We start from the raw sequence: 130,797 nt of genomic DNA on the forward strand, positions 1-130,797 counted from the left end.
ATTTTTAACCAAATTGTTCCATTATCACTATTAATCATTAGGGATCTTTCTTTCCTATATAGAAGTAATATGGATGGTATTTAGAATGTAGTTGGGGTTTTAAAAAGGAATTTAAAAGATTTTAAGCTTGAGCTCCTGCAAGTTCCATAACTTCAGGTCTCTAAAATCATATTTAGTGAGATTTATTCAACAACCATTTGTTGAGTTCCTACTATGTCCCAAGAATTATGTTAATTGAGGAAATTAAAAAAAAAAAACAAAAACATGACTCAATTCTTGCCCTTGAGGTCTTTCTGAGCTGAGTAGATGAAGACAGAAAAATATATGTAAATGTTGCAAGGGAAAAACACTGGGAATTCAAAGGATACAGTGTCAGACTTTACCAAGTATCCAGTCCTGATTCAGGTACCATGGACAGATACAGGAACTTAGCCAATGAAGCCCTTCTCTAAACAGTTTTGACCTATAGAAAATGTCAGTATTTTGCCCAAAATCATAAAGCCACTAAGAAGCAGAACTTAGACCTCAAACTGGACCCATCTCTATATTTTAGTCTTTTGAAGCTCCTGTAACAAAAATACCATTGGTTGGGTGGCTTAAGCAATAAGCATTTATTTCTCATAGTTCTTGAGGCTGAGAATTCCAAGGTCAAGGCCCTAGCTGATTCTATGTCTGGAGAGAGTCTGCTTTCTGGTTCATAGACAGTTGCCATCTTGTATCCTAATACAGCAGAAAGAATGAGAGAGACTTGTGGGATTTCTTTTATAAAGATATTAATCCCATTCCTGAGGGCCCCACCTCCTAATACCAACATACTAAGAATTAGAATTGCAGCATAGGAATTTAGGTTGGACACAGACGTTGAGTTCATAACGTCCTATAAGTAAAGAAAAGGCAGTATATTTTGCCCCCCCCCCCAATCCGAGAACTCAAACCTAGCCCTCTCCTGGAATGCTCACCTTAAAACAAAGCTACTAAAGCATTGTTTATAATAACCGAAGTATGGAGGCAACCCATGTCCCTCGATAGATAAGTGGATAAAGAAGTTATATATTCACAATGGAAATATTACTCAGCCATAAAAAAGAATGAGATCTTGCCATTCACCACAACATGGATGGACCTAGAGCACACTATGCTGAGTAAAGTCGGTCAAACAATGTTGGAAGGTGGAGAAACTACCCTCCACACTGAGAAGGCACTTTGAGACTGAAAGATGAAGCAGGCAACTCCATGCAGTTTACAGTACATTCGGGGTAACTTACGGGGACGATGGGGCAGGTGATGATCCAGAGCTGCACGGCTACTCTCCGCCGAGTCTGGGTCTCAGTCCATAAATTTTACAGTGTGAAGGGATATGCAGGAGGGCGCCGTGGTGAGGGCAAAGGGTCTGACTACGCATAACGGATAACTAATGCTAAACAGACCTTGTGGCGTCATCTGTGCACGTGGGGTAATACGTTCTCTCCACTAGGTATCTACACAAATTGGGGAAGACCAGAACAAGCCTCCCTGCATGCCAGTCACGGACGACATTAGCCTCCAAGGGGCCACGCAGCCCAGAGAGTGGTCATCCCGCATTAGGAACAAAGTGGCAGGCCAAAAATGGAGTCAGTTTTGTTAGCACTCTTACACAGAGAAAGACAAATGTCCTATGAGTCCATTTATATGTGGAATTTTAAAGACAAATGAAGAAACAAAAAAACAGAAACAGACCCATAAATACAGAGAATAAGTTGGTCGTTGTCAAAGGCATGAGGGTATGAAGAGATAAGCAAAATAGGTGAAGAAGTGGGAGATACAGCCTCTGGTAATGGAATGAATAAGTCACAGGAATGAAAGGTACAGAATAGGGAATACAGTCAGTGGTATAATAGTGTTTATGACAAGAGGGTAGTTACACTTGTAAATATAGCATAACGTATAGACTTGTTGAACCACTCTATTGTACTCCTGTAACTAAGGTAACTTTGTGTCAGCTATACTTCAATAAAAAAAAGCTGTTGATTGACAACTCCCTACACATACACAGACCACACACACACACACACTCACACGCATACACCTCAAGTCAAACCTATCTACCCAGTTTTTCTACCTTTAATTTTAATAAACAATCCCAAATCACCATTTAGGAAAAACATCTGCATTAAATTAAAAACCCAAACTACTTACTCTGTATGAAATAGATAAATATGGAAACAAAAGAGAACTTAAGGGGAAAAAAACTCTCAGAAAGTCAGAGAAACTTGAGAAAACATTTTATCCAGAAAACAAGAACAAGATGCTAAGGAAAAGAACCAATTACAGAGGAAGGAAGAGCTATTAAAGGTTAAATAATTGCCTTAGTTTTAAAAAATCAATAAGAAAGACTGTAAAATAAAGCTGAGGATCTCTCCCAAACACAGAGCAAGAAGATAAAGATATAAAAAATATGAGATAAGAGAAATGATATACAAAACACAAAATCAGAGGGTTTACCATTTGACTAACGATGGCCCTAGGAAAAGTGAATGGAGAAAACAGAATGGAAGAAGGTAGGGTACATATATTAATGTAATATATATACACACATAAAAATCATAGAAGACACTTTTCTGGCCACAGAGGAGACCCACAGAGTGCCCAGTTCCATAAATAATAATTTTCATAAAGCCTATATGCATCTTCATGAATGTCAGACTGCCAAAGATAGAAGATGATAGAAGCTTTTAGAAGAAATCAAAGAATGAGAATCACGTTGTCATTGTTGTCTTAAAAACAAGGCTTTGTACTATGCCAAAAGCTTAATCTTCCCTTTTTGATGAACAGAAGAGACAATGTCATTGTAAACTAAGAAATGATATTGTTTATTGTATAAAGATAAAAGCGGAAGACTCTATTTCTTGATATGCTCTCTGTGATTCCTCTGGGCCCCTCAGACTGGCCACTTGCAAACCAACTGTTAGGTTTTCAAAGAAGTGGGAGTTCAGCATATTTATAAGAACAGCCTCCTGCTTTTATACCCAGATGGTCTTTATAAGTTTTGCTATTAATAAGTCCAACCAGAGATAATAGGAAACAGTTACAACTTTAGACACATCTAGTCATAGACATCCTCATGGCATATCAGTCAGCCCTCTGGATGGAAACTTCTCAGAAATTAGTCTACACGGCTAAATCCTCATGACAGCTCTCTGAAGTAACAGCAGTGCTTTCTGAGGGGACAAAATGAGTTTATAGCAATCAAGTGTGAGAGTGAATAAAGGCATTTTCAGGCAAGCAAAGACTTAGAAAATTTAGCTTTGTGCACTCCTGCAAATTATTTGTAAATATGTTAATTAAATGTCAGTTGTTTAAGCCACTGCTGTCTAGATTCACACAGCCAGTCCAGGGTGGAGACGAATGCAGGGAGAAACTCTGGCTTTTCATCTTCAGTAATATGTACCGTTTAACTTGATACTATGCATATATCTTATTTTGATTTTTGACAATTTAGACTAAGATAGAAATCACCAAGTGTAACACTATTATTTTTAATACAATGGCTATCTCATAATACCCTATATTCACAGAAGGTTCACTTTGAATTTCTCACTGTATTTTTCCAACATTTGTTGCCTCACCAGTTTTCTGATAAAAGGCATGTTACTTTTTTAAAGGAATTTTATTTGGCTTCTGGACTGAAAGTGGACACTGGCTACCCAATTCCTGCCCAGGAACTAATTTTTCGTATTAAGACTAAAACAACCAGGGGCGCCTGGGTGGCTCAGTCGTTAAGCATCTGCCTTTGGCTCAGGGCATGATCCCAGAGTCCTGGGATTGAGCCCCACATCAGGCTCATCCACTGGGAGCCTGCTTCTTCCTCTCCCACTCCCCCTGCCTGTGTTCCCTCTCTCGCTGGTTGTCTCTCTCTGTCAAATAAATAAATAAAATCTTAAAAAAAAAAAAAAAAAAAGACTAAAACAGCCAGTATTACTGTTTTCCTCTCGCTTGTATCCTAACCCTGGTCAGTCTCAGCCACAAGTGTGTTGTTGGATTCTCTTCACCTGCTGATGTCTCCCAGGCTAAATCTCCGTCCCGGAATTCCTCATCTCTAACATCTCTATTGCCCATCACGCTAAAAATTCAAATACTGAATTCATTATCAACCCTTGTAAAATTCTTAACTATGCTTCCAATTTCAGTAAAGGGCACCATCGTCTCCTCAGCCCTGGAGGTTAGCAATCTCTAAAGCGTATTATGGTTTGACCTGTTCCTCCTCCTTCCACTTACCTTCTAGTGTACTTTTTTTTTAATGTAATTTAAGGTTGGAAAATTACAACTATATTTCTCAGATTTCTTTGCAGCCATGGCTCAAAATATCAATTAGTTTCTGCCAATTGGAAGCACACACAAGTCTGGAAGGGCTGCCTTTGGGGCTGTATTACCTTTCCCATCGAGGGTATAGAGATAGGAGGTGTTGCAGCCGTGCTCCCATGTCCATGCAGCAACTTCCCGGGTACTGACCAGGACCTGTGGCGGTTGAGTCANCCAGCCTCTGGATTCCTATGCCCAGCCACGGTTGAGGCAGCAGTACTAGTCTAAATGATGGGTGCTTCCAGTGATGACGTCGGCAGTAGTAAGTGCCTTAATAGGTTAAACATGGAATCTGGGAATTATTTCTGGAGACCTAGGCTAGATTGCAGTCTTTTGGCGCACGTATGATTCTCTAAGCACTGGTGACTGCGAGGGAATCTCTTTATACTAACTAAGGACAGTAACTGTTTTCTGCTGTAAACCCCAAAGTCTTGTTCAGTTCCTTCTCTTTAATTACATCCCAAATCAAAGCAGTAAAGAAATCCTGACAATCCTGCCAGAATTTCCTTTGTGTCTTGTCTCTTTCTCCTTCTGTAGTTTAGGCTTTTAGGATATAAAGAGCATCAATTCTTTGGGTCATGGAATCAATTGATGGCCATGTTACCTTATATAAGTCCTGCCATCTCTCAGAATCTTAAATTCCTTATCGGTAAAATGAGATTGTTACTTAGTGTACAGGATTTTGTGAAAATTCAAGGTATGATATGATGCCCTGTAGAAATAATCTACCCCAGTGCTTATGTGTTGTTTAGTCTTAGTCACACTATCATTAGTAAAGTCCTACATAGTCACCTTATCCTTGGATCTCTTTCAACAAAAAATTGCCCTTGGCCTCAAGGAGATTTCCATTTATAGAATAAATTTGAAACTTTCTGGAAAGTACAACTTAGATTTGAAAATAGAGAATGCAAGACTAGATTGGTTTAGGAGTTCTAGAATAAGGCAGGTAGGCCTTTTAGGTGAAGTCAGCAGAAGGAGTTTTAGTACTTTGTTGAGTCCTTGTTCAGATGACCTATCTCTCTAACTAACCAATGATGGAATTAATTTCCTTCAGTGACTGAGAGAAAATGACTAATTTCAAAACTCTCAAATCATTTTCACTTCCAGGAGAATGAGGCTGATTATACTTGCCCCTCTTCCTCCCTATTAATACAAGTAAAAACCCCAGGAACTGTATATAAAATAAACATAAGAAGACTCTAAAAGGTGGAGGAAAGGCAACAGACCACTAGAGAATATAGGACCTAAGTAACAACATGGTGGTGAGTTGCTTGGGTTTTCTTTTTGCCTCCTATATTCTAGACTTGGAGCTGAAGAGGCCAGCAACCCAGCAATGCCAATGGGCACAGACCAAAAAAGCTCCAACAAGAGTCTGCTCTCTCTAACCAAAGAACAAAGAAAAAAACAGTCATCAAGACAGAAAACTTGTAGACAATAACCACTGTGTTTCTGCTAAACACCACAGGAAAAAAAAAAAATAACATGGTCCTACCCCCATCTGTACCAGCAAATGCTGAGTGGGGAGTGGCTAAAAGAAATTCTTTAAAGAGAAAACCAGAAGGAATCTTCTAACATTAAGAAGGAAGAAAGAACATGGTACCATGCATAAATACAATAGGTTTTTTCCTTCTCTAGAATTTTCCAAATTATATTTGATGGCAGAAGCAAAAAGTATACTACTATGTGATATGCTTCTAAATGGATGCAAAGGAAATATTTAAGACAATTACATTAAAACAGGGAGGAGGCATAAAACTTAAAAGGAGGTAAGTCCTTGTATTTCCCTCCAACTGCTGAAATGATTACATTAGTAGATTGTGATAGTTACGTATGTATGATACCTAAAGCAACCACTGAGAAAGCTATACAAAGAGAGAGTAAAAGCAGTTCAGTGAAAGACAACATTTTCTATACATAATGCTGAAGCAACTGGACATCCGTAGGGCGGAAAAGGTGCCTTCACCTAAGTCTCATACCTTATACAAAAATGAACTCAACATGGATTATAGATGTAAATGTAAAATGTAAAGCTATGAAACATTTAGGGGAGAAAAACCTGGAAGATCTTTGGGACATAGGGCTAGGCAGAGTTCTTAGACTTGACACAAAAAGCACAGTCCATAAAAGGGAAAGTGGCTAAGTCAGACTTCGTCTAACTTTAAAATGTTTGCTTTGTGAAATACCCTGTGGAGACCATAAAAAGATAAGCTACAGAGTGAGAGAAAATGTTCACAAACCACTTCTCTTTCAAGGACTCCAGAAGAACTTTCAAACTCAACAGTAAAATAAAACAATCTAATTAGCTAATAAGCAAAAGATATAAACACACATTTTCCTGAAGAGGATAAATGGATGGCAAAAAAACAAAAACAAAAAACCACAGGGAAAGGTATTCACCATTATTAGCCATCAAGGAAAGGTAAATTAAAGCCACAATGAAGTGTCACTCCCTAACTCTCAGAATGGCTAAAATAAGAAATGCTGACAATCCCAAAGCGTGGTAAGGAAGCAGAGAAACTGGAGCATTTCTGCACGGTTCTTGGGAATGTAAAAGGGCTCAGCGGGGCAAGAAAGCAGCTAACAGTTTCTTAAAAATTGACAATGTTACGATCAAATGATCTGACATTGGCTCCTGGGCATTGATCCTAGAGAAATGAAAACTTAGGTTCACACAAAAATATGTACACGAATGTTTATAGCATCCTTATTTGTAATAGCCCAAAGCTGGCAACTACCCAGATGTTCTTCAGTGGCTCGTTAAACAAATGTGGTGCGTCCACGCCACGGAATGATAGCAATAAGAAGGAACAAACTATTCCCGCAACAGTCTGGATGAATTAGCAAAGCCAATCCTAAAAGGTAACATATTATAGGACTCCACGTATACAGCATCGTCGAAGTGGCAACAGATTAGCAGTTTCCAGGGGTCAAGAATGAGGTGAGTTGAGAGAAAAGTGGATCTGACCATGAAAGGGCAACATGAGAGATCCCGTGGTGATGAGATTGTTAGGTATCTTGACTGTATCAATGTCAGTTTCCTGATACTCTCCTGTAGTTTCCCAAAGCATCACAGCTGGGACAAACAGGGTGAAGGGTTTTTGGGATCTCTCTGCATTATTTCTTATATCTACAAGTGAATCTACAGTTATCTCCCCCAAAAGGTTTAACTTTAAAAAAAAAAGGGGGGGGGGAGAAACACTTATGTCAAGAAAACTATTGACCAGAAATGAAAAATTCCGAAGGAAATGCCTTGCCTTCTTGCAGTCAGACTGTTTTCTTCATTATTTTGGTAAAACTTTTGTGAAAGGATTCAAAAGTATTCCAGACTTCACTGAAGAGTTTTGAGTGTTTTGAGAATGATTTCAGGAATTAACACCACTGCCTTTTAAAGTAAAATTGTAGCCTTCTAGAAGAAGGGTCTCGGCTGCAGTGCAAGCACTATTAACACTTCTGGTAAATGGGATCTTCTTATTAAAGTATAATTTGATGACTCAAATGGTGCCTCTCCCGCTTTCTTAAGGAAGGAGCCCTCATTCATTTACCTTACTAATCCTTTTTTCCCTTGCTAATTATTAAAGAGACCCTCGCAGGGGGACACCCTCATGTCATAGCAATTACAAATCCTAGGTTACACCCAGGAGCCTTTAAATAGTTTAATCCCCGTACTCAAAGAGATGGCATCTTCCTCAATTACTCTTTTCGGTGGGCTTCTCCCCTCTATTTATTCTTTTTTTTTTTTTTTCCTAACTCCTATTCACCTTCCACATGACAGTGAGGTATTCCCATTTGGCATCCTTATTGGCAGAAGGAGTGGGGTGGGCTCTGGTTATTCATGAGAAAATTAAGAGCAGCCTGGAAACAGTGACGTGGATTCTTTCTTTGTCGGGGGCTTCCTAGAATCTGACAAGTTTTCCCCCGTGCCTCCCTGCCAGGACCCTTGCACTTGCCGAGAATCTCCTATAGCCTCAGCCTCTGAATTTTAGCTCACTATATTCCTTTTGATGCCTTACTGCCTTCTCTTCCCTTGCCCTTTATTTGAACATGATCTCATACTGCCCGGAAGCTACTCAGAAGCTCTCCGTCCCTGTGTGGAAACACAGCTTTCAAGCCCTTTGAAGTCTGGAAAAAGTTTCCCATAAATTCAGGCAGGAGGGAAGTTCATACGGGGTCCCTGCAGTAACATTTCAGATGATGAAGAATATTTCAACCACTATTTCATTGCAACGTGCATGCTAATAGTTCCGGTAGGAAATCTCTTTGCCTTGCTCCATGAAATAAACAGGTGAACTACCAAGTGTAAATACAGAAGCAAGGGGCTTCATCTTGAAAATGAATGTAGACTTGAAATGAATCATAGTTCCTTTCACAGGTTGATTTTCATTAGTGCTTAATTGATACGAAAACTGCATTTCATAGGAAATAAATTTGAGTTCTTTACTGCCCAGCCACTGATGCACAATTCTCCTCCAGTACCAACCACACTGTTTATGTTTACCTTTCAAAAGAAGTGTGGTTTTGTTCTAATAATAAAATTATTATCTAGTCCTTGTAATAATTTAGCTCTATGAAGATTTATAACAAAATTAATAGGGTTAATGGGTTTTTGTATTTCTATTTTAATGAACAATGAACTCATACTATCCATACTGTCCTACAAATTTCTTTTTCTCATTATACACAGTGGACAATATAGCCATCATCTGTCATCATAAAGGTTACTACATTACCATTGACTGTATTCCCCAATCTGTATCTTTATCACCACAATGTATTAATTCCATAACTGGAAGTCTATACCTCCCACTCCCCTTCACCCATCTTGCCCATCCCCCCACCCCTTTTCCCTCTGCCAACCATCAGTTCTCTGTATTTATGGGTCTGTGTCTACTTTTTGTCTTTTCTTTTTATTCATTTGTTTTGTTTTTTAGATCCCACATATAAGTGGGCTGATATGGTATTTGTCTTTCTCTATCCGACTTATTTAACTTAGCATAATACCCTGTAGGTCCATCCATGTTGTCAAAATTGGCAGGATCTCTCTCTCTTTTTTTTAAGGTCTGAGTAATAGTCCATTTTACATATATTAATGGACATTTGTGTTGTTTCCATATCCTGGCTATTGTAAATAATGCTGCAACAAACATAGGGGCACATGTATCTTTTCAAAGCAGTATTCTTGTTTCTTGGGGTAAATCCCCAGTAATGGAATTACTGGATCGTATAGTAATTCTATTTTTAGTTTTTTGAGGAAACTCCATACTGTTCACCAGAGTGGCTCCACCAATTTACAGTCCCAACAGCAGTGCACAACGGTTCCTTTCTCTCCACATCCTCACCAACACTTGTTATTTCTTCATTTGGATTCTAGTCATTCTGACAGGGGTCAGGTGATAGCTTATTGTGGTTTTGATTTGCTTTTTCCTGATGATTAACGACGCTGGGCATCTTTTCGTCTGTTGGCCATCTGTATGTCTTCTTTGGAAAAATGTCTGCTCAGATCCTCTGTTCATTTTTAATCAGATTATTTTTTTGTTGGTGTTGAGTTGTATGAGTTCCTCATGTATTGTGGGTATTAGCCCTTATTCAGTTATATCATTTACAAATATATTTTCTCCCATTCAGTTGGTTGCTTTTTTGTTTTGTTGATTATTTCCTTCACTGTACAAAAGCTTTTTCCTTTGGTGTAGCTTTAATAGTTTATTTTTGTTTTTGTTTCCCTTACCTGAGAGGACATGTCCACAAATACATTGCTAAGGCTGAATCAAAGAGATCACCGCCTATGTTTTCTTCTAGGAATTTAATAGTTTCAGGTATTACATGTAGGTCTTTAATCCATTTTGAGTTTATTTTTGTGCGTAGTGTAAAAAAGTGGTCCAGTTTCATTCTTTTGCATGTAGTTGTCCAGTTTTCCCAAAACCATCTGTCGAAAAGACTGTCTTTTCCCCATCGTATATCCTTGTGTCCTTTGTCATAGGTTAATTCAGCATATAAGCATGGGTTTGTTTGGGGGCTCTCTATTCTTTTCCGTTGATCTGTGTGTCTGTTTTGGGGCCAGTTTCCTACTGTTTTGATTACTACAGCTTTATAGGATATCTTGGAATCTGGTATTGTGATACTTCCAGCTTTGTTCTTCTTTCTCAAGACTGCCTTACTGTTCAGAGTCTTTTGTGGTTCCATGCAAATTTTAGTAATATTTATTCTAGTTCTGTGAAAAATGCTGCTGGTATTTTGTCAGGGATTGCATTAAGTCTGTAGATTGCTTTGGGTAGTTATGGACATTTTTAACAATCTTAATTCTTCCAATCCATGGGCACGGGATATATTTCCATTTGTTTAATTTCGTTCACCAGTGTTTTATAGTTTTCAGAGTACTGGTCTTTCACTTCCTTGGTTAACTTCATTCCTAAGTATTTTATTCTTTTTGGTGCAATTGTAAAAGGGATTGTGTTCTTAATTTCTCTTTCTGCTGTTTCATTATTAGTGTATAGAAATATAGCCCATTTCTGGGTATTTTGTATCCTATAATTTTACTGAATTCATTTACCCTAATAGTTTTGGTGGAGTCTTTAGGATTTTCTATATATAATATCATGTCATCTGCAAGCAGTGACAGTTCAACTTCTCTCTTACCAGTTTGGATGCCCTTTATTTCTTATCTGATTGCTGTGGCTGAGACTTCCAGTATTATATCAGATCAAAGTGGTGAGAATGGACATGCTTGTCTTGTTCCTGATCTTAGAGGAAAAGCTCTTAATTTTTCACCATTGAGTATGATGTTAACTGTGGATTTTTCCACATACGGCCTTTATTATGTTGAGGCATGTTTCCTACAAATCCACCTTGTTGAAGTTTTTATCATGAATGGAGGTTGAATTTTGTCAAATGCTTTTTCTGCATCTATTGAGATAATCCTATGATTTTTATCTTTCCTTTTGTTGATGTGGTGTGTCACATTGATTGATTTGGGAATATCGAACCATCTTTGCATCCCTGAATAATTAAATCCCACTTGATGGTGGTAAATGATCCTCTTAATGTATTGTTGAAAGTTGTGTGCTAATATTTTGAGAAATTTTACGTATATGTTCATCAGGGATATTAGCCGGTAGTTTTCTGTTTTTATAGGATCTTTATTTGGTTTTGATATCATGGTAATACTGATCTCATAGAATACATTTGGAAGCTTTCCTTCCTCTTCTAGTTTTTGGAATATTTTGAGGAGAATAGGTATAAATTCTTTAAAAACTTTGGAAGAATTCACCTCTGAAACCTCTGGTCCTGGACTTTTGTTTGTTGGGAGTTTTTTGATTACTGATCAATTTTATTACTACTAATTGGTCCATTTAGATCAGTTTTGGGAGAAAATTGGTCCATTTCTTTCTTTTTTTTTTTTAATGATTTTTTATTATATTATGTTAGTCACCATACAGTACATCCCTGGTTTCCGATGTAAGGCTCAGTGATTCATTAGTTGCGTATAACACCCAGTGCACCATGCAATACATGCCCTCCTTACTACCCATCACCGGTCTATCCCATTCCCCCACACCCCTCCCCTCTGAGGCCCTCAGTTTGTTTCTCAGAGTCCATAGTCTCTCATGTTTCATTCCCCCTTCTGATTACCCCCCCTTTCTTTATCCCTTTCTTCCCCTACTGATCATCCTAGTTCTTATGTTCCATAGATGAGAGAAATCATATGATAGTTGTCTTTCTCTGCTTGACTTATTTCACTTAGCATTATCTCCTCCTGTGCCGTCCATGTTGCAGCAAATGTTGAGAACTCGTTCTCTCTTATAGCTGAGTAATATTCCATTGTATATATGGACCACAACTTCTTAATCCAGTCATCTGTTGAAGGGCATCTCGGCTCCTTCCATGATTTAGCTATTGTGGACATTGCTGCTATGAACATTGGGGTGCATATGGCCCTTCTCTTTACTACGTCTGTATCTTTGGGGTAAACACCCAGTAGTGCAATGGCTGGATCATAGGGTAGCTCAATTTTTAACTTTTTAAGGGACCTCCACACTGTTTTCCAGAGTGGCTGTACCAACTTGCATTCCCACCAACAATGTAGGAGGGAATCCCCTTTCTCCACATCTTCTCCAACAATTGTTGTCTCTTGCCTTGTCTATTTTTGCCATTCTAACTGGTGTAAGGTGGTATCTCAGCATGGTTTTGATTTGAATTTCCCTGATGGCTAATGATTTTGAACATTTTTTCATGTGTCTGTTAGCCATTTGTATGTCTTCATTGGAAAAGTGTCTGTTCATATCTTCTGCCCATTTTTTGATTTGTTTATTTGTTTCTCGTGTATTGAGTTTGAGAAGTTCTTTGTAGATCTTGGATACCAGTCCTTTATCTGTAGTGTCATTTGCAAATATATTCTCCCATTCCGTGGGCTGCCTCTTAGTTTTTCTGACTGTTTCCTTGGCTGTGCAGAAACTTTTAATCTTGATGAAGTCCCATAAATTCATTTTATCTTTTGTTTCTCTTGCCTTTGGGGATGTGTCATGAAAAAGGTTGCTTTGGCTGATGTCGTGGAGGTTGCTGCCTATGTTCTCCTCTAGAATTTTGATGGATTCCTGTCTCACATCGAGGTCTTTCATCCATTTGGAGTTTATTTTTGTGTATGGTGTGAGATAGTGGTCAAGTTTCATTCTTTTGCATGTAGCTGTCCAATTTTCCCAGCACCATTTATTGAAGAGACTGTCTTTTTCCCACCGGATGTTTTTTCCTGCTTTATCAAATATTAGTTGCCCAAAGAGCCGAGGGTCCATTTCTGGGCTCTCTATTCTGTTCCATTGGTCTATGTGTCTGTTTTTGTGCCAGTACCATGCTGTCTTTGTGATCACAGCTTTGTAGTACAGCTCGAAATCTGGCATTGTGATGCCCCCAGCTTTGTTTTTCCTTTTCAACAGTTCCTTGGCGATTCGGGGCCTTTTCTGTTTCCATACAAATTTAATGACTATTTGTTCCAGTTCTTTGAAAAATGTCCTCGGTATTTTGATCGGGATAGCATTGAAAGTGTAGATTGCTCTGGGTAGCATGGACATTTTAACTATGTTAATTCTTCCAATCCATGAGCATGGAATATCTTTCCATCTTTTTATGTCTTCCTCAATGTCTTTCAAGAGTGATTTATAGTTTCTAGAATATAGGTCCTTTATGTCTCTGGTTAAGTTAATTCCAAGGTAACGTATGGTTTTTGGTGCTATTGTAAATGGGATGGATTCCCTAATTTCTCTTTCTTCGGTCTCGTTATTCGTGTATAGAAATGCAACTGATTTCTGAGCATTGATTTTGTATCCCGCCACGTTACTGAATTGCTCTATAACTTCTAATAGTTTGGGAGTGGCTTCTTTTGGGTTTTCCATATAGAGTATCATGTCATCTGCAAAGAGAGATATTTTGACTTCTTCTTTGCCAATTTGAATACCTTTGATCCCTTTTTGTCATCTGATTGCTGTTGCAAGGACTTCTAGTACTATGTTGAATAATAGTGGCGAGAGTGGGCATCCTTGTCGAGTTCCTGATCTTAAGGGAAAGGCTTCCAGCTTTTCCCCATTGAGAATAATATTTGCAGTAGGCTTTTCATAGATGGCTTTTATGAGATTGAGAAATGTACCTTCTATTCCTACACTCTGAAGGGTTTTAATCAGGAAAGGATGCTGTATTTTGTCAAATGCTTTTTCGGCATCGATTGAGAGGATCATATGGTTCCTGAGTCTTTTCTTGTTGATATGATGTATCACGCTGATTGATTTGCGAATATTGAACCACGCTTGCATCCCAGGTATGAATCCCACTTGATCGTGATGGATAATCCTTTTAATGTACTGTTGGATTCTATTAGCAAGTATCTTGTTGAGGATTTTGGCGTCCATATTCATTAGGGAAATCGGTCTGTAATTCTCCTTTTTGAGGGGGTCTTTGCCTGGTTTGGGGATCAAGGTAATATTGGCCTCATAGAATGAGTTTGGTAGCTTTCCTTCTGTTTCTATTTTTTGAAATAGCTTTAGGAGAATAGGTATTATTTCTTCTTTGAATGTTTGGTAGAATTCCCCAGGAAAACCGTCCGGGCCTGGAGTTTTGTTATTTGGAAGGTTGTTTATCACTGACTCAATTTCTTCATAATTAATTGGCCTGTTTAAGGAATCAATTTCTTCCGGTTTCAATCTTGGTAGTTTATAGGTTTCCAGGAAGGATTCCATCTCTTCCAGATTGCTTAGTTTATTGGCATATAGCTGTTGATAAAAATTTCTAATAATCCTTCCAATTTCAATGGTGTTCGTCGTGACCTCTCCTTTTTCATTCATAATTTTAATAATCTGGGTCCTTTCTCTTTTCTTTTGGATAAGTCTTGCCAGTGGTCTGTCAATTTTATTGATTCTCTCAAAGAACCAGCTTCTAGTCCTGTTGATCTGCTCTACTGTACTTCTGGTTTCTGCTTGATTGATTTCAGCTCTAATTTTGGTCAACTGCTTCCTCGTGCGTGGATTAGGCCTGTCCCTCTGTTGCTGTTCCAGCTTCTTGAGGTGAGAATATAAAAACTGCATTTTAGATTTTTCTATTCTTTTGAGTGAGGCTTGGATGGCTATGTATTTCCCCCTTAGGACTGCCTTTGCAGTATCCCATAGGTTTTGGACTGTTGTATTTTCATTCTCATTGGTCTCCATAAATTGTTTAATTTGATTTTTGATTTCCTGGTTTATCGAGTCATTCCTGAGCAGGATGGTTCTTAGTCTCCAAGTGTTTGAGTTTCTTCCAAATTTTTCCTTGTGGTTGAGTTCCAATTTCAGAGCGTTGTGGTCTGAGAATATGCAGGGGATAATTTCAATCTTTTGGTATCGGTTGAGACCTGTTTTGTGTCCCAGAACATGGTCTATTCTTGAGAATGTTCCATGGGCATTAGAATAGAATGAGTATTCTTTGGTTCTGGGGTGTAGTGTTCTATATATATCTATGAGGTCCAACTCGTCGAGTATGGCATTCAAAGCCTTTGATTCTTTGCTTAGTTTTTGCCAGGGTGTTCTGTCTATTTCTGAGAGTGGAGTGTTGAGGTCCCCTACTATTAATGTATTTTTATTTATATGTCTCTTTATTCTGGTTAAGAGTTGGCTTGTGTATCTTGCTGCTCCCCTGTTGGGGGCATATATATTTATAATTGTCATATCCACTTGTTGAATACTTCCCTTAAGAATAATATAGTGCCCTTCTGCATCTCTAACTATAGTCTGTAGTTTAAAATCCAATTTATCTGATATGAGAATTGCTACCCCAGCTTTCTTTTGAGGTCCATTTGCGTGAAAGATGGTACTCCATCCCCTTACTCTCAGTCTGAATGCATCTTTGGGTTCGAAATGAGTCTCTTGTAGACAGCAAATGGATGGGTCATTTCTTTTTATCCAATCTGCAACCCTGTGGCGTTTTATGGGATGGTTCAAACCATTTACATTAAGACTGATTACTGAGAGATATGATTTTAATGTTGCCATGTTGCCAGTAAAGTCTTTGTTTGTATTGGCTGTGACTTTCTGTTCTGTATCACTCTTGGGGCCTTTTTACTTTTATAGAACCCCCCGTAATATCTCCTGTAGGGCTGGTTTCGTGGTTACAAAATTGGTTAGTGACTGGCGATTCTGAAATGTCTTTATTTCTCCATCAATTCTGAATGACAGCCTTGCTGGATAAAGGATCCTTGGCTGCATGTTTTTCTCTGAAAGAGCTTTAAATATGCTCCCCCAACCCTTTCTCTCATTCCAGGTCTGTGTAGACAGGTCTGACGTAATTCTGATGCTTTTGCCTTGGTACGTGAGAAATTTCTTTGCCCTGGCCGCTTTCAATACTGTATCCTTGCATCTAATATTTGCGAATTGCACTATGACGTGACGTGGCGTAGGTTTGTCGTGGTTGAGCTTGGGAGGGGTCCTCTCTGCCTCTTGGACACGAATGTTTGTTTCCCTTGCTAGATTAGGGAAGTTTTCAGCTACAATTTGTTCAAATATCTCTTCTAGACCTCTGTTTTTCTCCACCCCCTCGGGGATGCCGATGATTCTAACATTGGATCGTTTCATTGAGTCAGTAATCTCCCGTAACCTACATTCGTGGGCGTGGATTTTTTTAAGACCATCTTCTATTTTCATTTTTTCCTCTATTAACCCATCCTCCAATTCACTAACCCGTTCCTCTGCTTCTGCGACCCTGGCCGTCAGAGCCTCTAGTTTTGCCTGCATTTGGCTCATAGAATTTTTAATTTCTGTCAGATTCGCTCTCATTTCTGTCCTTAGGGATTCTATATTCTCAGTAACCTTTTCGTTAATACTTTTTTCAATTCTACTCATCATTTTGACCATCGTTACTCTGAATTCCATTTCTGATAATTTGGTTACATCAATATCCATTATTTCTGTGGCAAAGGCCACAGACTCACTGTCTTTTCTTTGCTGGGGGGGGGGGTTCTCCTTCTTGTCATTCTGATGAGGAGAGGTTGCGGGGTTGTCCAGAGCCCAAATTATTGACTGGGTCCCAGGCCGTGCCCCTTGTTTTATAGGGATCTTGGGGATGTGGGCTTCTTCTTTAAAGATTTTATTTATTTATATGTGGCAGAGAGCCAACCAGCAAGAGAGGGAACACAAGCAGGGGAGTGGGAGAGGAAGAAGCAGGCTCCCAGCGGAGGAGCCCGATGAGGGACTCCTTTCCGGAACGCCGGGATCATGCCCTAAGCCGGAGACAGGCGCTCAGACTGCGCCACCCAGGCGCCCAGGTTGTGGGCTTCTTGATTTTTCAGCCTGCCTTCTGTGTTCTGGGGGAGGGGCCTGCCGCGCCAATACTCAGGCAACCCTGTTTGGGTAGAGTCTCCGTGTCCCCTGCGAGGGGGGATGGGGATGGGCACTCTCTGAGCCGGTATTTCCAGGCTTTTGTTCTCTGGCGGCTTTCCCTGGCGGTTTGCTGTGCCTCTTCTGAGAGTCAGAGCAGCAGCGGCCGAATTTCAGCCTCTGTCACAGAACAGAGGGATTGCGGCCCGTTCTCCACTGATGTTCTGGCCACTTTAACTCTGTTACTGTTGGTGCTGCTCAACCCTGCAGCGTCCCGGGATGTGCGCCCCACACCCTGCGTCCCAGCCCTCACTTCCAGGGCCAGCACGTCTCTGTCCTTTGTGTTTCTAGTGCCGCCAGCCGCCAGCCGCCCCCGCGCGCTCCCGGTCTCAGTCTGGTGCCAGTGAGCGCACCAGAACTCCGTTTCAGTCTGGTGGAGCGCGTTCACGGCTCACCGGTCTCAGTCCGCTCTCTCGCGGTGTCATCCGCGAGCCCCGCCCGCTCCCCCGTGCAGGTGGCTACCGCTTCCTGGCAACCGATCGCGGCCGCCCCCTCCCCCTTCCGTTTATCTTCCGATATCTGTGCACGGTTTCCCGGCTCCCCGCTTCGTACCTCAGTATTCAGCGCTGGAGATGTTCATTTGTAGAGATCCAGATGCATCTTCCTGCGTCTCAGGCTGCTTCCATGGTTGTTTAAGCTGGTCTAAAATTGGTCCATTTCTTGATCAGTTTGGGGAGAAAATTGTATGTTTCTAGGAATTTATCCCTTTCTTCTGGGTTGTCCATTTTGTTGGTATATCATTTTTCATAGCAGTGTTTCATAATCCTTTGTTTTTATACAGTATAGGTTGTTACTTCTTGTTTTTCTTGTTGAGTCTGGCTAAAGGTTTATCAGTTTTATCTTCTCAAAGAAGCAGCTCTTGGTTTCACTGATGTTTTCCATTGGGTTTTTTTTTTTTTTTTAGTCTCTGTTTCTGCTCTAACCTTTATTATTTCCTTCTATTAACCTTGGGCTTTGTTTTTCTCTTTCTAGCTCCTTTAGTTGTAAGTTAGATTGTTCAAGATTTTTCTTGTTTCTTGAGGTAGGCCTGTATTGCATAATTTCCCTCTTAGAACTGCTTTTGCTGTGTCCCAAAAATTTTGGACTATTGTGTTTTCATTTGCATTTGTCTCCATGTATTTTCTATTTCTTCTTTGATTTCTTGGTTAACCCATTCATCATTTAGTAGTATGTTGTTTAGTTTCCACATGTAGGGGATGGGAGAGGTTTCCACATTTTTTCTTATATTTGATTTTTAGCTTCATACCATTGTAGTCAGAAAAGATGCATGGTATAATTTCAATATTAAAAATATTTGTTGAGGGGCACCTTGGTGGGTCAGTTGATTAAGCATCTGACTCTTGGTTTTGACTCAAGTCACAGTCTTGGGGTCCTGGGATCAAGCCCCATGTTGGGCTCTGTGCTCAGCATGGAATCTGTTTATCCCTCTCCCTCTGCTCCTCTACCTGCTTGCACGCGCTCTCTCTCACTGTCTCTGCCTCTCTCTCAAGTAAAGTATATAAATAAAAATCTTTTTAAAAAAATAAATAAATAAAAATATTTGTTGGGACTTGTTTTGGGGCCCCGACATGCTGTCTATCCTGGAGAATGTTCTGTGTGCACTGAAAATGAATGTGTGTTCTATTGTTTTTGGTTGAGTGTGCCATGTGTAAGTTCATCTGGCCTAAAGTGTCATTCAAAGCCAGTGTTTCCTTATCAGTTTTCTACCTGGATGATTTACCCATTGATGTAAGTGGGGGTATTAAATCCCCCCACCGCTATTGAATTACTGTCAAATTCTCCCTTTATGTCTGTTAAGATATGCTCTGTGTATTTAGGTGTTTGGTGTTGGATATATAAATACTTACAACTGTTATGTCCTCTTGTTGGATTTACCTTTTATGTTAGGTAACGCTCTTCTTTGTCTCTTGTTACAGTCTTCGTTTTAAAGTTTATTTTGCCTGATATTGTTACCTAGCTTTTTTTTTTTTTTTGCTTCCATTTGCATAGAATATCTTTTTTTTCATCCTTTCACTTTCAGTCTGTATGTGTCTTTAGGTCTGAAGTGAATCTCTTGTAGGCAACTATAAATGGGTCTTGTTTTCCTTACCCATTCAGTCACCCTGGTAGGTCTGCTGAAGCAGACATAAGTCAGAATGTCCTGGGGTGTTCCACAGAGGGGGCACCCTGGTGGGGTGGCTAGAGCCAAAATTGGTATGAGCTCGAAGGTTCTGGAGTACTTTGCACTGGAGGTGCCCTAGCAATCTGTCTAAAGCTGAAGTTGGGCCTGGAACGTTCTGGGGTGCTTTGTGCCAGTGTCACCTTGGTGCAGTGGCTGAAGCTGTAGTGAGTGCTGACCAAGGGTGTCCCCGTGTGCACCACGCTGGGGCTGCCTGGGTGGGATGGCCGAAGTTGGTGTGGGCTAGGAGCCAAGGGCTTGCTGAGGAGGTGGGCCAGCTAGGGTATCCAGACCCTGCTCCCATCTACCCGCCAAGGTAGAGATGGAATGTAAACCATGGTGTTCGCCAACCCCTCCAACCTGGAGAGAGTTCCAGCAGCTTGCCTGACATTTGGCAGAATTCTAGGACTGGATCGTTTATATACTAGCTGTTTTTGTAGGCATCTGGGGCTGCTGTGGGCTAGGGGCCCAAGGCTTGCTGAGGCAACAGGTATCCAGAACTCTGCTCCTGTCTACATTCTCCAGGTGGAGGGGGACTATAAGCTGTGGCACTCAGCAGTGCTGCCAACCCGGGGAGAGTCCCGGCAGCTCCCTTGCAGTTTGGCAGGGCTCTAGGGCTACTTCTTTTACACTCCAGTGGTTCCTTTAAAGATTTTTTATTTATTTATTCGACAGAGATAGAGATAGCCAGTGAGAGAGGGAACACAAGCAGGGGGAGTGGGAGAGGAAGAAGCAGGCTCATAGCGGAGGAGCCTGATGTGGGGCTCGAACCCATAATGCCGGGATCACGCCCTGAGCCGAAGGCAGACGCTTAACCGCTGTGCCACCCAGGTGCCCCTCCAGTGGTTCCTTTAAACCGTTCCTTTCCGCGTGCCCTAGGGCCGGTGATTCTACTCCCAGTGCCTCGGTGCTACCCCCCCACCGCAGCGGGCAGCATCTGGAGTGGGGGCTCTATTCATGGCCACGTGTGCATCTCTCTTGCCATTCTCCATGGGTTTCTCTGTTTTCTGTTGTGCCGTAGCTGTTTCGTCAGCCCTCAGTTTTTCTTCAGGACAAATTGCTCCATAAATAGGTGTGGATTTGTTGTGTCCCTGGAGGAGGGGAGTTCAGGGTCTTCCTCCATTGCCATCTTGGACCAGTCGTCTGATTTTTACCTTTTTTAATGGATACTTCCATAGCAATAAATCACATGCTTGGTACCCCCCCTGCCTTTTCTTTTTTTATTGGAGGGGGGTTTATAGTTACAGGCATTATTTATTGTCTCCTATGAAAGATGGGAATTTACATTGCTTATATTATCCCCAAAACCCAATGCCCCTTCCAATTTTTGATAGCTATGTTATTATTTTCAATTTTTGATTGATGACATTTGTTATTGTGCAATTTTTATGATAAAAATTGATTATCCTCCCCCTGCTTAGGATTTTTTTTTTAAATTTGAAAAACATTTTTTTAATTTTTTTAAAAGATTTATTTATATAGAGATCATGTACAAGCAGAGGGGGGTAGAGGGAAAAAGAAAGAGCAGACTCCCCGCTGAGCAGGGAACCTGACAGCAGGCTCAGTCTCAGGACCCTGAGATCACGACCTGAGCCGACATCAAGAGTCAGACGCTTAACTGACTGAGCCACCCAGGTGCCCCTTGAAAATCATTTTAAAAGGAGGAAGGAAGGAAGGAAGGAAGGAAGGAAGGAAGGAAGGAAGGAAGGAAGGAAGAAAAAAGAGAAGGAGGGAAGGGAGGAAAGAACCTTAAATATCCTCACTCTAGGACACTAACAATTAATTTGGTGGGGGTGACACCCACATGATGGCAGAATAGGAGGCCACCGTCCGATAGCCCCTCTCAGCAACAACAATTTGGTAGCCATCCACAGACAAAACGTGCTTTTGTGGGAGCTTTTGACATCCAAACCCGCAACAAGGAGGAAGACCCGTACAAATGGTAACCATAGAGAGCAGGGGCAGCTCTACTTACATCAGACAAAATAGGCTTGTGGTCAGAATCAGTCACCAGAGGCAGAGAAGCTCACTATATGATGATAAGTAGATCAATTCATCAAGAAGATATAATAATAGTAAATACATACGCACCCAACATTGAAATACCTAAGTGTATAAAACAAATATTATCAGAACTGAAGGGAGAAATCGATAACACCACAATAATAGCGGAGGACTTCAATACCCTGCTTTCAACAACGGAAAGATCCTCAATAAGGAAACCAGTAAGTAAACAGCAGGTTTGAATAGCACTGTAGGCCCAATCAGTCTGACAGGCATATACAGAAGATTCCAGCTAACAGCAACAGCATACACATTCTTCCCGTACGCACAACATTCTCCAGTGTAGATTGTATGCTATGCCACAGGTCGTAATACGTTTACAAAGATTAAAATTATACCAACTACCTTTTCGGACCACAAAGATATGACACTGGAAATCAAGAACAGATGAAAAACTGGAAAATTCATAAACAGATGGAAATGAAACAACACACTCCTGAACAACTAATGAATTAAGAAAGTCAGAGGGGAATCAAAAAGTATCTTGAGGCAAACAAAAATAAAAACACCACATACCAAAATTTAAGGGATGCAGGCAAAGCAGTTCTCAGAAGTTTATAGTGATATCCCTATGCTAAGAAGACAAAGCTCTTAAATAAACAACCTAGCTTTCACCTCAAGGACCTAGAAAAAGAACAACCTATGCCCAAAATTATCAGAGTGAAGGCAATCATAAAGTCTAACGCGGGAATAAATGAAATAGAAAGACCATAGAAAATGTCAATGATACTAAGAGCTGTTTTTTGAAGAAGATAGAATTGACATAGCTTTAGCTAGACTAACCGAGGTCGAGAATACTCAAAACCGGAAGGGAAAGAGGAGACACAACTGATACCACAGAAGCACACAGGATCATGAGAGACTATGAACAATTACATACCAACAAACTGGATGGCCTAGAAGGAATGAATAAATTCCTAGAAACACGCAGCTAGGACTGAATCTTGAAGAAATAGAAATCTGAACAGATTTGAATCCATAATAAAAAACCTCCCAACAAAGAAAAGTCCAGGACCAGATGGCCACATGAGTGAATTCTACCAAACATTTAAAGAATTAACACCAATCCTTCTAATTCTCTTTTTAAAAAAAGAAAGAAAGAAAGAAAAAGAAAAAATTGAAGAGAAGAAAACACTTCCAAACTTACCGTAAGAGGCAGCCAGCATTACTCTCATGCCAAAGGCAGTTAAGGACACTTCAAAAAAGAAAGTAACAAACCAATATTGTATTTTGGTCTGGATTCTTTTGCGTGTGTGAATGTAGATGAAAAAATTCTCAACAAAATACTAGCAAACTGAATTCAAGAGCACATTTAAAGTATCATATAAAGTAATCAAGTGGAACTTATTCCTGAAATGGGAAAATGGTTCAATACAAGTAGTCAATAAACATGATATACCGCATCAACAGAATGAAAGATAAAAATTAAATCATCATCTCAGTAGATGCAGAAAAAGCATTTGACAAAACGGTTGCTATTAATAATGAAATATTTTCCATTTCTATCTCTGAATGATGTTAGCATAGAGAAGAGTTACAGATTTTTCTATATTCACCTTATATTCAGTCAGTTTAATAAATATCCTTTGATTTATATAGTTCTTTGGTACAGTCTCTAGAACTTCACAGGAAAATAGTTTTGAATAGCAAAAGAAAGCATTTATCTCTTCTTTTTCAGAAGCTATACCAACTATTTCATCTTGTCATCTTATTGTAGTCTCTATATCCTCCAGTGAAATGATGAATTATAATGGTGATAGTGTTTTCTTATTTTTGTGAATATCTTGAGTCTTATTAAATGTGTTTGGCATCTGTTGATATAATCATATAATTTTCTCCTTTATTCATGTTGATATTTTAATTTTAGGTCAATTCTACTTAGTAATGTTATGTAGGGTTTTGCACTTATGAATGAAAGTAGTCTATAATTTGCTTTTCTGAACTATTTTCATCAGCTTTGCTATTAATTTAAATGCTAACCTCATGAAGTTGTTGAGATTTTCATGCTTTCTCTGGAATGGTTTAAATCACATTGAAGCTGACTATGAAACCATGTGGTTCTGGTACCTTTTATAGTGAAAAATCTTTATTCTCTTTTCAATTTCTTTTATTATGATTGATCCATTCAAATTTTTTACTTATTCTTGGAATAAGTTATGCTAATTTACACTTTTTAGCGAATCATCATTTTTCTCCAGGTTTCACATTTGTTGACACAGTTTCAGGTAGTATGGTGGTATTTTAGTCTCATTCATTCCTGTGCTTATTTCCTTATTTTTGTATTTATAAACTTGCATAATTTTGTTTTCTCTGTGGGGCGCCTGGGTGGCGCAGTCGTTAAGCATCTGCCTTCTGCTCAGGGCGTGATCCCAGAGTCCTGGGATCGAGCCCCTCATCAGGCTCCTCCGCTGGGAGCCTGCTTCTTCCTCTCCCACTCCCCCTGCCTGTGTTCCCTCTCTCGCTGGCTGTCTCTGTCAAATAAATAAATAAAATCTTTAAAAAAAAAATTTTTTTTTTTGTTTTCTCTGTGCCATTTTTTCCCTATCAGGTTCTTGAGAATATCATCTATTTAAATTTTTTTGAAAAACAGTTTTTATATTTATTTTCCATTCTCCTTTGTGTTCTGTTCTTGAGATTTTCAGCTTTTTCTTGTGACCACCTTTTTACATTCCTAGAATTTTATTGTCATTTTTTATTTTTCTAAGATGGATACAAAATTCCTTTATTTTGGTATTATTTTTTAATACTAAAGGTATTTCAAGCTACAATTTTTTTCTCTAAACTGCTTTAGCTGAGTCCCATTGGTTTGGGTATGAGATGTTCTCCTTTTCATTGCTTTTTAAATATCTTTGTAGTTTCAGTTTTAAGGTCCTTTTTCATTCGAGAATAATTTAAAGGATTTTTTTGGATTTTAAGTAAGTTTTTGTTATTTATCCTTCTTTAATTTCTAATTACATCGTATCAGGATCAGAGCATACAGTTTGCAGAACTCTCAATTTTATGAAAAAGTATTGTTAAGAACTTCTTTGTGGTCAAATGCAAATTTTGTTCTTTTTACAAAAAAAAATTTGTGCTGTAGTGGATTAAAAAACACTTTGCCTGGGGCGCCTGGGTAGCGCAGTCGTTAAGCATCTGCCTTCGGCTCAGGGCGTGATCCCGGCGTTATGGGATCGAGTCCCACATCAGGCTCCTCCGCTGGGAGCCTGCTTCTTTCTCTCCCACTCGCCTGCTGTGTTCCCTCTCTCGCTGGCTGTCTCTCTGTCACATAAATAAATAAAATCTTTAAGAAAAAAAAATTCTTTGCCTATCTATTAAGCGACACTTTTAGAATTTTCTACATCCCTGCTTATTTGTGTCTAGTAGATCTATTTTATCCTAAAAAGTACATTAAAATATCTCACTATTGTGCTTTCATCAACTTATTCTTGCATATCTAATGGTGGTTGCTTTATACATTTGGCTTCTTTGTCATTGAGTATATACAATTCATCATTGATAAATCATCTCATAAACTGTGCTTGTTATGATGCCACAGTGTCTTTTTTCTGATATTAATCTCTTGTGTGGGGAGCCCATTAAGTTTGGAAAGTTTGATGAAACTATGGCATATTAAAACACAAACTATAGACTTTTCGTTTTCCCAGAAGATTTGTTTAATTTCTTTAGAGTAAGCCTCTCATTTTTGGCCTGGGGATATATTTCTCTCTCATTTACACTTTAGGAAGTTTGGAATCAGGTTATATCAGAAGATATCTTTACTGGTAAATTGTCCTCTTGTCAATCCCACTTTTCATTTCTAATTTGTTACACCTGCTAAACCTGAACCAGAATCAATATGAAGTTCTGACGGGCAGAGAGGAACGGAGAAGAGGAGGAAGAAAATCAGTCTGAGGGCATTTATTTGCTTCGGAAAGTTCAAGGTCTGTTGTATTTTTATATTCCTGGAGACACAGATTGACAGAAGGCAAATAGTGGAAGATGGAAGGTTTATCTGAAGGGCCAGAAAAATATACTTTCTCTCCCTAGGTCCCTCATAAGAAGACACCCGTGGAGATTACTAGTTGCCCCAACTCTGTTTGCTGACAGCATAGCTGTTCCTATGCAACATTAAGGCAATCAGTAATGAGACATAAAGGCATATTGGTTTCTATCAAGTCGTAACAGTGGAAAGATGGCTGCTTCTTGTGGTCCCATTATTGGCTATGGGTTCCTATTCGGAAATAGATCCTAGTGTTTAAAAGCATGAGTTTGAGCATAGACTTCTTGACTCAAATCCTCTTCCCATCATTTAGCAATTGTGTGAACTTGGGCAAGTTACTTAACCTCTATAAACTTCATTTCTCAATTTACAGAGAAAGACTATAATCATTCCTATCTCAAGGTTATCATGAGTAGTGAATGATATAATGCGCTCTGTTTAATACAGCACCTGCCAGCCAGAAACCTCTTAATAAATAGTAGCTATTATGGCTGCTGTTACTAATATTGCCACCTAACATCGTCATGCTCCTGTTTTCTCATCTTAAAATACAATGGGTAGGAGTGCATTTAATTGCTATCTCCTTGGAAATGTGTGCATGTAGATTTTCTCTGTCAGCCTTCCTGGGCTAGGTTTCTTTAAATCTCTTTTAATTGTTAAGACACTATAGTTCCTGTTGTCTGACCTGATACTAGTTTCATCCTACTACCAGCTCCCTGTGGCGCCCCGTGCTTAGCACTTACTAATTAACCCACCTGACACGGAGAACACCACCCCTCGAGCTCTACGTCCTCGGCAGGAACAGCACGCTGTGCCTTTGAGGACGAGCTTAGATTGAGCTTCTGGTTCTTGAGGGAAAAGAAGGTGCTGGGGAGCCCAATTTTTTAGAATTGAAAGTAAGCTCTGAACTTTTACAGACCCCAAGCAAGCACATTAAGAAAGTGAAAAATTAGATTTAATTATTTACAAGAGATGAACGTGAAATATTTTGAATACTAACAGTGAGCACTTAACAAGTTTATAAAGAGGGAAAGGAATGAGATTCAAATAAGCTTAAGAGAAGTTAGAGCAGGGGGTGCCTGGGTGGCTCAGTCGGTTAAACATCTGCCTTCAGCTCAGGTCATGATCCCAGGGTCCTGGGATCGAGCCCCGTGTTGGGCTCCCTGCTCAGCAGGGGGCCTGCTTCTCCCTTTCCATCTGCTGTTCCCTCACTTGTGCTATCTCTCTCTCTCCCTCTCTCTCAAATAAATAAAATTTTTTAAAAATATTTTTTTAAAAAACTTATAGCAAAAATTACAGGGATAGGAACTTTGTAATATACTTATGCTATTTGTATTAACATGTCAACTATTTATTTTTTAAAAAATATTCATATACATGTAATACAAATATAAAGACTGATCCAAAAAATGTGCATGTCTAATCAGAGTTTACTGGAGTGGGCAGTAATCCATCAGTCTTGTCTGTACTTGGCAGAGGCCAGGGCAAATGTTTCCATCACACGGTAAAACCAGCACCTTGTGGGAGTCCATGTGACCAAATAAAAAGAAGATTGACTTTGGCATCAGAGCTGGTTCTGAAATATGACTATGATTTACTATCTTGGTGACTTTGGGCATATTTATACTTCTCTTTAAAATATCCCCCATTACTTCACCTATAAAATATCCTAGTGCCTGAAAAAAATATCACTGCAACAATTGGATAATGTTTGTCAATGGCCTGGAATATGTAAGATACCTAAATGGTAGCTATTATAACCAAATACTAGCCTCATGTCAAAACTGATGTGAAGTATATTTACATTTTTATTTAGATTTATGTGTTGAATTTGACCTAGACCGAAAAGGCCTAGAGAATGTCCTCCCTAATTAAAGTGTCTTTGTTTACCTGGAAGCTCTGGTGCACAAAGACAGTCTAACAATGTGACTTAGGTAGGGACTTTTATGGAAAGAGCCCAGGTGTCCATCAACACATGAATGGATAAAGAAGATGTGGTATATATATGATGGAATATGACTCAGCCATCAAAAAAATGAAATCTTGCCATTTGCAATGACATGGTTGGAGCTAGAGGGTATTATACTAAGTGAAATAAGTCAAACAGAGAAAGACAATTATATGGTTTCACTCATATGTGGAATTTAAGAAACAAAATAGAGGATCATAGGGGAAGGGAGGGAAAAATAAAATAAGATGAAATCAGACAGGGAGACAAACCTTAAGAGACTTTTAACTCTACGAAACAAACTGAGGGTTGCTGGAGGGAAGGTGGGTGGGGAGATGGGATAACTGGGGGATGGACATTAAGAAGGGGACGTGATATAATGAGCACCGTGATGTAATATGCAACCGATAAATAACTCTAGGTCTGAAACTAATGATACACTATGTGTTAATTAATTGAATTTAAATAAGATAAAAGAATAGGGATTTTTGGTCACATGGTATTAGCGCAGCCTTCCAATGAGCTGGAGAGGAAGATTAGCCATGTGCTCAGCCAGCGAGGTCTATGTGTTCAATAAAACTCCTGGATACCCCAGCTTGGGTGAGCTTCCCTGGTGAGCAATTCATACGTTGTTGCCAGGAAAGTGAACACAGTTGGAGAGCTGAGGAAAGGACGAACGGAAGCTCCATGTTTTGAACTTTCCTGGACTCTGCTCTACGGGTCTCTTCCCTGGGCTGATTTTAATCCATTTGTTTGCTGTAATAAACTGTAGCGGAGAGTATAACAGACTTCGGTGAGTTTTATGGGTCCTTCTAGTGGATCATCAAAATTGAGAGTGGTCTTGGGGACCTGTGAACTTGCAACTGGCGTAAGAAGTGAGGGTGATTTTGTGTAATGTTTCCTAACTTTGCAGCTTGCTTCGCAAATTCTCTGTAAACCTAAAATGACTTCAGATAAAAAGTGTGTTTGAAAACAACCAACCGCAGAATCATAGAACCCGCTCTGGCTAGACAAAACGGAAAGGCTAATACCCTTTATCACCTTAATATAGGATGTTAGTGAAGGATTCTTTAAGCTAAGGAACAAAGCCCCAAATTACCCCATGAGATTTTACTACCTTGATTTTACTCCAGCCACGGGTGGCTCTGTCACTGGGGCTGCTTCTGCCTCAGAAACCCAACCTCGCAAGCACTAGGAAATCACCACCCCTGCTGTTCCTGTCACCTGCAAAATAAATAAGTTAATTAATTTTTAAAAATTTACAAAATGGAAGTCCCATTTTTCGGCATCCCAATCCGATATAAGTTAGCTGCAAAGGAAGCTTGGAAATTGAGTTCTGACCTCTCCCTTGGGGAGCGATGACTTCTTTGGTGAGAAAAGAAAAGATTAATCACCAAGTAGATGACAGAATAAAAATACGACAGAGAAAAAAAGAGACTGCAGCTCTAACTTATTTCTTCATTCTCAGAAGGTTATTAATGCCATGGAAAGGTAGAGTCAGCAGATAGACAAGTAATAACCACTATTACTAGTTTAGCATCTATTACGTGCTAGGCACCATATACAGACCAACGCTAAACTTTCTACCAGCCCCATAGGGTAAGCATTATTATCCTCATGTTATAAATGACCTGGGTTCAGAGAGGTTAAACATGACTGACAACTCACAGCAGCAGATCTGGCTGACTCCTAACCCTCTCTGTCTGTGACCTGCAGAATGCCACCAGAGCCCCTGACGCGAAGGAGACACTTCTACACAAATCATGTAGTAAATTATATTTCAAGTGACTTGTGTTCAGTTTTCCTTGAAGAGTGGTTTTCATTCTGAAATCCCAGTCAATGCCGTGTTCCAGGCATTGCAACAAAAATGTCTAAGCCCAGGTGAATGCTAGCGAACAAGAGAGATGTCCACTCAGAGGTGGCACAGAGTGGGGAGTATAAGACAGGTGACTTTAGACATGGAGGATCCAAAGCTTGTCTGGCTTCAGAAACACTGTAGGGGCTCCCCTTCTGGAAGATGGGTTGCCTGGATCGGGCGGCTCATCTGGTGGAACTTGCAAGAGGGCCCGGTGATGACACACAAAAAATGTTTTAAAAATTAAAAACCTGCCCATTTTCAAACTTCCAACAAGTTTATCATTAGGACCTTGTATACTTTCTACCTTGGGAACTGCCATCGGGTTTTCTGCCAGAGACTTGAAAGACCTACTTCTGTGTTCTAGCTGAAATATTACTGGGGGAAGGTTATGATTCCCAATAGAAAATTCATATATGGGAGAATAGGGAGGTGGCAGGGCAATTTCTTTGTCTGACTTGCCACATTTAAATTTCTCTTTCTAATCATCCTTGACGATTTCAATGATGTGGACTTGTTTTTGCATAATGTGTGTGGCATAAATGGTTCAGTACCCATGAACAATGCTTTCTTTAGTATCCAAATGAAAGCATACCCGAGTGATGTATTTAACATGCAAATTGGATCATGTGACTCCTCTGTTTAAATCCCTTCAATGGCTTTCCTTTTAGAATAAAATTCAAACTCTTTACCACAATGGAAAAGAAAAATGCGCTTGCCTTTGTTATTTCTTTTGACCTTGGTCTTGTAAGCCTGAGTGAATATATCCACCCAACTCTGCAGCCACGTAGCTCCTTACAGAGATTCAGGAAATAAAGTTCAATTCAGTTAAATAATAATCAGTAAGTATCTATCATGGGCCAAGTTTGTGGTAGATGATGGGGATTTAAATTTATATAAAACATGGACAATCGTGCAGGCTGGTGGGGCACATGTCAATTAATAGTGCGAGAACAATCTGATGCAGAAAGAAGTGCGCGAGGTGGAGTGGCGGAACCCAGTAGGGAAGGCGTGTTGGGAGGTAGCAGCCAGGGAGGACTGCATGGAGGGTAAGATGAATGGGGCTTTGAAGGATGGAGTCAATAACAGTGTAGGGAGAGGAAGGGCATGTGAAAAGGCGCGGGAGCATGAAACAACACAGGATTTTGTCATGTTGGGCCATAGTGCACAGGACACAGAGGCGGCTAGATCATTAGGGACTGGAATGTCACGAGAGCGGTTTGGTCGCCAGCCTTTAAGCCAGTGGTTTTCTATCATTTTTGAGTCTCCAGGAGAGAACTGAATGGAAAATAACATGGTAACATATCAGGTGAAAATATACAAAGACAGTCAATACTGGGTGTACGCGTGTGTATATCTATACCCCACTACTGCTAAATGGTACCGTAATTATTCAACACCGTGATTGTAAATTAATTCACATTTTAAAGTGATGAATCTTGAGCCTATTTATAGCCAACTGGTTGGCCCCCGTCCCCTCAGGCGATTCGGGAAGTCACCAGGAGACATGTCCCTCAAACCCCAAGATCTTTTTGTCATCTGAGGGCTTTTCCTGATGGTAAAAAAAGTATCCTTCAGGTTGTACAAGGCGGAAGCCAAAAGTGCCTAGGGGAGCCAGGATGCCCTTCAAACAACGCAGGAAGAGTATTAGAAAACATTCCTGCTTCTTCAGCCCCCAGAGAGACTATTCTCAGGGTTTTGTTATTTGTTTTTGGGGGTTTTTTTTTGCAATTTCTTCTAGAAGCCCCTGGCAGACAGAGCCCGATTGCTCACAGAAGTAACACCACAGCAACACACACATTTGTGGCTCTGTTTGCTTCCTCATCCCCCCACTCCACCCCCCACCATGTTTCTCCAGTCACCCCCCAAGTAATCCTTGTCTCAGGGCCTTGGATGTTAATCTATTCTATGTATTTTAGCGAAGTTAGGAAAAAACCATAAGCCTCATTTCATGTTCCAGAAAACTCATTTTTCCCTTTTTTTTTTTTTATACGTCTTAAAGTTATAGAAGATTATGAGAGTTAAGAACCCCATTTGTAGAGATTTGGACAGAATACTAAGTAGAACAACCAGAGCATAACTCTGGCCATCCATCAGCACTGCGTGGTCTGTGGGTAGAATTGTCTTCCGTACTCACTCTGGAGGTTTCTTCCACGCTTCCGAGACAAGGGGACCGCAGCTCCAGGAAACAATGACGTTCTTTTGTCCCGGGTTTTTGTTCGTGTCCGAACAAGCTCGACCCCAGTCTATAGGAATCCCATGCCCCTCGCAGCTCCCATTCTCCTGATCATCACATCGTCTCAGTTGGAGCAAACCCAGATTTTATACATTGATTCAAGCTTTACACTGCGATCGATGAAGGATTAGTGGTCACAGGTGTCTGGTCACGTACTAGCTGTAAGCAGCAGGGGTGTCCTTGAGTGGTTTTAAGCAAGGGAATGGCACCTGAGTTTTCTGTTACAACCTTCACTCTGAAAGCCGGAGTGGAACACGGAATGAAGGAGGGTACGAATCAGGATAATAAGCAAGGAGGCCTCATGTAATAACCCAGGTTAGAAATTATTAAGGCCTGAATTCAGGGAATGAAACTGGAGACAAGGAGAGAGACTAGAGCAAAATCGTCGTACAGGATTCTCGGAGCAGTGGCAGCAAATACAGATGCCTCCAGCCACCACAGACATTTGGTTACGTCGAGGTTGTGTTTTGCACTTGAGACTGAGTTCTACAAAAGAGAAAATAATTATAATATACAACATACAGGAGCCTACAACTCCTTCAAATGGTCTCTGGAGCTGGGCGATGAATGAGTTTTACAGAATCTGGAAACTCCTGAAGATATTGAAGTAATCGTGTGCACTTTCACGGAGAGACAGTTCATAGTTTTACAAATATTCAAATGGTTTCAAGAACCAAAAGAGAAAGCTTTAGCCTAAGAAAGGCCAAGAGAAAGACTTCATGCTATTTCCTCTCAGAGAAGCTTGTGCGTGAACTGGGAGTGAATGTTACAGAGAGCTGGTTGAGAAGGAAGAATAAACCCTGAGCAGGCACGTTCCTGTGAAGATTCTGGTCATGCAGAAAGCAAGGCTGGATACGAAGGTGAGAACGTATTTAGCAGCCACTGACGGGGAGAGTTCAAGTGGAGATGTGACATAAAGCTTTCTCAAGTTGGTGTTGATGACTTCTGTCAGAGCCGATGGGGGAAATTCACACAGGCCCCAGACTTCACAGAACGAGTGATGCTTTCCAAACAGGGAGGTAAACAGAAGAAAATATCAGTGGCCCAGGTGTCAAAAATGACCAAAGAAAGTGCTATTTGTCAGGGCTACACCAGTCCACATGGCGCTTTGTGAATCTTACAAAGCCTCCCTGTCTCATCCAAGGGGCTGCCATCTTGAGGTAGCGCCCACAGCTCGGTGGATTCTGAACCCCACACATGCCCTCAGCCAGCTTCCCTTGGAAGGGTCCCCACCTGAACACCTGTACATAACAGTCCTGCCTCTGACGTACCTGGACATTCAGGACAGCACCTCAGCAGCCCTCCTGCCACATTCTTGCAACCTTCCCTAACCATCCATCACCACACACCAGCTGCGCCCAGACCCCTATCCCTTTCCCACTGTCCTACCCTCTCAAAGCCACCTAACTCTTCCCCACACCCTTCCCGTCTTCTGCGAAAAAAGTTTATTCACCCATCTTTCCCTCTGTTTGACATGCTGCTTAGAAAGCCTTCAGCCATCTTCCTAGCCTCACCCTTTCTCAAGACCATCCCCGGGACTCTATACATGGTTGTTCGGATCATCCCTGATGAATCATGAGGACTCCTGATCTCGCCAGGGGTTTCTCTTCCTGTTTCTAGATCGGTCATCTTCCTCTCTTCTATCACCTCTCTCTCTTGCCCTCGCGAGTTTCACTTTCTTGCTCCCTTGGGCCTTCTGGTTGATTTTTGTTGCTCTCTTTGTAGAATGAGGAGCTTAAAGTCAGGCAAGTCAGGAGGTAAAGGAGGTCGCTGTGGATGTCTCCACTCCGCAGTTGTCTGGCTCTGCCTCACAGTGTTCTGCCAGAACCACAGAATGGCTGCTCTACTTCTTCCCAAATGATCCTGGGACCTGGAGAGAGCATCTGCTGTGTGTCATATCACGGCCTCTTTGCTACCTATTGGAACCTCTCATTTTCTTCCTCAGCTGTCCCAGCTTAGCACGGCGTTGTTTGCTACCACTGCTGGGACCCCGTGGCAGGGTTTGCACGATGTCCCCCCCCGCCGTTGCTCCTACCCAGGGTAAGGCTGCCAGTGACTAACTGTCAAAGATACTGATGTCCCCCCAGGGGATGTCATCTGCCATCAATGCCAACACCCTAACTGCTGACATCTTAGGCTTTAAACCTCTCACCATCCTTTTCATTATATTCCCAAATTATCCTCAAGAATTAATTAACCCGCTTTTCTCTTGTTATTTACTAAAGTTATTAGAATGCAACCTGCCAACATTTTGGTAAATTGCCCAATAAATTTTAGTTAACAGGAAATAACAGTGACTATTTATTCTAATATCTGGATCAGACTTGTGTAAAGAGCAAATGGTATTTCATTCCATTGACAATTATAAAGATGTCTGTTAATTTTCATGCATTTAATAAAGGCTAGAGAGTTCTAGGTCAGAGGTACTTTTGGATCATTTGAGAGAATAATGAATTTCCAGCTATAGTTTTTTCACTTTGTTTCCATAATGTTCAATTTCCAGCTGCTATTTATTAAAGTCACCATGATCTTAATTCTAAATAGGAATTCACCTATAAAAAGATGGCATAGAAGGACAGACCACAATCTTCTGTGGGATTTCCCATAAGATCCTTACTATTCGTTAGGGGTTGAATTGTGTCACCCACCAAAGATACGTTGAAGTCCTAACCCCTGGTACCAAGAATGTGACCTCATTTAGGAATGGGCTTGTTGCAGATGTAATTAGTGAAGATGAGGTCATATTGAAGTCGGGTGGGTGCTTAATCCAGTATGACTAGTGTCCTTATAACAAGGGAGAAATTCGGACACAGACACAGAAGGAAGATGGCCACGTGGACACTGACTCAGAAATGGAGGTTTGCCGTCATAAGACGAGGAATGCTTGGGGCAACCAGAAGCTGAAAGAGGCAAGAATGGGTTCTTCCCTAAAGGTTTTGGAGCAAGCAGGAGCTGTGACACCTTGATTTCAGACTCCTAGCCTCCAGAACAGAGAAGACATTCCGGTCATTTGAAGCCACCCAGTTCGGCTCACTTCGTGACAGCAGCCCTTTCACACGCGCTACCGTCTGAGACATAGCTCCCTGCTCACGCACGTGGTCAGCAACCACTGTTTAGTGTCCTCCACTGTCTCTACGCCGAGCGCTAGGAAGACGGAGATGAATGGCATGATCCCCTCTTTCCAGGGACTCGTAATTCCAGGGCAGCAGGACCAGGGGAGGCAGACCCACCAACAACCAGCGTAACCAGGGAGATACATGGAATGAAATAGAGAAAGTACCAAACAGGAGAGCAAACACGTGAGCTATGGCTGAAGTGGTTGAAGCAGGCTTCACAGAGAAGGTGGCCTTGAGGCTGGATCTGAGGCACAGGCAGGAATTCTATAGAAATGGGAAGAACAGATCTTTAAAACAGAGCAAATAGCATTAGGAAAGGAGCGCATCGTCCTATTTTACTAGCATGGCAAGTTGAATTCTTCTCTGCGCTCAAATCCACAGGAATGGCCTCCTGTCCATGGAAACAAACCGTATACCCTTTGACTTTTGATATTATGGGCACTTACCCTACGGTGTCCATTTGTTTGCTCAAAACGGACTACTCTGTTGTCAGAATCATCTGTAAAACACCTTTCAAAACACTATTTTCAGATGCAGGTGTTATTATGCAGGGCAGGTGAAGCCAACAGATCGGGAGGTGGATGCCGCTGGAGACATGGTGTCTTACACTTCTCAGGAGCAGGGCCACACCGTGCCTCGGGCCACGTGCGGAAGCACCAGGGCTGCTCGAGAGGCTGAGGGAGCAGGAGGAAAACATGGGCAAGGACCGTTGTTGTGGTTTCGGTGGGAAGAAACAAGCAAGGCCAGGGACGCAGGCTTAGGATTGGCTAGATGGAATGCTTTCAGGGGGCTCTGCGGTATAGGGGCAGTCACTGGTCCTCTGGTACCTGGCCCTGGGGTGATGAGGGCAGGGAGCTAACAGTCCGGAGAAAGTGTGGGGATGCTCTGGATTAGTCAGTTTGCATAGGAAAGGCATGCTCCATGGGGTGCCTGGGTGGCGCAGTCATTAAGCGTCTGCCTTCAGCTCAGGGTGTGATCCCGGCGTTATGGGATCAAGCCCCACATTGGGCTTCTCCGCTAGGAGCCTGCTTCTTCCTCTCCCACTCCCCCCGCTTGTGTTCCCTCTCTTGCTGGCTGTCTCTCTCTGTCAAATAAATAAATAAAATCTGTAAAAAAAATAAAAAAGGAAAGACATGCTCCTGGGTTACTGTCTGTAGGAACTGGCTAGCCCTGAAAGGGACAGACTTTCCAGGGTCAACAAGACCTCAAGTTGTCAAAGCATCAGAAACACAGAAAATAAAAAGGCACGATTCATACAAACGCCTTTCTTATAACTGAATCCAGTTTAGATACGGTGCAATTCTTCCTGAAGTGTCCACCTTAAAGAAATTTAGTCTTAAATATCTTCTAGAAATAATAAGATCCCAAAGAGACACCAGTAACAGGAAACAGGTTCCAGTGCTGAGCCAACACTGGGACTTTGGCTGCTAATAGGACTAGAAGGGGACCCTTGCGTTTCCTTCTGTGTAACAGGAAAGTCAGGATGAGTAGCGAACGAGTCATTTGGACTAAATGAGAACTGAATGAGTTCGTTTATGTCGTGTCAGTCTAGCAGATTGATTCATTTGGCTTTCATGCAGAGTTGCAAGAGAACAATGCCGGTTATTTCCACAAATAGAACGGAACGACCCAGCTATCTGAGGAGTGACTTTAGCACGCTTATTCCTTTAAGGAATAAGACATTTCTTCCTTCTTTATTCCTCTCCCTTCCCTCCTTAGAAGAAAAGTATCTTGGAAGTTAAGAAGGCAAAACTCTAACATAAGAAGTTCAAATTCTTCCTGGGTGTTTGCTACCGTTGACGTTGTTAGGGATAGCAATCCTTAACCTTTACCAACTACTTTTTATTTGCCAAGCACCATGCTAAGGACCTCATTTCTTCCTCTTAATAACTCTTTGGGATAGGTATTCCCACTCCCCTGTGTCAGAAATCAAAAAAAACAAAAACAAACAAAACAAAAACCATGTGGTTTAAAGACGTTAGGTAACTTGGCCACAGGGGCCCCATTAGAAGAAAAAGTATGGCAGATAGGAGTGAGAACCAGGTCCATCCGACATGATCCCCCGAGTTTCTGACGGCGGTGCTTGTCCTTCTCCAACTTAGCGGGCATGGAGTCCATGCAAAGATCCTCCCAAAATAGAGATTCTGCTTCATCCTGCTTCCGTAGGGACCTGTGATTCTGCATTTCCAAGAAGCTCCAGGTGATTGCCAGCAGAATACTCATTTTTTTTTGAAATTAATATACTCCACATTTTAGAACAGTTTTTCGGTTAACAGAGTGATTTCACAAAGAAGTCCAGAGTCCCGTATATCCCCTCTCCTCACACACCTAGTTTTCCCCCGGTATTAATATTTTGCATTAGTGTGGTACGTTTGTCACAGCTGAGGAGCCAATACTGATTATTGTTAAGTAAAAGCCGCTAGTCTGCCTTAGGGTTACTCGCCGGGTGGTACATTCTATGGATTTTGATACCACCACCTTCAGACAAGACTCCTGGGCTGGAGATCCCCGTGGTCCTCACCAGATCCTTCTATCTCCCCAGCATCTGCCATTTATCATCATGTGAGCTCTGTTGGTTTTTGTTTTGTTTTTTTAATGAAAAAAAATTTTTAATGGGTACTCCTGTTTCTATCAAAAGTAAAAAACATGAAAGACCAGGAAAAGCTTTGTTTTTTAATGAAAAAAAATTTTTTTAATGAGAACTCCTGTTTCTATCAAAAGTAAAAAAAAACATGAAAGACCAGGAAAAGCTTCATGTTTCCAGGAAAGTGGATGAGAGCAGTCACTTAGTTTGACACGTATTTGTTGACCGCCCAGTGCCAGTTATTCTTTTAGTTTGAGATGCTTCATAGAGAACTCCTTTCTCCTGAAGCTTTGTCCTTTACGCCGCCGGCCAGCTAGGACAGCTACCGTACAGGAGGACAGGACACCTCAGGATTGCAGGAAACCTAGTGATTTCCAAAGGCACCCGATTCTGGCTCCTCCTCTTACCCCCTTCTAGCCACTGCTCCCCTCCTTGCCAAACATAGTACTGTAGTGTTCAGCTCTTCCTACACCTTCCCCTTCCGCCTCCACGCTCTTCTAGGGGCTGTCCCGGCTTTCTCGGGTATAAAATACAGCATACCAGGTAGAATTCGAATTGTGTGTATTCATTGGATTCATTTAGGGGCTGTTGTTTGGAGCTAACTAAAAATACTACATGCAGAGAATGGGTTTTTTATTTGAAACTGAAATGTAACTGTCCTGTGTGTGTTGCATTATATGTTTTGTATTGTTTTTTCACTAAATCTGGCAACCCCACCTCCAATATCTTTCCCCTGTTCAGATAGCATCCCAGAGACCAAGCGTTGCATCTTTTCCTGGGACCTGCTCAGTGTTTCTTCCCAAATGGATCCACTCTTCTTAAGTTACTGTCCCTATTTTCAGACAAATGAAATGTTCTGTCCTTTTTTCTCTGATATAATAGTAATAATAGCCCTCTCAGCTAATTTTTACTCCTGTCTTTCTCCTGGCACCAAGGTACAGAGCGGGACAATCCTTCAACAGGAATGACTTAGGGAAGGAATGCTATTCCTGTGAATCCTTCCTCAGCCCCATCATCTTCGGGGCACAACCACATCTGTTTACCGCTGTGCTTAGAAGTCTTTCCCCAACTGTATTTTGCTGCTTTGATTGCATGCTGCTTACCCAACTCTTTTGATTTGATTCCATCTTCATCCTTTTTCAGTCCTTCCTTTAATTCCTTAGAAGCAAGACACTATGTGATGACACACTTTTCTATATTTGAATTTTTGTGACAACATTTTTAAAGCCAAAATCATAAAATAAGAAATATTTGCTCAGCCCCAGGCTTGATGAGTCATCACATCCGACCCCTGGGCACTTTCTGAGTGTAACGGGAACAGACCTGAGGACCTCTGGAAGTTTGGTGCTTTGTTTTTATGTCATGGAGGTTGACATATGAAGGGACGATTTTTGTAATTATCCTCCCCAGAGGTCGCTAAGGTTTCACACGGCTCTTCTGGCCTCCCACCCCCTCCCCATCCCCTGCCAATAACGGCTCTCCGACTTTCAGGTAAAAGCATGGGCTGGCCTCGTCTATCATCACATTGTTATAAAACGAAGAGGGAAAAGCCAAAAGAGCTGGCGGTCAGATTGAGAAGTAAATAATTCAAGACCTATAGCCTGTGCTGGTTTCAAAACTGAGAGGGTTGGGAATTAGGGTAGCACATGAAAGACTGTGAAAGCAAGAATTGGAACAAAAATTCTCAGCCTACAAGCTTTATCAGTCGTGTGTCCGACTCCTCACAGAACCGGGTCTCAGCGGCCCCGGGAACCCGTCTACTTACCATTGCAATGTTGTAGGGTCCGTGTGTACCTTCAGACTTACCATCCAGTGTTTGCTACACCTGACTGGTTTCCAGAAGCAATCCCACCCTCAAAGGTGGGAGATAAACTGCCCCTGAGAAGTATTCTCAAGAACTTGCCAAAGTAGGTTGATGTTTTTAATTTCTTCTTAGTTATCCCTGTAATCTGGACTCAATGACTTGACACAATAAGACCTCGATTCATTAAGGTTGTAAAAATAGGCTTCACCAACTTGGGGGTGGGGGGCGGTTGGCAACCACTGCAGTGAGGTGAATATCACTTGTCAGGGGATTTTTCATTTCTAAATTAATTTAATCACAACCTCTCTCAATTCTGCTTCTGTATTCATTATGCCCTTTCAATGTCTTTCTGAAGTTTCTATCATTCTAAAGAGGCAGTGAAGTGAACAGAGCTTTACGGTCCCTCTGGCAAGGGTTTAAACAAATTTGTGAGGAAAGGTAAGCCAGATAGAGAGGGCCCCAGGTAGAAGTTCCTTTAGGGGCTTTGACTTAGCGGGGAATAAACTGACATTTCTCTTTACTAGGGCTTTAGGTCCCACTCAGGTGGCTTCATTTTCCCCTCAAAAGTTGATGAATGCCACCTGCCACAGTATTTTTTGTATGTCAGATCCATACGCAATAGCATGTAGTGCTATTTTCTTTATAAAAATGATTCTTCTTCCAGAAATCAAATGTGTCCAAAATAATTAAAAACATACTTAGAGATTTTAACCTTATAAAATTGAATATTATGAATGTGAATTAAAGCCAGCTGACTTTTATACAAGTCCCATTAGCATAAGAGGAGGAAAACTACTTTAAAAATCTGAAAATAGCATGATGATGAGTAAGAGCAAAGTTCTGACGTGGGATGGATTTTTCATGTAAAGGCACTAACGCACGGCCTATTTATGCGTCCTCCGTGGTGCTAAAGCTCAATGAATCTGGAATAGATTCGCCCCGAATTGTGGAATTGTGTAATGTTACAGCAAGACTAATTGCTAAAGCAGTACAGTCCACAAGTCTCTCGTGGCAGTAAGGAAGATGAAAACTCAAGGGAGTATGGGATTTTTTTAAAGAGTCATGTATGATGTACCATATGCTGGCTAACCGAACATAATTTAAAAATTTTAAAAAGTAAAGATTCATGAAGAGAGAGCACAAGCAGGGGAGGGGCAGGCGAAGAGGGGGACAAGCAGACCCCGGCTCAGTGGGGAGCCTGACACAGGGCTGGATCTCAGGACCCTGAGATCATGACCTGAGCCAAAAATCCAGAGTCGGACACTTAACCAACAGAGCCACCCAGATGCCCCAGTGGTTATGTGACTTGCCAAAGTCAAAACTTAGGGCAGATGCCTTAGGGGCCTATCGTCAGACCCAGGCCGTTAGGCAGTTAGGCAGTAGGCCTGCTTCGCTCTGGTCCGCACGTCTGCCCCCACTTCCTTCTCGCTCAGCTCCCTGGGCCACACAGGGTAGGAAAGCTATCTCCCACAGTCCCTTTCAGCCGGGGTTCTGCACGTGACCTGCTGAAAGAATTAACACCTGAACTATACACCTTCCTGCAGCCTCAGACGCTTGAGCACAGTTAGATCTGTAGTCAGGCTTCTTGAAATATCCGTTGGGGTCCGTCGAGAGCACCAAAAATACACTTAAGTATGCTGTACTTAATTATCCAAGATTGTTTGCTGTATAACTTGTAATTTATGGACGGACTATCGCTGCAAGAAAGAGTGGGAGCCCAGCACATGACTCTGGGGTGCTAGGTGATTAGCAGAGTGTCTAAGTTCAGGGATTCTGAGCTCTGCGGCTTCCCTGTGCTGATGTGACCCCCGTTCACTTCAGCGTCTTTTCTTTTCCTGGGGTGGGAACATAAGGCATGTGACTGGGGACATCGGGAGCTGCAGGAAGGTCTCTGTCGTGCTCTCGTCCTGGGTGCCCTCTCTTCTGGATCCTTTCTTAGAAGTAAACATTGTGCTGGGTAAGCCTGCTGTGCCGCCGCCCCCGTGATCTTGCACTGAGGTGCCGCCTAGTGGAGCCACCTACACGCTTGCTGGAGGCAGATGTGAGCACCTGGTGATGTGGACACGTGCAAACCATCAAAGCTTCCAGAAGGCACGATGGCAGAAGTATCTGGCTTTTCTGGGGCAATGTCTGTGTCTTTCTACCATCCAGATTTTAGCATCAGGGGGTGCAAGGAACAAGCTATGGCAGCAGGGATTTTTCCAGAATAAATAAGATATGGTGGGATCCATTTTCAGACCTGCCCGAGTGTGTAGATTCTGTGGGCCAACCGAACCATTCAAATATGCCTCTTTTCACCACGTAGAATGGATTCTTTTTCTGCTCTCAAGAATCCTGATCAGTAGAGTTAGGGGTTTCTTGTCTTTCCCATTGAAGGGATTGTTCTGAGCATTTTACTTCAGTTTGGCTTCTGCATAAAACCCTGATGGGAGTTAAACCCATCCTCCCTACGGGCTCTGAGGGGCAAGATTGTTTCTGTAGGCTTTTGCCTGAAATTCAGAAGCCCCACCAAGCTGCTTATGATGCGTTTAGAGTTCCTTGACCACCCACCCAAGTCTTTCAGTCAGTTAGATACCATCACTCGGAGAGGAAGGGAAGCTGGACCTCTGGTTAACTCTGCTTGGGTCCCTATTGTCACGAAAGTTTGGGATAATTTGGCCTGTGTGGCTTTGTGAATATTAAACAGCCAAGGGAAAGGGAGGTTTGGAACAAGAAGCTTCACCAAGAGCCTGCTTTGCTCACACAACAGAGGAGGCAGGAGAACCTTTGCAGGAGGGTGGTTCTCACCCACTTGCCAAGGTGAAGTTGTCTCCCCCTGACCTTTGTCAACAAGGCCCAGGCTTCACAACAGTCAATGGAGCGATTGACCAAAATATGTTTATGGACCATCTGATGGGTATTGGGACATTGTAAAAGCTGCAAAGAGAAAAAGAATGAGAAAGACACAATTCTTGCTCACAGGAAGCTAACGTACAGGGAGAAAAATCAAGCCTGTTAGGATGCATTTCGGCGGTGTTAGAGGAATCCAGGGAGGAAGTTAGCGATCGGGGTGGAAGGCGCATAGTCAGGGAGGAATGGTTGGTCCAGGGGAGGTGGGGCCCCTGAAGCTGACAGTCTTTAAAAATGAAGAGGCATCATTTGGGACGGGGAGGAGACAATTTTCTAAGCGGGGAGGCAATGGGGTGAACAAAGCACAGAGGAAATGGGAATGAGAGCAGACTGCCGGGGGTGGACTGACTTGCTTAAGGAGAGACGGTTACATGAAGGAAGCAGAAAGAAGGTGCTCCCTGAGAACATGAAGGAAAGGGGCTTGAACAGCATCCTAGATCTTGAGGTCCGCTGCTGCTCTGGGGTCCTCAAATGGAGAAAGGCAAGAAAAGCAGCAGGTTTCAGGCTGCTTTTCTTTGTGCGGTTGCCTCCCGTGCGTCTCAGAACTCAGGGCTCGCGCTGTGTGACTCTAGATACGTGAGCACAGGCTCTGAGCTGTGAAACGAATAAATATTGGTCATGTCTAATTCTTTCTCTTGTAGATATGGGAATGTTTCCATCTGTACGTTCATTCAATAAGCACTAAGTACCCAATAATAACTAATTACTCATTACAACTGAGTACTTACGCGTATCTGACTGAATTCATTCGTGGATGCATCGGAGACTCATAATTGCCTCCCATTTTCCTCACTAATAGAACCCCTCTGGTCCTGGGGGCTACACGGCTGCGTTTCCCTGCCTCCTTTGCCGATGTGGATGCGGGCCAGTTCTGGCCTGGAGTAGTTGGGGAAACTGAGTGAGTGGACCTTCTTGCTTAAAGGGAGAGGATTAACATGGAAGAAGGAGGGGGGAAATCTGAACATGAGGAAAAGGGCTGGGGCAGAATCCTGAGATGCTGAATGTACGAGGATCAGCCTAAAAGGAAGAAATCAGTCCTTTAGGAGTCAGTTTGAGGATAAAATATTTCAAGATAAACTCTTTGAATTCTAAGAATGACCCCCTTGTAGTCTAATCTCTTGCATTATTTGGCTAACAGAATAGTTGTCCTTCTCTCTGCATTGCCAAGGCCCTTCTATTATCCTCACCCGGCATGGGCTGGAGACCCAGAGGGGGTGTGAGTGCACACGCCACCTCACTCCTTTGAGGTAATTAATGTTCTTACTCTCATTTATCATATGATTAAATGGATGCATAGGAATTTAAATAATTAGCCGAAGATGACAAAACCAGTCAGAGGCAAAGGGAGAACTCACACATGGATATGCTTCTACTGTTTCCTTTAATGTCTGATAGCATGTAAGGAACAGGCAACACAAGATGGAGCAAAATAATTGTCCTTGCCTGATGGAAGTTTCCAGTCTATCTGGGAGCCTGACATCTAAAAAACACAGACAAGTAATGCTGAGGGAGCAGAGGAAGAAGAAATTGAACAGGCCGCAGTGTGTAGAAAAGTCTCTCATGGTCCTGGAATCAGGTTCAGGGAAATCATCCCTCACCCTCTTTCTCAACCCATTCCTGATGGCTTAACTGGCAACTGTTGTTTTCAGACAAGACTTAAGTTTCTTATTTATTTCTGACACTTGAATAGTCATTGACTATCTTCTATGTGCAAAACACCATGCTCCATCTTTCTAGAAAGAGTCAACAAATGGACAAGGAATGGACGAGGTCGTGGCCTTCAAGTAAACTACAATTTGGGAAGAAAAAAATATTTTAAAAAATTATAATAAAGGAGAAAAAAATCATAGCCTAGAAAATTTTGTAAGAGTGAATCAAAGGTGAATGACAGTAGGAATACCAATCTGCTTTGATCTCTGATCTTTGATGTCCTTTCAGGTTGTAGCGGTCATTATTACCAAATATTGAGTCTTTACTACATACTAAGTGCCATGCTAGACTCTGGTAATTCAACAAAGAACAAGACACAGCTTTTGCGTTGGTGGGGGTTGGTGCCCATAGACTGGGCATTCTCAGAAAGGAGTGGGAGGAGAGGTAATACCACCTACAAGGGGCTGAAAATTGGTTCTTGTGAGGGTGAAAAAAAATCTTGTCTTAAGTGTGCAAGGCACAGATATACATGGAGTACATAAACAGATACGCACTATGTGTGTGGTGGTAAAATTTTATGGGAGGTATAGTGATCAGGTAGAAATGTCTAGAAAGGTTCTTTGGGGGGTGATATTAAAATGGATTAAGAAACACTGATATAGACAATTTAACAAGCAATTTCAACACAGTGTGATAAGTGCTGTGATAAGACTGTGGGAACACAAACTAGAGACACCTAAGCCGGGCTTGAGGAGACAGGAAGACTGCCCGGCGGTCTCTCAGCATTGGCCTCTCAGCTGAAGCCCAAATGGCCAGGGAGGGCCAGAAAAGTGTAGGGCGGCTTCCAGAGCTCGGAGCATTGCGCGTGAAGTCGGAGCGTTGAGCAGGAAAGCCTGCCGCACTAGTGAGACTGCGTGACGTTCGCTAACTTCACCAGAGTTCGAGCTGGAAAGGGGGAGGCTGAGGCGAGGTTTCTACCCTTCCCCGTGCCAGGTAACACAGGACTGCGCTTTCGAGCGCGGTCCAGAGCAAGAGGAGACTCTGCAGCAAGGGGACACTGCAGGGCAAGCGGCTCCTGGGCCTGATGAGCGGGCAGATCGGTGACACCCAAGGTGTCCGTGACAAATAGGGGTGAGGTGGGGGCCTCTGGGAAGGGACGGAAGGAGGATCACGGCTTAGAACGAGGGGGGTTGAAGCAAACTCTCGCCCTCCTTCTGAGACACGGGTTTGGGCTTGCTGCGGGGTGCTGGTAAAGAGTCAATGCCGACCGTGGGCTACCGGGTGCGATCCGAGCTCCCCGTGAAACCCGTTCCGTGAGCAGATGCTTCCGACCTCTTTGACACCTACTTTGGTCGCCTCACCCCCCTCCTCCAGTCCCTACTTCAGGCCCCACGGGAATTCCTATGACAGTCAATCGAGGAGAGAAAAACTCAGTCCTGGTTTGCAGGGGTTTCAGTGCAATATTCTGGCAGCAGCCCGAGGTCCGTGGTGGCAGCATTACCACTTCTCGGGGCTGCAGTAGAGGAAATAGAGGAAATGTTTCCCCAGTGGCAGTTTATTTGGTTGTTCTCTTTGCACCGGAGGACGTATGTATGGGCAGGTGTTAGCAGTTGATCTGGATGATCCAGGACTTGGAAAGAACAATATTGGAAAACACCCTCCAGTGAGGCCTGGGAAAGAAGGACGAGGATGAAACTTTCAGAAGGGGCACAGAGGGTGAAAATATTTTTATGCCATGTTATTGGTCATCAAAGAACATCTACTGCAGAGGAGGTTCTCAGTAATCAGCTGAACAAAATGACGCATAGATGTCAATCTCTCCCCGGTCATCCCAGTGCTCGCTCAGTGGGCCTGTGTACAAAGTGGCCGGGGTGGCAGGAGTGGAGGCTAGAAGTGGGCTCAGTACACCTGGGCTTCCCCTCACCAACGCTGACCTAGCTCCCACTGTTGCTGAGTGTCTAACCTGCCAACATCAGAGACTGAGCCCCCGGTGTGCCCAGATTCCCCAGGGGGACCAGACAGCTACCTCGTGACAGATGAATTATGCTGGTTCCATGGAGGAGGCAGGAATTTATCCTCATTCAGACTGACGTGGCTCTGGATATGAATGGACCATCCCTATTTGTAACACCCTGCCAGCACTATTTGTGAACCTCTGAAATGCTTCATTCGTCATCATGGTACTATTCAAATATCACTTCTAATCAGGGAACTCATTCCAGAGCAAAGGAGGTACACAATGGGCTCATGCCAATGGAGTTCACTAGTCTTCCAATAGCCATCACCTGGAAGTGGTTTGCCCTATAGAATGGGGAAACAACCTACCGAAGAGAGTTATGGTGCCAGTTGGGAAATGATCTCCTGAAAAGACTGGATTCTGTTTTACAGGATGCAGTTCATATTTTGAATCCGGGACCAGTAAGTAAACCACCTCTCCCACAGTTAGAATTCATGCATCCAGGAATCAGCACATGGAACTGCGTGTGGTTCCCTCATTATTCATATACCACATGCGGAACTTCTGCTTTCTGTCCCTACAGCTCTGAGGTTTGCCAGTGTAGACGGCGGAGATGTTTCCATCAGGAGTCTCAGCGACGGTTCTATTGAATTAGAAATTGAGGCTACCACCTGACCCTTGAGAGTCCCTCTCAGGCTACGGATTCAGTAGGTGAAGGTGGACTTAATCTACTGGTTGAGATGATTATTCCTGACTACCAGAAGGAAATTGGTTTGAGGGGTGCCTGGGTGGCTCAGTCGGTTCAGTGTCTACCTTCGGCTAAGGTCGTGATACCAGAGTCCTGGGATCGAGTCCTGCACGGGGCTCCCTACTCTCCGGAGTCTGCTTCTCGCTCTCCCTCTGCCTGCCGCTCCCCCTGCTTGTGCGCATGTGCGCTCTCTGTCAAATAAATCTTAAAAAAAAAAAAAAGAAATTGGTTTGAAACAGGGAAGACAGCTTGTGGAATCCAGGGATTTCTCTGCCAAAAGAAGGCAGGTCCACTGAAGAATGAGACCCATCAGGAATGAAGATTTAGAACACCACCAATAAAATACCTTGACCTGCTGAAGTTCTCAGAGTAAACAGGTGTATTTCTCTCCATTCCTGAATGTGCAAGGTACTAACAGCTCTGTTGAGATTTAGGGGCCATTTGTGTGACCTCAAGACCTTGGGAAATTTGCTACACGGTCTCCTCCTTTCGAGAGAGCAGCTATATAGCGTTTATTGCCATGCCATCGGTGTTTCCCTGCCTAGGGGACTCCAGTGAGGACTGCCCTGTGTGTTGGCATGACTACCAGGTGGCCGTGCGGGGCACTCATCTGGGAGGAACGGATGCAGAGGCACCTAAAAGCATGCTGAGGACCTGCTGAGCAAAATGGGACTCTCGGAGCGGGCAAGACCACTGAAAAGCAAGTGTCTAACGTGTCACTTGATGAGGACAAGACCAAAAAGTGCTGACCCACCTGGGGACCCGTCTCTCCCCTTTACCAGCTCCATTCCATTTTTCTTTGGGAGGAAGTACGAGAGTGTAGTGGTTAAAGGCACAGGTGCTGGCGAACTCGAACCGTTGATCCCAGCCCTGTGCTCACCAGCCTGTCCGCCTCTAGCTGGTTATTTCATTCCTCTAAATCTCAGATTATTCATCTATAAAATAGAGAAAATAATAGCAACACAAATCATGAGCGAGCTGGTGTTTAAATGAGAGAGTCGACATAAAGCCCTGCTGGCATAAAATGAGCGTTCTGTGTTAGCTGTATGTACCACATACCAGCTTATTGCCTCTCCTTTCCCAAGGAATCTTGCGTTACCAGCTCGGTGCTAATGCAGATTTAAATACTTCGCACGGAGCGCACTACTGAGCTCTGTTGGTGGAAGTTTGCTGCAGGAGGAGGGATTTTTCTCTCATTCCAGTGTGCTGCCATTTCCGCCTCTGCCTCCTGCTGCATAGAGGTCAGCAGCCCAGGACTTGGGCGAGCCAGGGGTGCCCCGCCCAGCCGCACACCCAGGATGTATAGTTTCTTGTCAAGCTTGTAGCCTGGCCTGGACTGGTGAACACTTCGCGTGGCCCTCCCGACGTGGACCCCGGGCATCCCAGGCCCCCCCGGCACCTGACTCAGTCTGTGCCCGCTACCAGCCTCAGCCTGCCTGCACTCCCCAGGTTCTTGCGCCGGCTGTTCCGGATCCGTACACCGCGTACCCCAGGCTGCACACTGCCTTGCCGATGAACCGGATCCAGCTACCCCAGCTCGCTCTGCAAGCCCACTGGCCAGCCTCAGCACACCCGCCAGAGGGTAGCTTCCTGCTTGCCTAGCAAATACAGGCTATTTCTCGCCTGGGAAAAACTACCAGCATCTCTGCTGGCCCGTGGGCTGCAAGCACACCTTTTCCAGCGAGCTCTAAATCCCAGCCTTGGGGAGGGCCCCCCGTTCCAACTCGGTCCTTCCTTGGATATTCTCTGTCAGCCCTAGTGTGTCCTTTAGAGTTCTCCCAGCTCTTTTCAGTTACTTCTCTATTATATTCAAATTAATGGTGATTTCTGTTTCCAGAATGGACCCTCACTGATGCACTATTTTTGATATCATTATTTCATTCAACAAATATTTATTGAGTTCTTGCGGCGTGGTTGGCACTGTTGTGAAGAAACCACAATAAACAAGACAAAATTCCTGCCCTTATGGAACTTGCATTCTCTAGGAAGACAGCCTGGGCACCAGTTAAATGATGTGAGATATCTGTCGCTAGAAGGCAGAAGATATCCCTCCCATGTTTCTTAAAGCTTTGAGATCAAATTCACATCTCCTTGGGGCGCCTGGGTGGCACAGCGGTTAATCGTCTGCCTTCGGCTCAGGGCGTGATCCCAGCGTTACGGGATCGAGTCCCACATCAGGCTCTTCCGCTATGAGCCTGCTTCTTCGTCTCCCACTCCCCCTGCTTGTGTTCCCTCTCTCGCTGGCTGTCTCTCTCTGTCGAATAAATAAATAAAATCTTAAAAAAAAAAAAAATTCACATCTCCTTAACACTAGAAATGTTGGTGTAAAAGATCAACTCATTCAAATCTAGTTCATTCAAATGTTTTTACCATAATCTTTTAATTATTTAAAAATCACGTTGCTGGGGCGCCTGGGTGGCTGTTGGTTAAATGTCTGCCTTCGGCTCAGGTCATGATCCCAGGGTCCTGGGGAGGACCCCCCACAGCAGGCTCCCTGCTCAGCGGAGAGTCTGCTTCTCCCTCTGCCTGCCACTCCCCCTGCTTGTGCTCACTTTGTCTGTCAAATAAATAAGTAAAATCTTAAAAAAAAAAAAAAAATCACATTGCTTTTGAGCTTGTCTTACAAGCTCTTTGTGATATATGTTTTAAATTTACGATTTTACTCTTCTTATCCTGGTATTTGGTTTTCTTTTCAGTCATCTGATGGGAATGGCGGCATTCACTAGATATGCCATTACTCTGCAGATAGTTATTATTTTAAAGTTGCTTAGCAACAATTATTTAACATTCAGCTTCTATCAGCTTTTGCACTGAGATGTTTTGAAATCCTGAAAAGGGTGTACTATTTCAGGTATTTAGCACTGAACTCCATTATTTCTTTGCTAAAATAGCACAGTCTTAAGAGTTTGTATAGAAATTACACACTTGTTAAAGCGCATAGTAATTGCTGATTGAGCCCAGCATTTCTACATGTTTCCATCAGACTTAGAGATATTCAGAGCACAAAACTAGTTGAAGTAAATAAATTTGTGTTTCAAATGCACTAATCTTGAGAACGAAGATGCACTTCTTAATCAAATAAATTCTAAAAATGAAAAGGTGAAAAATGTGGTTAGACCAGATAAGCGTATCAGCCTCTTCAAACTGAAGAGCTTTATATGAATCTCATTGACATTACAAAGGTCCTACAGTCTTTTGTCGATTGGGTCTCTGACTAAAGAATAAATTAGAGACCGAAGAGAAGATGCAAGCAAACCTCACCTACCGTTCACTGTGAAACCAAGTTTACTTGAAACACACCAACATAAAATAGTGCTAAGGACTAGAAAGTAAAGAGCTTTATGAAAAACAGAAGCAACAAGTGCAAACATAAAACTAACCCTTATCTTTTTTTTTTTATTAATAATGATTTTTTATTATATTATGTTAGTCACCATACAGTACATCCCCGGTTTTCGATGTAAGGCTCGATGATTCATTAGTTGTGTATAACACCCAGTGCACCATGCAATACGTGCCCTCCTTACTACCCATCACCGGTCTATCCCATTCCCCCACCCCCCTCCCCTCTGTAGCCCTCAGTTTGTTTCTCATAGTCCATAGTCTCTCATGTTTCATTCCCCCTTCTGATTACCCCCCCTTTCTTTATCCCTTTCTTCCCCTACTGATCATTCTAGTTCTTATGTTCCATAGATGAGAGAAATCATATGATAGTTGTCTTTCTCTGCTTGACTTATTTCACTAAGCATTATCTCCTCCAGTGCCGTCCATGTTGTAGCAAATGTTGAGAACTCATTCTTTCTGATTGCTGAGTAATATTCCATTGTATATATGGACCACAACTTCTTAATCCAGTCATCTGTTGCAGGGCATCTCGGCTCCTTCCACGATTTAGCTATTGTGGACATTGCTGCTATGAACATTGGGGTGCATATGGCCCTTCTCTTCACTACGTCTGTATCTTTGGGGTAAACACCCAGTAGTGCAATGGCTGGATCATAGGGTAGCTCAATTTTTAACTTTTTAAGGGACCTCCACACGGTTTTCCAGAGTGGCTGTACCAACTTGCATTCCCACCAACAATGTAAGAGGGATCCCCTTTCTCCACATCCTCTCCAACAATTGTTGTTTCTTGCCCTGTCTATTTTTGCCATTCTAACTGGCGTAAGGTGGTATCTCAGTGTGGTTTTGATTTGAATTTCCTTGATGGCTAATGATTTTGAACATTTTTTCATGTGTCTGTTAGCCATTTGTATGTCTTCATTGGAAAAGTGTCTGTTACCTTGGAATTAACTTAACCAGAGACGTAAAGGACCTTTATTCTAGAAACTATAAATCACTCTTAAAAGACATTGAGGAAGACATAAAAAGATGGAAAGATATTCCATGCTCATGGATGGAAAAATTAACATAGTTAAAATGTCCATGCTACCCAGAGCAATCTACACTTTCAATGCTATCCCGATCAAAATACCGAGAACGTTTTTCAAAGAACTGGAACAAATAGTCCTTAAATTTGTATGGAACCAGAAAAGACCCCGAATCTCCAAGGAACTGTTGAAAAGGAAAAACAAAGCTGGGGGCATCACAATGCGGTTCGAGCTGTGCTACAGCTGTGATCACAAAGACAGCATGGTACTGGCACAAAAACAGACACATAGACCAATGGAACAGAATAGAGAGCCCAGAAATGGGCCCTCGGCTCTTTGGGCAACTAATATTTGATAAAGCAGGAAAAAACATCCGGTGGGAAAAAGACAGTCTCTTCAATAAATGGTGCTGGGAAAATTGGACAGCTACATGCAAAAGAATGAAACTTGACCACTATCTCACACCATACACAAAAATAAACTCCAAATGGATGAAAGACCTCGATGTGAGACAGGAATCCATCAAAATTCTAGAGGAGAACATAGGCAGCAACCTCTACGACATCAGCCAAAGCAACCTTTTTCATGACACATCCCCAAAGGCAAGAGAAACAAAAGATAAAATGAATTTATGGGACTTCATCAAGATTAAAAGTTTCTGCACATCCAAGGAAACAGTCAGAAAAACTAAGAGGCAGCCCACGGAATGGGAGAATATATTTGCAAATGACACTACAGATAAAGGACTGGTATCCAAGATCTACAAAGAACTTCTCAAACTCAATACACGAGAAACAAATAAATCAAAACTAACCCTTATCTTTACTTTCCTTCTCAAGCTGGTGCATTCCTACAGCACATACTGAACACATCCGTGAAACGCTCGGAATAAATCAAAACCATAGAGAGTTGGATTACGCTAAAAAAAAGGGGGGGGAGCTAATTATATTAAATGAAAGAAACCCTGTGGCCGATTCTTAATAAAATGATTATTTTCCTGCTTTATTGAATAATGAGTGTGGGCACCTGTTTTTTTTAAATCCAACATAATTCTCAGTAGTAAAATGCTCTTTTTTTTTTAAAACAAGGTCCAGTATGCCATTATGTTGGGAGTGGAGAGGTCAAGAATAATGGTAAACATTCATATAAACCTTACCCAGTCAAAATATAAAACTGCCACCCAGGACCCCTAAGGAGCCCCATGTATCATCCCCAATACTAACTTTGTTGGCTCCCCTAGAGGTAACCATCCTCCTGATTTTCGTGACTGTTACTGTCTTGCTTTTCTTTATGATTTTACCACTAATATCTGCATCCCTTACATTATTGTTTCACTTTGCCTGGTTTTCAACTTTGTACCAAGGATTCATACTGTTTGGATCTGACTTATTTCTTTCCGTCACTATTGTAGTTATGAGAGGCTGTAGTTTATTCAGTTTCACTGCTGACTATACCATAACTTTTTATCCAGTCTGAGGGACATTCGGATTGGTTCTGGCTTAGGGCTGCTAAAATCATTCTTACATGAGCATTCTTGTATAGTATCCTAATCTACAAATGCGCAAGATTATTTAGTGTACATATGTTAGAGTGATTTTGGGGTTGTAAAGTATAGTAATAACAATGATAGAAAACTCTTTATAGTATTTATTATGTTACAGATACTGTTATGAGCATTTCACATAAATTAGCTCATTTAATCTTCACACACACACACACACACAAAAAAAAACCCATAGGGCAAAACTTAGTTCCTGGGGCGGGAATTGGGAGTAAGAGAGAAAAAAATCTTTTTATGTATAAAGTCACACACTCAAGGTCATAAAAGTAAAAAGGTGGGATTCAAATCCACATAGTTGGCAACAGTCTGTACCCAACTACCACATCCTAATGCAATAGTATTTATACAGTACAACATCTTCAGATCTTTAGAGAATGTCAAACTGTTTTCCAGCGAAGTTATGCTAATTAACACTCTCATTAGCAAGATAAGAGTTTCCATTACTTCCTATCATTTTCAATACCTGTTATTGTCAGTTTCCTTAGTTTAGTGAATTTGAAAGTTGTGTAATACAGTCTCATTGTGATTTACACTTGCATTTCTCTATTACAAATGAAACAAAGGATTTTGTTTACTGACCATGTGAATTTCCTTATTTGTGAATTTCCTGTTCTTTTTTTTGGATTTTAGGTCTTTCTTGATATACAGGAGTTCTTTAGATGTTCTGTATATTATTTCTTTGAGCATTATTGATGTGATACAACTATCTCTTCATACCCTGAGGCATGAATTTGCATTGCTTATTGCTTTTGATGGAAAAAATAACGTGTTTAGATATGTTCACTTTTTTCCTTTACGGCTAGAGCTGGTTGTGTCTTTTAAAAATCCTCTCCTGGGGAACCTGGGTGACTCAGTCAGTTAGGTGTCTGACTCTTGATTTTGGCTCAGGTCATGATCTCAGGGTGGTGGGATCAAGCCTGTATTGGGTTCTGCACTGCGTGTGCAGCCTGCTTGAGATTCTGTCTCTCCCTCTCCTTTGCCCCTCCACTCCCACCCGATTGTGTGTGAGCATGCTCGTGCTCTCTCTCTCACGCATGCGTGCTCTCTCGTGCCCTCTTTAAAAAAAAAAAAAAAAAAAAATCCTCTCCCGGGGCACCTGGGTGGCTCAGTGGGTTAAGCATCTGACTCTTGATGTCGGCTCAGGTCTTAATCTCCGGGTTGTGAGTTCAAGCCCCACAAGGGGCTCCATGCTGGATGTAAAGTCTACTTAAAAAAAATCCTCTCCTCCCCCAGTATTTTAAAGATATTCTTTATATTGTGTTCTTATAGTGTCATAATTTTGCCTTCTACCTTTTGGTCTTTAAGAAACCTACAACCAATTCTAGGTACCCAAGTTTTTTTTTCCATAAAAATACCTAAATTTCCCAGAACCATTTGCTGAAAAGCAGTCCTTTCTGCCCTGTAGGATGGTACTACCATTGCCATAAGCTAAGTCTCCATATAGTAAAATGTTGCACTATCTTCATAACTATAGTTATAATGTATTTCAATATCTGGCAGGCAGAGTAAGTTCTATTACATTCTTCTTAGTGCATTGGCTATTCTTGGTCCTTTCCACTTACATATAAATCTTACAGTATGCTTTTTTTTTTTTTTTTTTGATGTAATGTTCCATGACAATTATCATATGGTTACAGTATGCTTTTCAATTAAAAAACCATTTGGAATTTTGATGAAGATGACATCGAAACTATAAAGCATAATTATATTTACAGTTCTAAATCTTCCAATCTTTGAGCATGGAGTAACACTTTTTTAATGATTATTCATAAACTTGGTGTAAGTTTACAAAATTTACTGTACATTGACAAATAAGGCTGCAGTGAGAAATTAACTCCAAAAAAAATGAAGCATGCCAAATGTGCAGATGCTGATCTGCTAGCAATCAGGACATGAATGAATTAAATAATGTATTCATGATTTATCCTTAGGTATAAGGAACTTTAATGTTTTAAAGAATTCTGCTTTGTCACTTGTTATCTGAGCACCTGGCAAGCAGAACTATTTACAAATGTACCAAGTGAACAAAAGAATACCACATTTTCAGTCTTCTTTAGTGTCTTTAAGTAAAATTTCAAAATTTTCTCCGGTTTTGAATACCTTTTGTGAAATTGCTTTGTGTTTATTTACTGATATTATTTTAACATTTTTATAAACTTTCACATTGTTGGTGCTTATACAGAAATGCAATTTATTTTTGTACAGCAATTTTTGCATCTAACTTGTTAAATTCTCTTATTCTAATAATTTGTAGATTCTTTTGGATGTTGAACATATATGTTATTATCTCAGACTAACAGTTTTGACTTGAAAAGCAGCGATGACAGACATTCTTGTCTTTTTCCTAATCTCAAAGAGAAAGCTTTCAAGGACTCATCATTATGTTTACTGCAGATGTTTGGTAGAAACCCTTTGATGAAGTGCCCTTCATATCTAGTTTAAGAGCAGTTTTATCATGAATAGATGTCGAAAGCTTAGCAAATGCTTTTTATACATCTAATGAGATGATCACAATTAAATCTCCTTTAATTTGATTATTTGGTGGATCATAGTAATTGATTTTCTAATGTAAAAACAACTTTGGATTTCTAACATAAACCTGACCAAGTCCTGATGAATCATCCTTTACTGTATTTGTTTTACTAATACTTAGTTTAGAATTATGCATCTATATCATAAGTGCAATTGGCCTGTAATTTTCCTTTCTCATACCATTATTTGGTATCAGATATTTGATGGTCTCATAAAATGAGTTAGGAACAAGTATCCCTCTTTTTCTGTTCTCTGGAAAAGCTTAAGTTCTTGAATACTTAGCTGTACTCACCAAAGAAGTTGTTTAGGCCTCAAATTTTCTTTCTATGAATATTGATACAATTAATTTAAAAGCTATGGAACGGTTTTTTTTTTTTCTCTATTTTGCTAAGCTACATAATTTCTTAAAAAAATAGCCCTTCTATGCTACAAATTTACTGGCTTTGAGTTTTCATATCATATCTATTTAATGTCAGAAAAGAAATGGCTATGTCCTCTTTTTTCACTCCTGGTATCACTTTTTTCTTACTCAACTTTACCAGAGATTTGTCGCTGAAAAAAGTCTTTTTCAAGGAATAAAGTTTTGATTTTTTATTACTTTCTGCTCTAATCTTTATTTCCTTTGAGATTATTTTGTGCTGTTTTTCTAATTTATTAAAATAGATGCTTCTCACTAATATTGTCTTTTTGCTAGACACATTTAAAGCTATCAATTTCCTCCAGCTACTGTTTATAAATTTTATCATTTCACTAGTGTTCAGTTCCACTTATATTTTAGAATCCATTAGAATTTCTTGATTGATTCAAGAAACTGTTAACTCCCTAAAATTTGGGGCTGCTTAATCATTTACTTCCAGGTAAATACCAATTTAAAAATTATCCTCTCAGTGAATTGAATCTTTCATTATATGAAGTTACTTTATCTCTAACAGTGTTTCTGGCTTTACAGTTATTTTCAGATATAAATGTATCTAAATCAGATTACTTTTGGTTGGTATAACTTCAACATTTTACTTTCAAACTTTCTGTATTTTATAAAGCTTTAGGTGCGCGTGTAAGCACATGTAAATGGTTTTATTTGTCAGTTTATTCTGCTTCCAACTGGATAACTTAGTACACACACATTTGATGTGTTACTGACATATTTTTATTATTATCTCAATTTTTTTCTATTCATCCTTCTATGTTTCTTTTCCTTTTCACTTTCCTTACTTTATAAAATTTTTTCCTATCTCACTTTTCCTCCGTTACTAGCTTGGAAGTTACATACTCATTTCTATAAAATCATTTTAGTGGTTGGTTTTGCATTAGAAAATCAATTCTATATAACATGTAACCACTAAAAGGTTGTTATATAGAAATGAGTTATACATTAGAAATCACATTTATACTTAAATTATAATACCTTTATTCTCTTCTCATACAATCCACACTTTGAAGTATATAGTTGATGTATACTATTACACTGGTTTCAGGTGAACAACATAGTGATTCAACAATTAATATACGTTACACAGTGTTCACGATAATTGTAGTTACCCTCTGTCACCATACAGTTATTACAATATAATTGACAGTATCCTCTATGCTGTGTTTTTCATCACCGTGACTTTTTTAATTGAAAGTTTATACCTCTCAATCCCCTTCACTTATTTTGCAATCCCCTATCCCCCTCCCCTTTGGCAATCACCAGTTCTCAGTATTTATGAGAGTATTTCTAATTTTGCTTGTTTGTTCATTTGTGTTTTAGATTCCATATATTAATTAATGAAATCATATGGCATTGGTCTTTCTCTGACTTATTTCTAGAGTAATACTCTCTAGGTCTATCCATGTTGTTGCAAATGGCAAGATCTCATATTCATTCACCTATCAGTGGACACTTAGGACCGTATCTTGGCTATCGTAAATAATGCTGCAATAAACATAGGGGTGCATACATCTTTTTGAATTAGTGTTTTCATATTCTTGGGTAAATACCCGGTAGTGAAACTACTGGATCATATGGTATTTCTATTTTTGATTTTTTGAGGAACTTCCACACTCTTTTCCACAGTGGTTACATCAATTTATATTGAGGGTTGTAGACTCAATGAGGAATACTAAAAAGGAGTGAGGAGTCTGGCAGCCATACACAGAGAAAAAGCCCAATATGGCAAAAGAGAGTAAATATGAATCAATTTTTAAAGAGCTGAATAAATGCAACAGCATCTGAAAAATGATCACTTCAGAATCTCAAAGTAGACATACATAACTAAAGTTACAAGTCGTCTTAGTAATTTTTTAAAATTAAATATTTTAACACAACTAATGAATCATCGAGCCTTACATCGGGAACCGGGGATGTACTGTATGGTGACTAACATAATAAAAAATCATTATAAAAAAAAATTAAACATTTTAGGACGTGCATGGGATTACCACTTGATTGTTTCAGTTTATAATCAACTTAGAAAAAATTTATGGAAGTGTTTTTATATCTCCCCAACTATAAGGCAATAAATGAGATTCTCAAGGTAACTACAAATTAAGGAGTCATCTGTTATTAATAAACATTGTAGAAACATTACACTATAATTTGTATGACATTATATAATGTATGATACTAAATCTTAAAGCTTCTTTTTAATCATCGTATCTAAACAATGACTCAGGGAGAGGGATATTTACAATAATAATCATACATTATTAAAGTAGAAATGATGAAACTTTCAGGATGACAATGTATGTAAACAACAACCTTGTTGGAATTCCACATCTGTCATTATCACAATATACTTATCTGTTGAAGCTAAAACCATGAAGCTAGTGCTTGAAAAAGAACAGCATTAAATTTATATATAAAAAAACTTCCGGCAAAATTGCACAACTTTGTGGAATTTTAGTCATTCTTTCTTGTTTAGTTCAAAAATCAAATCTTATCCAGCAAGTACTGTTACTTCAATGATACAAAGTTTTGTCTACTGGTCCTATTGATCTATATATTGTAGACGGCATTAACAACATCCCCAAATATAATATTTCATTAATACCAGGCATTCTCAAAGCCTAAAAGCGTAAGAAATTTTTAAAAACCATTCAAGTCGAATAAGGGTTCTGAACTTAAAATGCTTGTCAAGCTTTATTTTGTAGACTAACATTTTGGTTTCCTGGATTCGGTGACACTAAATTGTCTATTAGGTTTGGTAGCTTCTTGCATCAGCTCCTGCAGCTGTCCGATTTGTTCATCACGAAAGTCATTAAGTTTTTCTTCTGGTAGGGCAGCTCCAAAACATACTTTTTCTGTCGAATTTTGTCTGTTTTCATTATTTTGTTGCCATAGCACAGCTGCATACACCTAATAAAAAGATAAAAAATGAAGGTTATATATATAAAATTAAGATATGTATTCATCCATTTAATGTTGGAGGACTTGAAAAATTCTAATTCCAAGTCACCTATTTTTCTCCATCACTGAAGATACAAACAATATAGTTGTGTTTTTACTTTTCAGTGAAAATTTCAAATATACCTTTTTAGCAAAGTTTTTAACCCGGAAATCTAGGGGTTGGGTGTGGCCCATGAACAAACTTGAAGAACATGCATACACCGCCCAAAAGTCACATGCTAAATTGTAGGCACAAAATTGTATGCAGATAGTTCTGAGGCTAAAGCTTTCCTCAGGTTTTTAAGGAGGGGTGGGAGGGGTCTTATAGACTTAAAAGTGGGTTGCAAAATTCATTCCCTTACAATTAAAAGACTAATTCACACTAGAGAGAATGTTTTCAAACCTTTAACCCTTCTATATTTAATAACTGTCAGGAAAAAATTCTACATTTTGCATGCTGTAATTTATCTCTCATTCAATCAGCATCTTCAGCCTAATATTCCAACTACTGTTGTCTTACACAAGTGATACTTTTTTGAAGCAGACTCTCAATCAATCTTTTAATCAGGAAGTAACAATGTATTTTATTTTATTCATGAAATTAAAAGATTATATGCACCCTCTAGTAAGTAAATAGATTAGTTAACTCTATGTAATGCCACTAACTCTATCTGGTCTAATAACTGCTGGATTGTCATTACCACCAAAGAAACTTTAATTCAAGACATTCCAAACCTTTACCTGTATTGAAAATATTTTTGTTTTACAGAAATCTGTTTCATATAATAACTGAAAAAGAGTTGCACACACCCCAAGCTTTAGCAACCCCACTTCAAAGGATAGGCCCCAGAGCAAGGTTTCTCAACCTTCGCACCATTAAGAAATCGGATAATTTGGATAATACCTTGTGGTGGGGTGGAGGGGAGTCTGTTCTTGCTTGGTAGGATGTTTTAGCAGTTATCTCTAGTCGCTGCCCATTGGATGCCAGGAGCATACCTCACCTCAGTCTTGATAATCAAAAATGTCTCCAAATATTGCCAAACGTTTCCTGGCAGGCAAAACTGACCCAGGTTGAGAACTATGGCCCTAAAGAGACTTTCAAACATGTGAATGAGTAGCACAAGTGCGGTATTACTTTGTAAAGCAAAAACTGGAAACTCGTACTTTTCAGGAGGAGAAAGGACAAATACACTAAGGTTTATTCAGCTACTTCATCCTTTCAAAGAGCCAGCTTTTGGTTTCACTGATCTTTTCTATTGTTGTTTTAGTCTCCGTTTCATTTATTTCTGTTATGATGTTTATTATTTCCTTCCTTCTACTAGCTTTGGGCTTTGTTCTTTTCCTAGCTAGCTCCTGTAGGTGTAAGGTTAGGTTGTTTGAGATTTCTTATTTCTTAATGTAGGCCTGTATCACTCTGAGTTTCTCTCTGAAATTGCTTTCACTGCATCACAAGATTTTGGACTGTTGTGTTTTCATTTTCATTTGTCTCCATGTTTGTTTGTTTTAATTTCCTTGATTTCTTTGTGGATTCACTGCTTGTTTAGTAACATGTTGTTTAGCCTCCATGTGTTTGTGTTCTCTGTTGTTTTTCTTGTGATTCATTTCTAGTTTCACACCCTTGTTGTCAAAAAAGATGCACGATGATTTCAATCTTCTTAAATGTATTAACACTTGTTTTGTGGCCTAATGTGATCTATCCTGGAGAATGTTCCAGGTGCACCTGAAAAGAATGTATATTCTGTTGTTTTGGATGGAATGTTGTATATGTAAGTCCATCTGGTCTTGAATGCAAAGCTACTGTTGCCTTATTCATTTTCTGCCTGAATAATCTACCCATTGATATAAGTGGGATGTTAAAGTCCCCTACTATTATTGTATTACTCTCAATTTCTCCCTTTATATCTGTTAATATTTGCTTTCTGTATTTAGGTCTCCAGTGTTGGATGTAGAGATATTTACAATTGCTACATCCTCTTGGTGGATGATCCTTCTATCATCATGCGGTGCCCTTCTTTGTCTCGTTACTGTCTTTGTTTTAAAGTCTATTGTCTAATACCAGTATTGCTACCCCGATTTTCCCTCCTTTTAAATGGGATCTTTTTCCATTCTTTCACTTACATCTAGATATGTCTTTAGCTCTGAAGTGAGTCTTTTGTAGACAGCATATAGATGGGTCTTGTTTTGGTTTTTTATCCATTCATTCATCTAATGTCTTTTGATTGGAGCATTTAGACCATTTACATTTGAAGTAATGGTGGACAGGTATATATATTTCATTTTGTTAAACTGTTTTCCAGTTGCTTTTGTAGTTCTCTGTTCATTTCTTCTTACTCTTTTCCCTTGTGATTTGTGACTCTATGGTATGCTTGGCTTCCTTTCTCTTTTTGTGTGTATCGTAAGTTTTCAGTTTGTGGTTACCATGAGGTTTATACGTAACAGTCCAAGTATAAAGCATCTATATTAAAATGGTGGCCACTTAGGTTTGAGGACATTCTAAAAACTTTTTAACTCCCACTTCCACAGTCCATGTAAATGTTGGCATAATTTACAGCTTTTTATTCATATTTCCCTATTTCCACTTAGAGGCTTTTCTTTTCCACTTTTCTTGTAAGCTTGGTTTAGTTTAATTTTTCTTTGAGAAACTCTCTCTTTGCCAAATAGGAAAAAAACCTACAACCAAGAATATTCTTTCAGCTCTTTATATGCCAGAAGGGAGTAACATGATACATTCAAAGTTTCTGCTGAAAAATCAGCAGAGGCTTTATGGACTTTCCCTCTGTTGCCACTTTAAAATTTTCTCTTTATTTCTAACGTTTGACATTTCAATCACTAGGTGTCAAGTGATATGGACTCCTTGGGTTCATCTTGTTTGGAACTCTGATTCCTCAACCAAGATGCCTATTGCCTCTTCCGTGCTCTCTTCACCTCCTGGGACCTCTATAATATGAATGTGCACTTGATATTGCTCAAGAAATCTCTTAGCCTCTCATTTTTTAAATTCTTTTTGCTCTTCAGCTTGGGTGCTTTCCATGACCCTTCTCGATCATTGGTCAGTTCCCCTGCATCCACTAATCTTTTGATTCCCTCTAGTCTATTTCTCATTTCAGTATTGTATTCTTCAACTCTGGTTCTTTTTTGTATTTTTTTTTGTTCAAGTTCTTACTGAGTTCTCCCCAGTCCAGTGAGCATCTTACAATCATTACTTTAAATTCTATCACACATATTGCTTATCTCCATATCATCTGGAGTATATTCCTCTCATTTTGCTTGACATTTGGAGTTTCTTTATATGAATTAGAGTTCTCCTAAACTTGAAGGAATGGTCTTATATGTGGTCATCCTCAGTGGAAGCTATGTGTGCCTGGTGACTTTGGCTGCCTGGTGCTATGGCTGGCGTGGGCTGGGGGTCCCAAAGCTCTCTGTGCAGAGGGCACCCTGGAAGGACAGTTAAAGTGAAAGAAAATGGGGTATCCTAGGGCACTCAATGCAGGGAGTCCCAGGGTCTTCCATGTACAGGGTGCCCTGGTGGGGTGGATGGAGCCAAGATGGGGCACACACTGTGTGAGCCCCAGAGTGCTCAGTACAGTAGGTGTAAGGAGATTCCAGAGCAGTCTGAGGTAGGAGGGCCCTAGCAAGCCATCTGGAGCCAGGGTGGTATGGGCCTAGAGTGTTCCAGGATGCTTTGTACCTGTGTCACCTGGGCATGATGGCTGGAACTGCAGTAAGTACTGACCATGGGAGTCTTGGTTTATGTTGCTCTAAGGCTGCCTTGATGGGACAGCTGGGGCTGGTGTGGGCTAGGGTCTTGGGGTTCACTAGGGTGATAGGTCAGCTAGGGCACCCGGACCCTTCTCCTGTCCATGCTATCAAGGTGGAGGGGAAATGTAAACCAAGGCTCTTGCCAGCCCCTCCTAACCAGAGAGAATTTCAGCAGCTCCCAGTCATGTTGGGGAGATTTTCCCTTGTTTGGATCCTTTATATTATTTTTGTTTTCATCATGGTAGTGCACTCCTTAATCCTCATCACCTATTTCACCCATTCCTCCACCCACCTCTCCTCTAGTAACCATCAGTTTGTTCACTATAGTTAAGAGTCTGTTTCTTGGTGTCTGTTTTCCCCCACATGAGTAAAATCACACGGTATTTGTCATTCTCTGACTTACTTCACATAGAGCTAGAGAAGATAATGCTATGTTGTTGTAAATGCCAAGATTCCATTTTTTATGACTGGGCAGTAGTCCATTATACATACATACCACACTTTCTTTATCCATTCATATATCAATGGACACTTGGCCTGCTTCCATAGTTTAATTGCAGCATTATTTACAATAGCCACAGGGTGCATGTATCTCTTTGAATCAGTGTTTTATATTTTTTGGGTAAATACCCAGTAATGGGATTACGGGATTGTAGAATCTATTTTGAACTTTTTGAGGATACTCCATACCGTTTTCCACAGTAGCTGCACCAGCTTGCATTTCTACTAACAGTGCATGAAAGTGTTTTTTTCTCCACGTCCTTGCCAACACTTGTTCCCTGGGGTTTTGATTTTAGCCATTCTGATAGGTATCTCATTGTAGTTTTAATTTGCATTTCCCTGATGATGAGTGATACTGAGCATCTTTTCATGTACCTGTCAGCCATCTGGATGTCTTCTTTGGAAAAATGTCATGTCTTCTGCCCATTTTTTAACTGGATTATTTGATAAGTTCTTCATATATTTTCGAGACTGGCCCTTTATCAGGTATGTCATTTGCAGGTATCTTCTCTCATTCAGTAGTTGTCTTTTCATTTTGTTGGTTGTATCCTCCACTGTGCAGAAGCTTTTTATTTTGCTGTAGGCTCAGGGTTTTTTTTTTTTTTTTTTTGCTTTTATTTCCTTTGCCTCAGGAGACAGATCTAGAAAAATGTTGCTACAGCCAATGTTAGAGAAATTACTGTGTTCTCTCCAAGGAGTTTTATGGTTTCGGGTCTTACATTTAGGCCTTTAATCCATTTTGAGTTTCTTTTTGCATATGGCAAAAAAAAAATGTGGTCTAAGTTTCATTCTTTTGCATGTAGCTGTCCAGTTTTCCCAGAACCATTTGTTGAAGAGACTTTTTCTCACTGCATATTCTTTCTTCCTTTGTTACAGATTGACCATATAATCATGGGTTTATTTGTGGGTTTTCTGTTCTGTTTCACTGATCTATAGGTCTATTTTTATGCCAATATCATACTGTTTTAATTACTCCCACTTTTTGTAATATATCTGGAGTTGTGATGCCTCCAGTTCTGTTTTTCTTGTAGTTGCTCTTTCAAATGGCAGCCTTTTTTTTTTTTTTACTGTGCCCCAAGGCACCTGGTGCTGGTGTGTGCTAGATGTCCTGGGGCTCACTGAGGCAGCAGGCCTGTAAGGTACCCAGACTCTTCTCCCAATTGTACTTTCAAAATGGAGGTGGAACATAAAGCCTGGTGCTCACCACCAGCTCTCCTGCCATTTGGCAGGGTTCTAGGGCTGATTCCTTCACATTCTAGTTGTCCTTTTAAGCCACAGCTTTTTTTCTTTGGTCTAGAGCAAACATATTTGTTTATCCTCCCTCAGTACTATCCCTCCCCACTATAGTTTGCAGTGCTGGGGCAGGGGTTCCCTTTGTTACCACATAGAGAACAGCAAGAGAAACAGAAACACAGTATATTTACCTTTTGTTGTGCAGAAGCTATTTAGTCATGCATCAGCCTTTTTTCAGGAGGGCTTACTCTATCAAAAGTTATGGATTTGGTGTATCAATGTTGGAAGTAAGGTATTTGATGCTGCCATCTTGGACTAGAATTTCAGATACTACTTTATAACCCATTATCAGGTAAGTGAACTAAATGCCTATTAGCATGGATGAATGTCCAAAACAGTAGATTTTAAAAAGTTATTCATTTGTAGAAATGGGAAAACTGAGAAATGTAAGAGGCCCTGAATAGCCAAAACACCCTTGAAAAAGAACAAATTTGGAGCACTCACAGCATCCAACTTCACTACACTACATTAAATAAAACAGTGTGACGCAGGCTTTAGGATAAACATATAAACCAAAGAATAAAACTGAGACCAGAAATAAACTCTACTTATAACTGTTTTTCAACAAGGGTGTCAAGTTCACTCAATGGGGGAGAGAATAGTCTCTGCAAGAGATACTTCTGGGAAAACTGGATCCCTACCTCCATGGATGGGATCATAAACAAAACTTAAAATCCATGAAATTTCAGACCTAAATATAAGAGATAAAATCACAAAACTCCTAGAATAAAATAAATAGGTAAATCTTCATGACCTTGAATTGGCCATGAATTCTGAAATATGACCCCAAAATAGGAGCAATAAAAGAATAAACAAACTGGGCTTTATCAAAAGCTTCTGTGTATCAGGAAACAAACTATAGGATGGGAAAAAAATATTCACAATCTATTTATCTGATGAAAAAGCCCAGACTTACTTACATAAAAACAAACTCAACAACAAAAGACAACAACCCAATTTAATAATGGGCATCGACTTAAGGAGACATTTCTCCAATGAGGATATACAAATGGTCAACAAGCACATTAGAAGATACTCAGCATCATTAGGGAAATGCAAATCAAAGCCCTGTTGTGTTGGAACCCTTGGGCATTGCTGATGGGAATATGAAATGGTATAGCCACTGTGGAAAAGAATTTGGCAGTTCCTCACAAGGTTAAAGAATTACCATACAACCCAGCAATTCCACTCATAGGTATATACCCAAAATAAAAGCAGGAACTCAAGACACTTCTACACCTTTGTTCATAACAGCCTTACTCATATGTGAAAACTCAAGTGTCCATTAAGAGATGAACAGATATTTATCCTTAAAAAGGAATGAAGTTCTGGTATATTCTACAACATGGATGAACGCTGAAAATAAGCCTGAAACAACGAATATTGTGGGATTACACTTACACGAAATAATTTAGAGAGACAGAAAATAGAACAGAGGTTACCAGGGGTTGGGAAAATGGGATTTATTACATAACAGGCACAGAGTGCCTGTTTGGGTAAGAAAGGTTTTGGGTATAGACAGCAACTGCTACACAACATTGTAAATGCAATTAATGCTCATGAATTATGCTTAAAAATGACTGAAATGGCAAATTTTATGTTATATATCACAGGAAGAAAAAGGTTATGCAAGAAGTTCTGTGTCAATTAATAGTGGGGTAGCTTCTATCAGACCAACCCTCCTGCAAATAACCTTGTAAACTCCGGACAAATAAATATAATCAAACAACAACCCTAAGGCACCTGAGAACAACCAAAGTCAAACAGAAAATAGAAAGGAATTGATTCTTCAGAAAATACTAGGTTAGACTCCCATTTTTATCTAAGAATCAGCAGACATTATAGGATAACCACAGCAATTGGAAAGTGACAAGGGGAAATCTCAGAAAAAAAGGAACTCTAAATTTTGTAAATAAAGTCTGCCAAAATCTCTGGCTAACCCCTTAACTATGAATGTTCAAGACAGACTCAGCTCAAAAGGCAAAAAAAAAAAAGCAAGAAATAGATATTTCAGCAGCTTCTTGTCAAAGGAGACAGAGTTTAGGATCTGAGTTCTGCCAAGTTAACTGCTTGATAAAAACCAATAAGCTTTGGAAGAAAATAGTGGAATAAGGTCTCTACAATGTATCATTCAGTCCCCATGAAAAAAACATGAAGAAATTCAAAGGAAAAGCCAATGTCTGAAATGATTCAGACATTACTGGAAAAGAATTTTAAGTAATCTCTCCACTCAGTGTGGGGCTCCAACTCACAACCCTGACACCAAGAAGTTGCATGCTCTACTGACTGAACTAGCCCAGTGCCCCCATTGGAAAAGGATTTCAAAGCACCTATTATGAATATGTGTAAGTATGTAAAAGAAAATTTGGTCACAATGAATGTATAGATGAGAAATTGTTAGAACCAAATGAAAACTTTGCAACTCTAAAATGCAATATCTGAAGTGTAACAAAACCTCAGTAGTCTTAATAGCATACGAGCATTGAAAGAAGAAAGATTCAAAAATAATCTAGTCTGAAAGAAAAAAAAACTATTAAATTTAAGATCAATGTCAAAAACATTTACATATTTAAATAGAATCCCAGAAAAAGAGAATGAGGCAGAAAATATATTTGAAAAGTAATCATCTTAAAAACGTACAGATTAAAAAGCCTAGCAAGTTCCCAGCAACTCCTCACTGGGTGTTATACGCAAATGATAAGTTATTGAACACTACACCTGAAACTAATGATGTACTACATGTTAGCTAATTCAATTTAAATAAAAAATTTAAAAAGGAATAATAAGCCACTCCCAGTCGTATCAGAGCAAAATGTTAAAAAGGACCAATAAAGCAAAAATCTTACATTTATAAATAGTATGACCATTTTGGATACATTTTAAAAATAGTATATATATTATTCACAAACATGTACAAACACATTATATATGTGCAAAATATATCAGAACAAACATGGAAACAACAGACACCAGTGTCAAGATACTGATTACCTCTGAGGACATAGAAAGGGGAAAAGACTGGGGTCGAGTTTTATCTCTGCTCTTCATGTCTTTTTAAAACACTGACCTAAAGCAAATACTGTAAAATGTCAGTTTAGGCACCTCCACTAGAGACCTCAAAATGGACACAAGTGCCCCATACCAATGATTGGGGGCAGACTGTAATACAACATCTTTCATACCAACAGTAAATTTATTATCAGGACCTCTAAAATGCTCAGCATAGACGGCATGCTTCATTCTCTCCTCTTGCAATATATCCTAGATCTCTTCCATAGTCAGCCATCATAGAGGGAGAGGTGCGTACATTTCTCTCTTTAGGACAAGCTGATTTACAGCCCCATACCAGCCAGGAGATAAAGGAGTAACATGATCTTCACTGATGGCTCCATGCAGACCTTGCTCTAAATCGGGGTGTGTCATAATAGATGCCATCTTGGACATTTTTGTTCCCAAAAGCAAAATGCCTCTGATGCCCAGGTCCCATAGAACAACGATGCTGTGATGGACTCCCTTCCTTTCTATTTCCCAATTCCACCAGTTTGTCTGATGTATAGTTGCTCACTGTGGTTCTGGGGTTCCACACCCTGTGGCATGGCTGCTCTGCTTTCACTTTGGTGGTTACAGCAGCTGAGCTGAGAGAATGAGAATGTCTATGGACTCATCCCAGTCAATCTCTTCCTCAACAGAGCGCTCAACAGGGCTGCACAACTTGGTCCTAGGTGGGCTTAGAGATAACCCCTCAGCCAGGCCAGTCTGCATGCTAGAGTTTCTAATGTATCGTCTTGTTCCCTCAAGCGGATTATCAAGGTCTCTACAGTCTTTGTGCTAGTGTTCCTCTCTAAGCACAATTCCTCCTGCAGGTGGTACATTTTCTCCGAGGCAGCGAATTCTGCTTCTGCCCCAAGAACAGCTGTGAGGAGGGGTCACCCAACCTCAGAGGCAGCTGCTCACACCTGTGTATCCATCCTCTCAGTCAAAATTTCCTCTAGATGCTTCAGCATTTTCAAGGTGTTCTTGTACTCACACTGTGGGCCCCATCTATCAACGACTGCAGCTATAAGGCCAAACATGGATGGTCAGCCTGGAATTTCCCCCTTTCCCACATCTAGGCACTCACAGGGTTTTTTCCAGCCTCCTGGCTGGCCTGCCAATTGTCTAACTGCACCCCAGCAGACTCTAAGCCCAGGGTGGGTGATGGTCTGGGGAGGCCAAAGAAAAGACCCAGAGACAGCAACTAAGACATAGGTTTACTGGGAGAACTTACATACAGGGAGCCCAGGAGCAGCTGACCGGACAAAGCAACCACTGCTAGGATCTACATGTAGCAAGCTTTTATAATGTCACAACTGAGCCCGGAAGCTAGCTGTAGCCCTTCTTGTTGCACAGCCACTGTTCCAAAGAGACCTAGGCCTGCCATTTAGGACTTGTCCTTACAAAGGAGATACTCTGGGTTGGCCACCCCCAAAGCCAGAGCCCCTGACCTTGAATGCTGAACAATACATTCTACATATTTTGCTTGGTGGGAATACAGAAAGAGAAGTGTTAAAGGGACTTCAAGAAGACACTAATTATTAACAGGAAAACATATGAAAGTACAAATCTTACCAATAAAGGTATATAAATTCAGAATACTCTAATGGTGGTCAATAAATCACATAAATCCAACATGAAGGTTAAAACACAAAAGTATTAATGGATACACAAGATAAAAAGTTGTGAAAATAAAAATATAAAACATGGGGCAAAGAAGTAAAAATGTAAAGCTTTAGTATGCATTCAATGTTTTCAGCTTAAAAGAGAGTGAAATAGACTCAGAAAAGATGAAGGGAAGGAAATCTAAGCCACTACAGAAAATCATCAAATCACAAAGGAAGAGAGCAACAGATGAAAGGAACAAAAGAATTACAAAACAGCCAAAAAATAATTATTAGCAATAGTAAGTCCTTACCTATCATTAATAACCTTAAATATAAATGGACTGAATTCCTTAATAGAAAGATGCAAAATGACAATGGATTACAAAAAAACTATGCTTTCTACAAGAGACTCACTTCAGAGTTAAGGGCACATACAGACTGAAACTAAAAGATACATTATGCCTATGGAAGTCAGGAGAAAGCTGAGGTAGCTATACTTAGATAAAACATTAAGACAAAAGACTGATAAAAAAAAAAAAGGTCATTATATAACAAAGGGGTCAATCTGTAATATTTGTTACTATTTATGCAGCCAACACAGGAGCACCTAAGTATATAAAGCAAATGTTAACAGACCTACAGGGGAAATAGACAGCAATACAGTGATAGTAGGAAACTTCAATATCTGGATCTGGATAGAAAGAAAACCAATAATAAAACACTGGACTTAAACTACACATTATAGTAGCTGGCCTTAACAGGTATCTACAGAACATTCCACCTAAAAACAGAATACACATTCTTCTCAAGCACACATGGAAAATTCTCTAAATCATGTTTGTCTACAAGGCCTAATAAATTTAAGAATACTATAATCACATCAAGCATCTTTTCAGACCACAGTGGTATGAAACTAGAAATTAATACCAAGAAGAAAACCGGAAAATTCATAAATATGTGAAGATTAAACAACATACAACTGAATAACCAGTAAGTCAAAGAATAAATCAAAAGATACCTTGAGAAAAAGGAAATACAACACACCAAACTTATGGGATGCAGAAAGGCCAATTCTAAGAGGAAAGTTAGGGAGAAGCACAAGCAGACTCTGCTGAGCCAAGAGTCAGACACAGGGCTCAATCCCAGGACCCTGAGATCATGACCTGAGCCGAAAGCAGACGCTTAACCAACTGAGCCGCCCAGGAGCCCCAAACAACTACATTAGAAACAAGAAACATCTCAAAATAAAAAAAATTTTTAAACCCTAATTTGACACCTGAAGGAACCAGAGAAAGTAAACATTTAGCCCAAAGTTCATAGAATGAAGGAAATAACAGAGATCAGAGCAGAAATAAATAGAGACCAAAAAAAGGCAATAGAAAAGTTAAATGTAACTATTTAAAGATAAAAATAGACAAATCTTTAGCTTGATTCACCAAGAAAAAAAGACATTACAACCAATACAAAGGATAAAAGACTACTATGAACAATTTATATGCCAGCAAATTGGAACAACCTAGAAGAAATAATTTTTAGAAACACAAAACTTACAAAGACTGAATAGTGAAGAGAAAATATGAACAGACCAATCACTAATAAGGAAACTGAATCCATAAAGTCCAGGACCACATGGCCTCACCGGTAAATTCAAACTCTTCCACAAATATATAAGAGTAGAGAATATGGGGCGCCTGGGTGGCTCAGTCGTTAAGCGTCTGCCTTCGGCTCAGGGCGTGATCCCAGAATCCTGGGATCGAGCCCCACATTGGGCTCCTCCGCTGGGAGCCTGCTTCTTCCCCTCCCACTCCCCCTGCTTGTGTTCCCTCTCTCGCTGGCTGTCTCTCTCTCTGTCGAATAAATAAATAAAATCTTTAAAAAAAAAAAATTTCCTATTTTACTCATTTTACAAAGCCAGCATTACCCTGATACCAAAACCAGACAAGGACACTGTACAAGAAAAGAAAATTAGAGGTCAATATCCCTGATGAACATAGCTACAAAAATCCTCAACAAAATATTACCAGGTCCAATTCAAGGATCACACATACCATTGTCAGGTGGGACTTATCCCTGGGATACAGTATGGTTCAATATTCACAAATCAGTGTGATAAACCCCATTCATAACATGAAGGATAAAAATTATATCAAGAAAAAGCATTTGACAAAATTCAACATCCATTCATGAGAGTGGTGAGAGCAGATGTAGTGGGCTTAATGGTGTCCTCCAAGATATCAAGCCCTAACCCCTGAAATGTGTGAGTGTTATCAGGTAAAAGATTTGCAGATATATTTAAAAGTTTAATACTTGAGATAAGGAAATTACCCTGTTGGGCTCTAAATACCACTAGAAATACTCATCTAGGACAGAAGTGGAGAGAAATTAGACACACCAGAAGAGGTGATATGAAAATAGAGACAGTTTGGAGTGATGTGACCACAAGTCAAGGAATACCTACATCTACCACAAGCTGGAAGAAGCAAGGCTCAGGTTCTCCCCCTAGAGTCTCCAACACCTTGATTAGGACCGCTGGCATCCAGAACTATGAGCGAAGAAACTTCTGTTGTGTTAAGCCATCACGTTGTGCTAATTTATTACAGCAGCCCCAGGAAACTATGACAGCAAGAAACTACTGAAAGTTTTAGAAAAGTCTAACAGAAAACTACCCTTCATGCTATGATAACAACTTAAGCTGCTACCAAAAGGCAAATTCACTGTAGCTTGCTAATTTCGTTTCTCACTAGAGTTTTTGAAAAGGCAGAGGACCTACAGTACCAGTTTATCAGTGACAAAACAACGAAGATATTTTGAGACTAGTTCTGCCTTCACTGTACCTTCTACATATTAAACTTGAATCCAGTCGATACCACTATAAATACTGGTAACAAAGTGGATAGAATCCATTAGTTTAATAAAATTATCTTCTACATACGTTCAAGTCATATACTAACAGTTTTTTATCTCTTAAGTATTAGAAAACTGACTTCTAGGGGCGCCTGGGTGGCACAGCGCTTAAGCGTTCGCCTTCGGCTCAGGGCGTGATCCCGGCATTCTGGGATCGAGCCCCACATCAGGCTCTTCCGCTATGAGCCTGCTTCTTCCTCTCCCACTCCCCCTGCTTGTGTTCCCTCTCTCACTGGCTGTCTCTATCTCTTAAAAAAAAAAAAAAAAAAGAAAAAACTGACTTCCATTGCGCAGTGTTTTATTAAAGAATAAAAGTGAACTGTATGGGATTTTTTTTTTTACCAGCTTTGAAATTAATAAAACTAAAAGGATAACCTAAGAAGATCAACAACCAGATAGATGTACCTACCCCCTGATACTTATTACCTATACCAAAAATCAAGCTGGCTTAAGAAGCCTATATATCCAACCCAATTTACATAATAACATGTCAAACATCACTATGGGAACACAATCAGCAAAATCCAGGCTACAAAAACAACCCCAATCAAAGAGCTAATAAAGGAAAAATATTTTTACAGTGAGAAACCACTATGACACCACCTTAACCAAATGATCGAGGTTAACATCACCAGTAATAAGTGATATCGACAGCATGGTACCCTCTGATAATACCTCACTGAGAAGGGTATGTCATCTCCATATTTCTCCCACTAATGTACAACCTCAATGTAATCATAAGAAAACATCAAACTGCAACTAAGGGACTCTTCACCAAATAACTACCAGTTGTTTTCAAACGTTTTAATGTCATGAAAGCGAAGACTAAAGAACTGTCACAGATCAGAGGAAACAATGGCAACATGACAATCCCATGCAGTATAGAACATCGGATTAGACCCTGGAAAAAGAACATTAGCATAAAAACTGGTGAAACTGAATAAACTAAGTAGTTAATAATATTGTACTGATGTTAATTTCTTAGTTCTGATCACTGTACTATAATTATGCCAGATGTTAACAGGTAGAGGAGCTATACTATTTTTGCTACTGTAAATCTAAAGTTAATTCAAATTAAAAAGCAAAAATATTGGGGCACCTGGGTGGCTTAGCCATTGGGCGTCTGCCTTCAGCTCAGGTCGTGATCCCGGGGTCCTGGGATCGAGCCCCGCATCGGGCTTCCCACTTGGCAGGAAGCCTGCTTCTCCCTCTCACACTCCCCTTGCCTCTGTTCCCTCTCCCACTGTCTCTGTCAAATAAATGAAATATTTAAAAAAAAGGAAGTGTTTAAAAAATATATATATTTTTTTACTTTCAAGAAAAGGGAGATTTAGCAGACATCAATGATGATGTATCAATTTATATGGATTCTTATTCAAACAAAAATCCTAATTTAAAAAACTGGATGTTTGATATTAAGAATTACTGCTAATTTTGGAGGTACAATAATGGTATTATGATCACGATTTTAGAGTTTCTTTTAGAAATAAATATTAATCTGAGGGTGAGGGAACAAAGTAGATGAAGGTACAAATGAAACAAGATTGGCCATAGTTGAAAAATGCTAATGCCAAGTGATAGGGACATGGTGGTTTGTTACATTCTCTCTACATTTGTATATGTTTGAAATTTTTTCTATTAACTAAAAAATGTATACACACACACATGTGCATATATAACACAATTTAAACAGACTTAGCCATGTACAAATACTATTCAACTAAAACTATTATTTCAATCACTCCTAAACTTACCCACCAAGCTTCCCAAAGCCCTGGAAAGCTTGCTTGGCCTAATCCAAGAAGCACAAGCCTGTGTTCTAGACTAGTCTGCTCTCATATTAACTTCTCTAACCAAAAACCATAGCTCTCAATTCTTTTTATTTCAGTGAATGAAGGATATTAAGTGTTTTTACTGCTAAATTTAATTTTTGTAAATCACAGAAAAAGGCAAACTTTTTCAGATTAACTGTTCTTTGCCATATCAACTTCCAAAATAACATTTTTTTACTTATAGAGTCATCACGGTTCAAAGAAGAAACCTAGTTTGCTCTGAGGCTATCCTCAGAAATTTTTTTTTAAGATCTTATTTTTCTGGGCTTAAGCCTTTATTTGTTGGTACAAGACTCTAGTGCTTTTCCTGCCTCAGTCATGGAAGCCCACACAGAAAAAGGGGCCAGAAACTTAAAGTAGTTTGGAATGCTGAGCCCCCTACATGGAGAACAGCTGGAGAGTCCCATAGTCCTGTGGGAATGAGACTTTATGGGAATGAGAAATAGAGTTCTGTTAAACTACAAAAAAAAAAATTTTTTTTTTCTTTGAGTAATCTCTATACCCAGTGTGGGGCTCGAACCCGCAACCCCAAGATCAAGAGTGCATGTTCTACCTACTAAGCCAGCCAGGCACCACCCCACCCACCAAGATCTTTATTTCTAATGAGGTCATGATGATTACCTGGGGAACAAAGTTTTGTCCTTTTTATTTTCTGTTAATATTGTTTGATCCTCACTCTCCTGCCAATTAACCGTTCAAGTTTCTCCTTCCTCTCTAGTAAGTGTTCATTAGAGAACACACTAAGGTTCTTTAATGAAAAAAACCCTACCTTTACCAGCAGTTTTTCTTCTTTCTGTTTCTGGAACTATTTCTTAAATACCTTACCCTTACCATAATTTTTAAGCCATACATAAGGAAAACACAACAAAATTTTTCAATAGGTTTCACAATTTCCCTACCAAAAGAATAGGATTTCAACTTGATACTTTAGCATATGCTTGTGAACCCTGATTAAATTCACTTAGTATATACCATTAAATTACCACTTGTATTTATACTGTGAATCAGTGGATTTGTACCACCTGCCCCACAGGCTAGCATCAAAGTGGAATAAGATTCCTTATAAACCTGACATACAAAAAATGAGGCTGAACAAATCTGGGCCACAATTTTTTAAGATGCTAATAATGAACACTGTTGGTAAGAAAATAAGATTTGAACATAGGACAGTGATAGAGTCACAATAAAGCCAGGAATCAAATCTATGGACTTCAGACTATAATTGTGAATGATAGAAATATCAGGGCAGAAAAGATACTAGACCCATTCATATCTTTAAAAAGTCTCACATGAATATGGAAACAGATATAAGGACTGGTCAAATTAAATATAGTACACCTAAACTACACAACAGTTAAAAAGAGCTCCTTCAGTGAAAAAAGCAACTTGCAGAATATTATGTAAAAAAAAAAAGTCATTTGTATATGTTTTTAAAATATGTACACATTTATGTAGGTAATAGAATACTTTTATATTTATACATGTAAATGAAGACCTGAAAGGATGCCCACAGAAGTTTGGGGGGGTGGTCTTTCATATTTTGTTCTGAATATTTCACTTCTGTAATGTTTTGGTCTTTTATAATATTAAATATTATTTAAATGGAAAGAAAACAAAGCAAAGAGAAGCTTTATTGGACAAATTTTAGAATGGAGGAAGTTACAGCTCTGTTTTTCATGATTTGTCCTAACAGCAGAGACCAAATCAATTTGCCATAAAGATTAAACAAAATGAATTTGAGTTTTGTTTTGTTAATCACATATCTATTACTTGCCCTTTGTTCTTTAAAATAAAATTCCAACTGAACAGCCCAAAAATACAAACATTTAAATTCTGTAAGAAATCATGATATGATAATGCAGATTGTCAAACCCTAAATAAAATTACTTCACAAAAGGATATTCATATTTAGAAAAGCATTTGTCATAGGCCCCTTTGAAAAATGAAAACAGATGGTTTAAGAAGCCTAATCTTTCTTTTGAACTACATATTACATCTATTATTATTAATCATATTAATTCCCCTCATAGGCATATATGTTGCTGCCATGCCCATAATTTCCTGGAAAGCTAAAATAAGAGTAATCTTTCAGAGTTTTGCTAAATTATTTGTACTCCTTCAATGTAAACTCGCAAAGAGAAAGACAACTAATAGATCCAGAAGTTACCTTTCTCCCAAAAATTAATTACTGTAAGATTTTATTTAGCAACATTGAACCAACAAAGTTTGGAACATTTAGTCAAGCTTTCCCTGGAGAACTGATTAAAAATGCCACGCCTCCTGGAGGAACAAAAACAACAAAAACACCCCCCTCCATAAGAAAACTGAAAGTTACCTGAATTATAATAACTAAATTCAGAGACACCTTAGGGATTTGAAGCACAGCTGCCCAAGTCATTAATACAGAATATTTTATGTTACAGAAAAACGGAATCTATGTTGTCAATAATAAATCTGATTTTTTTGGCTGACAGATTTTATGATTTTCATTTCAATGATGATCCATTTTTATAGCACAAAACATATCAAATCCACTTATGCTATTTCTCAACACCCAAATAGTTATAAAACATCACACTGGACTCAAAGAACACAAACAACAAGAATAGAAAGTAGCACCAGTGTCACCGATACGTATTTCTCAGGTGGCCATGAAGCTGGGCCTCTCTGGAATCAAGTTCCCCAGGCTTCTCTACCCAGGGAAGGTAAGCCCAGGACTCACCTGTGACTCCAGGGATTAGCAAAAAAGGTGTTAGTTGCTACTCACAGCAGAGCCAAAAAAGAGACTCAACACATGAACATGGAAGGTTCCTGGTTAGGGATGTAGTAAGGAAATGTAGAGAAGATCTGGTTCACAAATGCTCTTTACGCTTGTTTACTCTGAATTCTGTATGTCCTTGACATTAGTCCCATGCAAATCAAGTATTTCATAACGGCAGAAATGAGAAGTCAGTACAAATAAATAAGTACCTTTCTGTTTATGAAATTCATCGAAAAGTTCTTAGAAGCTTACTATTAGAATTTGTACTTAAGGTAAATATTATTACATAAGATACCTTAAAGGCAACTCTTCATCACCCAAAAACACTCATAAAATTACAAAAAAAAAATACATATTACCGGTCATTTTCTGTAACTATGAAGGTAAATGCATTATATGTACATTTTATGATTTAGCAACTTGTTTTTGAAGTATAATTTATCAGTAAGTTTTATACTTATGTTCTAGATATAGAATTAAATGTATAATATATGATAGATTAACAGGATATTTTAAAATGATAAAAACTATTGTCAAGCTCTCTAACTGGACATCTTTATTAATCAGAACTAACAAATACGTATAGTATAGAATTATTGTGAGAATTAAATTATAAACAGTTAATATTTTTAAAAGGTCTTTGCATTCAGTCTGTAAAATACTGTAGAATTCTCTTCATGGTTATGTGTCTTTGTGAGTACTCTTGCCTGGAATGCTCTTCTCATGCCTGCTCTCTTATCCTCAAGTCACAGCTTAAATGTCTCTTCCTCAGAAAGGCCTTCCTGACTCCTTCCTATGTAACTGTTACTCCTGTTCTCAGTACCCTAAATTTCCTACTCAGTACTTATCTTAATCCGGTATTTTTATTTTCCTGACTAGAATGAAAAGCCCATGAACATAGGGACACATCTGTCTTTTTCACTACTAAATTCTCTTCATCTAACATGGTGCCTAGATCAAATAAAGTGCTCAATAATTACCATCTTAATGATGAATAAATGAACGTTGTCCAAACATCTACCAGAAACCATTCTCCCAGGGTATTACGGGCACAAGGTTAATCTTCAAATATGCTTACTTTATCTAGTTTTCTTAAGGATTAATAATTTAAGATATTGAGGGGAGTACGGATAAAATCTTATTTCTTACTGATGACATCGTCAAAGGTTATCTTTGCTCAGTGGTTGTCAAATACTTTGGTCTCAGAACTTTATATTCTTAAATACAAAGAGGTTTTTATGTGAATTATATCTATCAATATTCACTGTATTAAAAATTAAAACATTTGAAAATTCATTAAAAATAAATATATTACCAATAAACTCAAAGAGGCAGCCTGACGTGTATAAGAGGGAAAAGCACTCCAGGCAGAGAGATCCACAGATGCAAAGGACACAATGCACGAAGACCTACCTGGGTGGGCTCAAGGAGCAAATCAAATCCAAGGGAGGGAGTACGGTGTGGTATGAATCAAGGTTGAGCACGTGAATGGAGTGTCAGCATAAATGTCTCTCCGCCTGCAAGAGAGCTTTTTCTTTTTTTTTTTTTTTTTTTAAGATTTTAGTTATTTATTTTGACAGAGAGAGAGACAGCCAGCGAGAGAGGGAACACAAGCAGGGGGAGTGGGAGAGGAAGAAGCAGGCTCCCAGCAGAGGAGCCTGATGCGGGGCTCGATCCCAGAATGCCGGGATCATGCCCTGAGCCAAAGGCAGATGGTTAACGACTGAGCCACCCAGGCGCCCCTCTTTTTCTATTGTGCTATGTAATTTTGGTTGAAGTATATGAAGAAAATCTAACCTCACACTGATTAATAGTTGTAAAAGGGAAGCATTTTTAGTACTTTTTCTGATAATTGTGGATATTATTCTTTGATGCTACACCAAAACTAAAGTGGTAGTTTCTGGAAAGTTGCAATGTACCGTATCAATGAACTTTTCCTACTCTATTACATGAAAATTCATTGCTCCACTTTACCCTTTAAATGAAATTTTTATCTCTACATGGTTCTGTAATACCATGCATTGGTCATTGCAAAATCACTACTTTCACTAAGTTATACAAATCTCCCAAATGCTGATGTTTTACTATATGATATTTTTAAATTACATTTATTAATATCTCCACTGGTAAAATGAGAAGAGTCTTTGTCTTGGAAACTGTCTACCAAATTGGGGGACGGAGGGAGGACAGGTTTCCAAAAGCTCAAATTTTATCTTTGGCAATCAATGTCAATAATTTTCCATGAAGTGATGTACTCACTCCACCCATTTTTGAGAAAATGTCTGCAAATACCCAAGACCAAGAAATGATTACCTGTCATTCTTTTTGGTAAAAGCTGTATACAATTTAAAAAGTGAGTAACTTTCAACTCAAATATCTTCATAAGTGCTTTTATTCAAGACAATCATCATACTTTGGTATGAAGCCAAAGTGTTTCATGAGTACTTCCTATTTCTTCACATAGAATATTAAAAGGACATACTCAAAGGTAAAGATTTAATAAAATTAACATTTACTGTTTCATTAAGGATATTCTTAAACAAAATTGGCTTTTTTAAAAAAAGGCAGGGGAGTTCAGGAAAGAGCCAGAAGAGAATCCTAAATTCCCTTCATCACACAGACACAAGATAACAGCTACATATATGCAACTGGCTCTGAAAATGACCTGAAGACAGCAGAAAAGACCTTCCACAGTTACTCACACAGAGGAGGCCACACTGAAAAGACAGGAGAGGTAGGAACTCCAGCAAGACTAAACACAAGTGGGAGGGACACCCCAAGCACAGAGAAGTCAGAAGATCAGACACCACACCAGGCAACGGAGACCCACATTGGGAAGATGAGTCTCTGTAACAAACATCTGGCTTTGAAAATAAGCAGGGCTTAACTTCAGGAGCTTTTTAAATAAGCAGGACTTAACTCCAGGTACTTTAAAACTCATTGGGTTTAACACCAGGGAGAGCCAAGGTTGATAGGAAACCAAGTCCCTGCCCTTAAAGAGCCAGCATAATAAACTGGGCCACAGACACAGCACAGAAGCAGCAGTTTGAAAAGTGCCTGGGATATACATGAAGGAGATTTATTTACTAATCTCAGAACCTGTGCTGGCAGGGCAGGGATCTTCAGGAGATTTCTCTAGGAACAAAATGCTGACATTTTGTTGTTCCCTTTCCCCAACCTAGACAGCCATTTTTGAAAGTCAGCACTTAGGGTATCTATCTTGCTAGTACCACATGCCCCTGCATTCTCCTAAGGACCCACCCATCTAACCTGCCTGCCTTGGCTGAGTTCCCTCCAAAGCAGTTCCAGCTCCACCACACCCTGCAAGCAGCCTCAGCAGAGACCACCACTCCAAAGTAACTACTACCCTCATGAGAGGGGAAGATAACCCCACACACCAGCACACCTGCAGTTCTTGTATAGCTGAGCCTCTTAGCTGGTTGCACAGGGAGCAAGCCTTTCCATTCAGTGCACCTGCAACTGTGGCAGGGAGGTTAACTGCAGACACCTAGTCTGGCTGCTGGCCCCATCCACCTAAAGCTTGTGGTGGCCTCAGCAAAGACTCTATAGCACAGCTGTACCCACAGCAAGCAGATCAGGTCATTGCAGCTAACTGGGCTGCAAGCAAACACAGCTCAACCACAACAGTAGGGTGCATGCAGTCCACACAAAAGACACCCCAGGACTGCCTGGTTCTGGTGACTAAATGGGATTGAGCTACAGGGCATCACAGGACCTGTTGTACACAAGGCCACTACTTTCAAGACCAGGAGATGGAGCCAACTTCCCTAATACATAGTAACAAACACGAGAGACAAAATGACAGAAAATGAACTAAATGAAATGGAGATAAGCAAAATGCCTGATAATTCAAAATAATGATCACAGATATTCACTGGAGGACTTGAGAAAAGAGTGGAAGAACTCAATGAGAACTTAAAGAGATGGATAATATAAAAAAGAATCCATAGAGCTGAAGCATTCAAGAACTCAGGGCGCCTGGGTGGCTCAGTCGTCAAGCGACTGCCTTTGGCTCAGGGCGTGATCCCGGCGTTCTGGGATTGAGCCGCACATCAGGCTCCCCCGCTGGAAGCCTACTTCTTCCTCTCCCACTCCCCCTGCTTATGTTCCCTCTCTCACTGGCTGGCTCTCTCTGTCAAATCAATAAATAATCTTAAAAAAAATTCAAGAACTGAAAAAATGCACTAGAGAGAATCCACAGAAGAGAGGATGCAGAAGAATGGATCAGCAATGTGGAAGACAGGATAATGGAAAGCAACTAAGCGGAACAGTAAAAAAATATATAGTAATAAAAAATGAGAATAGGTTAAGGGAACTCAGTGACACTATTAAGTGTAATAATGTTTGTATTATGTTTGAAGAAATAGCTGAAAACTTCCTAATTGGAAGGAATTGGACATGGAAATGGACATCCAGATCCAGGAAGTACAGAAAGCCCCTAAAACAAGATTAACTCCAGGAGGTCCACACCAAAACACACAATAATTAAAATGGCAAAAAGCAATGATAGAGAATTTAAAAAGCAGCAAAAGTTACATAGAAGAGAAACCCTGTTATCGGTTGATTTTTCAGCAGAAATTTTGCAGACCAGAAGACAGTGGCATGATATATTCAAAGTCCTGAGAGGAAAAAATCAGCAACAAAGAATACTCTAGCCAGCAAGATTATCATTAAGAACAGAATGAGAAATAGTTTCCCAGACAGACAAAAGTTAAAAGAGTTCATCACCACTAAACCAGCCTCACAAGAAATGTTAAAGGGACTTAAAGTGTAAAGTCCATAACCAAAAGAAAAGGATAAAAGCAAACATATAGTAAAGGTAATAGATTAATCACTTTTAAAGCCAGTATGGAGGTTAAAATACAAAGGTAGTAAAATGCATTACATCTATAAAATTAGTCAAGACAATAAAAAGACAGGGGCGCCTGGGTGGCACAGTGGTGCCTGGGTGGCACAGTGGTTAAAGCGTCTGCCTTCGGCTCAGGATGTGATCCCGGTTTAACAGGATCGAGCCCCACATCAGGTTCTTCCGCTGTGAGCCTGCTTCTTCCTCTCCCACTCCCCCTGCTTGTGTTCCCTCTCTCGCTGGCTGTCTCTATCTCTGTCAAATAAATAAATAAAATCTTTAAAAAAAAAAAAAGAATAAAAAGATAAAATATGCAATCATATACATAAAATGTGGTGGGGGAGGTAAAAATGTAGCACTTTTAGAATGTGTTCAAACTTAAGTGACCAAAGACTTAATATAGACAAATATACACGTGTATTACCATAATGTAACCACAAATAAAAAACCTATAGTAGATACACACAAAACCAAACACAAGGAAAGAGAGACAAGAGATGAGAGAACAAAAGAAACTACAAGAACAACCAGAAAACAATTAACAAAATGGCAATAAATATGTACCTATGAAAAATTAAATGTAAATGGACTAAATGCTCCAACCATAAAATATATGTAACTGAATAGATTTTAAAAACAACAACAAGACCCATCTCTATGCTGCCTACAAGAGACTTGCTTCAGACCTAAAGACTCATACAGGGTAAAAGTGAGAAAATGGAAAAACATATACCATGCAAATGGAAATGGAAAAAAAAAATAAAAAGCTGGGGTAGCAATAATTAGACAAAATAGATTTTAAAACAAAGACTGTAGCAAGACAAAGAAGTACACTACATAACAGAGGGACCTATCCAACAAAAGGATATACCAAGTATAAATATCTAAGCACCCAATACTGGAACATCTAGATAGATATAGCAAACATTAATAGGCATAAAGGGAGAAATCTGACAGCAAAATGGTAATAGTAGGGAATTTTAACATCTACTTATATCAATGGATAGATCACCCAGACAGAAAAATCAACAAGGAAACAGTGGCTTTGAACAATACAATAGACCAAACGTATATACAGAACATTTCATCCAAAAATACGCATTATTTTCAAGTGGACACGGACCATTCTCCAGGACAGATCACATGTTAGGCCACAAAATAAGTCTCAATAAATTACTCGAGACACAAAAAGATGTAAGATATGAGGTCATATACATAAAATGTGGACAAGAAAGTGGAGTTAAGGAGATTGAAAATGTCACACATCTTTTCCAACCACAACAATGTGAAATTAGAAATTTAAAAAAACCTGGAAAGAACACAAATGCATGGAGGCTAAACAACATGCTACTAACCAATGAGTGAGTTAACCAATAAATCAAAGAGGACATCAAAAAAATACATGGAGACAAAAAGGAAAACACACGATCCAAAAATCTTTGGGACAAAACAGAAGCAGTTCTAAGAAAAGTTTATAGCAATACAAACCTACTTCAACAAAACAAAAAAAAATCTCTAACTTTACAGAAAAAGGAAAAACAAAGCCCAAACTAGAAGGAAGGAAATTATAATTATGCATATAGATACACACACACACAATCATTTTAAAGATTAATGAAACCATGAAGACTCAAAATCCAAAATGAAGAGAAATAATTGACACTATAGAAATACAAAGAATTATAAGCGAATATTATGAAAAAGTATATGCCAACAAATTGGACAATCTGAATAAGGAAAAAAAAAAAAAAAACCTGAACAAACCAATTACTAGCAACAAAATTGAATCAGCAATCAAAAAACTCTGAACAAAAGTCTAGGACCAGATGGTTTCACATATGAATTCTACCAAACATTTCAAACTCTTCTAAAAAGAGAGAAAGGAAAACTTCCACAAGACCAGCATTACCCTAACATCAAAACCAGACAAACACACTACCAAAACAAACAAACAAACAAAAACTGCATGCCAATATCCCTGGTGTGCATAGAAGTAAAAATCCTCAACTGAATATTAGCAAAACAAATTCAAGAATACATTTAAAAATCATTCAGCCATGATCAAGTGGGATTTACTCCAGGGATGCAAGGGTGGTTCAATATGCACAATCGATGGGATATACCAAATTCACAAGAGAAAAGATAAAAACCATGATCATCTCAATAGATGCAGAAAAAGCATTTGACAAAGCACAACATCCATTCATGATAAAAACTCTCAACAAACTGGATTTAAAGGGAACATACCTTAACATAATAAAGGTCATACCCAATGGTGAAAAACAAAGCTTTTCCTCTAAAATTATAAACAAGACAAGGGTGTCTACTCTCACCACTCTTATTCAACACAGTACTGGAAGTCCTAGCTATAGCACTCAGACAAGAAAAAGAAAAGTCATCCGAATTGGTTAGGAAGAAGCAAAACGGTCACTACTTGCAGATGACATGATACTATATATAGAAAACCCTAAAGATGTCACCAAAAAAAGTTATTAGAATAAATGAATTCAATAAAGTTGCAAGATACAAAATAAACATACATAAATGAGTTGCATTTCTATACAGTAATAATGAAGTAGAAAGAGAAAACCAACTCCATTTACAATTGCACAAAAAGAATAAAACAACTAGAAATAAATTTAACTGAGGAGTTGAAAAACCTATACTCTGAAAACTATAAGACATTGATAAAAGAAATTGAAGATGACAGAAATGGAAAGGTACACCATGTTCACAGATTGGAAGACTATTGTTAAAATGTCCAAACTACCCAAAGCAATCTATAGATTCAATGCAATCCCTATCAAAATACCAATATTTTCAAATACCAGTGTTTTTCACAGAACTAGAACAAATAATAGTAAACTTGTACAGAACCACAGAAGACCGTGAATAGCCACAGCAATCTTGAAAAAGAAAAACAAAAGTGGAGGTAACACAATGTAAGATTTCATGATATACTACAAACTACAGTAATCAAAACAGTATGGTACTGACACAAAAACAGACACATAGGTTAACAGAACAGGAAAGAGTCAAGAAATAAACCCAAAGCTATATGGTCAATTAATCTATGATAAAAGAGGCAAGAATATACTATGGGAAAAAAGTCTTTTCAATAAATGGCGCTGGGCAAAGTGGACAGCTATATGGAAAAGAATGAAACTAAACCACTTTCTTACACCATACACAAACCACTTTCTTGCACCATACACCTATATGTGAGACCTGAAACCATACAACTCTAAAAGAAATCTTAGGCAGTCAGTAATCTCTTGGACGTCACCCTTAACAATGGAAACAAAAGCAAAAATAAACTATGGGGAGGGGTGCCTGGATGGCTCAATAGGTTAAGCATCTGACTTGGGCTCCGGTCATGATCACAAGGTTCTGGGATCAAGCCCTGCACACAGCATGGAGGTGCCTCAAAGATTTAAAAACAGAAATACCACATGATTCAGTATCTCCACTACTGGGTATTTATCCAAAGAAAATGAAAACACTAATTCAAAAACATACGCACTCCTATGTTTACCGCAGCATTATTTACAATAGCCAAGATATGGAAGCAACCCAATTACTCATCAATAAATTAAAGGATAAAGAAGACATGGTGTATATATGAATGAATGTATGTATGTACACACACACACACACACACACACACACACACAAAATATTACTGGGCCATGAGAAAGAATGAGATCTTGCCATTTGCAACAACATGGATGGGCAGAGTGGGTATTATGCTAAGTGAAATAAGAACAAACTTGCAGTTGCCAGAGGGGAGATGGGTGGGGGATGGGTGGAACTGATAAAGGGGATTAAGAGGTACAAATTTCCAGTTATAAAGTCATGGAGATTAAAAGTACAGCATAGGGAATATAGTCAATAATACTGTAATAACGTTGCATGGTGACTACACTTATTGTGGTAAGTACTAAGTAATATATAGAATTGTCAAATCCATGTTGTATACCAGAAACCAGTATGACACTGTATATTAATTATACTTCAATAAAAAAGAAAACTGCAAGTGCAAACCAGTGGTGAATACAATTCTACCTGTGCCATGGCCTCAGTTTGTGCTCAAGTGCTAGCAGTTTTACCCATCATTGGTTCTGAACCATCAGTTGCACTTTTAGAGCACAGGTCCTTCACAAAGTATCTTTCATTGACTTTTAATCCCACTATATGCTCTTCTTCAGAAAAGAAAATTCTCTGCTTAGATTTGAAAAATGCTGCATACTATAATCCCTCTTAGAAATTAACTCTATTTGTTAGTATATTAAGGGCTTGAAAAGTACCAAAGTAATTAAGAAAAGGGAAACTATAAAACTGTTTAACAAATGTTCCAAAAACATATCTACATAACCTCTTTAATGAAGAGATTAAACAGATGTCAAAGCACATACTTGAAAAACATTAATGTAACTATAAAACCTCATCTTTAATATGAAGATTCCAAGTTGCCTCATAGAAGAGCCACTCTTCTTTTTGACTTTGCATTTTTCTTTCATTAAATCCTTACTCTAGTTGTTAATTATCTGACTGCTATTAGATTTAACAAAAATACAATCTATAAAAAAAAAAGTTTATAATTTCTCTTTGGGAGAAAACATCAAAATGTGAAGAAATCTATGGTCATCTCAGTAAGACAGGAAACAAATAAGATAAAACTATAGTAAACCAGGCAAAATGATTTGCAATCAAGAAAACTTTAAAAGATTGATTAAAAACAGTAAAATGAGAGGCGCCTGGGTGGCTCAGTTGTTAAGCCTCTGCCTTTGGCTCAGGGCATGATCCTGGCGTTCTGGCATCGAGCCCCACATCAGGCTCCTCTGCCGGGAGCCTGCTTCTTCCTCTCCCACTCTCCCTGCTTGTCTCTCTCTCACTGGCTGTCTCTCTCACTGGCTGTCTCTGTGTCAAATAAATAAAATCTTATAAACAAACAAACAAATAAATATAAAAACAGTAAAATGAGTTAGTTCCTAAATTAACAGCATCACACACACATAAAAATCAAAGATAATTTAGGGAAACAAATCCATGTCAATTCTCCCCAGACTGATTTATAGATTCAATGTAATCCCAATCAAAATTCCAGCAGAGTTTTTGTAGAAATTGACATGCCACAACCAAATGATTATTTACAAAGGTACAAAGGCAACAGAGTGGAAAAGGGATCATCTTTTCAACAAAATGTGCTGGAATAACTGAACATTCAAATGCAAAAAAAAAATGAAACTCAAGCCACACCTCACGCCATATACAAAAATTTATAAAACTTCTAGAAAAAAAAATCATAGGGAAATATTTTTGTGACCTTGGGGTTATGTAAAAATTTATTATATATAACACTAAAAACAATCCATATAAGAAAAAGTTCATAAATTGGATTTGTTAGAAAAATGAAAAGGCAAGCCACAAACTGGGCAAATATATTTGCAAAACATGGATCTGACAAACAACTTGAATAGGATATATAAAGATTTCTTATAACTCGACAATAAAGAGACCAACGATCAAAGGGAGAGGGGCAAAAGATTTGAACAGAGAACAGGGACTGCAATAAGAACATGGAAAAATGTTCAACATCATTAATAAGGAAATCCAAATTAAAACCACAGTGAGCTATACTACGCACCCACTAGAATGGCTAACCATACATACTAGTACTAACCATATTAAGTGCTGACAAGGATGCAGAGCAACCAGAACTCTTAAACACTGTTGATGGCAGTGGAAGATGGTACAACCACTTTAGAAAACAGTCGGGTGGTTTCTTAAAACACTAAAGAAATTACCCTATTTCAATTGCAGATATTTGCCCAAGAGGGATAAAAGTATATGTCCAAAGACTTGTACCCATATGTTCACAACAGCTTTGTAGTAACCAAAACTGGAAACCCAAATTGTTCAACAAGAGATAAATTCTGGTATGGCCAAACAATGTAATACTGCTCAGCTATTACACAGCTATAACATTGAATCCCAAAAATAATTATGCTGAATGAAAGAAGCCAGGCAAAAACAAGTGCTTACTGTAAAATACCATCTATATAAAATTCTAGAAAATATAAACTGATCTGACACAATCACTGTTGACCTGGGCCCAAGGAGGAAGGGGAAAAGCAATGAAGAGAATAGAACAGAAGGAGGCACAAGAAAACTTTTGGAGTGATGAATATTTTGTCACCTTGATAGCAGTGATGGATTCATAGGTCAAAATTCATCCAATGTACACTTTAATATGTGCAATTCACTGTACATCAATACCACCACAGTAAAGCTGTTAAAAACAAAAAACAAAAAACTAGCCAAACCCCTCCTTACTTACCCCCTTCTCACAAACCAATGCCACTGGAGGAGGGAGAGTCCAAGAAATCAGCTAGGAGATAAAATTAGTATCTAAAGATGGCAAGGATACAGCAAGATACATAACTGATTTAATAATTCATAGAGAACAGAAACAGCTTATGTGGGGGATACACTGGTATCATTATGACAAGACTCAAAAAGCATTTTTAAAAACCCTCTTTTCTGGGGTGCCTGGGTGGCACAGCGGTTAAGCATCTGCCTTCGGCTCAGGGCGTGATCCCGGCGTTATGGGATCGAGCCCCATATCAGGCTCCTCCGCTATGAGCCTGCTTCTTCCTCTCCCACTCCCCCTGCTTGTGTTCCCTCTCTCGTTGGCTGTCTCTATCTCTGTCGAATAAATTAAAAAAATAAAATCTTTAAAAAAACAAAAAAAAACCCTCTTTTCTTTACCAAATACTTTACCCTTAAAATTTTTAGGCATCAAAGACTACTTTCAGTAATAATTAACAAGAAAATAGAAAAAAAGCAGGCCTTTAGAAAGATAGTGTAGAGGTCAACTTTATGCTTTGATTTTTATTTTATTAAAAAAACTGATACATTTTTATAATTATTTTTCTTTTTTATTCTACAGACCTGTATTTGGTAAATAAAAAAACTGCATAAAGTCTACACATTTTTCTAAAAATTTTTTACTGTTTTTACTACCTGTTCATCTACAGTGCAAGATAGTCCATTTTTTAAAACAGATGAAATAAACAATTATATAAACAAACTTATGAACATGATGCATTCAAATTATACTCTGATGTAATCTTTTTAGAAAATGAGCAGTGTTTTCTAATTACTAGTTTATATTTTGGCTTACATCCAAAAAATCCAAAACAATTTAAATAATTCTCAGATATTCTCCAAAGTAATCTATCAAAAGATCAGGTGAGTTACTCTTGATCAAGCTAAATAAGGTATTTTTTAAATCACATATGAAATTGACAGTAATTTTACACTTCAATTTGGGGTCACGTGCCATGATGCAAAGTAGGCTATTATTACCTTAAGTACTACTTTATTTCTGAAAGACAAATTCAACAGAAAATTAGAATATACTAGGTCTTAAAAAATTATTTTCTGCATATAAACATTCTAATGAACCAAATAAGGGAATGTAGCATTATCACTGTAACAATGATACTACATGAGTTACCCAGAAACCACTTATCTATAACCAAAAAAAAAACCAAAAAAAACACAAATAACTCAATCACTAAAAGAGACTATATGATTAAGCATATAAAAAAATGAACTTAGGATATTCACTGATAGGTTCAAAAAGAGAAACAACAGGAAGAGAGAACAAAAAATAGTTTATAAAACAACATTAAAAAAAAAAGTAAAAGCCATGAGGAAAACACAAAGCCAAAGTGTAAATCCATCCTCAACACTCCTCCTCAACGGTCTTGGCATGAAAAGGGCACTAAATTTTAAAAAATGTTATCAAGCATTCAAGTGACAGAGTGCCTGGATCAGTCAAATGAGTATTTTGATCCCCTAAGCATGACCTTATGGTGGAGAAAGTTACACCACTATAAAAGCTTAGTCACAGAAGCCCTTATATGTCACTCTGAGTATGCTTAAAACTTCCAGACATGCAGTTTCTTCAAATTGCAAGGATGGTGACCATTATTTCTACTGTTCTACAAAATGCTCCATTATCTGGTACCCACTTATGTCACCAGACTTATTACAAACTACCTATAGTTCCCAACTATATCCCATTGTCATTTGCGCATCAACAGGCATATATTCCCTCCATTTGGAATGTGCTTACTCATTTCACGGCTTAAGACTTCAAGACTCAGCTCTTGTGTCATTTTCTTCTCCACTACATCAGTATCCCTACCCCATTTGCCTGTGGTGGTCCCCTGGCACTCTGTACACATTTCTTCTAGCACACATCTTACGGCACATTATTTATGTTCTTTATGTTAGACTTTGAAGTTGAAGACCTGCAGGCAAAGGAGCAGGCCTAGGCACTCATGCCTTCAGAGTCTAGCATCACCAAGCTTCAATATATAATTATTAAAGAAAACAGGCAGGGAAAAGGAAGAAAATGTGCTGACCTACCAAAACCCACGTTCTCAATTCACCTGACAAATTCTGTCTCATAACGGAAATAGGCAATTTAGCAGTCTGTATATTACCCCTTACATTTCACAAAACACATGGAACTTGACAAATCTGAATGGATGAGCTTGCAAATCTAAGTATCAGAATTCAGACACACAATTTATCCCCATAAAATGAAGATATTCAGTGAGGATTAATAAAAATATGATTATCTGGGGGTGGTTTTCATGTCTCCTTTATACTGTTTCACAGAATCTCCCCTAAGATCTTTTTAATTTTTTAATCAAAAAAAATACTTAAAAGGAAAAGTCTCTTTCATCCTATATTTAAGAGTCAAATGTTAATCTTCAAAAAAATAAAATACTTTAAAAACCATCCAAAGAAATACTAAACAGTAACCAAAATGAAGAAAAACAAGCAACAAAAACCAGAAAACTTCTTTCAGATATCCTAATTTGAAGTCAAGAAATTTATTTTGCCAATACATAAATACAAGTATAACCTGGTCTCTTAAAACTAAACTTAAAAGCAGTTCTAAGGACATCCATACCTTCTCCCTTTCCTCTCTATATATGTAAAACCTGCATCTTAAAAGAATAGTCTCAGTAGTAAATAATTAATCACATCAGTTTCCTTTAGCTTTTCATTTTTATTTAAAGGATAAAATGTAGCTATTTTATATATGTGTAAACTTTCTCAAATGATGATTAAAATTTAAAGACTGCTTAACAGAAACCATTACTTTCAGAGGATGATTCTCATTGAGATACCATCTCTTTCCTTTTCAACCAACTACAGTTTAATTTTTAAGTGAGTTACTCCATCACTGATCAAAGAACTCCAAGCTACTGTTTTCTATTAGTTTCCTCACAGCCATGATAACATTTTAACTATGTTCCCTAATATATTTTTTGGCCATCTTTGTTTCAGTTCACTATTCGATTGTTTATGTGATAATAGTATATGGCTTCAGTGTACAGCAAATTATGAGAAATTATGTTTGTCTGTCCCCCTCCATTCCCAAATTGGTAGACAGGTTTTACTCCAAAACTTCACTTCTGGTTATTCAAACAATTTATCAAGAGGACCAGCGGCACAACTGTCATAGCTATACAAAAGCACCATGAATCAACACACCTTACGTTTAGTTTGGGTATAATTATTACCTTGCCACTATACATTCAGAAACAATGACATTAAATACAGTCACTCTCTTATGTTAGAAACCACAATGGTGTCCTATTTCCCACTGGATCAAATTTAAATTCCATCTATCAACTAACCCCAAAATTATTTTCAACTTAAACAGGTATTCCCTACTCCCACAGTAATATATATTACGTGTGTGTACCCAGCTCTACACTGGCATGTACCACAGTTGTATTAATTTACTTATATATCTATCACAGCCACTAGAAGACAATGAAAGATCAATGAATTAAGAAAATAAATACCAAATCACATTTCTCATTAGGTTCATCTCTATGTCTGCTTTTTCCTGCTTCTAAACTTCTACTCCAACTATTCTTTTCATCTGAAATGCCCTCCTTTTTCTCATTTATCAATCTAAAACCTTGCAGGGAAGATATAGGTAGACCAACACTGAAACTATAGCAATAAAAGCTCTTTAAGATTCACATTTAAAAAATACTAGACAGCAAATCAAGTAAGGTCAATATCATGACACTTTACATATTAATATAATTTGTTCAATTCTACTTATTTGCACGTTAGAAATGTTCATGCCTTCCCTCTTCTGTACTTCAACTAGATGCTTACAGATTTATTTTGCTTTGTACAGGTGATGTGCACGCATGTGTGAGAGAGAGCGAGATCTGGTGAACATCAGATCACCTGACTTAAGAATTAAAAGTGACTGCCTTTAGGAAACAAAAAAATGCAGGAATGGGGAGGGATGGGATAGGACAGTAATGTTTATTATAAATGTCTTGGTGCTAACTTGACTTTTGAAGCTATGTAAATGTACAGCTTGAAAAAATAAAAAGAATGTTTGATGATTATGTCTTTCTGGCAGGTGACCATATACCCTAACTGCTTCTTAGATTTCTATTCTGCATTCATTTCCTAAAGTAAAGTCTGTCTTCTGATTTTTCTGTCAGCTTTATCGGTCTTAAATCTCCAAGACAGAAAGAGTCAGCAGCAGCACCTGGGAACTTGTTAAATATGCAAATTTCTAGTCTCATCTCAGATCTACAGAATCAGAAACTTCAAGTGGATCCACTAATCTGCTTTAAGAAGCCCTCCAGGTGATTCTTATGTACCCTGAAGTTTGAGAACCACTACTATAATGATTTAACATTCTCTTTTCCTGACTCCTTCCTTCACAAAGGTTACATCCTAACAATTTCCATACCAACACAGATACACGTGCACAGCCCATGCAAAAGATTGGTTCTATTTAACATAAATACCTGGGGAAAGAGGGCCAATTATCACAAACACTGCTCTTTATCCCACCCTCTAATATCCAGGAACTGATAAGCATTTAATAATAAATTTGCAATGTTTTAAGTGTTGCATGAAAAGAAAATAGTATGGAAGGATGCCCTGAAGACCTTTTCACCAAATAAAAGTATCTTTCTTAACTATAAATTACAATAAAAACAATTACTATAACATTAAAAAAATAGACGTACTTACAATATCACAGTTATCACTTTGACTCATCCTCTTAATTCTTAAATAAAATCATAGAATGTGTTCTGTAGCACATCCATAAATGCTAATAAACCAAAACAAAGCTTCTAAGGATCATTAATTCTTCACAGCAATAAATATTTGGAAAAACCAATTGTCACCATCATTATAACAATAAAAAGTTAATATGGACCCTGGAACAAAACTGAAATCAACTGAATGTCTGTTGGAGAAGAAGAAAACAATATAGTTAAATGAAGCTTAGCACCAAAGTAAATTTCAACATCAGAAATCATAATGTGTAGCTAGTTTTAGTTTCTGAAAATTAATCAGTATTAAAATTAAAGTGACTATACAGGTCACAGTCTTAGCAAGATTTTTTGTAATTTTATCCTACTTTGGTATATCTTAAACTGCAAACACTTTCAAACACACACAAATATATTAATATATTCAGGTGGTATGGGTTTGGAGGAGGGTTACTTTCCTCAATAAAACCTTATTCACTATATTAAAATAGAATTTTTTTTAAAGATTTATTTATTTTAGGGAGAGAGAGAACATGCACAAGCAGGGAGAGGGGCAGAGTGAGAGAGACACTCCTCAAGCAGACTCCCTGCTGAGCACAGAGCCCGGACCGGGCCTCCATCCCAGGACCCTGAGATCACGACCTCAGCTGAAATCAAGAGTCAGAAGCTTAGCCCACTGAACCACGCAGGCACCCCAAAATGTAAATTTAATGTATTCAGTATGATCTCAGGATGAAAATAACAGACCTATAAATTATTATTAACTTAAGAAAAATATTATGCAAAAACATTTTATGTATATCATATTTAGCTAAGTAATGTTTCTGGGAAATTTTTATCAACCGAAACATGTTAGCCTAGATTTACTAAAAACAAGAGATCCATATTATCTTACATTTAGCAAATAATTTCACCTTAAAAATTCTAGGCTTTAATCAAAATAAAGAAAAATTAAACAAAATTCTATCATGGCCAATCTGTAAAATGACTCAAGGTGAAAATTATGAAGACACAATTTCTAATAATTTATAATGCACCTGGCTACATAGTATGTCCAACTCTAAACTCTGGCTTATTTCTCATAAATACCATACCATACTGTAGTAAGACCAACTGTAAACTGGCTTATTTCTCAATGTTACACCATACATAGTAGAACCAGCTTAAGAAAAATAATTCCTTTTTACAAAACAAAGTTTCCATTTCATATACACTCTTACCCACTCTTTTTAAATAAAATAATTTCTCAAACAGAAATAGGACTCTATTTTTAAAAGGCTCTTAAATACAATTTAACCACAAAATCTGGATAAAATGTAAAAATTATTAATTTCCACAACAAATAGTTCTCAACTACCATAATAACAAAGAGATACAATAATGAAGATAATACAAGTCACATACGGTTAAATTTGATGTATACACTCTGCTCAGCTGAACTGGACCTTAGGCTATTTTTCCAAAAACAGTATGACCTGCTAGACTATAGTTTTAAAGGGTTTTTTTTGTTTTTTGTTTTTTAAGATTTTATTTATTTGACAGAGAGAGAGTACAAGTAGGGGGAGCAGCAGGGAGAGGGAGAAGCAGGCTTCCACTGAGCAGAGAGCCAGACTTGGGGCTCAATCCCAGGACCCTGGGATCATGACCAGAGCCAAAGGCAGATGCTTAACCGACTGAGCCACCCAGGCAGCCCTAGACTATAGTTTTAAACAAGCTGAGATCAGAACCATTGCAGCTACTAAGAATCTTAATCACTACAGGTTCCAAGATGAATGAGACAGTGACTGAGTATGTAGGACCTGTCTCCCATGGTGCCTACTGAGTCAAGGGGAACTGAGCCAGCATTCTCTACTTCTCACCTTGCTCATTTCCTACTTTGGGAAGGTCATATTCAGTAAGAAAATGCAGAGAAGTGGAAATGCTGCACTCCACAGGATTTATGCTCCTATCTCCCTTCACAAGTTTCTCCATTTCACTGAGTTAGGCCCTGGCCTTGTAATGAGACCAGCTGCCAAAGCATGTACATAACCTCCAGTGCACAGAGATAAGTTTTTATTCTAATTCTCATATAATGATAGAACAAGAATATTTTGAAGAGTACATTTTCACAAAATTGAATATTCGACTCTAAAGAGAATTTCCTTAAAATCTCTACACTTCATTAACAGATATACAAAATGCTAGGGAAAATGCTTTTGGTGTTTCTGATTTCAGTAACACAATCTAATACTATACTGTCCTCCTTTTACAATTTAAAAAAAAATGTTCTTACTTTGGTAAAATACACTCAGGGAGCAATTAAAACTTTCATGATAGATCCTTCCCTTTCCAGTCTAATTATGGATTGATTTTTAAAAGACAAATAACTTACAAGTCACTAGAGAGAAATTATTTTGAAATTCCCAAGGAGCTATGATTCAGTCTATATTGTTTTTATGAACTACACTTTTGAAATGTAATGGGATTTTTTTTTTTCAGTTCCAAATAATTAGAGCCTCTGGTATTCCACCCTGGAAATTGGCAAAGTATATTGGAATTTTTGATAAATTTCATCTCATTGCCTTTTCTTAAGTGCCTGCAGGCTTGTAACAAACTGTTAAATGTGAGAGAAGTAAAGACGAGAAGGAGAAGAAATGGAGAACAGGATAAGATCAATTTGATTACTTGAAGGACAGGATAGAAAATATTTGTTAAATTGGTTGTTCAAGTTGAATCGGCAGAGATTAAAAAGCTCTGGTATTAATGGTAACTAGAAATAAGCTACCTGAGTTTTGGGAGGAAGAAAGAATGGGCAAAGTGGAAAAAAAAAAAAATAAAGGTAACAAAAATAGAGAGACACTGAGCATTTAGGTCTTTCTTACTTAGTACAAATTAGTGATTCTCTGATTAAAAACTAAGCGAAGAAACACTGCTATTGTAATTATTCCTTCTTCCAATCCCAACTAGCAGCAGCTAATTATGAAGTAGAGTCCCACAGACCACATACTAGTTATTTTTTTAAGAGATGACAAAGACCCTCAGTTCACTGCAGCATTATTTACAGTAACCAAGATATGGAAACAACTTAAGTGTACAATGATAAATATATGGGTAAAGAAGATGGGCGGGTTGTGTATGTGTGCGTGATGAAATATTACTCAACCATTAAAAAAGAATGAAATCTTGCCATTTGTGACAACATGGACGGATCTAGAAGGTATCGTACTAGGTGAAATAAGTCAGACAAAGACGTACCATACAATTTCACTTATATGTGGTATCTAAAAAAAAACAAAACAAACAATGGAACAGACTCACAGGAAACAAACTGTTGGTTATCAGAGAGGAGGGAGTGGGGGGGGACTAAATCAGTAAAGAGGATTAAGAAGTACAAACTTCCAGTTACAAAATAAATAAGTCATTGGGATGTAATGTAAAGCATAGGAAATACAGTCAATAATACTGTAATAATTTTGTATGGTGACAGATAGTAACTAGACTTATTGTGGGGATGATTTCATAATGTATAAAAATATTGAATCACTATGATGTGCACCTGAAACTAATAGGATAATATATTCAATTTCACTTCAATAAATACATAAATTTCATAAATAAAAAAGATGACAAACTCGCACAATGTGTTAGTTTATACCAAATTCCAAAAATTTTCCCATTCAAAAAAAAGTTCTACTACACCAGTTTCAGAGGTTTCCTTTTACACAATGACTGTATACTGTTCTCCAAACCGCAGGCCTCAGCAGCCCTTTGCTATTCTTTCTACAAATTTACTTCTAAATTCCAAAGGTTCAACATTAGCAAGTCCGAAGCCTAATCTCAAACCTTGACGTCTCTGCCTTTCACTATAGTCCAGTATTGACAACTGCCTACTGTTCTCCATTTGGACACTTTTCCATCAGCATCCAGTGGGTAACACATCCTTGTCTTTCCCAATGTCCTCAGAATAGAACCATTTTCAAACATTAAAAATCATACAGAGGTCACCAAAAATAGAGTAGGAAACTCTAATAGTTCATCCCTCCACAAAAGCAAACAAATATACTGGCAAAAACTGTCAAACCAACTTTTTCAGAACTCTGGAAAGCTTGTAGCAACCAAGTAAACGTTTAGCCAAGAAAAAAGTCAAATCTTGGTCAGAGAGCTCTGTGATATTTTATTTTTTTAAAGATTTTATTTATTTATTTGACAGAGAGACAGCCAGAGAGAGACAGAACACAAGCAGCGGGAGTGGGAGAGGAAGAAGCAGGCTCCCAGCGGAGGACTCTGGGATCACACCCTGAGCCGAAGGCAGAGGCAGACGTTTAATGACTGTGCCACCCAGGAGCCCCATCTCTGTGATATTTTAACTCACTCTGGTCCTGTCCCATGCTCTCCCAGCTGGACAGTGGTTGAAGACAACAGGTCACTTTCCCAGTACAGGTATCCAGTATCAGAGGGAACAGAACAGACCTTATTCTCAAACAATTAGGATTTTTTGTTGAGACCTGTTTAGCAACTCCTTAGAGCAGCAGCTCAAAGGGCTTGCTTTTATCTGTCCTCTCAGAACTCTCCCAGTGCTGGGGGGACCACCAGGGACATTTGTCAAAAATACATCAGGCAAACTACTAGTTACTGATGCCTGGGGCAAGAGATAACAGTTGAGGCAAACAACAGATTAACCAAAGAACTTGGAATAAAAGGCTAATGAATGAGACACTTTGCAAAGTAAAGGTTTTGAAAAGCACCCACATTTCTGGGAATTTAAAAGATCACATGCAATGGCCACATGTCTAAAATGTTGAGGGAGTTTAGATTCTGTGTCACTGCTTTGAGGAAAGCCCTCCAGGAGGGCTGCCTAAACAAGAAAATTCACGCACACTTCAAGAGCAAAACATAAATTTTTATCAGAAACCACCTAGACTTTGGGATTGTTACAGAGGTTGGCATTAATTACATGAATATTACGGACCTAGAATCTAAGGAACCTAGAAGATAAGCATGCTATTTTGCTGTAAAATGAAGAATTTGTTTAAAGAAAAATGAGTGACTTTTTCATACCATATTCTGTTCACTTAGGCTCTCAGCAAATATATTTTCTTTGTATTGCTGAATCACTAGCACACATTAAAAAGAAAAACAAAAATAGGCTGTTTTCATATGTGTATATTTTTCTGTAAGTTATTTAGGGCAGTACATGCTAGCCCCCCCCACACACACCATATCTTCAATTTCATAATACATATTGTTATGTAAACAGAATTTCATGTACTCAAATTTAACTTTGCTAGAATACATCTTTCTTGTAAGGTGAGTTTCGCTGAGTCAGAGTTCTAGCATTAACACCTGGAGCAATAACTGAAAACAACTATGAACTGGTTTCAAGCTAAAAATGAAGAACAACACAGTCAATACAAATCTATTCATATGTATTCAAATCCATGCAATTATTCTTCTGAATGATAATGCTTCAGATGAGAACTATATGACAAAGAATAACTATGAATAATAAAAAGAGAATCTCTTGAAACAATGGGAAGGCAAAGTAACAAATGAAAAACACGCAATTGTTAACAGTTCACGTGGAATGACCAAAGCCCTAAGCCTGCATTCATCTTGAATTCATATTTTTAACCAAAAAAATTAACAATACTTTTATAAAATGCTCTAAAAAATATACAGCAAAAAAAAATTTTTGGAAGCATCATCTCAAAAAAATGTCAAATAGACATAAAATATTAACTTCCTTGAGCATGTTGCCATATGCCTTATTTAAAAGTATCATGAATTTCTTTCGCTTACAGCAGCATGAAAATGCCAGTTACTGAGTTTTCCAATTTAACACTCTAATTTGGAGATTTAGTATTTGGCATTATTGAGTTAGTGTACATTTAATTTTCTGATTATCATGCTAAATGCTAAAACAAGTGAAAGTAACAAAAATATATTAATATGTATAGAATATATAATATTGTATCAAGTAAAATAGATTATAGACTAAATGCATAAGGTAAATAGTTTCCTTAAAAAGATTACAGATGCCCACCCAAATCTACCCCACCAAAAATATGCATCATTATTACATTTGTAATGTATGGCAGCATAGATTGTCCAAATATCACTTCATACAGAATTTATTAACTGGATTCTCTTAACAATAGGAATCTGTCAAAAATGCCTGAAGATATATACCTCACTTTGTAATGGACAGTTGTGAAAAAGCTGCATGCACCTAATTTGAATTAAATGAACTACAGAATGAAAGGGTTTATTCCTAAAGCTCTGTTAATGTTTAAAAAATCCCTTTGAAAATAAAATAAAATCATCAGTCCTAATTAATCACAGCTTAAGTTCACATTCTGTACACTGGGTTTCCCTAAAACGATTCTCCTCTATATTATTTTCTAATTACTTTTTTCTAGCATTATAGCACATCTGTCTTCCCATTTCAAAGAAGTATTTATAAATAAAAGTGGTTATAAGATTAAAAGAAATGCAGATTTAAAAAAAGAAAAAAGAAAAAAGAATGACAGCATTCAAATTCTATATTCCTAGAGAAAATAAATGTCAGCCTCCTAGAAATAATCCTATTAACCCATCCTGAAAAGGAAACCAAGGAATCTAACAATGGCTGTGATTTCTATAAGGGTTCCCCAGTTCTAACTGGAATGTAGAAACCAAAACGTTCAGTCTTGTTATCAGGAAATAGAAGGAAATTGTCGAAACAAGGATAACATGCACAAAGGAATAATAACTTGAAGAAGTCTGGAAAATATAGAAAATAATCAATTTAGGGAGAGAGTAAAATGATCTTTGAAATTCTTTTAGTTCACTAGCCCATTAGTCTCTAGAGTGAGATGTGAGCACCTGAGAGATTCAGGATTGCAGCAAGGCAATCCACCACAGTAAGGGAAGAAAATAATCAGAATCTGTATACAAGTTTCTTATTTTAAAAATAAGGGAAATTTTGCTTTATTGGTATTTAAGTTACAGGTTGTCACCAGCACCCTCCTAACTGTGTAACAGAATCATGTAGGATTCAGGCAATAAATGAGGTTAGTTCTCCAGTTCCTCCATGCCATCAAAGCTGACAGAGACCTCTCCCTCTAACCTCTATGTCCGCTTCTGGTGTACGGTATTTGGATGTGCTAGTTTGATAAGCCAGTTAAATAGATTTTCAATTTATATTAACTAGTTTAATTCAATTAGTTCATAAAATGGACAGGTGGCTTTAAAAGATGCCTATGAAGAATCTTCTGGTTGAACACAATAACACAAGGGGCGCCTGGGTGGCGCAGTTGTTAAGCGTCTGCCTTCGGCTCGGCGTGATCCCGGCATTCTGGGATCAAGCCCCACATCAGGCTTCTCTGCTAGGAGCCTGCTTCTTCCTTTCCCACTTCCCCTGCTTGTGTTCCCTCTCTCACTGGCTGTCTCTCTCTGTTAAATAAATAAAATCTTTAAAAAAATAAAAATAAAAATAACACAAGCACCAGCAAAAAAGATACAGCAAGGAGAAGAGTCACTTTTCCAACTACTAGTACTAGTACATAACACTAATAGTACATGTACTACTGGTACATCGACCAGATTAATGAAGTAAAAACAAAGGCAAAAATGTCCCCTGGATATGTGATGAGAATAGAATTTACTTCTGTGGTCTTCCTTCCCAAAACTCAGAACCCCAGTTTATTCATGAGGAAAATATCAGCCAAGTCCCAGTTGGAGGACATTCTACAAAATACCCAACTTGCACTCCTCAAAACTGTTAAGGTCATCAAAAACTGGGAAAGTCTGAGAAACTCTCCCAGTCTGGAAGAGGCTATGGAAACAGGACAACTAAATGTAATGTGGTCTCCCAGACGAGATCCTGGAACAGAAAAAGGTCGTTAGGTAAAAACTAAGCAAATATGAATAAAGAATGAACTTCATTGGTTGTGACAAATATGCCTTACTTTTTGAAAATGGCAACATATTCAGGTCTAAAAAACTCAGTCCAAAATTTTCAAAAGCATCAAGACAAACTGCAATACAAATTTACATTCACTATTGTTAATGACGAACATTTGACCTCAAGTGTAGATTGTGCTTCAGATATTAGCTTATGATAAGACCTACTCAGAAGTTATAAAATAATAAGTATATATAAATCTATGCCCCCAAAGCATGGAGACCACAATTCTAGAAAACGATGAGGTTAATTAGATGTGATACTACTGTTAATATATCACCAATTATTTATTGAGTACACATTAAATGTCAGTTGCTAGAGACACAAGGATAATCATACAATTTCTGATTTAAAGCAGCTTATAATTTAGTGATCAAGCAGACAAGTAAAAAGGTAATTAGCACACAATGTAATCATAAAAAGCAGTAAGAGAATAACCGCCATAAATAGAAATGAATATAAAGTTCAATGGGAGCACTTGGGCTGAGAAATGAGACATGAGGCAGAGAAGAAGCCTGGAACAATGTGCCATCTAGGCTGACTCTCAAAGGATAGGATGTTGGTCAAACTAAATAAATAGGAGGGAAAGTTTCAGAGAAAGGGACCAGCATGTACGGGAGTCTAGAGCTATATTGTCCAAGAGCATAACCACTAACCAACATGACTATTGAACACTTGAAATATGATTACTGAGAACCTGAATTCTTAATCTTATTTCACTTAAAGACTGAAGCAGTTCAGCATAGTCAAGATATCAATTCTCCCCCAAGTTTAACACAATTCCTATCAAAATCCCAGAAATGTTTTTGTAGGCATAGACAAGCTTATCCTCAATTGTATATGGGGGGGAAAGGTCTTAGAATAGTCAAAAACAATTTTGGAAAAGAAGAATAAAGTGTGAGGAATCACTCTTCTTGATGTTAGGTCTTACTATATAGTTACAGCAAACAAGACAGTGTGGTGGAGGGATAGCCACACAGATCAATGGAACAGACTAGAGAACCAAGAAACACACACAAACATGCCTAATTTTTTTTTTTAAACAAGGTGCAAAAGCAATTCAATGGAAGAGAAACAGTCTTTTCAACAAATGCTGCTGAAGCAATTGGACATCCATAGGCTTAAAAAAAAAAAAAAAAAAAGAACCTTGAACTAAACATTACACTGCATGCATATGTTAATTCAAAATGGTTCACTGACTTAAATGTAAAACTATAAAATTTCTGGGGGGGGGGACATAGGAGCAAATCTTCAGGATATGGGAGCTCTTTGACTTGACACCAAAAATATTATCCATAAAAGGAAAAAAATGATAAATTGAACTTCATCAAAATTTAAAAACTTGCTCTGAAAAAGACTGTTATAAGAGGATGAAAAACAAATTACAGTCTAGAAGAAATCCGTGCAAACCACATATCTGACAAAAGCCTAAAATCTAGACTACATATAAAGAATTCTCAAAACTCAATAGAAAAAAAAAATCCAATTAGAAAATGGGCAAAAGGCATGAACAGACATTTCAAAGACAACACACAGATGAGAAATGAGTACATGCAAAGATGTTCACCATCATCAGTCATTGGGAAAGTGCAAATTAAAACATAATGAGATATCACTACACAACTATCAAAATGACTAAAATTTTAAAAATGACAATAGTGCTGGCAAAGATGTAGAAAAACTGGTCAATTATATATTAAGGTAGTTATATAAAATGGTACAGTCACTCTGGAATATAGTTTGACAATTCCTTTCAAATAGACTTGAGCTGCATAAAATATTTTCCCAGTAAACACAACCTTCTTGTTTTGGTAGGAAACATTTTACTTCAACAACTGCATTGTGTAAGATATTGTTGTTGTGTTGTACTAAGGGAGGAAAATACAAGCATTACTTTAGTACTACACACACGCACACAACCAATCCAGTTAGTGTCCACAGAGAGTTTCAGCTCAAGTAATGTTCTTCTAGGCACCAGTGTCATGCATATTAGAAATATGCAAGACAGCATGACTTACAGTGATACCTATTAATTGGTAATTAAATAAAAATACCTGTTTTTTTAATTATATATAATTAAATGTTTCAGCTTAAAAATATAGTATGGACAACTTTAAATTTAACAGAAAGGTATATTGATGCAGAATTGAGTACATTCAAAAGCTAGAACTAGTACCAAAATAAAAAATAAAAACCTGGAAGAAGCGATTACAAATTTCATGATGAATGGCAACTATAATTTACCAGAGCAGAGCAAAATGAGGAAGCTGTTTGGTTTTATGCCAATTGTTAATTTATACCTCCAAATTCACCGAAAGACTGCTCTGTGAAACGGACCTGGACCCTTCAAAATTTTTGTTTTGCCAGCTGGCACAGTGTTAAGCTTTGTCACTAGAGGGCACAGGAGAGACTCTGCGGGAATAAATGACTGCTTCCTCAGGCTTGCTCCAGCAGAGCTCCTCCAGAACGCTCGGCTCATGCAGTGCCCAGTAGCCAAACCACCAGCGACCAATAGCTCCCCTCTTCAGTGAGACACTTCCCTGTACACTGCTTGGGTGCTAATTTCTGGCAAGCTCCAAACGGCAGATTTCTAGCATGTTCTGCCAGCATGGCACCATCACAACTTCTCTGTCATCCAGTGAGTTATAGCTATGCCCCCTCCAGCAAGGTCTGGATTTAAGCCTTTAAGCTTAGTGGAACATTTTCATTGGTATTTCTTAGGAGTGCTGTTGTTGGCAGCCCTAACTTTTCACCTTATGTGGCCAATAATTCTTTTAGGTTTAGATTTACTTCTTAAGATTCAAATGTCTTACCAGGTCTGATTTGTTCACATAATACTTTCTAGCAAAATGGATCTGAAGCAAATATTCTTTTTATTTGGAAGATGGAGAAATTAAAAAGTAAACTACGAAACATACAAAGGTGATACAGCAAATCAGTGGACAGAGTCAAGAACTAAAAAATCTTGACTAAATTCAGTATTTTATTCCCAAAACTACAGTACACCACTTCCCTACCAAAACTACTGGCTGATAAACTTGAAGTGGATTAAAAACAGAACCACCACACATTCTGGTTGGTAGAGGATCATCCTGGTTTATTACCATTGTTTTCGCATTTCATCCAGTTTAAAATCTGTCCTGAATTTTTTCACTTTTTTCCAAAGTACTAAGAGTTGCATTAAGACAGCTGGGCTGGTATCGGCATACCTTCACTTTGTACTTCCAACTTCGCCAGTCTAGCCTAGTACTGCAAGAGATGCAACAAAGACAAGCTTTCAATTTAATATGCCGTTAAATCTAGAATAAGACTATTAATAACCCCCGTCTCTTTCCTAACCGTTTCTTGATGCAGTGAACCTTTTTGAAGACAGCATGCAAGACCTGACTGATAAGCAAGTGCACTCACACACAGAGGCTCCAGAGTCTTAACTTTCCAGTCTAGAGTAGACGGAAATTCAGTCTTAAAGGTGAAATATCTGACATTGTCAGTGCTACTGCAAATTCTGCAATTAATTAATTCAACATCATTTTTACAGTGATAATATGAATACATGTTGGTGGAGTGCCAAAGAAACAGTTATTATTAAATTAGAGACCATCAGAGAAGGAATGTACTTGGAATTAGCTGTGGTGTGTAATTTATAACTGGGTCCAAACTGTGATATTCTAATCAAAACAGAATCTATTGTCAAAATTGACACTTTTTACAAATCTGTAGTTTACACAGTAAGAGTAATCCACAAAATTCTGTAACAAAGCTGACACTGAATGCAGCACTTCGGCATGGCTGTATGAACTTTCTCTTTGTGCTGCCTATCATCTACAGATTTAAAAAATATTGGAGCTTTAAAAAAAACTAATTTGTAAATCAACCTAAGTATTTTACAATAATATTGAACTTTTTTGTAAAAAAGTCTTTAAATTTTGGTTGCATTTTGTTCAAATCAGTAGGTATTCTTAACATATGAGACAAAGGGGCAAAAAGCTTAAGCTTTTAACTTTCAACAAATGGCATCTTTTTAAAAACAAAGCTTGTAAAGAGGAAGACTGAAATTAACTGCTACTAAAATGAGAAATCAAATTTTAAGAGCACAAATGGCATACAAGATTAATTCTGAAATTCTATCATTACATATCACAATTTCTGACAATCTTTTAAAGAAGCTATTTATAATTGGAAATATTTATATTCATACTAAAATGGATAAAAATTGAAAAGCCCTATGATTTTGGAGCATATGAATTTGGCAAAACATCAAAATAATCATGAAGACAACTTATCTGACAAATTCTGTCTTACAAAAATATTTGTCAAAGAACACTAGTCTAAATGGAGACTAAAAATAGTACCTGTTAAAATATTTGGGCTTAAATATTGATATATTTAAATGCCAAAAAGGTTGATCTGAAAATATCCTCCACTAAGCAGAATTTACCTTTAATTCCTTTGATATCTCAACATCTATAGAAAGGTCGTTTTCTCAATTAAAGAAGTCAACAACTGAAATCTGTTAACCATAAAATACAACTTTGAAAAAGCTTACAGCAAGCAATTTTAAGAAAACTTTCAGTAACAAAACCATATTGCCAAAACTATATTCTTCACAAAAAAGGGACACAGTATTACGGACAGAAACAGCTAAAAAGAAAGGACTAATACTAATATATCCCAAGAGTTATTATCCTACTTATGTTCTTTTTGTATTGGTCACATAATCACTATGGGGGGGATTGCCTTAAAGAAAATAGATTATATATATAATTTTTATATTTTGACAACTTATTTTTGGAAAGTTTTCATAAAGAGCTATTATTTTTAAAGATCTTATTTATCAGAGAGAGAGTGCACAGAAGCAGGGGGAGCAGCAAGCAGAGGGAGAAGCGGGCTCCCTGCTGAGCAAGGTGCCCAATGCAGGGCTCAATCCCAGGACCCTGGGATCAATGACCTGAGCCAAAGGCAGTTGCCTAACCGACTGAGCCACCCAGGCATCCCCATAAAGAGATATTTATAGGTCTATCAATATAAACCAAATATGTAAGTTAATAAATATACATTTTACATATGTTGTACAATTTTATGGTAGTGCTTTACTCCCAAGTGTCCCAGTTTTGACAAATTATACAGATAATACATAAGATAAAACACTTGCACACTGAAAAAGGCCAGAATGTTACTGGCTACAAGTAAAAAATGTCATGTTATTCCTTTTTTAACTAGATAATCATTTAGTGTTCAAAACAAACAAAACAATTGGCCTTTTTAAGCTTCCACAAAATTTCCAAGTCTTTATTTTGATCTTTTTCATCATTTTTATAATTCATAATTTTACAGTTAATCTGTTGTACCCATGTAAAACTTGCAGGGTGTTTAAGATTTTATTTAAAGTATACTGTTTTAGGAGCGCCTGGGTGGCTCAGTCATTAGGCTCAGGGCGTGATACCGGTTCTGGGATCGAGCCCCACATCAGGCTCCTCTGCTGGGAGCCTGCCTCTTCCTCTCCCACTCCCCCTGCTTGTGTTCCCTCTCTCACTGGCTGTCTCTCTGTCAAATAAATAAAATCTTTAAAAAAATAAAAATAAAATAAAGTCAAATACAAGTCTACATATTGAGTTTCATACATTTATAAATAGTAAATAACGATATTAAATTTCCCCTAAACTGACTAATCAAAAAAAAAAAAAAAAAAAAAAGACACTTACCAAAACAATTATTTTAAACACTATTCAAGGGAAACCCATGAAATCTTAAAAATGTATCTCAACTGTATACAAGAAAATAGGGGGGAAAATTCCACTTTACTATTAGTGAAAACATTTAAAATGCTTAAAATGGCAATAACATATCTATATCAGACAATACAAACATGAAAATTACTAGTTGCAATATGAAAAGATAAATACTATTTCAGATAAAATTGAAACCAACTTCTCTGAATTTCATTCACTAGCCTTTCCAGATGTAAGTATCTTCTGCCATCATGTGGAAATGTTTGAAATTACACTTACACAAAAAATGTCAGTATCTCATTAGCGTATTTGTTTCCCAATATTAGAATCCAGTTATAAGCTAGTTCCATATTCCTAGAAGAATTTAGTGAAAATGATCATGCATAGGAACTCTTAGCTCCTGTCTTCTTCCTGAAAGGAGATGATGTTCATTGCAGCTTAAGGAAACTGCATGAAAGACATTCAACCTCTTTTTTGTTTCCGAGACTTTTAGCAATTACGGTTATCCTTGGTCTCTCCCCGTTCATGATCTTAAGTTCCTTAAATATTAGTTCCTTATCTCTTCCCCACTTTAGGCACTTAAAAGACTATCTTCAATGGAAAAGGAAACAGGAATATAAAGCTACTTTAACTTGTCCTGAATAATTAGGAACCACAGATGTTGAACATAACTTTTATAAAGACCGAAAGCTTATTAACAGCTACATAGCAAAAAATAAAAACTGAGCCAGCTTGCCATACATTCATATGCCTACTGACTTACCAATATATCTAGATAAAAATATGAATTAAAGTGCTTGGAATAAGCCTAGTACCCTATGAAATATAACACTGATTTCTTATGTATTTATAAAATACAATTTAAGAATTTTCATATCAGAGTAAAAGCCTTTGCTTAAACAATTCATCTTTATAAAGACTACAATTCACAAATTCAAATGATTAAGAAGTTAACCAATCTATGAACATTAGTATGTTTGGTCTTCAAGTGAAATACAATCACACACTTTTTCTTTTGGGGGAAAAAAACAAGATTTACTGAGCATTTATTATAAGCAAAATACTGTCCTAAGAGATCTAAAGTACACAAAGATAGGTAAAACATCATTTTTGTCCTCAAGGAATTTACCACTAGTGCCAAAAGGATATACACAAATAACTATAATACAATGTTGAAAGCATTAAGTACCAAAACAAAAATACCAAAAAAAATACTGTTTGAGGAAATTAGAAGACAGAATTTGCTTTTCACTGGAAGAATTAATTAAGAAAGAGTTGAGGGGAAAGTACTGGAGCTGTTGTGAAAGACATTTTAGGATTTGGCCATACAGAAAAAGGAAAATATTTAGGCCAAATGAATAGTGAAAGCCAAAACAACTTACGGCCACATCCAGAGAACAGCACTCAAACAGAACTGGAACAGAGGATACATGGCAGAGAATATTGAGATGAGCAAATAGGAAAAATATATTCAAGCCAGATTTTGCACAGTTTGAAACTCTGGGTTAAAGAGAGGTCAATGGGAAAACAGTGATGATTTTTGACAGAGGCAATAATATGGTCAAAGTTGTGTTTTATGAGCTGACAGTTAAGAGACTAAAGGAAAGATTATTTATGAAATTACTACAAACATTTAGAGGTACTGAGAATGGAGACAATAAGTCAGACAATGAGAATGGAGACAGTAAGTCACTAAGTTCTGATACGGTAAAAGGAAACAGAATCAACAGGAGTTAGCAACTAACTGGATATAGAAGATAAGAGAGAAGGAAGAATTAAAAATAATGAAATCACAAAATTTGTTTTCAGCACCCTCAAAGCTCTTCCCTGGAAATCCTGCCTCCTTCCTTTTAATCTCCTTCTTACCCCACACTAGAGGTAAAATAGCTAGCATTTGAGTACTATGGTACAAGGCAACTGTTATGAATATATTATCTTACTGACTCCTAAACCTTAAAGGGTAACTACCGTTGGTATTCCCATTTTACTGATGAAGAAATAGGCTTGGAGTGGTTAATCAAATTACCCAAGGTCACAGGGTAAGTGACTGGATGTTAGCCAATGTCAGATAATCATTAAAGTGTTACTGACAATAGTTTACAATGCAATCTCCCACAGGGGTAACCATATTTTTAAAACAAACTCAGAGATAAAAAAGATCTTCAAAATCCAACAGAACGGATCCATATGAAGGAACAAGTGACAAGGTAGATACAATGAGTAGAAAACTGCCTAATCATGAATTCAACTGGCTAAAAAGTTTTCCTCCCACTGGACTCATACTACCCACTGTTTGCTCTACTGACAAAAGACCAACATTCTCAACTGCTATTCTTTTTTTTTTTATATATAAGATTTTATTTATTTATTTGAGAGAGCGAACACAAGCAGGCGCAGAAGGAGAGGGAGAAGCAGACTCCCCTGCTGAGCAGGGAGCACAACGTGGGGCTCGAGCCCAGGATCCTGGAATTCTGACCTGAGCCAAGGCAGATGCTTAACCAGCTGAGCCACCCAGGCACCCCTCAACCGCTATTCTTTAAGGTACAATGAATTTCATACTATCTCATACAGACTTGTAGCAAACTTAAACTCCTTAAAGACACTGACCATGTATTAATCTCTGAATCCCCTGAAAAACAGTAGGCACTGAATGAATGAGTGAATACTGAATGAGGCACTGAATGAAATCAACTCAGGTGGGCTGCTTCTATTTAGTCCTCCCTGGCACAGTGTGACCAACATCTTCAAAAAATTCAAGGCCCACGTTTGGAACAATTTCTCCATGTTCTACCTTGGATGTGATGAAAACTCCCTCCTGATTCTTGCTTCCTTTCCAGTTTTTTACCTTATCAATGTCCTCTGGATTACCCATCAACACCCTCAATTTGTAAAGACCATGGAAAAACAAATGGCTAGCCCTATTTATGTTAGAAGACGCATTTCTCCTAAATCCCAGAACATTTCCAAAGGTTCCCTAATCCACTGATTCCCTCCTCAGTTATCAAGGAAAGGCTTTACTTTCCATAGAATCCAACAGTACCCATGAGAGGATTCTCCCTTGACGGACTATCCAGTAGGCTATGCAGAGGATCTGAAAAATGGGCAAAATTCCCAATGCGCTCAGCTTTGATTTGTATATCCTTTCCCACAGAAACAATACAACAAATAGTAGTTAGGCTCCTAGACAGCCTTGCAGAAAAAGTCTATTTAACCACAGTACAGTCAGAATATTACACAGTAGCAATTACATTTTACATTTTCATTATAAATATACCATATTTATGCTGTATTATGGACTAAATAGCTGTTTATGGTTAATTCTGGTTAAAAGCATTTTAGTATCCATAAAAGGAGGATGAATTATTATTAGTATCTTCCAAGTATTAAGCAAAGCAATAAGCTGCTGGGAATCAAACTGAAGTAGAAAGCTAACAAATGTGTTATAATTAAAAGCAACATACACTTCTGTAATCATAAAGATAAAACAAAAAGAAAAACAAATCATAAGGATTTGGCTCCAGTTTGCTTTTAATAAAGAAAAAACTACTAAATAACTTTTTAAACTTTGGATAACTTCACACTAGCCCTGCTACTATTTAAGAAAATATAGTTTAAAATATACTGTAGTTCAATCTTAATATACGAACACTTGCCACCTCCTTAATTTAGGGTGTGGAGCACATTTTGATAGCATTTAGTTGAAAAGAATAGAACTAAAATGATCTGGTATGTCTCACTCATCCGAAGTGCCAAATCTGAATTCGTTCTTCACATCAAACAGAAATTAAATTTTATTCTTTTTAGACACACGCTATCGACATTTGTAGACATACCCTATTTAAAACAAATTTGATGTATGCAAATGCAGGTTTACACAAAGAAACAAATTATGGGCTGATTATTCACCTCACAAAAGGATTCTCAAAAGAATTCCCTTTAATAGTAAGTTTGCTAGTATACTTAAAATATAGTTAAATTTCAAAAGAAATCAATTTATAAACAACTTTTCAGAAATATAGTATAAAAGTAGTTACAAAAGTATTAAGCTTCAGAAACTTCAATTACAATCTTTGTCCCAAAAGCCTGCAAATCTAGAAGGTGAAACTAACAAATTAAATACAATAGCTGAAAATGGCATAGAAATGTATATCTTAAGTAGTTCTTAAATATATACTTTTGTAACTATCCTAACAATCATTAAACTACCAAATTCTTCTTTAAAATTATATGCAGAGATTAGCAAACAATACTCAATATGGCTAATGGTGACCCATGAAACCAAAGAGCAAAGAGTCAGTTTTGTCTTCTTCATGCAGGTAAACCAGAAGTACAAAAGAAGAAAAACCCAGAGATCCCAATCAGCATCGCAGTTTTTGTTTTGTTTTCCTTTGCAGTGTTCCAAGTGCTCTGAGATGTAGAAGACAGTATCTGGGAAAAGGAAATCCAAATTTGATGGTCCAAAAATGGAGCACTTTGGACCAACTAAGGGACAAAGGAAAGCTTCTAATGCTCCCAAATGGTCATTACTGGCTAATTTCTTCTCTGTTAAGAGTTCCACCCTAAGATCGAGTCCAAAAACCCTGGCATATCCACTGAAAACCAAACAGATGTGGAATAATCTGACAGCAAAAAAGCAGCCTTGCATTAAGGTAGTGAAGCAAAAAAAGAAATAGAAAAAGAATTTAGCCAGCTTGAGAAAATTTGATGGTACAAAGGAGATGGCTTGTTGCCAGAAAAAGAAGAAAGAGGAAGAAGGTGAAGAGGATGACAGAAGAGGAGGTGAGGGAGGTGTTTGAGGAAGAGAGGATAGAGAAAACTGAGGATCTATCTCCACATGAATTCCAGAGTAAGGAAAACAGGGTTATAACCGTTTTTGAGGTGTCTCTGCCCTCATTAGATTTGATTACAAAGTTCAAATATGATCATACTGCAGTTTCTAAAAATATCTTAGAAATATTAAGTGATTTACATGAATGAAGTAGCCAAGGGTGTTAGAGCACTCAGACACTATATCAAAGTTATACATATTTCCAAATATTTTAAAATAAGTTTTTCTCACCCTATGCCATATTGCTCTTGGCCTTGTAAAGGCATCTAATGATGTTCATGGCATTTTTTACAAGTGGTGTTAACTAGGGTTATTGGCTAGATATCCTGAGTTATCAATTGTATACATCCACTGCTTATAAAGTAAAAAAGTAACACGCACAAACCATCGAGGCCCATTCCGGGAAATGTGAGGCAGTTGAACAAGATGCCTTTTGGAGGAGTCATGGTTTAGAATGTGTGCTCTGAAGCTAGACCCACCGATGCTACATGCCGGTGTCATTGTAGCTGGTTTCGGATATATGTACATGCGTATTTGCCATGCCACCTACTGCCGTTCTTAGTCTGGAAGGGGTAAACTTTCTATGAGAAGTGTGTGCATTTTTTTATTCATTGGAATACTTTTTAAACAAACTGTAGACCTCTTCACCTTCAGCAAAGAGTCACTGCATTGAAGTCCAGAAACCTTTGTTACTTAAACATACAATAAGCAACGTTCTACAATTTTTGTTTATAATAACGGTATCTTTTCAAGGGAAAATAAACCATGTGGGTGTATTTAAAATCTATTCAAATAAAGGATAAATATTTTAGTGTTTGAGAGCACAGAAGTAAAAATGCAGTTTATTTTGGAAATGCTTCCAAGTTCTAGTGATTCAGGAAAACATGTAAATAAGATAAATATGATCCTCTCTTGGGAATTAAACTAATTAAATCCACACGCCATGGGAAGTTATCTGAATTCTCTCAGGCCTAGATGAGAAATTCGGTAGCTTAATCTATTAACACATTAATGGCAGTAATAATAATGTTCTGACAGAAAGAAAGTGCTTACAATGAAAATAATAAAATAATAAACTGTTATGAGGGAGCAAACTTGCTAATATGTGTTCAGTACTGTCCCGGAAAAAAAGAGCAGTGAAGCAGTGGAACCCACATGTTTTCTGCTGTAGACACAGTGAGGCCTGATGAAAAATCTCTCATGCCTACCCACATCCCATTATTTTAATTCCATGTTTACTCGGCAACCTTCTAAACACTAATTCAGTTTCCGAGAAAGCTTAATTGAGGTCCACAATCCTTTACTTACAGTTCTGAAGTCAAAAAGTTTTGACAAACAAAAGTTTTCTAAAAACTTATCTGGCAGCAAATCCTGATCTAATGGACACCCTTTATTTACTCCACTTAATATTAAAAGTCAAATATTTCACTGTGGAAATATTAATGTATTCGATTACAGGGTGCCACCCCAGATTCTACGGTGGTATTTCTTAAAATTCAGTCATACTCCTTATTACCTTTCTAAAAATCTAAAAAATTCTGAATTCTGAGACACATATGAAAAAGAGTTCACTGGATCTAGATATAAATATTCTGACTCCTGGAAAAGAAGAGCCCCCTTCACCAGTCCCCACTCCCCCACCAACAGAAATGGATATTCTAGCTTATATTTCAATCATCATTCTGGTTTATACTTCAATATTTATAAATTTAGTTAGTGTGAGTCTGATGCCAACATCTGATCATCTCTGGGTATACTGGTATATAAAGTCTAATTCTAGACCTACAAGATCAATTACCAGTAATTATAAACACAATGATGAGTGGCATATACCCACCTGGAATCTCTTTTCTAAGCTACTGGTTTCCAAACCACCAAGTCAGCCTGTTTACAGGTCTTCCATCCTCTCTGACCTACCAGAAGACAAACCAATAGTTAACCAATCTCCCTCCCAGTCCCACCTATCAGCCTGACACACCTTCTACAATATTTAGAAAAAATGTGAAAAATTAAAATACTATAGATGTTCAAGCTATTAAGTAGCAATTTAATTCTGATCAAATTAAGTTATTGGAGAATCAATGACTATTTAAGTGTGATCTCTAGGAAATTAAGCAAGAGACAATTATTCAAGTTTGTTTAAAAAAAAAAAAAAAGAAAACTTAATACGGGATGTCTGGGTGACTCAGTTAGTTAAGCTACTGCCCTGGGCTCAGGTCATGATCCCAGGGTGCTGGGATTGAGCCCCACATTGGGCTCCCTGCTCAATGGGGAGCCTGCTTCTCCTTCTCCCTCAACCCCCCTGCCCCGCTTGTGTGCACATGCACACTCTCAAATAAATAAAATCTTTTAAAAATAAACAAACTTAATACTATACCAGAAAATGGCCCTGATGATTCTTTTTTGATCTTGGCTTAGAGCAATAAAGACTCTAAAATATGTCTTCTCGTGGTTAGGTAAAAGAGAATAACTAGGTAAAGTTTTATTTTGAGTCTACGCATTTTTTTAGCAGTGCTTTAGAGTTTTCAGCGTACAGGTTTGTACATCCTTTGCATCATCCCTGAGTATTTAATATTTTTTGATGGTAAGTAGTATTTTTAAATTTTAATTTCCAAGTTTGCATTTCTAGTATATAAAAATACAGCTAATTTTTGTATAATGGTCATGTATCCTACAACCTTGCTAAACTGACATTAATTTTAGATTTTTTTGTAGATACCATCAGATTTCCTACATAATCACATTGTCTGTGAATAAAGACAGCTTTATTTCTTTCTTTCCAATCTGGGTACCTTTTATTTCTTCTGTCTCATTTCAGTGGCCATTTACAATGCTGAATACATGTTTAGATTTTTTTCATTTACAAAACTCAGCATGAAATCATAAAATGTATAGCTGACATTATTTATTAAACATGAAATCTAAGCTTAATCTACAAAATTTATTTAAAGATTTTATTTATTTGAGAGAGAGCGCAAGCGAGCGCACGCGAGCGCACACGCGCGCACAAGTGGGGTAGGGGAGGGTCAGAGAGAGAGGGAGAAGCAGGCTCCCCACTGAGCAGAGAGCTGGATGCTGGCTAGACCCCAGGACCCTGGGATTATGACCTGAGCCAAAAGCAGATGCTTAACCAACTGAGCCACCCAGGCGCCCCTAACTTGCAAAGTTTAAAGGGCAAATTAGGAAATATATTTACTAGCTGCTGGTATTTGACTCTTTTAATGTGTTTGCCTCAAATGCTTTATGACATGAAACTGGTAACAAAAATACTGAGTATAACCAACTGCGTTTTTAAAAATAACATTTATTGGCTTTTCTTATAATTACTAAAGTAGCCCTGATCTTTGCAGAGAATCTGGAAAATAGGTGGTTCAAGGAAGAAAATTACAATCATCCTTTACCATATCACCCAAAGATAAACACTGTTTACATGTAATTATAACATGAACGGTTTTCCTGGTCATTAATTCTTCTGAAACACTATTTCTAGCTGCTATGCTATCATTTTACTCTTCTGCCATCATTGATATCTATGCTGTTTTTGATTTGTCATTACCATATACATGCAGCACAATTAATATCCTTGTAAATAAATCATAGAATGATCTTTTACTAGAGTCCCTTTTGCCCATTCTTTTTTAAAGCTGTGTTTTCCCAATCCAAGCTAATAAGCTTTTCATATTAATTCTATTAAACATATATCACATTAATTCAAAATATATTCCATTTGCTTTAACTTTTTAAAATTCCAGAGTTATTAATTTTATGTTAATTGTAACTGTATTACAAAAACAAACAAAATACATTTTTACCCATTCTATTACTATAAAAACATATTACCCTAAAACTAACAGAAAAGATGAAAGAGAAAAATCAGTGTTACCAATGGAAAGTGTAAAATAGGTTAAGCCATTTGATATAGTTTTAACTCATCTAATATAACCATATCTTAGGGCTAAAAGAGAACCTATCAGTTGATCCCTATCTTCAAGGATAAAATATTATTTTTCCTACTGAGACCACTGAGGCCTAAATAAACCTTCCAAAAATTACACAGAAAGCATATGTGCCTGACTATCACAAGAGTTTAACAGGTAGATCACAGCCACTTCCATTATTTCATTACTGAAAAAAAAATTTGGCAATTAGCATCTTGGGCTAATAAATCATTCTGTAAACAATAACTGAACATTTGTTTATTATGTTAGAGATATAGAGGATAAAAACATGATTAAGAAGCTTCTCTTTCCCTTAGGAAAAAATATGAAAAATGGACAAGCAAATACACAAATTGTAGCAAGCAAACAAGCAAAATTCAAAAGAAAAATACTTATAACCATTTTTTACTACAAAAGTTTAATAGTTTTTTGGAAACATTAATTTCATGAGGTAAGAAAACAAGATTTTTGTCCTATCTAGCTGTGTGATACCAAACAAGTCATTTTACTTCTATAAGCCTCATTACTTTCTCTTTAAAATAACAGAACTGGGGTTTCACTTTAAGATGAGACTGGAGAAATCATAGCAGCATATTTATTTCCTCTTCTCCCAAAACCCCTTTGAACTGATAGTAAAAGATTTTTAAAAGGAGTAATCCATGATGACCAAGAACAGGAATGGAGTCATTAGCAGCCAAGAGATTTCAGCGAATTTCTCAAGACAGAAAACAGGTAGAGGAGTGAACTCAAAACAGTGCAGATACAGGGATCCACAGAGCTTAGAACAAAGCTTAGAACAGAAAAGAGAACATAGCTGAAGATAAAGCCAAACTGCCAGACCCAACTGAACACAAATACCATTTGGGTAAGGAAATCAGGAGTGAGAAGCAAATCTAAGGGAGATAATGGAAACTGTAAACCTACAAGTAATTTTCCAATCAACAAGCCTATCAGATTGTAGGCAGAGTTCTGTTTCTTGTTGCTTTACTTGTAAATAAGGATAACCAAAATTCACAAGATATGTGAAATGTAAGACATCAAAATAAAATGAAAAATGTGCCCTTAAAAAGAGATAAACAAGGAACAGAAAATATTACTCTTTATTATAAGCCCTCCCACACTAATTTTTTTAATAACATAACATTACTTTGTTTTTTTTAAAGTTTAAGTACATTAACTGAAAAAAATAAGAGTTTACTATAGCAATCTGAAGCTCCCTTTCAATTCTAATACTCTATGTAAAATTCAGACATTCGTTCTTATTAAGCAACTATAAAATATATTTCAAAAAATAGTAGGTAAAACCAGTAAAACTATGTATATACAATCCTTTATCTACTGAAATTCTATGCAAAAACTTATTTCAAATTTTTAAGACTGTATGTTATGTAAAAATATACATGTACAGATCTTTATTTTATTATTTTATTTTATTTTTTATTTTATTTTTTAGGGGCTCCTGGCTGGCTCATCAGTAGAGCATGCCACTCTTGATCTCAGGGTTTTGAGTTCAAGCCTCACCCTGGGTGTAGAGATCTATTTTAGAAACATAACCACTAGCATAGTAATATTATACTATCACCATTATTTTAAATCTGTAAATTCAAACAAATTTTAAATCATTAAATAAAAAGAAAGAGACCTCTACGTTTTGGTAACAACATCAATATAGACAATACTGATCAAATTAGGATTTTTAAAATACCTTTATAACACCAGCACTGCTAGAACACATCTCATGACATCAATAAAAGTTAAATATTCCTAAATAAAAACAGTATCTTAAGAGTATGACTAAAAAGCCAAATGCTTCAGAAATGGGGAAAAAATGTTTTATGTTCCAATGATAGACAGTTTCATATCCTCTCCTTTACCCCTTTTTTACCCACTACATAAAGACCAGAATATGGCTAAAATTTTTTTTAAGTAAAGCTTAATGTAGAAAATATACATCCCCATTCAGTAAACCATCACCATCCAAAAACCATCACGAAAACACTACACATTGAGTAACATGCTGAATAAACAGTACAACTGAGAGGTTCACAAATGACTCCCTCATACTTGATAGATGCATCCCCAACATATACGATCCATCTACTGAACAGAGAGGTAATTCATTCCTTTTCTTCTGCAAGCTAAAATACAAACTACAAATCAGGATGTTCAAAAGCAACAAAATGAGGTCCCCAAATTAGGCAAGAAAGGCATACAATTATAAAAACTGCAAAATACCCATCCAAGCCTAATTATCCTAAGTTAAGAAAACTTTAAATATAGGTGACAGGCAACTTAATCATACATGTTTTATCTGATAATCTATTTCAAAGTCCTAAAAAAGATATCCCATGTGAGTTACAAATGGATGGTTACATGAAATATGAAGCACTTCCTCTTCTCCAACAAATACAACAAAACATCAAATGTTAACATATGATATTTAGACTACCATACAAATCTAAAGAATTAAACACAAGAAGGACAAAAGTTATGTTGCTTTGCAGAAGTAGTTAGAAACAAACAAATACAGAAGAACAGAACAGTTCCAGCACTATACTACTACCTTCACTCTCTTAACTCCTAAATGTTAGTGGTCTATCTTTGACTACCTTCCCCCACATATTACCCAACCTGGGCACTTTCAGCCACAACTCTGAATCTGCAACTAACTACAGATAAGGAATTTAAATTCTCTACCTCCAGCCACAATCTCTCTCCTGAGTATGAGACTAATATATCTCATCTCCATTTGACTGCCCCACCAGAATGATTAACACAATATATACTATACTGTATTCATTCTTCACCTGCTCCTTCTAAATACCTAGTCTGGTTATGGTACCATGTTCTTAAACCTGAGAGTTTTCCATTCTATCTCCTCCCCTTTCACTAATCCTCTGTGGGTCCTCAAGTTAAGTCTCATTCTACCTTATAAAAGGTAACACATACATCCATACCCTGCGTTCTCAACACACACACACACACACACACACACACACACACACACGTAAGTACATCTCTACTACATCTCTCTTAACAGTTCTCCCTACCTTCAATCTGACTCATTCTTCAATCATTCCTTTATATTTCTGCTAAAGCAATCTTTCTAGAATATAATTTGAATCATTTCACCGCTGCTTAAAATCTTCCAGTGATTCTAAATAAAAACCTAAAATCCTTAGAATATCCTGTCTCTTCCCACCTCTCTAGCTTTATCTCTTCCTAATCTCTCATTTAAGACACTAAATTTTAAATACATCACTGAAGATCCTGGAAAAAGTCACACTGTTTTACTTCAATACCTCTGCATATGTTACTCCCTCTACCTAGAAAGTTTTTTTCATGACATGGTACCTTTGACTTGCTCAAGGCTCAGCTCAGACACTGTATGTGGCCCTCAACTTCCTCCATTCCCTACCTGCTCCCATCACATTTAACAGACACACATTCATACTGTATTATAATTGTCTAATATAGACTAAATTTTGGACACCGTGAAAGTAAAATACAATTATTATTAATTTTTGTGTCCCACAATGCCTAGCACTTTGCCTGGCGATAAGACGTTGTCAATAACTACTTATAGAATGTGTAAGTCGTTTGGCTTTTTCCAGAAACAAGTTCTATAAACATCCCCCAACAGACTCAGAGCAAAGCAGCTCCTTAAGAAAAACAAAAGAAACCAGGCAAGAAAGCAGTAGACATAAATAGGGAGGAAAAGGAAAAATTAAACGCATGGAGTCTCTTCAGAGTGGCTCCTGAGAGCTCACGGTTTTCTACCCTTCATCTCATAACATAAACATGTTTTACTTGATATTTAATCTTCAACACTGATTCTAATTTCCCAGAAAACACATGGTATGAAGTTCTTCTCTCCACAACCGGCCAGGCAGAGAAAAAAAAAAAAAAAAAAAAAAAAGAATTACCTAAATCAGCTATTCTTCAAAACTGAGCAGTTAGAACTTTAAAAATGCCATGATAAATAAGACCCCTGATCTATCCAGCCCCAATTCCACTTCTAACAGTTGCCTCCTAAAAGACTTAAGATTATAATAAATATTTTACCAACCAGATATCAAACATTCTCCTACAAATATTCCCAACATCTCTCTGAACCTACATTATTTTCCTCTTATGGTAAAATACTATATAAATTCACTATTTACTCTGTAAATAAGCATATACATTTCTATCCTTAAGATAAAATGAAATACTTTCCTCCTACCTTCCCTTAAGTGGTCCTGGAACAGAAACTTCCCCAGCTGAATTCCCTCTATTATCTGCCACAGTTTTCCCTGATTACAAATGAAAGGAACAGAGAACTTTCCTCCTAATGGTGGGGGCTCTAAGATGCCTGAGCTTTCCCTTCTCTTTTCTCCAGAGGGACCCATACCGAAGTTCGCCCCGTAAAGTAAAACAAATTCAGAATCCATTCAAGTTCATAAGTAATTTTAGAAGCGAGAGAGTATCAAAACCCAAAGTCCACAAAGCACAGGAAGTCCACAACTGTGTTACTCTCAATTAGCTTGACAGAAACATAAGCATCAAGCTAGTAATACTCATGTGTGCCAAATATGTAATCATCATTAACCAAAACAACAGAAATCCAGGACATAACTAGTCACAACAGGTATAACATAATCATAAATTAGATGTTTTGAAGAACATGTAGCAGGGAAAAGCCCAGAAGACTGAAGGATATCACTTTCCAGTGTCTCTGCCCTAGCCAACACGTTCTCCCCTCCAAGTCATTAGAATCTTCTCTATCTTTCATCCTTGAAAAAGAGAAACTGGCTCTCTTGGCAGAATCCACACCACCCCTTCCAACTCCCAGGCTTAGACTGTGCTGCCTTGCAAGTGTGAGTATTACTTTATCCAAATAGTTAGATTACTAGGTTGAAACTAAACTTTACCCAGCTGCTAACTCATTAATTACAAGGCCCTAGCCTTGAATACACTTTTCTGCATTGCAAAAAATAAGTGGAAAGGTTAGATCAGTAATGAGGAATAAGGGACAAGGCTTACCTACAGAAACTTTCCAATAAATAAATTCAAAAGGAATGCGGGAAATAGAAAATCACCATGAGAACACAATGGCAAGATCCATCAAATGATGCTAAGCTAGTTGGCAAAATTTGAGAAACAGGATATTTGTACAGCTGCAGAGTATCTCCCCCAAAATATATACTAATTTCAAAAAGTAAAAGAGTCACTTCACAGTGGAGAAACTTAACCAAGTGATCACAATTAACATCACAAGTAAGTCATATCAATATCACGTGCCCTCTAACGTGTGTTAAGAAAAACTCATCACCCTTGTGGTATCCCTCCCAATAATGCACAACATCAATCTAATCATGAGGAAAAAAAAAATCAGACAAATCCAAATGAGAGAGTCTACAAAATAATTTACCAATACTTTTCAAAAAGTGTCAAACACATGAAAGACAAGAAAAGATTGAAAAACTGTCATAGACTAGAGAAAATTGAGAGGATGACTAAATGCAACGTGGGATCCTGGATTGGATCCTGGCACAGAAGAACATTAGTGGATATACTGGCAAAATGTGAATAAAGCCTATAGTTAACATCACTGCAGTAACGTTATTTCTTTTTTATGTCAATTTCTTATTTTTGATAACTGCACCATGGTTATGTACAATGTTAACATATAGGGAAGCTGGATGTCGGATGTATGCAGGGAACTCAGTACTGTCTCTGTAACTCTTCCGTTAAGTCTAAAATTATTTAAAGAAAAAGCTGAATTCCTGATACCAAACCTCCTCGGTTGATCAACACATTTACCCAGTTGTTTGCTTTTTTTATGCATCTCTCTCCTCCAGCGTATTGTCAATTTATTCTGAGTTTCTACTCTTTTGCTAAAAACCTTCCAAGTTCTTTTACTTTAGGAACTCTCAAAGTGCCCTTATTTCTTCTCAAACAGAGCTAGACTCTCCTTCCTGTCCTGCCACAAACTGACCTGGCTTAAAAGATGTCACTTAACACTAATTTCTTACAGATTTGCTGCAATTCGCAATTTACAAAGTGCTTTTAAGGGAGCTTACATATACTAATTTAGAGGTTCATAAATACTGTTATTATTTCACAGATAAGAAAATAATAAGACTAGGAAAAATTAAGTGATATGACATTTAACAAATTCCAGAATTTGAATCCAGTTCTTCTGGCTCTAAAACCAAGTTACCATATTAAAAGAAAGCAATTTGCATTGAAGATTCAACTATTCTGGGTCCATGCAGGCTAATTACTGCTAACACACATGATTTTAAAGTTCTAAATTTCAAGACTGTCCTAAATAACCCTCCTGCAAGCTACAATCAAGAATTCTAAGATTCAGCGAAAAAGGTCTGTGTTCACCCTAACCATAACCTTTATAATTAAAAAAAAAAAAATCTAGCCATCAATTTTTTAGGCTTCTTTTACCGACACTACTTCACGCTTTCAAATACATGAGATGTCGCTCTAATTTCCAATTCATTCATTTCTTGATATTTGCAAATCATAACTAAGAGCAATGCTGCTAGGTCCCCAACCCCACGAAATACTCTAAATATCTTTTGCCCTCACTTAAAAAAAAAGAGTAGGTAGTCAAAGGGCTAATTCCTCATGCATGTGTCTGAGATTCAGTGCAACGATACAGAGCAATATAACAAAGCAATATAACAAAGTAACGCAACTTGAGACGCCGGAGAAATCAACTTTCACCTGACTTAACTCTGAGCATTTTTCTCCTCTACCGCTTGTGGTCGCATCCAATATCTGTCTCAGTCAACTGAGAACATTAAGACCCAAGAAGGAGCACGGAAATTTAAAAAACAGTAATTATGGAAACAATCCTCTAAGTCTGAAAACTAGGTAATGAGAAAGCCATTACTTTATTAACAGGCGCTTGCTACTTGCAAGGCACTGGAGGGGCAAAAAGCTACTTGAGGTGATTTATTCAATTTTGAAACCTCCCATCCTCACCCCTCCGGCGCCTGGCACGCGCAGGAGCTCAAAAGGATGAATTGTATTGGGGACGCCGAGGTAACGGGATCAGCTCCAGCCAGGAACCGGTGGGAGAAACAGGCTCGGTATATAACTTTGGGAAGTACTGTTTGAACAGCTTCGCGCTGTTTAATTCAAACGCAACAGGCTGCCGCTGTTGGACCCTGCGTAGCGCCGGGGGAAACCAGCAGGGACAGGCTGTCTCTCACAGGGGCAAACCGGGACACCTCAGCGGGTCTGGGGCGAAGAAAAGGTGGCATTCACTTGCCTCCCATTCCTGCATGAAACGCTGGGCCTCGTCAGAACCAACGGTCTTATGTCTCCTAAATTCGTCCTTCACGTATTGGTCGCCAAGGGCTTTGAGGTCTGGGGGTAGAGCCCGGTGCAACAGCAAGATGCGCCGATACAAGGCCCGGACCCGCGAGACGTGCCGGGCCGGCATAGCCCCGCGGGTGGACCGCACACCGCGCCTGCGCAAAGGAACGAAGCGTGCCCACCTCACTTAGAAGCCGGGTATTAGTAAACCGGAACACGGGCGGAAGAGGGCGCGCGACCTTCATCCGGTTTGGTCCGCCCTAAAATCAGGACCTTCCGGAAACCGAGCTGCAGTGGCGGACGCGGAAATGGGCGGGTTCTTGCCTGGAGGGGGCGTGGCCTTGGTGGAGATGTCCCTGCAGTGCGGCCCGGCTGCTAAAGCCCGACTTGTCCAAGCGAGAGAAGCAGCCAACCAGAGGTCGGGCGTGGGCCTCTTGTCACCCGCTCAGTGACACCGCATCCTCTTTTCCATTCATCTTACCCTTCTCTCCTGATGAAGGCCTGAAGAAGCCTTCATCAAAATTGGGCTCCTCCAGAAAGTCTTCCACGGTTGGCTAGACCCACTTCAGGTGTCTTAGAGTGTTGCTGTGTTCTCCGAGAGGGATCAGAGTGGGATTAGGGTAATCTCTCCTTTCAGGAGCCCACCTACCCACGTACTTTGCACAGTGCTGTGCTCCTAATTTGTACCCTGAAAGTGCAGCCTCTTTCATTTAACTGAAGCCATGAGCCAGCAGGTTTCATTAGCTCAAGTCAAATTGGCTGCAGAAGAATCGTAGAGAAACATTTCGGGTTTTTGATTTTTTTTTTTTTAAGAATTATTTAATTGGGGGCGCCTGGGTGGCTCCGTCGTTAAGCATCTGCCTTCGGCTCAGGGCGTGATCCCATCATCCTGGAATCAAGCCCCACATCGGGCTCCTCTGCTGGGAGCCTGCTGCTTCTTCTCCCACTCCCCCTGCTTGTGTTCCCTCTCTCGCTGGCTGTCTCTCTCTCTCTCTCTCTGTCAAATAAATAAATAAAATCTTAAAAAAAAAAAAAAGATTTATTTAATTGAGAGACAGAGAGAGCAGGGGGAGGGGTAGAGGGAGAGGGAGAAAGAATCTCAAGCAGACTCCCCCTGAGTAGAGCCCAGCCCGGGGCTCAATCTCACACCCTGAGGTCATGACCTGAGTGGAAATCCAGAGTGGAAGCCTTAACCAACTGAGTCACCCAGCCCCCCAGAAATATTTTTCGAATGTGGTTTTTCCACGATCCTGGAGATGCTGATTAAATTGTCTGAGTTAAAAACATAAAATCAAGACATTTAAAAATCACCTTTTGCAAAAGTGATACTGAGAGTGTGAGTGCTTTCTGAAGCTGGCAGCAACTTGGCGTCTTCCCTTCTCTTCCATCACACCTTTGGTCCTTCAGCAAATGCTGATGGCTCCACCAACAAAATATATGCAGAACTCGACCACTTCTCAGCATTCCCACAACCACAACTGTCTCTCTCTCCCGTCAACAGCTCCTGATATTGTGGTAGCTTCTTGTGTTCCTGCTTCCAGCCATGATCAACTTTCGTCGTGATCCACCTAAACTGTAGATTAGATCATGTTATTCCTCGGCTCAACAAAATCCTTCAGTAAAACCCAAAGTCTCTCTACTTCTTAGCTCTCTAAATTCTCTCCTACTGCTCTCTCCCTAGTTGGCCAGTTCCAGACACACCGGTCATCTTTGAACAGGCCAGGCACACTCCCAACTGAAGGCCTTGGCACTTGCTGGTCCCTATGCTTGGAATGCTCTGCCACATGTATAGCTTCTTGTCTAACACCTTCATTTCACCCAGCTCCTTACTTCGGGTCCCCTTCTAAGACCCTGCCTGGTGACCGTATTTGAAATTACAACATCACCATGCCAAGAACTCCCTAAGCCCCCTCTCTGCTTTATTTTTCTCTAAAACACAAATTTTGCTTACTTGCTGATTGTCCCCCCCCCCCATATACACACAAAACCTAGAACACAGATTCCATGAGGGCAGGCATTTTGTGATTTTGAGGGTGTCAAATGACTCATATGACCTGCAGGTGATGAAGGGGCAAGAGAATAGAAATTTATGTGATTCCCTCACAGACTTTTCTCTGTGCAAAGACTTTTTGAAAGACAAAGAAGACACACACCCTGCTAGCAAGGGCAGGGACTTACTCATTTTAGTGTCCTTTTCAGGGCCCGCCACAGTACTTGACAAATAGTAAGTATTCTAATATTGATTATCTTGAATGGACTTTTTCCTTCTGCTTAAAATTTAGAAATATATTTGTTTAAAAGGGCACAGAACATTTTTTAGAAATGGATTTAATTTGGTATTATGACAAACCACATTAATGGCAAGAATTGAATGGCAGTGTGGTTATTTTACTCCAGGAAATTTTTTTAACCATCCTTCATCTGTTAATATCCCTATAAATTGAAAATTAATTTCTTGTTCCAATTTATTTTTTTTCTGGTTTCCTTTGGGGCTAAATTACGTGTATAATAAATACTTCTTTCAGAGCCAAGGCTCTTATAAAAATGTGGAAAAAACATTCTGCCAATGAATTAATAAAAAATGACAATAAAAGACTTAATTCAGCCTTAAGGGAGCAGGAAAGGTACACAGAACATTGGTCAATCAATACTCAGAAATGGCAAGCGATGAGAGAGAGAGAAGCCAAGACATAGCGGTTAGGCCTTGGGAAGAGGAATCAAGTGACAACATTTATAATGATAGATGGCCTTTATTTTTTTTTTTTTACAATGAGCTGGACAGTGAGGTATGTTTTGAGGACAAAATTTTCTCTGATTCCTTGACCTTCCAATTTAGGCTGACCAGTTTTCCTCTTAGGGTCAAAATAGCCATGAATTGAAAATAAGATCTGAGTTACATTCCTGGCCACTAAGCTGGATCAGTACACTTTATGTAGGCCTTTCCTTTGTCCTTCCTCTATTTGTTTCTTTTTCCTGTGTGTTATTAAGCAAGTCACTCAACCACTCTGTGTCTTGATTGTCTTACATGCTAAATGCTGGGTTAGGTCATTTTCAGTACCTTCCACTTCTACTAATTTAATCATGTTTTTCCCAGATTCCCTCCAAATTTTTTTGTAAAAGTAGAAGCAGACACATATCCACTCTGAAATAATTGCTTGGAAAGACTTTTTTTTTTTTCTAAAGTAGATTCCATGCCCAAATGGAGCCCAATGCAGGGCTCAAAATCATGAGGGTGAGATCAAGACCTGAGCTGAGATTAAGAGTCAGCTCCGGCTACCCTATGATCCAGCCATTGCACTACTGGGTATTTACCCCAAAGATACAGACGTAGTGAAGAGAAGGGCCATATGCACCCCAATGTTCATAGCAGCAATGTCCACAATAGCTAAATTGTGGAAGGAGCCGAGATGCCCTTCAACAGATGACTGGATTAAGAAGCTGTGGTCCATATATACGATGGAATATTACTCAGCTATCAGAAAGAACGAGTTCTCAACATTTGCTACAACATGGACAGCACTGGAGGAGATAATGCTAAGTGAAATAAGTCAAGCAGAGAAAGACAACTATCATATGATTTCTCTCATCTATGGAACATAAGAACTAGGATGATCGGTAGGGGAAGAAAGGGATAAAGAAAGGGGGGGTAATCAGAAGGGGGAATGAAACATGAGAGACTATGGACTATGAGAAACAAACTGAGGACTTCAGAGGGGAGGGGGGTGGGGGAATGGGATAGACCGGTGATGGGTAGTAAGGAGGGCACGTATTGCATGGTGCACTGGGTGTTATACACAACTAATGAATCATCGAGCCTTACATCGGAAACCGGGGATGTACTGTATGGTGACTAACATAATATAATAAAAAATCATTAAAAAAAAAAAAAAAAAAGAGTCAGCTCCGGAGCGCCTGGGTGGCTCAGTTGGTTAAGTGACTGCCTTCGGCTCAGGTCATGATCTCAGGGTCCTGGGATTGAGCCCCACACCGGACTCCCTGCTCAGCAGGAAGGCTGCTTCTCCCTCTGCCCCCCACCCCCCGGCTCGTGTGTGTGTGTGTGTGTGTGTGTGTGTGTGTGTGTCTGTGCGCTCTCTCTCACTCTCTCTCTCTCTAATAAAATCTAAAAAAAAAAAAAAAAAAAGCCAGTCGTTTAACCGACTGCACCATCCAGGCTCCCCTGCTCTTAAAGGACTTTTAAAAGAAAGGGGAAACTCCTCAAAACTCTGTGTAAGCCTTTCAGGGCACACAAAACATAACAACCACAATATACCCATACTCATAAAGATGAACGGAATTGCTCTGTGCAGTGTAGTATTGTGCAGACCAACTCCCGCACAAACAAACACAGAAGAGGCCGCTAGAGAAATTTTTTGACAAGCAGATGGAGAACTTGAGGTCAAAGGAGATAGAGAAAAATCAGTGAGTTAAAAAAATAATAGTAAACTGGGGGAAAAAAAGATTCTACTTTCAAGTAATCTCTACACCCAATGTGGGGTTTCAACCCACAACCCCAAGAACAAGAGTCGCACGCTCTTCTGACTGAGCCAGCCAGGCCCCCATACATTTACATTTCCTATTTCTCTGTATTAAGATACAGCTTTATGTAACTTGTGTCGCTGGATTTTGTGTAGCTTTTAATTGTGCACTTACATGCATCAGAAAAAGCTATTCAGTTTTTTCTAGTGATCAACAAAAAATGTACTAAAATTTTTTTTTAATTTTTAATTTAAAAAAAGAAAAAGTAAAGTGAAAGAAGAAGACAGGAAACACCTGTGTGGAGCACACTGCACTGTTACTCTGTATTATGCTCTAGTGTTTGCAATAAGATGTTGAAAATAACTCTTACTTGGGAATTAGGTTAAAGCCTTGTCCTCCACAGCAGAAGGAGAGAGGGCTGGTGAATAGGAGAGGCTGGTGGTGAAAGATCTGGAAACGGCTTTCTGTCGTTAGGTATGGAAACACGCCTGCAGGCTTGGATTTGGTTGCATAAGGGGCTCATTTTTTAATTTACATCTACTAAATTCCAAATTTTCAATCTTTGAGAATAATGAAAAGTTAAATGCCTGGAACAAGACACATCTCTGACTCAAACAACCTTCCCATACTTAGAGGCCTGGAGAGATGAACAGGCTGGATTTTACCGCGGTCACTACCTATAATCCCCACACAACACCACAGTTTCCACTTAACCTTGGAGTCCTAAATAGGAACATCACTCCGTGGAGGTGAAAATGTAAGAGGAAGGACATCTTTAAACATTTTTACTTGGTGTCTGAGTATCTCTAACTATTGAAATACAAGGATAAAGAAGCAAATCTTGAAAGCCAAAATTTCAAGCTTAAACACAACTTGGAAGTTCAAAGAATGGGAGAAGCCAATAAATTCATGGAGCGTCTAGTCTACTCTTTGAAAGTCACTTTGGAAAACATATTAGTCTTCATTTAGTATATTCCTAAGTTTCTGAAATATGTTACATAAGAAATTTCAAAGCGGTGCTAAATACGTTTACACCTGTACAGAAAAATCTAACTATAAGGAATGTTTTAAATGTTTACAGTTGTTGATAAACAAGGATGGAAAATCAACCAAAGTTGAGATACATTGTCATGTATAATAATCTAAAGTACTGGAGCACCTGGGTGGCTCAGTCGTTAGGCATCTGCCTTCAGCTCAGGGCGTGATCCCGGCATTCTGGGATCGAGTCCCACATCAGGCTCCTCCACTGGAAGTCTGCTTCTTCCTCTCCCACTCCCCCTGCTTGTGTTCCCTCTCTCGCTGTCTGTCTCTCTGGCAAATAAATAAATAAAATCTTTTAAAAAATAATAATAATAATAATAATTTAAAGTGCTAATGATACTAATTGTTTTCTAAGGGGAAAAACTGACCAGTGCTGCAGAAGCTGAAAACAAATTCAACACCCATTTCTTATTTTAAAATAATAATAAAAATCAATGGATTTCTTTTTTTTCTTTTTTAGAGAGGTGGGGAGGGGCAGAGGGAGGAGGAGAGAGAGAGAATCCTAAGTAGGCTCCATGCCCAGCATGGAGCCCAATGCGGGGCTCGATCTCATGACCCTGAGCTGAAATCAAGAGTCACCACCCAGGCACCCCAGAAATCAGTGGATTTCTCAACACAAAATCCAACATCTTAGTTAACAGGAAAACGTCTAATATAGTAGGAAAGCTTTTGCATAAAAGGGAATGGAAAAAGAACATATATAATATTTGCCTCATACACAAAGATAGACCAAAAACTATTTTTTAAAGTTACCTATGGGGATGAGTTTCAGTGAGGGGCAAGGCAAAGAGGATAGGAATGGAAGTGAGATACTCCTAACCTTACATTTTTACACAGTTTCAACTTTTGAGCAGTGAAAATATCTTGCATAGAAAAAAACATGAAATTTTTTAGAAGCTAACACTAATATAGAAAGCAAACCTTAAGAACGATCGCTGAATGCTGCTTTGGTCACACACAGTGAGTTTTGTTCAAAATAGTTCATCACTTACGCTTTTATCCTCCTTTCTCAAAAGTTATTTAGCTGATGTAAAAATTGATGTTTACGTCTCTTTCATAACTGTTCTCTAATTTTACTGCATTGTAATCAATGAAAAAGTTGTAATGTATCAACTTGTCGGGAAAAGGAATTTCTTCGAATTTCCTTTGAGCTGGTCTACATAATTTGTTGAGGGTCTACGTATGCTTAAAAGAATATGTTGTTTCACAGGAAACAATAAGTGCTGAAGAGGGCATGGAGAAAAAGGAACCGTCTTGCACTGTTGGTGGGAACGCAAACTGGTGCAGTCACTGGAGCAGTATGGGGGTTCCTCAAAAAGTTAAAAATAGAGCTACCCTATGTTCCAGTAATTTCACTACTGGGTATTGACCGAAAGAATACAAAAATACTAATTCAAAGGGATACACGCACCCCTATGTTTATAGCAGCATTGTCAACAGCAGCCAAATTATGGAAGCAGCCCAAGTGTCCATCAGGAGATGAATGGAAAAAGAAGATGTGGCACATAAATACAATGGAATATTCCTTGGCCATTAAAAAAGAATGAAATCTTGGGGCACCTCAGTGGCTCAGTAAGTCAAGCGTCTGCCTTTGGCTCAGGTCATAATCTGAGGGTCCTGGGATGGAGCCCTACATTGGGCTCCCCACTCAGCAGGGAGTCTGCTTCTCCCTCTCCCTCTGCTCCTCCCCCCCTTGGGTGCTCTCTCTCAAATAAATCAATAAAATCTTTAAAAAAAAAAAGAATGAAATCTTGCCACTTGCAACAACATGGATGGATCTAGACAGTACAATGGTAAGCAAAATAAGCCAGTCAGAGAAACAGAAATACTATATTTTTACTCATATGTGGAATTTAAGAAACAATACAAATAGCAAAGGGGGGAAAAAAGAGACACAAACCAAGAAACAGACTCTTAACTACAGAGAATAAACTGGTGGTTACCAGGGAGGAGGAAGGGTAATGGTGAAATAGGTGTTGAGCCCCGGCCATCACACAGAAGAGGTGAATCACTATACTGTACACCTGAAACTGGTATTACGCTGTACGTAAACTATACTGAAATTAAAATTAAAAACACTAAAAAAATGAAAAATAAAAATGAATATGTCATTTCTATTTTGCAGATACAAAATGTATATGTGAAATATATCTTAAATTAAGCTGAATTTTTCAAATTTTTTATTTTTTAAGTTTTTGTCTACCTAAACTTTCAGTTTCAGAAAGTACAGCATTGGAGTTGCCCAGGAGGATTGTAGATTTGTCAGTTTCTCTATTTAGTTATATCTGGTTTTGCTTTCTATGTTTTGGAAACTATAGTGGACCTCAAAGTTAGTGTGAAAGTCAGTTATGTTAGACAAATTGAGATTTATGATTGTTCTCTTCTTGTACCTGTTAGCAATGCATTCTTCTGGGCCCTTTAAATAGTTTGTCTTCAGTTCTCTTTTGTCCGATATTAACATACAATTACAATTGCTTTCCTTTTGTTAGCATTTGCTTGTGGTACCTTTTTATTGTCCATCATTATCTGTCATTCTCTTTCGTCCCCTCTTCATTATTTATAGCTAGATTTTACCTTTATTAACTCTCTCCGTAGATGAGTTTAGCATATTCCTACTGATTGTGTCTAACGGCCTTTTTGAACTAGTCCCTACTATTTTGTTTTCTGCTTACCACAAAGTCCAGATTATTTCTACTGTATTTCCTTTTATTGAAAAATTATTAATTGGAAAGCTTTACATTCTATTTCCATATTTCTGGCTATAACTCTTGCATTTTAAATGTGTAGCCATAGTGTTATGTTGTTCAAACAATAATTAGACTTAATCAGTAGCCATGTCCTCCTCTAAATAAGATAAGAACATTCTGTTTCCCTGCCTGCCTACTTTCTGCAAAATCCCCTGTGGTTATCAGTTGGAATTGTGGGTTCAGAATATTGCTTAAAAGTACTCTTCCTTAACAATCAATACATATTTAAATTTAACATTAATTTTCATTAATTTCTTGCCTCACCACTACTTCTGTGCCCCATTTCTTCTTCCTCAGTTTGTTTTAGAAACTAGACTTGGTTTCCGGTGGTTTGGGTTTATTTGGTTTGCTTTGGTTTGGTTTAATTCTGATCCAGTTCAAGCTGAGGGCACGTGGTTATCAAGTCGGGGACATTCTAGTCTATCGTATTTCTTTAAAATTTACCTTCTCTCTCCTATCTCCATTGTTGCCTTCTGGAATTTATACTGGATGAATGCTGAAACTTTACATCAGTCACTAATATCTCTACTTTACATATTCGTATCCCTTGGTACTCTGTTCTGGAAGAATTCCTTGACTATCCCGATGTGTTCAGCTGCCCTTCAGCTCACCCGTTAAGTCTTCCGTCTCATTCACTGTTCTTAGTTAATGATGCGCTATCCTCTCTTCTCTTCTTGGATACTCTTACCCGAAAGTCCTTGTCTACTTATCCTAAAGCCCTGTTCTGCTTGTCTGTAACTGTTTCCTGAGGGGTAGGTTCTTCGGTTTAAGTTCATTATTTCTCCTGATCTTGCTTCTCCTCAAATGAGGATGATTCTCACTGGGGATTTACTGTTGTATTCAGATGCCCTGTTAGTGCTTCTTTTTTTTTTTTTTTTTTTTTTTTTTTAAGATTTTGTTTATTTATTTGACAGAGAGAGAGAGCACAAGTAGGCAGAGCGGCAGGCAGAGGGAGAGGGAGAAGCAGGCTCTCTGCTGGGCAGGGAGGCCGATGCAGGACTCCATCCCAGGACCCTGAGATCATGACCTGAGCCGAAGGCAGACACTTAACCGACTGAGCCACCCAGC

At 38.6% G+C, this 130,797-nt stretch overlaps 1 protein-coding gene across 1 annotated transcript; it reads right to left on the reverse strand.

The window, feature by feature from the left end:
* Positions 1 to 57,769: 57,769 nt before the first annotated feature.
* SDHAF3 (succinate dehydrogenase complex assembly factor 3) lies at positions 57,770 to 121,686 on the reverse strand. The gene is made up of 2 exons (XM_008686273.2): positions 121,419 to 121,686; positions 57,770 to 58,004 (listed from the first exon to the last, which is right to left on the reverse strand). The coding sequence occupies exons 1-2, from the start codon at positions 121,590 to 121,592 to the stop codon at positions 57,801 to 57,803; spliced, it is 378 nt and encodes a 125-aa protein (XP_008684495.1). The 5' UTR covers positions 121,593 to 121,686; the 3' UTR covers positions 57,770 to 57,800.
* Positions 121,687 to 130,797: the final 9,111 nt, after the last annotated feature.

Source organism: Ursus maritimus, unplaced genomic scaffold, assembly GCF_017311325.1.
Source record: "Ursus maritimus isolate PB19 unplaced genomic scaffold, ASM1731132v1 scaffold_3, whole genome shotgun sequence".
Taxonomy (NCBI): Eukaryota; Metazoa; Chordata; class Mammalia; order Carnivora; family Ursidae; genus Ursus; species Ursus maritimus.

Coding starts and splice junctions, on each gene's coding strand:
- SDHAF3 (XM_008686273.2), bottom strand. CDS start 121,592: ATGCCGGCCCGGCACGTCTCGCGGGTCCGGGCCTTGTATCGGCGCATC. Junction 58,005..121,418: donor GTTTCATGCAGGAATGGGAG/GCAAGTGAATGC, acceptor TCTTTTTATTAG/GTGTATGCAGCTGTGCTATG.